At 39.8% G+C, this 142,660-nt stretch overlaps 1 protein-coding gene and 1 pseudogene across 6 annotated transcripts; one reads left to right on the top strand and one right to left on the bottom strand.

The window, feature by feature from the left end:
- Nucleotides 1-33,844: 33,844 nt before the first annotated feature.
- On the bottom strand, nt 33,845-34,361 carry LOC118729567 (annotated as a pseudogene).
- Nucleotides 34,362-56,757: 22,396 nt separating this feature from the next.
- USP12 (ubiquitin specific peptidase 12) lies at nt 56,758-120,926 on the top strand. Of its 6 annotated transcripts, XM_036455719.1 has the most exons (9): nt 56,860-57,156; nt 71,558-71,638; nt 84,748-84,961; nt 91,554-91,783; nt 97,721-97,797; nt 97,908-97,991; nt 111,651-111,848; nt 116,842-116,920; nt 117,771-120,926. In XM_036455719.1, the coding sequence occupies exons 1-9, from the start codon at nt 57,109-57,111 to the stop codon at nt 117,870-117,872; spliced, it is 1,113 nt and encodes a 370-aa protein (XP_036311612.1). In that variant the 5' UTR covers nt 56,860-57,108; the 3' UTR covers nt 117,873-120,926. The 6 variants fall into 6 exon arrangements, with proteins under 6 accessions (XP_036311614.1, XP_036311615.1, XP_036311612.1 ...); XM_036455721.2 differs by lacking the exon at nt 97,908-97,991 and having other exon boundaries at nt 56,758-57,156; XM_036455722.2 differs by lacking the exon at nt 111,651-111,848 and having other exon boundaries at nt 56,758-57,156.
- Nucleotides 120,927-142,660: the final 21,734 nt, after the last annotated feature.

The raw sequence follows: 142,660 nt of genomic DNA, 5'->3' as shown, positions 1-142,660 counted from the left end.
CTCATCGATGTTTCTAACTCTCTACCCCTCTCTCTTTCTCTCTGTAAAAAAATCAATACGATATCTTAAAAAAGCACCAGAGCAAGGAAGAGGAGCCCACATAACAGTGAAAATCAGCAGAGATTTTGTACACCTGGGGGAGATAGGGGTCTGCTGGAAACTCAGGTACCCTCTTAAAGTTTCCAGTGCACAAAACTTTGCAGACACTCATGGGCTCTGGCAGAGGGAGGGTGGCTTGGAGCTAACTAAAATCATGCAAGGAGATACTGAGTTATATGGCTTTGGGGAGATTGCTGAAGGGACAGCTGTCAGGGTCCCTGTGCTGAGTTCACCTTCCACACTGGCCATAAGATGCCATCTCTTTTGGGTCAAGAAGTCCCTTCCATATGGTATTAATATGGAAGGCAATAGCCTCAACATCTGACTCCCTTTCGCTTTGCCCTGAGGAGCTAACACTCTGCAGAGTAGTCAAGTATCTGGGTCCGTGGTGCAGATGTCCAGGCAGACTCAGTGGGTGTCAGAAACTGAGTTGTGTGGCTCTGGGCAGAGGCCATTTTGTCCCCTTCCTGTGAGCCTGACTAGTGATCCCTTGATCACCCTCAGGAAATCCCCTAATCCCACCCTCCCCAGAGGGTGCCAAGCTTGGGCTCTTGAGGAGATCCATGCAAGGCTCAAGGGCAAGAATCATTATTCTCTCACATGTCTGAATAATGCAGAGCTTTACCTTCACACAGCCAAATCTTGGTCTATTTGGGCCTGATAAACATTGCTGGCCTGCCCTGATGATTCCCTGAGACCCTGCCCCCACCACAAAGGTCTGTGGGCTTATGGGCAGTGGCAACTGGCCTTGGTATAGCCTGGGACTTTTCCCGAGTTGTCTCAGATTCAGCACTGGCACAAAGTTTGAGACTGCAGCAATCTGGTGAACACTGCTTGCTCCTACCTGGTGACTCATTGAAGTCCTACCTTATGCAACTTGAGTATCACCAGAGAGTCTTTCTTTCTTTTCTTTTCTTTTTAAAAAAATACATTTTTATTGATTTCAGAGCAAAAGGGAGAGGGAGAGAGAGAGAAAAATATCAATGATGAGAGACAATCATTGATCATCTGCCTCCTGTACACCTCCTTCTAGGGATTGAGCTGGCAACCCAGGCATGTACCCTTGACAGAATAGAACCCAAAACTCACCCAACAGTCTGTCCTCTGAGCACATTCACATGCGCGCCTCCAGAGCTCTGCCTTTCGCAACTCCCGAGTTTCTACTTTACAGTCTATATTCCCCCAGTATGAGCCTGGGTCTCCAGGGTCTCGCCCTGGACTGGGGTTCAGAGCAGTTGGAACTGGGGTTCAGCACAGTTCGGAGCTTTTCTCCTTCCTGCTAGGGAACACCAGCCAGGCACTCAGCCACCCCATCCTCTCCAGCTCTGTCCTCTCCGTATGCGCACGCCCATGTCTCTGTATCTAAGGCTTTTACAGCTCCTCTGATTTTCCTTGTGGTTTTCTCTTTCCTTCTAGTTGTAGAATTTCCAGTCAGCCAGCTTTCCTGTGGTTCTGGATGATGTCCATTATGTCTTTTAGGTGTATTTTTGAAATTGTTGTGCAATGCAGCAGTTTAGGTGTTTAGCTATGTCGCCATCTTGGTTTCTCCCAAAAATATATTTTAAAAAATAATCAACCAATGAATGCAATAAGTGGAACAATAAACTGATGTTTCTCTCTCTCTTCCTCTCTCTGTGTTGTATGAATCTATTTAAATGAATTATCCAGAACAAGCAAACCTATAGAGAGGTAGAAAGTAGATCTGTGTTTGCCTAAAGCCGAGGGGAAAGAATTGAGCACAAAGTTTATGTTGAGGATGATGGAAAGGGTAAAGAATTAGATTGTGACTTCCTGGAAGATGGTGGCAAGGTAAACACTTGTACGTGCTGCCTCTCAGAACCACATCTGTGCTGCAACTGGGGATCTTATCTGAGACCTGAAAAAACCACAACTGTGGGGGCCCCGACCGGTGCGGACACGCGGATTCCACAGAAAGGTTGGATTTTGCTGGGGACAACGTGGAGTGTCTATGTCCCAACAGCGAAATGCAGCTGCAGAAGCTGCGCGGCCGCTGTGGCAGCAGAGGCAAAAGCGCATGCTGGGACCACAGAAATCTGTGTCCACAAAAGCCCCCCGCTGTTGGGTCTGGCATGATTCGAGAGAGTGGACGGGGGTCCCCAAGATTGCTAATAGTGGGGTTCTCTAGGCAGCAACCCATTCTGATCTGACACGAAGGGAGAACACAGGAGTTGGAAAGCAGTCTGTTTATAAGTGCGCGCAGACTCGCCCATCGCGCATCTGGGCTGGTTCCCCTGCAACACTTTGCTTCTGATTACAAAGGAGAGACCACCCAGATTGACTGGCCCTAAGAGACAGCAGGGGTAAACTGCTTTTCTGGAAGCTGAGAAGCAGAGTGGGGAGAAATCATGCGGGATTCAGCTCAGAGGCAAAACAAAAAAACAAACAAAAGGGTATTGAGGGCCATAGAAAAAGAAGGCTAGAGCAACCAAAAAGACAGGGACATCAATCCAGAAACACTGCCACCTAGAAGTTGGAGTACAAACTGACTGTGTTTATTACTAGTTTTATTTTATCAAAAACCAAGAAACTAAGGAATCGCCATCTTAAAATCAAGGACTAGTTTTCAACACTGAGGTGCAGCAGAACCCAGGGAACTACAGTACTGTCTGAACTGAGAAACAGGCGTGCCAAACAGAATAACAGAAGAAGTGAATGGCCTTCACAACAGCACACTTTTTTTGCTAATTTTTTAATTTTTAATTTTATTTTCATTTTTTGCATCTTTTCCTTAAGAAACGAATTTTTTCCTTTTTTCCACAATTGATTTTAACTTTTTAATTATTACATTTTTAAGTTCAATCAGCATTATTACTGCTGCTATTTTAATTTTTTAAGTGCCATTTTATTTTCTCTTTATTTTACATTGGAATGAGTGTTCTTCATTTTAATTTCATTTCTCCTTTGACATGGTTTAACCCTATCTCAACAAGACCTTTACACCATCACTCTCTTCCTAACCTTCCCCCTTTTGCTATCCTGTTTATCTTAACCCTTCACTGCTTTACATTTCCTTACTCTTTCTGTATCCCCCCTGCTAAAATTTCTACCCTACTTATATATCTAATTTCCAATCCCCTGTGCCAAGTGCATACACACCCCTCTCTGAGCTGTATTAACTAGCAAAAAAAAAAAAAAAAATTGTTTTCCTTTCTGACCTTTTGATGCTGTTTGTGGGAATGTTGATTATATTGTATTTTTATGCTTTTTAGTGAGAGTATTTTGCTTATTCTTTTGTTGTTGCTGCTGCTTGGTATTTTCTTATTTGACTTGTTTTTGTTTGCTTGTTGTTGTTTTTTTACTTCTGTTTTCCCTTCTTTTGCTGAATATTAGTGGGTGTTGTAGACTGTATTATTCTCCAGGTACTGCTGCCAGCATTTGCTGGGGTTAGTGGTTGTTCTATTGAGATTCTCTCCTCATATATATAGTTGATTCCCCTTTTATTTCTTAGTCTCTTTCCTTTCTCTCTCTCTCTCTCTCTCTCTCTCTCTCTCTCTCTCTCTCTCTCTCTCTCTCCTTCTCCCTGTTTCCCAATTTAATTTTGACACTCCTTTTGTGCAATATATATATATATATATATATATATATATATATATATATATATATATTATTTCCCCCTCCCCTATCTTTTTCTTTTGCTCCCTCCTCTTCTCTTTTTACTCTTCTTCTTTCTCTCCTATCCCCTAATTTGCCTTTCCGTAGTGGTCACCTTTATTGGAGGTTATTAATATCGCAAATACATTTCTGTTCAGTGCCTTGTGTGTTGTACCTGGTTGTGTTGTATTTTGTGCCTTAAAATCAGTGCAGGAGAGAGAGATCTACAATACATAACCAGACATCCTGAAAAGAGAGACCATGGGGAGACAAAGAAACAGCCCACAAATGAAAGAAAAGCAGGCATCACCAGAAAAGGAAGTAAATGAGTTAGAGGCAAGCAACCTACCAGAGCAAGAATTCAGAGTAATGATCATAAGATGGCTAAAAAGAATGGAAGACAAATTTGACAATATGAGTAAGACCCAAGAGGAAATGAAAAAGAACCAAGAGGAAATGAAGATGAATCAAGAAGAAATGAAAAATGACACCGCTACTAGGAAGAACTCAATAGAAAGCATCAAGAGTAGACTAGAAGAAGCAGAGGACTGCATCAGTGAGCTAGAAGACTACATGGAAAAAATACCCAATTAGTGCAGCTTCTAGATAAAAATTAAAAAGCAGGAGGAGAGCCTACAAGAACTTTGGGACAATACAAAACAAAACAATATTAGAATAACAGGGCTTCCAGAAGGAAAGGAAACTGAGGAAGACATGGAAAAGGTATTTCAAGAAATAATGACAGAAAACTTTCCTGAGATAGAGAAGAAAAAACCCACACAAATCCAAGATGCTCACAGAGTCCCAAGCAAAATGAATCCCAAAAGACCGACACCAAGGCACATTATAATTAAACTGGCAAACACCAACGAAAAAGTAAGAATCTTAAAAGCAGCTAGAGAGACAGAAAGTTAAATATAAAGGAACCCCCATTAGACTAGCAACTGACTTCTACACAGAAACTCATCAGGCCAGAAGGGAATGGGATGAAATATTCAAAGTCATGCAAAGGAAGGGTCTGAATCCAAGAATACTGTACTCAGCGAGGCTATCAATCAAAATTGAAGGGGAAATCAGGAGCTTCACAGACAAAAAAAAGACTAAAGGATTTTATCTCCACTAAACCAGCAATGCAAGAAATGCTAAAGGGTCTGCTGTAAAAATAAAGAAATAGGAAGCAAAGAAGGAATACAGGGGTATAGAATAAAAATGGCACCAAATAAGTATCTATCAATAATAAATGTAAGTGTAAATGGATTAAGTGCTCCAATCAAAAGACATAGGGTAACGGATTGGATAAGAAAACAAGACACATATATCTGTTGTCTACAAGAAAACCACTTCAGAAAAAAAGACGCATACAGACTGAGGGTGAAGGGATGGAAAATGGTTTTCCAGGCGAATGAAAATGAAAAAAAAAAAAAAAAGCTGGAGTAGCAATACTTATATCTGACAAATTAGACCTCAAAGTGAAGGACATACAAGAGATAATGAAGGCCACTTCATAATACTAAAGGGAGCAATCCAACAACAACAAAAAATAACCCTGGTAAACATATGCACCAATACAGGAGCACCCAAATACATAATAAAAAAAAAAAAAAAACTGCTGGAGGACATTAAGGGAGAGATTAATAGCAATACAATCATAGTGGGAGATTTCAATATCCCACTGTCACCTTTGGACAAATCATCTAAACCAGGGGTCCTCAAACTTTTTAAAGTGGGGGCCAGATCACGGTCCCTCAGAGAGCTGGAGGGCCGGACTATATGAACTACTAATTCCTACTGTAACACCTCGGCTGCGCTCACTGCCCAAAAAACCTGGCGGGCCGGATCAGACTCCTCTGCGGGCCGCATGTGGCCCGCGGGCCGTAGTTTGAAGACCCCTGATCTAAACAAAAAATCAGCAAAGAAATATCAATCCTAAATGATGCATTAGACCAGATGGAATTAATCAACATCTTCAGAACATTCCACCCCAAAGCCACAGAATATACATTCTTCTCAAGTGCACCTGGGACATTCTCAAAGAGAGACCACATGTTAGGACATAGGCAAAGTCTCTTCAAATTCAAGAAGATAGAAATCATATCAAGCATCTTCTCAGATCATAAAACTGGAAATTAACTACAATAAAAATAATCTAAAGAAATCAAACACATGGAGATTAAACAGCATGCTATCAAACAGAGAAATCAAGGAAGAAATTAAAAACATCCTGGCAACAAATGACAATGAAAACACAACAATCCAAAATCTATGGGACACAGCAAAAGCAGTTTTGAGAGGGAAGTTCATATCTCTACAAGCCTATTGCAAAAAACAAGAAAAAAATGGTAACAAATTATCTAACTCTACAATTCAAAGAGTTAGAAAAAGAGCAACAAGAAAAACCCAGTGTAAGCAGAAGGAAGAAAATAATAAAAACCAGAGTGGAGATAAATGACATATAGACCAAAGAAACAATACATAAGATCAACAAAATCAAGAACTGGTTCTTTGAAAGGATAAACAAGATTGATGAACCTCTAGCCAGGCTAACCAAGAAACAAAGAGAGAGGACCCAAATAAACAAAATCAGAAATGAAAGAGGTAAAATAACAATAGACCCCGCCAAAATACAAAGGATTGTAACAAAATACTACGAACAACTCTATTCCAACAAACTGGACAACCTGGAGGAAATGGACATATTCCTAGAAAAATACAAACTTCCAAAACTCAATCAGGAAGAATCTAAAAACCTCAATAAACCGAGCAGTGACTTGGGAAGAAATTGAAACAGTCATCAAAAAGCTTCCAGCAAGCAAAAGCCCAGGGCCAGATGGCTTCACAGGAGAGTTTTACCAAACATTCCAGAAAGAACTAAAACCTATCCTCCTCAGACTACCGTATTTTCCGGCATATAAGATGACACTGTGTTCTAGTAAAAAACCTGCTCAGATTGGCCAGAGTCAGAGAGGCGGTTTATTAAAAAAAGAACTGGTGTTGTCTTGGAAGTGGGGGGTTGTCTTATACTTCGGAAAATATGGTATTCCAAAAAATTCAAAAGGAAGGAACACTTCCAAACTCCTTCTATGAAGCCAGCATCACCCTAATACCAAAACCAGATAAAGACAACTCAATGAAAGAGAATTACAGGCCAATATCCCTCATGAACACAGATGCCAAAATCCTCAAAAAAATTCTAGCAAATCGGCTCCAGGAGAACATCAGAAAGATCATATACCACGGCTAAGTAGGATTTATTCCAGGAATGTGAGGATGGTACAATATCTGCAAATCAATAAACGTGATACATCACATAAACAAATTGAAAGATAAAAATCATATAGTCATATCAATTGATGCAGAAAAAGCATTTGATAAAATCCAACACCCTTTCCTGATAAAAACTCTCAACAAGGTGGGAGTACAAGGATCATACCTCAACATAATAAAAGCTATATATGATAAACCCACAGCCAATATCATACTCAATGGGCAAAAACTAAAACCATTCCCTCTAAGAACAGGAACAAGACAGGGATGCCCACTCTCACCACTCCTGTTTGACAGTGGACTGGAAGTACTAGCCATTGCAATTTAACAAGAAGAGGAAACAAAAGGTATCCAAATTGGAAAAGAAGAAGTAACGTTATCCTTATTTGCAGATGACATGATATTGTACATAAAAAAAACAAAAGACTCCATAAAAAACTAATTGACTTAATAAATGAATTTGGCAATGTAGCAGGACACAAAATTAACGCCAAGAAATCTATGGCATTTCTATACACCAATAGTGAACTTGCAGAAACAGAGACTAAAAAGGCAATTACATTTACCATCCCACCAGAAAAATTAAGATACCTAGGAAGAAACTTAACTAAGGAGGTAAAAGACCTATATGCATAAAACTACATGACACTGAAAAAAGAGATAGAGGAAGATGTAAACAGATGGAAGAACATACCATGTTCAGGGATTGTTAGAATCAACATCATTAAAATGTCCATACTTCCCAAAGCAATTTATAGGTTCAATGCACTCCCCATTAAAATACCAACAGCATATTTCACTGACCTAGAAAGAACTCTCCAAAAGTTCATTTGGAACAATAAAAGATCCTGAATAGCCACAGCAATCCTGAGAAAGAAGAGTAAAGTAGGAGGGATTTTAATACCAGATTTCAAGCTGTATTACAAAGCCACTGTTCTCAAAGCAGCCTGGTACTGGCACAAGAACAAACATATAGATCAATGGAATAGAATCGAGAACCCAGATATCAATCCAAATCACTATGCTCAATTAATATTTGACAAAGGAGGCACGAATATACAATGGAGCCAAGACAGTCTCTTCAATAAATGGTGTGGGGAAAATTGGACAGATACATGCAAAAGAATGAAACTAGATCACCAACTTACACCATACCCAAAAATAAACTCAAAATGGATACAGGACTTAAACATAAGATGGGAAACTATAAAAATAGTAGAGGCATCCACAGACAGCAAAATTTCAGACATATGCCAAAAGAACTTCTTCACTGATACTGCCCCTAGGGCAGAGGTCTGCAACCTTTAAGACATAAAGAGCCACTTGGACCAGTTTCCAAAGGAAAAAAAAAAAACCTGGGAGCCGCAAAACCATTGCTACATTTAAAACAAATATAACACTGCATATATTGTTTCTTACGTTAATGCTATATACCGGATCATGCAGTTAGCTGTCAATCTGAAGAAAAAAAGGACTTTTTCACTTAACAATGTAAAATATATTTTTGCAAATTAATAGCTAATTAAAATATTTAATTTACCTGGGTAATGGGATTTTTGCTCCCGAACCTCAGTGCACAGTGTCAGCACATCAGGGCTGTAAGACGTTACCTTCATTTTCACACAGGCTTGCACGTTGTTGGAGCCGAGGTAAAGCTTCAAAAGAGCCACATGCGGCTCTGGAGCAGCAGGTTGCCGACAACTGCCCTAGGGCAATAGAAGCTAAAGAGAAAATAAATAAATGGGATTACATAAAAATAAAAAGCTTTTTTTTTACAGCAAAAGAAACCATCAACAAAACAGCAAGAAAGCCCACTGTGTGGGAGAACATATTTGCAAATGTTATCACTGATAAAGGTTTAATCTCCAACATCTACACACAGCTTATACAACTTAGTAAAAGGAAGATAAATGACCCAATTAAAAAATGGGCAATGGATCTAAATAGAATCTTCTCAAAAGAAGACAGAAGGAAGGCCAAGAGTCCCATGAAAACATGCTCAAAGTCACTAATTATCCGACAAATGCAAATCAAAACAACAATGCGGTACCATCTCACTCCTGTCAGAATGGCCAACATCAACAAATCAACAAACAACAAGTGCTGGCGAGGTTGCGGAGAAAAAGGAACCCTTGTGCACTGCTGGTGGGAATGCAGACTGGTGCAACCACTGTGGAGAACAGTATGGAGCTTCCTCAAAAAACTGAAAATGGAACTCCCATTTTACCCAGTAATCCCACTCTTAGGAATATATCCCAAGAAACCAGAAACACCAATTAGAAAGGATATATGCACCCCTATGTTCATAGTATCACAATTTACAATAGGATTTGGAAACAGCCTAGGTGCCCATCAGCAGATGATTGTATTGAAAAACTGTGGTACATATACACAATGGAATATTATGCTGCCATAAAAAAGAAGAAATTCTCATCATTTGCAGCAACCTGGATGGAATTGGAGAACATCATGCTGAGTGAAATAAGCCAGTCAATGAAAGAGAAACACCACATGACCTCACTCATTTATGGATAATAAAGAACATTATAAACTGATGAACCAAAAGATAGATATAGAGACAGTAAAGCCAGAAGCCGACTGTCAAATTACACTGGGGAGGGTAGGGAGATCTGGGGGAGATAAGAGATCAACTGAAGGACTTGTATACATTCATATAAGTACAACCAATGGACACAAAACTCCAGGGAGGGAGGGCATTTATGGGAGGGGGGGGCAATGATATATGTACACAGATAATAATTTAATTAAAAAAATTAAGTTGTACTTATGGCTGCACAACTCTGTGAATTTAGTAAAAAACCACTAATATGGGTTAATTTTGTAGAATGTAAATCATACCTTAAAAAAGCTATTTATAACTTTTTGTTAAGTACTGGCTCTTGCCCAGGAAAGTCTTTGCCCTGAGTGACGGTGAGATAATACTGAGTTAGAATAGGCTCACTGAGACCATGGAGACTGACCGAATGTTATGATAGTAGGATAAGGGATATCAGCATTGCCTTCCCCCCTTAAATAATTTAATTAATTCTTGTTTAAATATTAGAAAAGGGATTGTAGAATTTTTAGCAGTACCTATCTTATCCACATTCATTTTTTTTCTTTTTTGTTTGTTTTCTTTTTTTATTTTCTTCTTATTCACATTTCAAAGGGGAAAAAAATCCTGTTAGAATTTTAAGTGGATGGCATTTTATTTTAGTGATCAAAGAATTGTGTCTTTAGCCTATTTCAAAAAATTAAGGAATTTCACTTACCATCGTGTTTTCAAGGTCTATCTATGTTGTAATAGCAGTAAGAATTTAAATTCTTTTTATGCCTAAAATTCCATTCCATTTTGTTTGTCCATTCATCAGTTGATGGACATTTGGGTTATTTCCATATTTTGGCTAATGTGAATAATGCTGCAGTGAACACTGTCATACAAATATCTGTTAAAGTTCCTGCTTTCAGTTCTTTTGGGAATTCCATGTAGGAGGGGAATTGTTGGGATATTTGTTAAATCTTTGTTTAAATTTTTTGAGGAACCACCAAATTGTTTTCCACAAGAGTTGCATCATTTTACATTCTCACCAGCCATCTACAAGTGTCCCGATTTTCTATATCTTTGCCAACAACTTTTTTTCCTTTTTGTTTTACATTTTCCCCAAAGATAATTATGTTGAAGATCTTTTCATGTGTTTACTGGCCATTGGTATATCTTATTTGGAGAAATACATAATCAAGTCCTTTGCTTATTTTAAATTTGGTTTATCTTTTGTTACATAGTAAAGATTTTTATATACTCTGGATACCAGATCCTCATTACATAAATGATTTAAAAGTATTTTCTAACATTCTATTGGATCATCTCTTCACTTTCTTACTAGTGCCTCAGATGTACAAAAAAGTCCAATTTAGCTGTTTTTTTCTTTTGTTGCTTATGTCTTTTGTTTTATATGTAAGAACCCATTGCCAAATCCAAGGTCTTGAGGTTTTATCTCTATGTTTTCCAACAGTTTTATAGTTTAAGCTACATTTAGAACATTTAGGACTTTGATGTATTTAGGGATAATTTTATATATAGTATGAGATAAGGATCCAAATTCATTCCTTTGCATATGAATATCCAGTTTTCCCAGCACCATTTATTGAAAAGATGATTCTCTTCTTATTAAATGATCTTAGCATTTCTTTAAGCATTCAGTTGACTATAGATATATGGGTTTATTTTTGTACCATCAGTTTTTTTCCATTGATCTATATGTTTATCCTTACAGCAGTATCACACTGTTTTTGATCAGTGTTTTTGTAGTAAGTAGAAATAGGAAGCAGAAACCTGTTTGGCTCAGTGGATAGAGCGTCAGTCTGCCAACTGGAAAGTCCTAGGTTGATTCCGGTCAAGGGCATGTACATTGGTTGCGGGCACATCCCCAGTGGGGGGTGTGCAGGAGGCAGCTGGTGGATGTTTTTCTCTCATAGATGTTTCTAGCTCTCTATCACTCTCCCTTCCTCTCTGTAAAACATCAATAAAATATATTAAAAAGAAAGAAAGGAAGGAAGGAAGGAAGGAAGGAAGGAAGGAAGGAAGGAAGGAAGGAAGGAAGGAAGGAAGGAAGAAAGAGGAAGATGGGAGTTCTCCTACTTTGGCCTTGTTTTTTCAAGATTTCTTTCGTTAGAGTCCCTTGGAATTATATATAAATTATAGGATTGGGGGAAAGGAAGTTGGAATTTGATACTGACTTTGTTTATCACTTGGGAGATTATTGCTATTAGCAGTATTAAGTCTTCCAATCTATGAACGTAAGACATCTTTCCATTTATTTAAGTCTTCTTTTACTTCTTTCACCAATGTTTTGTAATTTTGTAGTGTACAAATATTGAACTTCCTTGGTTAAATTTAATCCTAAGTATCTTACTCTTTTTGATGGTTTTATAAATGGAATTATTTCCTTACTTTTCTGATTATTCATTATTAATGTATAGAAATACATCTAATTTTTTGTATCTTGTAACTTTTCTAAGTAATTTATTAGCTCTAAACTTTTCATGTGGATTCTTTAGTAGATACAATATAAACGATTATCTTGTCTACGCGCAGTTCTACTTTCTCTTTTCCTAGTTGGATGCCTTTTTTTTCCTTCTTTCTTTCCTTATTGCTCTGGCTAGGACCTCCAGAACAATGTTGAGAAGAAAGTAGTGAAAGTGGGCATTTCTGTCTTGCTTCTGATCATATGGAAAAAGCCATCAGACTCACCATTAGGTATGTTAGCTATAGATTTCAAACATGCCATTTTACACAATGGAAAGTTGTCTTCAAGTCTTAGTTTTAAGTACTTTTATCATGAAAGAGTATTGAATTGTGTTAAATGATTTTTCTTTGTCAACCAAAATAATCATGTGGGTTTTTTTCTCTTTTCATTATATTAATGTGCTGTATTTTATTGATTGATCTTTGAATGATGAGCTACTTTTGCAATCCTGGGGAAAATCCAAGGTTCCATTTGGATTCTGTTTGCTAGTATTTTATGGAGGATTTTTGTGTCTATGGAGGATTTTTGTGTCTACTACTATCAATAAAATACGGAGGATTTTAGGTATATTCATAAAAGGTATTGGGGTGTAGTTTCATTTCCTTGCGATGTCTTTGTCTGACTTTGGTATTTGGGTAATTCTGGCCACATAAAAGGTTTTAGAAAGTGTTTCTTTAAACACTATTTTTTTTGTGTGTGTGTGGGGGGAGACTTTTAGAAAGAATGGCATCAAGGGTTTTTTTGTTTGTTTGTTTGTTTTTTTAGTATTTCATACAATTCACCAGTGAAATCTTCTGTTCCTGGCCTTTTCTTGGCAATTTTGGAACACTGTTTGAATCTCTTCACTTGTTTCAGATTTATTAAAATTTTCTATTTATCTTTGAATCAGTTTTGGTACTTTGGATATTTCAAAGAATTTGTGCACTTCATGTAGGTTCTCTACTTGGTTGGATTTTAATTGTTCATAGTATTGTTTTAGAAACTGCTTTTTATTTCTGTAATGTCAGTAGTAATGCCCCCACTTTTATTTCTGGATGATGTCCATTCTATTAGTTGTTGTTTTGAAATTGTTGTGTGAGGTTGCAGCTTAGGTGTTTACCTAGGCCATCATCTTGTTTCTCTCCTCTCCTATCCCCACTTTTATTTCTGAGTTTAGTAATTTGAACCTACTTTCTTTCTTTCAGTCTTCTAGCTAAAGGTTTATCAATTTTGTTGATTTTTTAAAAGAACCAATGTTTGGTTTCCTTGATTTTTTAAAAATTGTTTTTCTGTTCTCAATTTTGTTTATCTCCACTGTAGTCATTATTTCCTTCCTTCTTTTAGCTTTGGATTTAATTTGCGCTCATTTCTCTAGTTTATTAAGGTGTATGGTTATTGATTTGAGATTTTTTTTTTTTCTTAATGTAGTCATTTACATCTATAAGTTTTCCTCTGTGCACTGGTCAGCTGCATCCATAAATTTTGGCATGTTATATTTTCATTTTCACTCAACTCAAAGTGTTTTCTAATTTATCTTGTGATTTCTTCATTGACCCAACTATTGTTTAAGAATGTTTTTTAGCCCTGGCCCATAGGCTCAGTTGGAGCGTAGTCTTGTGCATAAAGGTTTGCAGGTTCAATTCTCCCTCAGGGTGCATGGTTCAGTTTCAGGATTGATCCCCAGTCAGGGCACATGGGAGAGTCAACTGATCAGTGTTTCTCTCTCACATAGATATTTCTCTCTCTCTCTCCCTCCCTTCCTCTCTTCTTTTCTCCCTCCCTCTCTCCCTCCCTCCCCTCCTCCCTTCCTTCTCTAAAATCAATAAACATATTCTTTGGTAAAGATTTTTTTTAAAAAAATGTGTTGTTTAGTTTTTATATATTTTTAATTCTCCAGATTTTCTTCTGTTAATTTATTTTTAGTTTCATTCAATTATGACCAGATAAGAAGATACTTTGTTTGATTTCAGTCTTTTTTCAATTGATTAAGATTTGTTTTGTGGGTTAATATATAGTTTATTCTGAAGAATATCCATGTGCATTTAAGAAGAATGTGAATTCTTCTTTTATTTTTTTATTTTTATTTTTTTAATTTTTTTTATTTATTAAATTATTATCTGTGTACATATTTTAACATTGCCCCCCACTGCATACCCTCCCTCCCCAGAGTTTTGTGTCCATTAGTTGTACTTATATGCATGTATACAAGTCCTTCGGTTGATCTCTTATCTCCCCCATATCTCCCTACTTTCCCCGGTGTAATTTTACAGTCTGCTTGTTGCTTTACTGTCTTTATATCTATCTTTTGGTTTGTCAGTTTATAATGTTTTTTAATGTCCATAAATGAGTGAGGCCATGTGGTATTTCTCTTTTATTGACTGGCTTATTTCACTCAGCATAATGTTCTCTAGTTCTATCCAGGTTGCTGCAAATGATGAGAATTTCTTCTTTTTTATGGCAGCATAGTATTCCATTGTGTAGATGTACCATAGTTTTTTGGATCCAATCATCTGCTGACGGGCACCTAGGCTGTTTCCAGATTCTAGCTATTATAGATTGTGCTGCTATGAACATAGGGGTGCATATATCCTTTCTGATTGGTGTTTTTAGTTTCTTGGGATATATTCCTAGGAGTGGGATTACTGGGTCAAATGGGAGTTCCATTTTCAGTTTTTTGAGGAAACTCCACACTGTTCTCCACAGTGGTTGCACCAGTCTGCATTCCCACCAGCAGTGCACGAGGGTTCCTTTTTCTCCACAACCTTGCCAACACCTGTCGTTTGTTGATTTGTTGATGTTGGCTATTCTGACAGGTGTAAGATGGTACCACATTGTTGTTTTGATTTGCATCTCTCAGATAATTAGTGACCTTGAGCATGTTTTCATGTGCCTTTTGGTTTTTCCTTCTGTCTTCTTTTGAGAAGATTCTATTTAGATCCATTGCCCATTTTTTAATTGGATCATTCATCTTCCTTTTATTTAGTTGTATAAGCTGTTTGTAGATGTTGGAGATTAAACCTTTATCAGTGGTAACATTTGCAAATATGTTCTCCCACACAGTGGGCTTTCTTGTTATTTTGTTGATGGTTTCTTTTGCTGTAAAAAAGCTTTTTATTTTGATGTAGTCCCATTTCTTTATTTTCTCTTTATCTTCCATTGCCCTAGGGGCAGTATCAGTGAAGAAGTTCTTTTGGCATACGTCTGAGATTTTGTTGCCTGTGGATGCTTCTAGTATTTTTATGGTTTCCCGTCTGATGTTTAAGTCCTGTATTCATTTTGAGTTTATTTTTGTGCATGGTGTAAGTTGGTGATCTAGTTTCATTCTTTTGCATGTATCTGACCAATTTTCCCAACACCATTTATTGAAGAGACTATCTTGATTCCATTGTATATTCGTGCCTCCTTTGTCAAATATTAATTGAGCATAGTGATTTGGATTGATATCTGGGTTCTCGATTCAATTCCATTGATCTATATGTTTGTTCTTGTGCCAGTACCAGGCTGTTTTGAGAACAGTGGCTTTGTAATACAGTTTGAAGTCTGGTATTGAGATCCCTCCTACTTTACCCTTCTTTCTCAGGATTGCTGTGGCTATTCGGGGTCTTTTATTGTTCCAAATGAACTTTTGGAGAGTTCTTTCTAGGTCAGTGAAATATGCCGTTGGTATTTTAATAGGGAGTGCATTAAACCTATAGATTGCTTTAGGAAGTATGGACATTCTGATGATGTTGATTCTACCAATCCATGAACATGGTATGTTCTTCTATCTGTTTACATCTTCCTCTATCTCTTTTTTTAGTGTCGTGTAGTTTTCCGCGTGTAGGTCCTTTACTTCCTTAGTTAAGTTTATTCCTAGGTATCTTAATTTTTTTGGTGCGATGGTAAATGGAATTGCTTTTTTAGTCTCTGTTTCTATAAATTCGCTGTTGGTGTATAGAAATGCCATAGAATTCTTGGCGTTAATTTTGTATCCTGCTACATTGCCAAATTCATTTATTAAGTCAATTAGTTTTTTAATGGAGTCTTTTGGGTTTTTTATATACAATATCATGTCGTCTGCAAATAAGGCTAACTTTACTTCTTTTTTTCCAATTTGGATGTCTTTTATTTCCTCCTCTTGTCTGATTGCAATGGCTAGTACTTCCAGTACTATGTCAAAGAGGTGTGGCAATAGTGGGCATCTCTGTCTTGTTCCTGTTCTTAGAGGGAATGGTTTTAGTTTTTGCCCATTGAGTATGATATTGGCTGTGGGTTTATCATATATAGCTTTTATTATGTTGAGGTATGATCCTTGTACTCCCACCTTGTTGAGAGTTTTTATCAGGAAAGGGTGTTGGATTTTATCAAATGCTTTTTCTGCATCAATTGATATGACTATATGATTTTTATGTTTCAGTTTGTTTATGTGATGTATCACGTTTATTGATTTGCGGATATTGTACCAACCTTACATTCCTGGAATAAATCCTACTTGGTCATGGTGTATGATCTTTGTGATGCTCTGCTGGAGCCGATTTGCTAGAATTTTGTTGAGGATTTTGGCATCTGTGTTCATGAGGGATATTGGCCTGTAATTCTCTTTCATTGACTTGTCTTTATCAGGTTTTGGTATTAGAGTGATGCTGGCTTCATAGAAAGAGTTTGGAAGTGTTCCTTCATCTTGAATTTTTTGGAATAGTCTGAGGAGGATAGGTTTTAGTTCTTCCTTGAATGTTTGGTAAAACTCTCCTGTGAAGCCATCTGGCCCTGGGCTTTTGTTTGCTGGAAGCTTTTTGATGACTGTTTCAATTTCTTCCCAAGTCACTGCTCTATTGAGATTTTTAGATTCTTCCTGATTGAGTTTTGGAAGTTTGTATTTTTCTAGGAATATGTCCATTTCCTCCAGGTTGTTCTGTTTGTTGGAATAGAGTTGTTCGTAGTATTTTGTAACAATCCTTTGTATTTCAGCAGGATCTGTTGTTATTTCACCTCTTTCATTTCTGATTTTGTTTCTTTGGGTCCTCTCTCTTTGTTTCTTGGTTAGCCTGGCTAGAGGTCCATCTATCTTGTTTATCCTTTCAAAGAACCAGCTCTTGGTTTTGTTGATCTTATGTATTGTTTCTTTGGTCTCTATGTCGTTTATCTGTGCTCTGATTTTTGTTATTTCCTTACTTCTGCTTACACTGGGCTTTTCTTGTTGCTCTTTTTCTAGCTCTTTGAGTTGTAGAGTTAGATCATTCATTACCATTTTTTCTAGTTTTTTGCAATAGGCTTGTAGGGATATGAACTTCCCTCTCAAAACTGCTTTTGCTGTGTCCCGTAGATTTAGGATAGTTGTGTTTTCATTGTCATTTGTTTCCAGGATGTTTTTAATTTCTTCCTTGATTTCTTTGGTAACCCAGTCCTTGTTTAATAGCATGCTGTTTAGTCTCCATGTGTTTGATTTCTTTGGATTTTTTTCATTGTAGTTAATTTCCAGTTTTATGCCACTATGATCTGAGAAGATGCTTGATGTGATTTCTATCTTCTTGAATTTGAAGAGATTTTGCCTATGTCCCAAAATGTGGTCTATCTTTGAGAATGTCCCATGTGCGCTTGAGAAGAATATATATTCTTTGGCTTTGGGGTGGAATGTTCTGAAGATGTCGATTAATTCCATCTGGTCTAGTGAGTCATTTAGGATTGATATTTCTTTGCTGATTTTTTTTTTAGATGATTTGTCAAAGGGTGATAGTGGGGTATTAAAATCTCCTACTATAATTGTATTGGTATTAATCTCTCCCTTAATGTCCTCCAGCAGTTTTTTTATATATTAGGGTGCTCCCATGTTGGGTGCATATATATTTACCAGGGTTATTTCTTCTTGTTGGATTGCTCCCTTTAGTATTATGAAGTGGCCTTCATTATCTCTTGTTATGTCCTTCACTCTGAGATCTAATTTGTCAGATATAAGTATTGCTACCCCAGCTTTTTTTTTATTCCCATTCGCCTGGAAAACCTTTTTCCATCCCTTCACCCTCAGTCTGTGTGCATCTTTTTTTTCTGAGGTGGGTTTCTTGTAGACAACAGATATATGGGTCTTGTTTTCTTATCCAATAGGACACCCTATGTCTTTTGATTGGAGCATTTACTCCATTTATATTTAAAGTTATTATTGATGGATACTTATTTGATGCCATTTTTATTCTATACCCCTGTGTTCCTTCTTTGCTTTCTATTTTTTTAATTTTACAGTAGACCCTTTAGCATTTCTTGCATTGCTGGTTTGGTGGAGATAAATTCCCTTAGTCTGTTTTTGTCTGTGAAGTTCCTGATTTCACCTTCACTTTTGATTGATAGCTTTGCTGGGTATAGTATTCTTGGATTCAGACCCTTCCTTTGCATGACTTTGTATATTTCATCCCATTCCCTTCTGGCCTGATGAGTTTCTGTGGAGAAATCAGTTGCTAGTCTGATGGGGGTTCCTTTATATGTAACTTTCTGTCTCTCTCTGGCTGCTTTTAAAATTCTTTTTTTGTCGTTGGTGTTTACCAGCTTAATTATAATGTGCCTAGGGGTTGGTTTTCTGGGGTTCATTTTGCTTGGGACTCTGCGAGCATCTTGGATTTGTGTGGGTTTTTTCTTCTCTACCTCCGGAAAGTTTTCTGTCATTATTTCTTGAAATACGTTTTCCATGTCTTCCTCAATTCCCTTTCCTTCTGGAACCCCTATTATTCTAATATTGTTTTGTTTTGTATTGTCCCAAAGTTCCCTTAGACTTTCCTCCTGTTTTTTAATTTTTTTTTTCCAGAAGTTGTTCTAATTGGGTATTTTTTTCCATCTTGTCTTCTAGCTCACTGATGCGGTCCTCTGCTTCTTCTAATCTACTCTTGATGCTTTCTATTGAGTTCTTTACAGTAGCAATGTCATTTTTCATTTCTTCTTGGTTTTTCTTCATTTCCTCTTGGTTGTTACTCATATTGTCAAATTTGTCTTCCATTCTTTTTAGCCATCTTATGATCATTACTCTGAATTCTTGCTCAGGTAGGTTGCTTGCCTCTATCTCATTTACTTCCTTTTCTGGGGAAGCCTGCTTTTCTTTCATATGCGGGGTGTTTTTTGGTCTCCCCATGATCTAGGATGTCTGGTTGTGTAGTTCTCTCTCTCCTGCTTTGATTTAAAGGCACAAAATACAACGCAACCAGGTACAACACACAAGGTACTGAATAGAAATGTGTTTGCGACATTAATAACCACCAATAAGGGTGGTTGTGTTGACTAGAACCCAGAATAACAAAGACATACAATCAAACAAAAAGCATAGGCAAATCAATCTTATAACAAAAAGCATACAACTTCAGTATAGTTAACATTCAACATACAACTTCAAAGAGTTAGAGAGAAAGACTGTTTTTTGTTTTGTTTTGTTTTTAGGACAACTGCGAGGGAGGTGTGAATGGGTTTGGAGCAGGTAGTTGGAAATTAGATATATACAAGTAGGGTGAAATTTTAGGAGGGGGTAGACAGAAGGAATGGGGAAAATCTAGAGCAGGAAAGGGTTAAGATAAACGGGGTACCAAAGGAAAAGATCGGAAAGAGGGTAAAGGCATAAAGGTAGGGTTGAGATAGAATAAAGCGTTGGAGAAGGAAAGATAGATAAAGACTGTAGAACAGTAATCCTGAAATTAAAAAAAAAAAAAATATATATATATATATAATCAAATGAAATAAAAATAATAAAAATAAACAAAAGAAAATAAGATGAAAAAGGTAAATTAGTAGTAGTAATAATGTTGATTACATATACAATGTGATAATTATAAAGATAAAATCAAGTGAGGAAAAAGAAAAAAAATAGTTTCTTAGTAAACGTTGCAAATAACTAAAACAAAAATAAAAAACAAAAATTTAAAAATTAAAAAAAAAATTTCAAAAATTTAAATAAAATTTGCAGTAATGAAGGTCATTCACTTCCTCTATTGTTATGATCCAGTCCTGATTTTTAGGCAGGTTTTGCTTTGTTTTTATTACACTAGAGTCAATTTGTGGATTAGCCTCTGGGGGCAGTGTTTCTAGGTTGACTTCCCAGACTCTAGAGCACACATGTCAAACACAAGGCCCGCGGGCCAAATCCGGCCCGCCAGGCCTTGCAATGTGGCCCACACTGCGCTGTCATCACTGCACTCCGCTGCGTTCCATCACAATGACGCACGGTGACTTAGGAGACTTGTGATGTCGCCGGCGCCTCGCCGGCTGCAGTACTTGCTATCTATTACGCATGCGCATAGATAACAAGTCACGCGAGATTCAGGAGGCGTGACCTATAGTCCGGCATCCGATGTGGTTGTGCGGGTGGCAGAGCAGAGGAGAGAGTGAGTGTGCGGGCATAAAAAATACACAGCAGAAGCTGCCAGTTCCTGGCATAAAGTGCAGGCATGAAAATCGCAACAGAATCTGCTATCTGTACCCAGCCAGGCATTTATTGACTGACTTTTTTTTTCTCCACTCCATCTGCCAAATCAAGCTATCCCTGTGCAGTTTTCAACTTTTTCCTTCTATTGCAGATTTCCAATAAACTACATCTTTTACTGCCAATATTGATCCCAAAATGTCCAGGAAAAGAAAAGTTGACGGTGAAGGCAGACAATTTAATGACAAATGGGAAAATGAATACATGTTTGTGCTTAGAGAGGGCAAACCAGTGTGTATATTGTGTTATGAGACAGTGTCGGTGATGAAAGAGTACAATATACGTCGTCATTTTGACACCAAACATAATGTTAAGTATGGCAAATATACTTTGGAAGAAAAGCATAAAATTGTTAAAGAACTAAAAGGTAAACTACAATCACAGCAGCAAATGTTTACAAAGGCTACAGTGAAAAATGATGCTGCAGTGAAAGCAAGCTTTATAGTGGCTGAAGAAATTGCCCGTACTTCAAGGTGTTTTTCAGAGGGTGCCTTTTTGAAGCAATGCATGCTAAGTGTGTGAGCAAGTATGCCCAGACCAGATACAGAGTTTTCAAAATGTCAGTTTGTCAAGAAACACCATTGCAGATAGAGTTCAAGAACTCTCAGGAAATCTATCATCACAGCTGGCCGAGTAGGCATGCAGTTATCTCGCTTTTTCACTTGCTATCGATGAAAGCACAGACAACACTGATACAGCACAGCTGTCCATCTTTATACGTGCTAAGAAGACTGACCTCTCTGTCACTGAGGAACTTTTGGATGTAGCTGCCATGCATGGGACGACGACTGGTAGAGATATATTTGAGGCTGTGGAGAAATCTATAAATAATTTTAAATTACCCTGGGAAAAGTTGGTGGGGCTAACTACCGATGGCGCACCTTCAATGTGCGGAGAAAAGAAAGGCTTGGTTGGACTAATGAAGGAAAGAATGCAAAAAAGTCACTGCCACACACCCTTGATTACTTATCATTGCATTATCCACCAAGAGGCTATGTGTGGAAAAGTTCTGACATGAATGACATAATGACCACAGTCATTAAAACTATTAACTTTATACGGGCACGTGGCCTGAATCATCGCCAGTTCCAGCAGTTTTTACAGGAGGTGGGTGCAGAGCATGGAGACGTGCCATACCACACAGAAGTAAGATGGCTGAGCAAGAGTGCAGTCCTCAAAAGATTTTTTGAGCTCAGAGAACAAATTGCTCTTTTCATGGAAAGTAAAGGAAAGCCCTTGCCTGAACTGTCGGATCCCGCCTGGCTATGTGATTTTGCTATGATGTGTGACATATGTGAGCATCTCGCCCAACTGAATCTGAAGCTGCAGAGACGCAAACAAGTCATCACGAAGATGTCTGACATGATCACAGCATTCCAGCGTAAACTTCAACTATGGAAGTCCCAACTGGAACAGGACAATCTTGCCCACTTTCCCATTTGTTTGAGTATTTCAACCACTATTTCTGGTACTTTTCCTTGCAGTCGGCTGGCTACCAAAGTTAGCCGTTTACTAAGTGAATTTGAGCGGCGCTTCTCTGACTTCAGAACACAGCACTCAGGCTTTGACATCTTTGCCAATCCTTTTACAGTTGATGTCAACAATGTGCCCCATCACCTTCAGATGGAGATAATCGAGCTTCAGTCTGACAGTGGCCTGAAATCAAGGTTTCAGGATGTTGAAATTGAGGACTTCTACCCTCTACTGCCCCCTGACTCAATGCCAGAGCTCCGACTTCATGCTGCCCGTATTCTACCCATGTTCGGGAGCACCTATCTTTGTGAACAGATGTTTTCAATAATGAATCTGAACAAAAACAAGCACAGATCACACATTACCGATGACAACCTCCATGCTGTTTTGCGGGTTGCTACAGCCCAAGAAATAAAACCGAACATTGACTCATTGATCCAGGGAAAACGGTGTCAGACATCTAGCCAGAAAAAAAAACAATGAGCATTTTAGGTACATTCCAATATTACTGTTTTGCTTGATACCAATATTATTGTTTTGCTATAGCATGTGAGTTGGTTAACAGCACTGTTATGGAAAAGATTGTTCCACTCATTTTAAATTCACATTTCTGGTTAACATTGTCAGTTTATGACTGTTCAGTAAACCATTCGGCCCGCGATTTAGGCTGGATTTTAGATTTTGGCCCCTTCTCTGATTGAGTTCGACACCCCTGCTCTAGAGCCTCTCCAGGTTTTTTTTTTTTTTTTTTTTTTTTTTTTTTTTTCCGTCCTCTCTGAAGCAGGAACTACGGAGGGGGGGAGGGGGCAGGTCCAAGCAACTGCAATCTCCCGCAACTCTCTGATATTTCTCTGAGGCAGATCCAAATGTGTTGCTCTTTAGATATCTCCCCTGTTAGGAGCCCCGTCCACTTTCACTGGTGTCAACCGCCCAACAGCTGGGGCTTCTACTTGTAATCACTGCCCTTGACCTCCAGCTTCCGAGCGCTCTGTGCACGCAGGCTTTTGTCTTCGCCGCAAGCACTCTCCACCCTCTCCCCACGAAATCTGACCTTTTCGCCGAGCAGTGGGGCACTCCAGTGCAGCCAGGTGTTCGCCGCCTGGGATCCGCGTTCTGGGGGTCACAGATGCTTGGTGGTAGCTGCTGCTGTGGATATTCAGGTCTCTGACACGATCCTATCTTCCTCTCAAGATGGCGAGGTTTCCCGTCCAACTTAAAGACACTATAATGTCGTTTGCATTTAGTGAGGTTTTTCATAAGAAAGGCAGATATTGCTGGTCAGGTTCCCAGTGAAACAGACTCTGCGTGAGAGGAGTATGCAGGACTAAGTAGCTCTGGGTGGGTCAGTGAAAGGTGAGTAAATATTGAAGGCCTAGGACATAGTGTCGTCAGGCGAACCGTTGGCAAACTGGCAGACATATCCTCCGAGGAAAACTGAAAATACTCTCCCCTCTTTTTTTATTTTTTTAATAAATCTTTATTGTTCATATTATTACAATGTTCCTCATTTTATCCCCTTCATTGCTCCCCTCTACCAGGTTCCCACTGCACCCTCTGCCCTTTCCCCACCCCCATTGTCCTTATCCATAGGTGCACAGTTTATGTTCAGTCTCTTCCCACAACCCCACTCCCCTTTTCCTCGAAAATTGTCAGTTCACCCCCTTCCATACCTCTGATTCTATTATATTCAACAGTTAATATTGTTCATCGGATTTTTTAATTCCCTTGGTTTTTAGATTCACTTGTTGATAGTTACGTATTTGTTGTTCATAATTTTTATCTTTATATTCTTCCTCTTCCTAAAGAACCCCCTTCAGCAATTCATATAATTCTGTTTTGGTGGTGATGAACTCCTTTAGCTTTTTTTTTATTAGTGAAGCTCTTTATCTGGCCTTTGATTCTGAGTTATAACTTTGCTGGGTAGAGTATTTTTGGCTATAGGTTCTTGCTATTCATCATTTTAAATATTTCTTGGCATTCCCATCTGGCCTGCATAGTTTCTGTTAAGAAATCAGCTGACAATCTTATGGGTGCTCCTTTATAGGTAACTACCTGCTTTGCTCTTGCTGCTTTTAATATTCTCTCTTTGTCTTTTGCTCTTGGAATTTTAATTATAATGTGTCTTGGTGTGGTCCTCTTTGGATTCCTTTTGTTTGGGGTTCTGTGTGCTTCCTGGACTTGTAAGTCTAATTCTTTCACCAGGTGGGGGAAGTTTTCTATCACTATTTCTTTCAGTATGTTTTCAGTATCTTGCTCTCTCTATTTTTCTGGGACCCCCATAATTCTGATGTTGGTTCGCTTGAAGTTGTCCCAGAGGTTTCTTACATTATCTTCAACTTTCTGGATTCTCTTGTCTTCTTGTTTCTGCGGAGGAGTGTCTTCTGGCTCTTTACGTTCCAAATCTTTGACTTGATTCTTGTGATCTTCCATTCTGTTTTTAGGACTCTGTATAATATTTTTTTATTTCAGATAATGTATTCTTCATTTCTAGTTGATTTCTTATTATTTCTAGTTGATCCCTTTTCATATCCTCATAGATCTTGTGTATTTTATCGGCCTTTTCTAGGAAATTCTTGAAAAACCTTATAAGCGTGGTTTTGATCTCTATATCCAGTCGCTTTTTGTCCTCCATTTCTTTCATTTGTGATCTGTTTCCTTGTTTCGGCATTTTTGCAGCTTCCCTAAGTTGGTAGCCTTAAAAGTCTCTGTGTTCAGCCGGGACTGGTTTGGCTCAGTGGATAGAGCGTCAGCCTGCAGACTGAAAGGTCCCGGGTTCAATTCTGGTCAAGGGCATGTACCTTGGTTGCGGGCACATCCCCAGTAGGGGGTGTGCAAGAGGCAGCTGATCGATGATTCTCTCTCATCGATGTTTCTAACTCTCTGTCCCTCTCAATTCCTCTCTGTGTAAAATCAATAAAAAATATTTTAAAAAAAGTCTCTGTGTTCAGCTTGGATGGGATGGAGTTTCAGGGTGGAGCCTACAGCCTTGGCTTCCATTAGCCCCGCCCTATGAGGTTCCTGAGTCTAAGTGTTCCTCAGTATCCTTTGGTACTCACTGCAAGCACCTTTGGGAGAAAGGTGCCCTTGAGTTTCGCCCGCTACCAAACAGTCTAGGCTCTCCCCCAATGGGCCCGAAACTGGGGTTCAGTTCAGTTGGAAGTGGGGTTGGAAGTGGAGTTCAGAGTAGTCTGGAGCTTTTGTCTCCTTCCCGCTAGGGCAATCCAGTAGTTCAGTCAATAGTCAGTTCTCTGCACGCAACTTGCGTGCCTCCGGGACTGCCTTTCGCTGCTCCCCTGAGTTTCTGCCTCACAGCCCAGACTCCCTCCTTATGTGTCTGGGTCCCCAGGGTCTCTCCCAGAACTGGGGTTCAGTGCTGTCAGCTTTGGGGTTCAGCACAGTCCGGAGTTTTCATCTCCTTCCCGCTAGGAAACTCAGCCTCCCCCTCCTCTCCAGCTCCATCCTCTCCACGCATGCAACGTGTCTCCGTACTTTAGGCTTTTACAGTTCCTCTGATTTTCCTTCTGGTTTTCTCATTCCTTCTCGTTGTAGAATTTCCAGTCAGTCAACTTTCCTGTAGTTCTGGGTAATGTCCATTCTGTATTTTAGTTGTATTTTATTGAAATTGTTGTGTGAGGCTGCAGTTAGATGTTTACCTATGCCGCCATCTTGGTTCTTCTCTCAAGAATGTGAATTCTATAGTTGTAATCCCTAGGATAATCACTATGTAAATGTCAGTTAGTTCTAGTGATTAATAATGTTGTTCAAGTCCTCTATATCTTTGGTGATCTTTTTTTCTAGTTCGTCTATTCATCATTGAAAATGGTGGGTTGAAATCTCCAACTACTGTTTAATTGCAGCATCGTCTATTTTTCTACTTACTTTTGTCTATTTTGGGGTTATATATCTTGGAGTTCTTTTATTTGATTTTTAAAATTAGGTACTTCATATATTTTGTAATTATTTTATTAGGTTTTATATTTAGAGCTCCTTATATATTTTGAAGTTTTTTATTTGTTGCTCCTTTATTAGATATAATTATTATAGCTTTCTGATGGTTTTATCCTTTTATCAATAATGTGTATACTAGTAGTGTCTTTGTCTCTTGTAACAATATTTTTCTTAAAGTGTATTTTATCTAATATTAGTATAGCTACCCAGATTTCTTTTGTTTAATAATTACAATAAAATCATTTTCCATCTTTTCACTTTCAACCAATTTGTGTATTTGGCTCTAAAATGAATCTTTTATAGATAGTATATAGTTGGATCATGCTTTTAAATCTATTATGTAATCTCTATCTCCTCTTTGGAGAGTTTAATGCATTTTCATTTAATGTAATTATTGTTTTGTGTGTTTTTTTTTAAAATATATTTTATTGATTTTGTACAGAGAGGGAGAGAGATAGAGAGCTAGAAACATCAATGAGAGAGAGTCATCGATCAGCTGCCTCTTGCACACCCCCTACTGGGGATGTGCCTGCAACCAAGGTACATGCCCTTGTCCAGAATCGAACCCAGGTCCCTTCAGTCCCCAAGCTGACGCTCTATCCATTGAGCCAAACCGGTTTCACCTAATGTAATTATTGTTAAGGAAGTATATACTCTGGCCATTTTTCGATTTCCTTTTTACATGTCTTATAGCCCTTTTGTTCCTCAGTGCCTCATTCATGGCTTTTTTTGTGTTTAACTTTTTCCCGTTGTACTGTTTTCTCTTCTTATCTCTTTTTACCTTATATGTTTTAGTTATATTCTTAGTGATTATTCTGGGGATTATAATTAATATTGTTAACAGTCTAGTTTGAATTTATTCCAAGTTAGTCTAAATAGTATACAAAGCTTTCCTTCTATATAACTCAATATATGTTATTATGTCCTTCCTTTTATGTTGTTGTCACAAATTGACATATTTCTACATTGTGTGCTGATTAACGTATATACATAGTATTTTTAGGTATTTATCTTTTTAAAAATTTTTATTGTTGAGAGTATTATACATGTCTCCCATTTTCCCCCATTGCCCCTCCTCCCACTTCCTGCTCCACCTCAGGCCTTCATCTTATTATTGTCTATTTCCATGGATTATGCATATCCTACATAATAATTCTACATAATAAAAAGGTAAAATGCAAATTGACCCTCACACCATCATACAAGATGGCTGCCCCCATGTGTTCAAAGATGGATGTCACAAGATGGCCAGCAGGGGAGGGTAGTTGTGGGCAACCAGGCCAACAGGGGAGGGCAGTTGGGGGCAATCGGGCTGGCAGAGGAGTAGTTAAGAATCGATCAGGCTGACAGAGGAGTGGTTAGGGGGTGATCAGGCTGGCAGGCAGGCAAACAGTAGGGAACCAGCAGTCCCAGATTGGGAGAGGGATGTCCAACTACCCTGTGGGATTGGGCCTAAACTGGCAGGCATCCCCCAAGGGGGTCCCAGATTGGAGAGGATGCAGGCTGGGTTTAGGGGACCCCCATTCCCCAGTGCACACATTTCATGCACTGGGCCTCTAGTATGGACATATTCTTTGGTTAAACTCTGCCTACCACTTTGCCCCTTTCCTCTGGTTTCCATAAGTCTGTGCCATGCTTCCATACCTCTGAACCTATTTTGATGGTTAGTTTATTTTATTTGTTAGATTATGCATTTGTCTTTTAAATCATATAGGGGGAAAAACAAGGAGTTACTAACCAAAACTGCTACAACACTGGCTTTTGTGTTTATCTATGTAGTTACCTTTCCTGATGTTCTTTACTTATTTGGGCAAAGGAGAACTTAGAGACAGAAGATTTTATTTTACTTTCATATATTTTTATTGATTTCAGAGAGGAAGGGAGAGGGAGAGAGAGATAGGGACATTAATGATGATAGCAAATCATCGGTTGGCTGCCTCCTGCATCTCCCACATTGGGGATCGAGCCTGCAACCTAGGCATGTGCCCTGACCAGGAATCGAACTCATAATTCATAGGTCAACACTCAACCACCAAGCCACACTGTAGGGCAAGGCAGAAGATTGTAAAACAGAAAGTAGTTAAAAAGAGAACAAGAAAGTAAGACTTCCGGAAGATTCACTCCCCAAAAAGAGAACCTACCTAGTATTAAATCACATAGACCAAAAAGTTAACTAGATTCCAAAGCTTATATTAGTGTGTGATGGTGGCAGTAGACAACTTCCTCACATGATTATGATCATAAAGATCAAGATATATTCTCAGAAATCAACATACCAAAATCAGGAATAAAACTGTTTTTGTTCAGAAATCCAAGTATATAGAATATTCAATATTTTAACACCTTGGAGACCCAAACAAGTTAGAGTGACCCTGTTATTTTTGTTTTATCTCAGGGGGAAAATTGCTTTGTTTTTCCCCTGGTTGTTTCCACGAAGTGCTCAGTAATTTTGGAAATAGAGCAGGGTGTCAGCATAGCCTCCTTTGGTCAAGTTCCTGCCATTAAGATGTAGATCTGACTGCAGAGTTGGCTTGTAGTTGTTTTAAAAGTCAGTAGACAGTATTTTGTGTTATTTGACTAATAGGAATAGGTAAGGTTGTTTTCCTAGAAAGCCTTTTCATGATTATCAAAAATATAGTCCTATAATATGGAGGCTTAAAAATACACTTTTTTGGGGGAGTGGGGGGTATTTTATCCAGGGTTATAAGTTATAGGGTTATAACTTCCTTTTATGTTCATAAGTATTTTACTGCCATTATAAGATCTGTTAGAATTAGAAACCAGGAGACTATTTTATTCTACAAGTTTGGGCTGAAGTAACTATGACTGTAAGGGTCCTCATGTTTGTACTGTCCCTGGCCAAAATGACAAACTCAAAATATGGGTAATAGGAAGGTTTCATAAGCCACAGAGCATGCACAGGCAAGTTTTGCTGGAAGGAATTTGTAGGTATTATTTCCACATGTAAATTGGACCTTAAAGATTTGAGCAGAAATAAGATAGAGGAAAAAAAAATACAGTACAAAAAAGTCAATGAAACCAATAGCTGGTTCTTTGAGAGGATAAACAAAATTTATGAACTGTTTGCCAGACTCATCAAGAAACAAAGAAAAAGGATCCAAATAAATAAAATCAGAAACAAAAGTGGAGAAGTAACTACTGACACCACAGAAATACAAAGGATTGTAAACAAAACAAAAAAATACTATGAACAACTATATGCCAATCAGTTGGACAATGTGGATGAAGTGGAAAAATTCATAGAAAAATACAATCACCCAAAACTGAATCAGGAAGAATCAGAAAACCTGAATAGGCCAATAACAACTGATGAAATAGAAGCAGTAATAAAAAAAAACTCCCAGCAAACAAAAGCCCAGGTCCAGAAGGCTTCACAGGGGAGTTTTACCAGACATTCAAACAAGAACTAACACCTAGATTTCTCAAACTATTTTTTAAAAATCTAAAAGGAAGGAACACTTCCAAACTCTTTTTATGAGGCCAGCATTATCCTAATTCCAAAACCAGATAAAGACACTACAAAGAAAGAGAATTATAGGCCAATATCCCTGATGAGCATAGAGGTTAAAATCTTCAAAAAAATCCTATCAAACCGTATCCAGCAATATATTAAATAGATCTTACACAATGACCAAGTGGGATTTATTTCAGGAATGCAAGGCTGGTACAATATTCGCAAATCAATCAACGTGATATGCCACATAAACAAATTGGAAGACAAAAATCACAGGTTCATATAAATAGATGCAGAAAAAGCATCTGACAAAATCCAACACCCATTTTGATAAAAAGTTCTCAGCAAAGTGGTAATAGAGGGAGCATATCTTGACATGATAAAAGCCATATATGGCAAACCTACAGCCAACATCATACTAAATGGGCAAAAACTAAAACTATTTCCTCTAAGAACAGGAACAAGACAGGAATGTCCACTTTTACCACTTTTATTCATCATAGTACTGGAAATCCTAGCCATAGCCGTCAGACAAGAAGAAATAAAAGGCATCCAAATTGGAAAGGAGGAAGTAAAACTCTCATTATTCACAGAGGACATGATCTTGTACATAGAAACCCCTAAAAACACCACCAAAAAACTACTAGATTTAATAAATGAATTTGGCAGTGTAGCAGGATACAAAATCAACACCCAAAAATCAATGGCTCTTTTTTTATACTCCAATAATAAATTCTCAGGAAGAGAAACTAAACAAATAATCCCATTTACCATTACACTGAAAAAATTGAGATACTTAGAAGTAAACTTAACCAAGGAGTCAAAAGACCTGTACTCAGAAAACTACAGAGCATTGAAAAAAGAGATAGATGATATAAACAAATGGAATAATATACCATGTTTATGGATTGGTAGAATCAACATAATTAAAATGTCATACTACCCATATCTATAGATTCAATTCAATCCCCATTAAAATACCAATGAAATATTTCACAAAGCTAGAACAAATACTCCAAAAATTTATATGGAACAAAACAAACAAACAAACAAATAGCTGCAGCAATCTTGAGAAAGAAAAACAAAGTTGGAGGAATCATAATTCGAGATTTCAAGTTATACTACAAAGCCACCTTAATCAAAACAGCCTGGTATTGGCACAAACACAGGCATGTAGATTAATGGAACAGAATAGAGACCCCAGAAATCGACTCAAATCATTATGCTCAATTAATATTTGATAAAAGAGGCAAGAACATAAAATGGAGTCAAGGCAGTCTCTTCAATAAACGGTGTTGGAAAAATTGGAAAGCTACATGCAAAACAATGAAAGTAGACCACCAACTTATACCATACACAAGAATAAACTCAAAATGGATAAGAGACTTAAATGTAAATCATGAAACCATATAATTCCTAGAAGACACCATAGGCAAACATCTCTCATAGCAATATGTTTACTGATACATCTATTAAGGCAAAGGAAACTAAGGAGAAAATAAACAGATGGGACTACATCAAAATAAAAAGCTTCTGCACAGCAGAAGCCATCAACAGAATGAAAAAGTGCTCAAAGTCACTGATCATCAGAGATGAAAATTAAAATGACTATGAGGTATCACCTCACACCTGTCAGAATGGCTACCATGAACAAATCAATAAATGACAAGTGCTGGCAAGGATGTGGAGAAAAGGAACCCTAATACACTACTGGTAGGAATAAAGACTGGTGCAGCCATTGGTTTCCTCAAAAAATTAAATATGGAACTGCCATTTGACCCAGTGATCCAACTTCTAAGCATATATCCTAAGAATCCCAAAATACCAACCGGAAAGAATGTATGCACCCCTATGTTCATAGCAGCACAATTTACAATAGCTAAAATCGGGAAACAGCATGAGTGCCCATCAGAAGATGAGAGGAGAAGAAAGCTGTGGTACATTTATACCATGTAATACTATACAGTAGTAAAAAAGAAGAATCTCTTACCCTTTGAGATAGTATGGAGGGACCTGGAGAGTATAGTAAGTGAAGTAAGACAGTCAGAGAAAGACAAGTATCATATGATCTCATTCATATGTGGAATCTAATTAACAAAATAAATTGATAAAGGTAGTGGATCCAGAGATACAGAAGGATGGAACAGAGTGTGGAATCTTAGGGGGAAGATGGAGGAGGGTGGGTGGGTGGGAGATAAGCAACCAAAGACCTTTTATGCATAGACACTTCTCCAAAGTGGACATTCGAAGGCCTGGGGTGGGGGGCAAAAGTGGGCTATAAGGAGTTGAGGGGAGGAAAAGGAGGACATATGTAATACTTTCAACAATAAAGTTATTAAAAAAAAAGAAAAAAGAAAAAAAAGAATAAATAAATGAATAAATCAGAATTTAAGAATGGGTTTATGAGTTTATGAGCGAAACCTGTTTGGCTCAGTGGATAGAGCGTCGGTCTGCAGACTGAAAGGTCCCAGGTTCGATTCCGGTCAAGGGCATGTTGTGGGCACATTCTCAGTAGGGAGTATGTGATGATTCTCTCTCATCTATGTTTCTAACTCTCTACCCCTCTCTCTTTCTCTCTGTAAAAAAAAAAAAAAAAAAAAAAAAAAATCAATAAAATATATTTTTTTAAAAAGAATGGATTTATGATGCTTAATTCCAGAAGGATTAAATATTTAAATGTATAAAGATAAGACCTTTAAGCATTTAGAAATGAGACTCTTTTTAAAATATTTGCATAAGAAGGACTTAAATAAGACACAAAAAGCTCTAATTGGAAAGATTGATACATTTGATTAGGTTAAAATTAAGAACTTCTGATTATCAAAAGACACCAATAAAAGCAATCTACAAACAGAAGATATTTGCAATACATATTGCTGACAAAGAAAGTAATGTTCAGATTATGCCTATTTAAAAAGCTGAAAAAGACAAACAGCCAATGGAAAAACTGCCCAACACATGAAAACAGATATTTCTTTCTTCCTTTTTTTTTTTTTTTTTTGCAGGGCAGACATTTCACATTTCACATTGCGTTTTTTCTATGACCACTGAATCCTGCTGGGCTGTAACCAGGGATCTGAATGGCGGGACCTGGAAGGTGATGCTATGCAGCAAGCCGTTCCTGTGGAGGGGGTACCCCAGGGAACACCCCCGCCCCCACGATGACCTGGTGGCCATGGTGGGGAGAACCCATGAAGACCAAACTGGCCCTCGGTGACCTCAGGTCTTACAGCCCAGTCTACGCACCGCCTCTCCGGTGCTTCCCACAAAAAGGGGGAAACAGATATTTCATAGGGGAAAAAATATAGATGGTGAATAAATATGAAAAATTGCTCAACTTCATTAGTAATTAAGGAAATGCAAGTTAAGACAATAATGAAATATCACATAAAATCCACTAAATTGGCTAAAATTGAGTTTCAAAGATCAATAGAAACTCTTACTGCTGGTGGGACTATATATATATATAACCACTTTGTGCTCAATTTGTAATATCTTAGTAGTTCAACATTCACATACTTTGTAACCCAGCAGTTCCACTGGAATGTACCCTACAACAACTTCTGCACATGTACATAAGGAGACAAGCAAGAACATTCATAGCAAGATTGAAACGTCATATTTCTACCTTCTTTTCTGAAAGCATTGAATAATCATGTCAACTGATGGTTGTTGGTGCCAATTCAACCCCAACAGGAATTTCCAAATTGAAGTGCAGTGCAGAAAGAAAATTTATTCAGTGCAGACAGCTTGATTGTGATGCAGCACAATTGTGAAATAGCATGGCTATGGAACAGCTCAATAGTGTTATAGCTCAATTATGAAGCAGCAGGTGGTGGAACAGCATGAGGTGGAACAGGCTGTGAGGTAGCCCTGGGGGCAAGGCGGCCCTAAGGCGAGGCCCCTCTCTGTTAAACAGCTCTGCTCTGCTTTACTCTGCTCTGCTATGGTCCAATGAGACATCTTTGGTGTTTCATATCCCGCTGGGTAAATGCAGACTTCACTGTTTAGTAGAAAGGGAAACAGCACTCTCAAAGCTGGAAGAAAGTTGACATGCAGAGAGAAGTTCCATCCCTGGTCCCTGGTTGGCGTTTCCTTATTGCAAATGAGGACTCCAAATCCCCACAGTTTGATTGGTCCAAAAGCATTGGACAGAATGGAGCCTTTCTGCTTGGTTAGTGAAGATGCTAATGAGGATAGATGCACAGTTATGATTGGATGGGAGAAGTCTCAGGCCTATTGGTTGAATAGGATTCCAGGAACTCCTTCATAAGGGCTGGCTCAGATGGCAGGAATATGGTGCAGGCAGGCAGTTCAGTGCAGGCTTCTCCCTGAAATGTGGCTTGCATGAGAGGCCCCTGTTTATAAATGGTTGCTAGGCTGTTTTTATTTATTTGTTTAAATTGTATATATGTAAAATTTTAAAATCTTTGAAGTAAATATGTATTTGGACATTGTAATTCAACTGGCTTATTTTAATATTCTTCCAAAAGTACATTTATAATTGATACTCTAATTTGGGTTAAATGGATCACTCAGTTATCTTTTGAAGATATAACTTTGCTCAAGGATGTCAGCTTTAGTTATTATTATTCTGTAGAATAAAAATGAAGCTACTCTCTATGTATAGTTTGGAGGTGCTCTTAGCTATAATGCACATACGATTAATAGCTTTACTATTGGAAGTTTTGGTAACCATACAACCAGGAAGTATCTGTAAGATGCTACCCAGGAATCTCTGCTGAATCCCGGACATCAGTTTCCATTCCTCAGGCCCATGAAAGACAACAGACAGACCAAAAAAAAAACTATTTTGGTGAATGTTAATAAACTTCTCACCTTTAGATAGGAATATTTCTTTGACTGACATAAAGCATTCTTAAGCCTTTATTAATAAAAATACAACTCAAGGAAGAAAAAATATAATTGATCCATTTTCCACTGAATCTGAATATCGAACCTGAGGCTCCAATTTTTAGGGCAACTTCACAACTCTTAAAAGATGAGCTAAGAATGGTGTTCCATTTTATTTTATTTTTCCAGCATTTTCAGCCATTTGTCTGTCTTGTGATCAACTCCGCTTATAAAGGTGCCGCAGTTTGACCAGCAGGTCCTTGGTGCCAGCTCAGTAGCTCCCAAGAACCCGGTTAGCCACCAAGGGACCTTCTTGGTGATTATCTTCTTTCTCAGAGATCTCTATTTCTGGCTCAGGGCTGAAGTCATCTAGAATTTTAGTTTTGTGCTTAATTAATCAGGAAAGTGCTTAAATAAGGAATATTTTCATAAAATTACTCATTCTTCTTTTTATCCTGGATAATTTTAACATATAATCTGACCAGCAAGTCACCTCTAATAAAATATAAGCTGAAAATATATGTTTTTCTTCCTGGTCTAGACTATTTCATTTTGTTCTCCTATGCTATTGTCTAGTTCCAAAAGAAGCAGTCTGGTGTGAAATTTTTAGGGAGAATGCTACTCAGAGTTTAATTTCATTATGTAGAAGCCCAGTGAAAATCCAGCAGGAAGAATGTATATGTTTCTAGAAGATTCTAAAACCTCTATGAAAAATGAAGAATTCATAAACATAATTTTTCTAAAATAGAACATTCAATCATCAGAGTTGGAAATGGAATGAATGAATGATTGAATGAAGTCAATTAAAAGTCTATCATTAATGAATTAGAAATAATTGAGTATGTCATTTTGTCCTAAAATATTCACCTAAGGAATCATTAATATACGGAAAACTTTTAAAAAATGACACCCAATCCTTAGCTCAGTAAAACCTTCAGATGACTGCAGCCCCGGTCTGCACCTTGACTACTGTATCATAAGAGACTCTGAACCAGAATTATCCAGTTAAGCCAACAGTGTATCTCACATGTTTCCTATAAGACACATCAGTCCCTCAAGGTTGAGAACTATGTGTTCTTTATTTTTGTAACTCCAGTGCTGTGCACAGGGCCTGGTTGTATCAGTCAAGTTCCTGGCAGGAAACAGGGCACCCTCAAACTAGGTACTGAAGGACAGTTTAACAAAGAGACTATTACAAAGGCGTAGGCAGGGTTTAGTGAAAGAAACATAGAATGTTGCATTATTCTAGAGTTAATAACAACAGGGCTTGGTGAATGGGCAAAGGGAAGGAATGGTTACCAAAACTCAGACAGAGGGCTGTATGGAGCTCATAGTGGAGGGACACAATCCATAGGGATTCAGCAAGAAGAGAATCAGGGGAATAATGACCTCAACTTCACTTTTCTCCCACTCTTTGATCTTCTACTGATGTCTCCCATTGGCCGAATAGAACAAGAACCTTGAGGTCAGGAGAGCCTACTGCTGCAGGCCATACAGGTCAGCACCTTCCCCCCTCTTCCTCCTCTCCTCCCCCCTTCCCTCCCTCCTGGCCTCCCTCAGATCTGCAGAGTGCTGGCTGGGGCAAATGGAAGAGATCTGGTACAGGTGCTCTCTGCATCCACTCTTATCTTTTCCCAGAACAGGGTATCTCATAAGTTCTACTAACTGTTGTATCATTGCACAGTGATTTGAATTCAGTCATAGTCCAACCTCAAGTCTAAATGTTAGCCATGGGTAGTGGCCTTCATATAAAGTATGGGGAGGAGGTTAGGAGTAAGTGGGAGAGAGGAAAACAATTAAACGAATCAACATAAAACATAACTGCATAACTGCTACCAAACCTGTTTCTGTAGTAAGCCACAAGCCCAAACGGATAAACACAGCTTTCTTCTTCCACCACCCATCCCACATTTGTCTTACCTTTTGCCGGGCTGAGTGGGGCTTTGCTATTTGGTAGGGCAGACCAAGTCTTCATTCATATAGGCTCTGAGACCTTGATAAACCTATCTTCTTGGGTTGCCATCATTTTGCATTGAATACTAGCACAAGAGATACATCAGTGAGATGCAAATGGCTGTTTGTAACTTTCACTTGCATGGAACTGTGTGTTTCTGACAGAAACATTCCTCCTAGGTCTCTAAGCCCAAGCTCAAATAGGAAGCAAGATTTCTTTCAATGGTATTTGGTGTCATAGTGAGAGGGGCCACTGCTGCCTCTACCCCTTGGTTCCCAGACAGATGTAATCTGATTATGGGGAGATGCTGGCTGCTGGTTTGAGCCGTTTACCTTGCTGGGTATTATGCCTCCCAGCTATAACGACATCTGTATCTTCCACATGCCATGCCACAATTCTGTTCAGTCATCTCTTTCTAGGGAATGAAGTGTGTGATAAAACCAGTGAATTCTGTGGTCAAGAACCCACTGTTACAATACCATCTCTGAGAAGTGTAGCTTCTTTTGGGGAAGATGTTGAGTTGTAACAACATAGTATCAGGTACAAAATTCTCTAAGTCTGTTTATGTTGGTGCTGGCAGAAGTTCTGGGGACAGGGAACACAAAATACACACCAATCTGAGGCTCATTCTGGCCCCTCCCTGATGCAAAGGACTCACTGTCATCTATCTGCATCCATGTCTCTGGTTGGTCCCCTGGGGGAATGGTGCCATTTCAGGTCCTCAATGTTGATCAACTGCCAGCAGATTGGACATTCAGCTCTGGAAGGAGCCAGATCAACCTTGGTGAAAGAAAAATATGTTACTGAGCCTGTGCATAGTTTCCACCCCTACCTCATGCATACCGTGTACATAGGCCTTTGGAGGAGAGGGAAAGAGACAGACAGACTTGCACAGGATGGATTATCTTGGCCAGGAGGTTATTGTTATGAGCTGAATTGTGTTCCCCAAAATTCATATGTTGAAATCATCTACCCCAATGTTTCTGTATTTGGAGATAGAATGTAGTAGGGGCCCTAATTCTATAGGTTGTCCTTATTAGAAAAGGAAGATTATGTGGCACTAATATCTTTATAAAGCTGGGGAAATTTTTAAAATAAATAAATAAAAATGAGAAATTATGGGAAAATGCAAAAGAGGAAGAGACATCAGAGAGCTCTCCATATGCATGCACATAGAAAGGGCCATGTGAGGACAGAGAGAGAAGGTGGCCTTCTACAGGTCAGGAAGAGAGGTCTCACCAGAAACCAACCCTGATCTTGAACTTTCAGTCTTCACAATGGTGAGAAAATAAATGTCTATTGTTTAAGCCTCCCAGTCTGTGGAATTTTATTATGGCAGCCTGAGCTAATATGATTATTGAGATCCTCCTTCACAGTGGATGCTTTGGTAGACATTTACATGAGATATCAATATCTTCTTCACATTCTAAAAGTCTATCCTCATACCTCTCTCCCAGCCCTTCTTGTCACCAAACAACCACTTAATTTTTTCCAAGTCTCTGAACAACCTGGTGAACCTGTTAACCACTGCCCATGAATTAGGTGGTCATGCCTTAGATCATCTTCTTTTGGTACAAAGTAAACCAGCTGTCACACCTAAAGCTCTAAACACTAAGAGGCTTGTCTTTTACTCCTTTCCTACAAGCCATCTCTAAGTGCATCTCTAGTTGTGCAGTTTATCACTTCCATCTGGTTCCATCATATCATGTAAATCTATTAATAAATCTAGCCCCCACTATTTCCTCCATAAGTGGCTTTAGGGAATTCCCTCTTAGGTCATTGGTGTGTGTTGAGAAAAGGTTATGAAGCAGTAGGAAGAGGTACCATGGGAACCTATATCATTTGACCCTAAAGTTTATTTGTAGTTTCCAGGTCTGCAGAGCTTGGTCTCAGACATATAGTTTACACTTTCCAATGAGTGCTGCTGAGCGTGCCCACATCATGATGGGTAATTTAACTCACATAGTTATTTGAAATTCAAGGTCAGATGTTCAGTCTCTCAAGTAGTCCATGAGCTGTTTTTCAACTAAAAAAGTTATCAAGAGTTAACTTTACTTGGGCCTCACTGGGTCTTGCCAGGGCATTCTATGGCATCTGTTTGCTACAGATTCTTCCACTCTATTAGGTCTGCTGGTTAGACTGCCTGTAATGCAGCCTAGATTTGTTTCTGACCTTCTTCATAGCCTGTGCCCATTCACAACTGGTAGTCTTGTAAGTCACCCAGCAATTAGATCTGAACAAGTATATCCAAATATGGTTCAAGTTACTTCTAAAAATCCAAAGAAACTCGTGTAATGTTGCCTTTCCTATCTGGTATGTGGGGCAAGGTCTAACAACTGTGTCTCACTTGTGCAAAGAGAAAGTCCAACATGCCCATGACTACTGCACCCCAGAACCCTCACTGACATAGCAGCCCCTTAACATCCAAGGGGCTTTAGAGAGTGCCTGCGAAGGCACATGGGCATTTCTTTAATTATTGTCAGCTAAATCCAGTGGCTGGCATTGGCAGAGCCACATCATGGAAACATGCCTTGCCACAGGCAGGAGTTTTGTCAGCTTGACCTTCAGCCCAGAAGCCAGGGGGTGGGTTTCGTTATCTAAATCCAGCCAAGCACCAGGAATGATTCTGACTCAGGCCGATCCAAGAATGCACATAATCTCCTTTGTCTTGACCTTTAGTAAAACTTCCTGGTTTTTGCTGTATAAAATATACTGAGTGGCCAGATTATTATGATCTCTGAACACATAATAATCTGGCCACTCAGTGTACTTCTCTTGAGTAACTCATTTATTTGATATCAAAGAGACTATAAATTGTACACCTGATCAGTTTTCCCCTTTGCACTGGCTGATAAAAAGCTCAGGGCAAATAGGTGGTTGATCTCCAGCAAAAATCTAGAATACTTTTGGTACCCATTTGAGATACAAATACACTGAGTGGCCAGATTGTTATGCAATCAGAGATCATAATAATCTAGTCACTCAGTGTAAACATGCTGTATTAGCTCTGGTTTCCTGCCTCTCCATCAGAGGACAATGGTCTCAGTTTTTTCCTTCCATCTCTGTGTCTGTCTCTTTCATTTTCTCAATCCCAGCAGCCCCTACTCAGGAACCGGACCACTCTTCTAGCCGCACTGGATGTGGAAAAGAGAGAAATATTTACACGGGCTTATCTCCCAAGTCCTTGGCATGCATATGTGTGACCAATGTGCTTAAGGTGCCTGCCGCCTGTGTTCCCTGGATCCACTTAGCATAATGTCATCAATGTAATGGCCCAGAGTAATATTCTGTGGACTATCAGACAAACAAGTTTCCTCCAGATAGTATGATAGTGGGATTTGATTTAGCCCTAAGGGAGGACAGTGAAAATATAATACTGACCTTCACACATGAAGGCAAACTACTTTTAGTTCTTTTTGCTGATGCAGGAGAGGGCAGTGAAAGCATTTTCTAGGTCATTAGCTGCATTCTAGGTGGCAGAAAGTGTTGCCTTTGGAGCAGCCAACTCACAGTAATACTGCTGAGAGAAAGCCAGGGTAATAAATATGCCAACCACACTCCCACACTCCAGTCTCCTCCAATTAGCCAAACCCAGCTGAAAGCCACCCCTAGGTTCAGCCTTTGGGACACAGAGTGAAGAACATGAAAACTGGGTCTGAAGATGCAAATGGAAACTATCCACCATACATGACATAGTGCTTGTCTGACAAACAAATGAATAAATGACTCTTGCCCCCATGTTAAGGGAAACTTCCTTTCTTAGGCAAAAAAATTTACTTAGGAGCCATGTCACTGGGCAGGAAACTCTGAGCCAAATTAATTCAAGCTTTTCTGCCACTACATGATGCACTTTCTGACTATTTAATGTAAAATGGAGACAGTGATTATGTTTGCTAGTGATACCAATAACAGTAGTGAGTGCAGGATTTGAGATTTTGAAAATTCTAGTGTCCTCTGCTGATTCATCATGGTTCAAGAGTCTCATTAATGTGGAGTTTTATCGCAACCTAATTCTTCTTCTTTTCAGCTCAGGCTGGGGCACATTCTTTCATTTGGAAACTATCAGGAGGTACAGGGTGTTAGAAAGATATTGGCACCAATGGACAAAGCTTGAGGACATGCTAAGCAAAATAAACTGGTCATGATAAGACATACTGCATGATTCTAATGATTTGATATCCCTAGAGTAGTCAATCTCATAGAGACAGAAAGTATCATAGAATGGTGGCTGTCGTTTGTTGGGGGTGAGGAAAGGGAAAATTGCTGATTAATAGGTATAAAAATTTGTTTTACAAAATGAAAAGAATTCTGTAGATGGATGGCAGTTACAGTTGCACAAGAATATGCATGTACTAAATACCACTGTAACGCTTAAAAATGGTTAAGATGATACATTTTATTATGTGTATTTTACCACACATACTAAAAATAGATATTGGCGCCTAATGTAGAAGAGCATGTGGCCTTTAGAGATGCCTCAACTTATTAAAATCCCAGCGTTAGCACCTACTGGCTGTGCAGCCTTGAGCAAGCTACTTAACCACTTGGAGCCTCGATTTCCTTCTAAAATGGCAATGGCTATCTCACTGGATTACTGAGAGAATTAGGGAGAAAATATATATAAACACTTCCAGCAGAATTATAGATGTTGATTCTCTTCCTCCTTTGAAATAAAAACACAGGACAGCAGAAATTGGTTTGGCTCAATGGATAGAGCGTCCGTCTGCGGGCTCAAGGGTCCCAGGTTCAATTCTGGTCAAGGGCATGTACGTTGGTTGCGGGCACGTCCCCAGTAGGGGGTGTGCAAGAGGCAGCTGGTCAATGTTTCTCTCTCATCGATGTTTCTGGCTCTCTATCCCTCTCCTTTCCTCTCTGTAAAAAATCAATAAAATATATATTTTTAAAAAACAAAACAAAACAAAAAACACAGAACAGAGAATGTCTTAAGTGAGCAGGGCGGGCAGCTTCCAGAGGCAGCTTGTTGGGGCCCTTCCTGTCCTGTGAGGCATAAACATAAAGATGTTTTCAATCCTTTATGCCGCCAGCCACTGTTACCTGCATGGATTACACATTTCACATGCCCTCCCTTCAGGGTAGAAGGCTTTTTCCTCCTTTCTTTCTATTGTGGTCACACACTTTCTCTTGCCCTGACATAATCTCTGTTCACTCTTCAGATTTCAGTTTAGACACCTCCTTCCTTTTGCAGCCTTTTCTTACCTATAAATCATTAGAGAGTCGCTCCTGAACACTCATTGTGCTAATGGCAGAATTGTCTGTTAAACTTCAAATGCTTGTTTACTGTTTTGTTTTTGTTGTTGTTGTTGCTTGTTTACTATTTGTCTCAATTATAAAAAGAACTTCCTAAATGGGGATTAAAAACTGCTCCAGAAAAAGTACAGAAAGAAATGCCTTTTAAATATCTAGGTACCATAATTGAAAATCAATATGTTAGGCCTCAAAAAGTAGAAATACGAAAAGATTGCCTTAAAACCTTAAATGACTTTCAAAAATTATTAGGGGACATTAATTGATTAAGACCTTATCTAAAAATCTCTACAGGAGAAATGACAAATTTATTTAATATACTTAGAGGTGACTCTAATCTTTCATCATCCCAAGTATTGACAGATGAAGCTAGAGAGGAGTTACAAAGAATTAATGGCAATCTCTTTAGTCCAAGTGGCATGAGTACTGCCTGAATTGCCTTTATTGGGACAGATAATCCCACTGCAAATAGTCCCACTGGAATCATCTTCCAAAATAAAACTCTCTTGCGATTATTGAATGGGTCTGCCTAAGACATCAATCCTCTAAAACTGCAGTTACATGTATAGAACTTATGCCTCAGTTGATATTTCAACTTAGAAAGCACTGCAGGCAGCTTAGAGGAGAAGAACCCCAATGTATTTACCTTCCCCTCACTGGGAAGCAATTAGAAATGTTATTTCAGACTGATTTAAATTGGCAAATTGGACTGAGTGGATATTCAGGGGAACTTAGTTGTCACCTACTAAATGACAAATTATTACAGTTTCTATATCATACTCCTATGATTATACCAAAAATATTAGGCAGGAACCTATTCCTAGAGCATTAACTGTTTTTACTGATGGATCATCAAATGGCAAAGCTGCTTATCATACAATGAATTTAGACCAAGTCATCTAAACTAGTCACACTTTTGTACAAAGGATTGAATTGGAAGCTATTAAGGCTTCATTATAGAATTTTTAAGAGCCTCTTACTATTATCTCTGACTCTTCTTATGCTGCAGGTTTATTAAATAAAATTGAAACTGCTCATTTGAAATGGCTCAGTGACTAAAGTTTATTTTTACTATTTAAACAAGTTCAGCAGATTTACAACAAAGACAATATCCTTTTTTATATCTCTAACATCAGGGCCCACAGTTTATTACTGGCCCATTGGCAAAAGGCAATGCACATGCTGATCAATTGGTTGCTTTATTATAACAGGCCTCAGAATCTCATCAGCTTTTACATCAGCCTGCAAACGTATTATCTAGAAAATTCTCAACTTCTTGACAGCAGGCAAAACTGATTATCAGAGAATGTTCCACTTGCATGTTACATCTACCTCAAGGGCCTAACACAGGAGTCAACCCTAGAGGTTTACTAAGGGAATATATCTGGCAAATGGATGTGACACACTATACTTCCTTTGGGGCATTGCATGTCTCTGTAGACACCTTTTCAAAAGTCCTATGGGCTACTGCATCTACAGGGGAAATTGCAAAACAGGTTGTTAATCATTGCCTAGCTGCTTTTGTTGTCATGGGAATTCCAAAAATTATTAAAACTGATGATGGGCCTGCTTACACAAGCTGTCATTTCCAGCAATTTTGTAAAAAGTGAAAAATTCAGCACATTATAGGAATACCATATAATTCCCAAGGACAGGACATTATGTAGTGCCAACATCAATGGCTAAAATCCCAACTTGAAAAACTAAAAGGGGGGATTATGATGGAGAAATCATCTGTGGGTAGGCTGCACTAAGTCTTAATTATTTTAAAATTTTTCACTTGTGATGCTGATGGCAAGACACCCATGGAGTTATACTGGTGTCAGAATAAAACAAAGGAAAATGGTCTAGTTAAGTGGAAAGATCTTAGATCTGGTTTATGGAAGGGACCCGATCCATTGCTAACATTTGGTTGAAGGTATGCTTGTGTATTTCAAGAAAATTTCTCCAAACCTGTATGGATTCCTGCAAGAAATATTAAACTGCAACATGGATCCAAGAGAGGAACTAACCAGATTAATGAGGACCTTGTGTGTGGAGCCATACCTTGCAGCTGTAGACAATCAGCTACCCCAGTTACAAACAGTAGCAGCCTCAGGAAACACACTGAAGATAAGGAGTGAAAGAAGAACACAGCAGACAATGAACAGCCCAGAGATGACTTAGGGAGGGATAAAAAAGACAGTCCAGAAAACTGAGCGAATTTGTGAAGAAACCAAAACCCCAAGAACGCCTGAAAAATGTCTTTCTTGCCATGCTTGCAGTAACCAGCTGTGTGGTAATTTCACCAAGGGCTAATGGGAAGGTCTTCCCTGGGTAAAATCCCTTACGTGGACTGATCCCCCACCTAGTATAGTAATATATGGGCAAAGTATAATTACACAGGTGTCCCCACCCGGCTTTCCTTTTTTATATGTCTCAAGAATCAAACTAGTGTTCCTTTGTGTGTAGAATTAAAGCTGGCTAGCATCACACCAAAGGAGGGGGAAGCAAAGACCTAAATACAATTACTATCACCTCTTGCTTCTGGGAGAGGCAAAGAGAATTTAACATTACTAAGACCTCCCCCCACTAAGTCATTACGTAAAAAGTCTTATGAATGGCACCCACCAGCAGCAAACTTAAGAATAGTTTTTTCTTTTGTGGATTGAAACCCCTGCCGGTCTGTGCATAGTAATAATCAATGGAAATCAGCTGCTGCACTTGCATCAGTAAAATGATATAGTTTAAAATGATAACTTCAATGAAAAATCACCTTCTTTGAGCTTAAACACCACCCTTGATATTTTGAAATTACCGCAGCATATTGTATAATTATCCCAGTCAAATTTACAAACTAATTCCTTAAATGCCTGGCAGCAATTTAAAGAAAGAATTTACTCCTTTTCCCTGGATCTCGTTACTTTTGCCTTTTAGCATAACCACTATTGCCTGCCTCATTCTTGTTCTTATTTGTTTAATTTTAATCTGCAGATGCGGAATAAAAATCTTAAAAGAATCAGAGCTCTGCAAGAGGCATATCAACCTCTATTAAGAAATTAAAGAGGGGAAAATGCTGAGAAACAAGATCAACAGTAATTAATATAAATTGGAGAAGTCCAATCAGAAGGCTGAATTGGGCTCTTTGATATTCACAGGGAGAATATTTGCATTTTATTACCTACTGCTGACTCAATGGCTTAAAGCAAAATCCCCTAACCTGACCATCTTACTGTTCTAAACATTACCATTGATATGTCTGTTTGCATTCCTAAAAAGCAATTGTGTATTCTAGTAAATAAAAGCAAATGGGAACAGCTACCACAGCTAAGCTTTCCCTGGCTTCCCCCATAATCTCCAAATTTATAATTCTTGTCTTGTGTATTAATTTGCGCATCAGTCCTTTCTCCAAGCCTTTGAACTTGAGGCAATGCTGGCCGTGGGCTTCAAAATGGCATTCTGTTTTGTCTATGATTCCTTGGTAAGTTTTTTTTTTTTTTTTTTAATATATTTTATTGATTTTTCACAGAGAGGAAGGGAGATAGAGAGTTAGAAACATCGATGAGAGAGTATCATCGATCAGCTGCCTCTTGCACACCTCCTACAGGGGATGTGCCCGCAACCAAGGTACATGCCCTTGATCGGAATCGAACCTGGGACCTTTCAGTCCACAGGCTGATGCTCTATCCACTGAGCCAAACCGGTTTTGGCGGTAAGTTTTTTCTTTTTTTATTGTGGTAAATATACATAACAATATTTGCCATTTTAACCATTATTAAGTATACAGTTTAATGGCATTAAATACATTCACATTATTTACTACCATTATCAACATTTATACCCAAAACTTGATCACTATCCTCAACAGAAACTCTGTCTCCATTAAACATTAACTCTCCCTTTCCCTTCTCCCAGCCCTAACAACCACTCTCCCATTTTGTATCTGTGAATTTCACTGTTCTAAGAACCTCATATAAGTGAAAACATACAATATTTGTCCCTTTGTCACTGATTGACTTCAGTTAGCATAATGTTTTCAAGTTCAACCATGCTGTGGTATGTATCAGAATTTCCTTCCTTTTTTCAGGCTGAATAATATTCTTATTTGTATTTACCATAGTAAACATGTTTTTATTTATTTCAGAGAGAGAAAGAGAGAGGTAGAGAGAGATAAAAATATCAATTATAAGAGAGAATCATGGATTGGTTGCCTCTTACACACCCCCTCTGGGGATTGAACCCATAACCGGGGTTGTTTACACATTGCTATTGTGCATTTATTACTTTTTGAATCATGAGAACACACACTATTCTGACTGAATTATCTTGTGGAGGAGGGGAGAGAAAAGATTTTAAATGATCAACCACACTTTCCTCTTATATTATTCATCTTGGGATCCCCTGAGGTTCTGTGTATCGATACTTATGTACAGTATCTCATTTAATCCTTCCAACAGCAGTAGGGGTGTTTCTCTTTGTATAATGAGGAAACTGAAACTTAGAGGGTTAAGAGCTGTTCAGGATCACCAACTGGACATCCTGGGAAGAAAAGAGGGGAGACTCAACCAAGTCTTTTGACACCCTAATCCTTGAGAACCTATAGTATTTCACAGGCCAACCACTACGCTAGAGTTTTATGAAACTTTTCTTTTCCTTATTCATCATTTTGTTGTCTATTTCCTAATTCCCATGCAATCATTAACAACAGAATCTTTAAACTAGACAAATTCCTTGCTGCTTACAGCAGAAGGAGCGGAAGCGGCAGCTCTGAGAACATTGTGTGCCAGGTTGTCAGGAGAAGCAGCCCTGGGCTTAAGCTGCGGAAAGATGGGTGTGCGTTTCCCTGTTACCTGGAAGCTCTTTTAAAGGAAATTCTGGTATAACCTCTCATTCGTATATCCTCAAGGTTTGTGCCAGGAAACAGAGATACAGTAACTGCTCCTGCATGTAGTTTGCTGTTTTGTTTCGTTTTTAAAGTAAATTTCAGTTTATACCATTTCTGGTAGAATTGACCAGAAGAAATTGGGAAAGGCTAAACAAAAAAACAAACAAACAAAAACTCCCCCAAACAAAAACACAAACTCTACCCAAAATCCCAGAAAAAAAAGACGTAAAAGTGCCCACGAAGATGAGGGTGCTTCCTATGAGGGGGAAGAGCCAGCTACAGGACTGCTCTGTGAACAGGCATTGGCATCTGATCATGTGATCATATGATCAAGTGATGGGCTGTGAACATTGCTTGTTTTTCCATTTGGGCCTTGAAGATGGAATGCTAAGGAATATGAGAATATAGAGGAATTTCTTGGTTCACTTCCCTTCCCATCTCTCACCTCACAACTTCTGCCTTTTGACAGAGCAAGAAAACAACCCATAGACAGCTCTCTTGAAGCAGGCAAATAAAAGATTGCCCTTTGCCGAAACCGGTTTGGCTCAGTGGATAGAGCATCGGTCTTGCGGATTGAAAGGTCCCGGGTTCGATTCCAGTCAAGGGCATGTACCTTGGTTGTGGGCACATCCCAGGTAGGGGGTGTGCAAGAGGCAGCTGGTCGATGTTTCTCTCTCATCGATGTTTCTAGCTCTCTATCTCTCTCCCTTCTTCTCTGTAAAAAATCAATAAAATATATTAAAAAAAAAAAAAGATTGCCCTTAATTCATGAGTAAAGAGAGTGTGGCTTTCTTTACTAGGAGAATCTGAGCCAATGAAAGCAGAAGATAAGAGCTGTAAGAGAGTCTTAATACTACGGAAAGGGGGACCTGGCCTGTGGTGGGTCTGTCTAGGGCCAGTCTGTAGTGTGTAGGTTCTTGACTTGGTGTAGGAAAAATTTCACAGCATGAGTCCAGGGGACTATGAGGGAACATTTATTAAAAGTGGGGACATAAAACAAGAAAGGGCTTAGCATAGAAGGAGCAATAGGAGAGCCCAGGTTGGGCTGCCCTACCTCTCAGTGAAGTCAGAATAAAGGGGGTTTTGGGATCAGGTTCAGGGTTTACACTAGGATGAGCTGCTGCTGCCCATTGCCCCCTTGGTTGCAAGCCTGCTGGGGTCCTTTAGGGTTTGGGAGAGTCATGCCTGGGGGAAGATGTAGGAGAAGAAGAGGGGAAAGGGAATTTGGGGGCTGCTCCCAGAGTGAGAGCATGCGCTGGGTACTTTGTCTTGAGACTTTATCTCTTCCTCGAAGGGGAATCTTAGGGGAGGTTTCAGGGGGGACGGTTTTAGTAGAATATTTATCCGTTTTCTAGGTGTGCTCCTCCAAGGCCTTGGTATCCACTGATTGGTCAGCGTCATTGCAGCTGGTCCTGGTGAAGCCAACCTGGTTTTGCTGCTTTTCTGGGTCTGGAGCTAGAATACAACTGAGGCCCAGTGTCTAGGGGGTAACCTTCTGCATCTGCTGTAAATTGCTCTGCAGTTCGTTTAGCTATTTGTCTCAGTTTCCCTAGTCCACTTGTCTTGGCTCACTAGGGAAGGAAGTGTCAGAGTTTAAATTCATATTCTAGTCAGATTTAAACTGGGCTCACACTGAGAAGTCACTTTTAAAAAGAAAAAACTTAAGAATGTACCTTGTAGTTAAAAACTATTGTCACGTAAATGTCTTTTATTCAAGCTTTAAAATGTTCAATTTGCTTTTTGAAATAGTTAAACATTTAATTAAATTACATTTTTAAAATAGTCAACTATTTGCATGGTGCAAAACTCAAAAAGCATTAAAAAGTATACAGTAAAAATTCTTCCCTCTTGTCTCCAACTTCCTCATTCCTACATCCTCAATCATGGGAAATTACCATTAACAGTTTCTTGTACTAGTATATCTGACAGGAATTTATGTGAAACATATTTTGGAATTTTTGCTTTTGTTTAAGACTGCTATGCTTAACTATTTTAATAGAGTATTTTTTAAAAAGAAGAAGTGGAAGCCATGCCTATTTCCCTTAACTGATGTTTGAATGTTTCAGGAAAGCCCCAGGTGGTGCACTGCCTCTCACTGGGTGCCCCAGGTCAAGTGGCAAGAAGGCCTGCTGGGTCTTTGCTAATAAGCACACACGACGACAGTAAAATCACAAGTTAGAGCCAGATGTTACAATACAAATTCTGAACCTATGCTTAAACTCTTGAAAGCATATAGAAAAACCACCCTGAAACATTTGAGAAGTAGGTAATAGGTAGAGGGCAGGGTGAAGAAAGGAGCTGTCTCTACAGAAAACAAACAACAAAAACAAAACAGAAATTCTAAAAACGTAATAAAGAAAATCAGAGTTATGATTAGGGAAGTTAGACCCAGTATTGGAGACCCTTTGGAGTCCAGATGAATTTTCCTGAGAGCTGAGCAAATGCTGAGGTGAAAATGGGGAACTCCAACCTGAAGAGGGTCCGAGAAGCAACAGAGTATGTGTCACTATTTTAGGAATCTTCAAATTTATTGTGTTGAATAGTCAAGATGAAACACCTCTATGTATCAGAATTCTTTTTTTAATTTTTATTGCCTAAAGTTTTACATAGGTTTCTTTTTTTCTCAATTGACCTCTCCCTCCCCGCCCTCCTTGGCCCCTGCCCCAGCCATTCCCACCTAGGCAAGCCCCCACTGCCCCAGTGTCTGTGTCCATTGGTTATGCTAGTATGCATGCGTACAAGTCTTTTGGTTGCTCTCTCCCCCACCTCCCCTACCATTTGTCTCTGGATCTATTATGTTGATCATTATATCCCACATATGAGTGAGATCATGTGATATTTATTTTTTTCTGACTGGCTTATTTTGCTTAGTATAATGCTCTCCAGTTCCATCCATGCTGTTGCAAATGGTAAAAGTTCCTTCTTTTTTATAGCATAGTAATATTCCATTGTGTAGATGTACCACAGTTTTTTAATCCACTCATCTGCTGATGGGCACTTAGGCTGTTTCAGAATCTTAGCTTGTGTAAATTGTGGTGCTATGAACATAGGCATGCATATATCCTTTCTGATTGGTGTTTTCTGGTCTCTTGGGATATATTCCTAGAAGTGGGATGACTGGGTCAAATAGGAGTTCCATTTTTAACTTTTTGAGGAAACTCCATACTGTTCTCCACAGTGGCTGCACCAGTCTGCATTCCCACCAACAGTGTATAGGGTTCCTTTTTCTCCACATCCTCACCAGCACTCGTCATTTGTTGATTTGTTGATGATAGTGTATCAAAATTCTTTTAGTTTTTTATTTGCTCTAGAGTTGGACATACTTACAGTGTAAATGTTTATTGGTTGAGTTCATTCAGTAACAAGCATTTACTGAGCACTAACGATTCTCTCCCATTCATTGGGGATAGAGCTATACAAATGCACAAGGTTCTATTCTCATAGAGCTTCTGCTGAAAGGAGTGGATCCGGAGTCAGGACAGGCCTCCTTGTGAAGCGGTAACAGTGTTCCAGAAAGAAGGGGTGGCCAGTGCAAATAAATGTTCAAAGGAGGCATGGAACTTGTTGGAAGCAAGTGTAATAAGAACATGGTGACTGAAGCAGGGAGAGTAGGAGATGAAGCTAGAAATACAGGAAAGAGGAGGAGGAGGAGGAGACAACAACAATAGATATATCTGTTCTTAAAGATATAATTATGTTACTCTTTCAGATTTTCCCAATTTTCCCCGTGTATCAGGGTTTACTATGTGCTATCATTTTGATGCCTAAAGAAGAAACAATTCCTGGTTGGGTAGCTCAGTTGGTTACAACATTGTCCCAACACCCCAAGGCTGTGGGCTCTATCCCTGGTCAGAGCATGTACAAGAACCAACCAATGGATGCATAAATAAGTGCAAAAACAAATCAGTGTTTCTCTCTCTCTCTCTCCCTTCCTCCTTCATTAAAATATTTTTTTTTTAAAGAAACAATTTCTCTCTTAGCCCTTTTAAAAGCATAAATCACACAACTGGCACCTATCTAATTTAAAATTGTTCGAATATACACTTCTCTCTTAATCAGATGGCAGACTTTTTTTTTTTTTAAGCACAAGAGCCCTTTTTATTTTATTTATTTATTTATTTATTAAATATATTTTATTGATTTTATACAGAGAGGAAGGGAGAGAGATAGAGAGTTAGAAACATCGATGAGAGAGAGTCATCGATCAGCTGCCTCTTGCACACCCCCCACCGGGGATATGCCAGCAACCAAGGTACATGCTCTTGACCGGAATCGAACCCGGGACCCTTCAGTCCTCAAGCCGACGCTCTATCCATTGAGCCAAACCGGTCCCGGCCAGATGGCAGACTTTTTGAAGGCAGGACTCTTGTTCCTCAAGTGTCTACCCATAACCTTCATAAGCAGGAGGTACTCAACAGACAGGTTGACTAAAAAAATGCGTTTCAGATATACATGGCTGAATGCTTGTGTGACCAGAATGGATCATGTGTGTACCTGAGGTTGTCAGTGCGGCTACACTATTCCTCTATCTCTGCCTTCCTCTTTTCACAGAAGAAAGAGGTAGCTAATAAAAGCACTGGAGGAGGTGTTCCCTTCTCAAGTGAAATTCAGCAAACTTATGATTGGAATGATTATGTCATCTTCCCCTGCATCTGAGTCGTCTCCCCTGAAAAGGCCCTGTTTAAAGAGAAGCGAAGGACACAAAGAAAATATTCTGGTTTACTTCACAGCTCACCACAAGTCAGGTTTATCTCTCCAGTTATAGACCTGTTAGTTTTATGTCTCCTTGAAATTCTCTGCCATGTTTAGTCGCAACAAATTTCAGGATTAGGAAGATACTATGAAGAACCAAGAAGAAGGTTTAAGGCAGGCTGATTCTACCACTTACTGATGGATATGACAACAGAGATCCCAAAACCATAACCTTTGCTGGCGTCACTATGGGTTGGATTGTCCACTTACCATCCTTCTCATCTCTACAAACTCCCCGCAAAACTCTTCATGAGGTAACCTTTACACATCTCATACTCTTTCAGGGTCCCTGTAGGCAACTTTCCCTCTACCTAGGAGACCACTGCCTTCCACTCCCCGCTCACTGTTCATCCTCTCCTGGATTTGAAGCTGTCCTCAGCTTATCCCTCCTCAGGCAGAGCTAGTCCCTCTCCGCCATCCCCAGCTGACAGCAGTTGGTTCGTATTCTTAGCTCATTTTCCATACAAATCATCTGTTTACCCCAATAGACTGTGTGTTTCCTGAGGGGAAAGATTTCTCCTAGTCATCTGTAGATGATCAATAATGGTTTTAATGAATGAACTCACATTTCAGTTTTAAATAGAGTATACTGGGGCTGTGCCTTTGGCTCTCTTCTTTTAAACCTAGATTTCAATAAAGACAAGTTTTAGGTATATTAATTATATGCCATTCTGCCCAACAAAGCAGTCATGTGTCCACTGTGCAGATGACTGGACTTTGCTTATTTGCATTAGGAATAAGCCTTGAAAAATGAGTGGCTGGCTTGTGATTTGAACAAACAAAAGAACATCACTGTTTTGAGTAACATCTACCTTTGAGCAGCTGGATGATGTTAATTCATGCCACTAGGAAGGTTGATTCATTAAACTGTCAATGGGCAGGGTAGAGCAGGAGCGAGATCATGGGTTTCCAGTCAGTGTGTTGGTGTGGACCTGGCTCTGCCTTGTCTGGACAACGCCATGCTGACTGTGATAAAATGAGCAGCAAGTGACTGAGCGCCAAGGGCATTGGAAGGGTTCCATTAGAAAATGCATCTGAGAACTAGCTGGCACATAGCAGAGGTTCATTAAATCTGAGGAAGTAAACTGGCATCCTGAGGGCTGTATTTGCCCACCCTGACTTTTTAAAATGTTGACTTTGAATAGCCATTGTGAGCTCTCCAGCTTGTATTGAGGGCCAGGCTATTCTTAAATATTCTCCATGTTTTGTCCTCAGAAGTAGACATAACCATTACCCTTATTTTCCAGAGGAAGAGAGTAAGATAAAGAAATACATCTTTGGTTATATTTTGTAGCTAAAACCTTCATGTGAATCCCAAAGGAGTTAATGCCTCTCAGTTCATCCTACTACCGTTTCCCTGAAAATAAGACAGTATCTTATATTAATTTTTGCTCCCAAAGATGCGCTAGATCTTATTTTCAGGGGATGTCTTATTTTTCTATAAAGAAGAATACGGTACACATTTATTGTTAAATGAAAATAAAGGAAATTTATTACCTCTATATGGTACTGTAGTATGGTAGTTGTCAACACAAACCAGACAAACTGTGAACCCTACAGTATCAAGAATTCACCCATTTATTCAATGACAATCATGTCATCATCTTCTGGAACATCATCATAACAATCCAATTCCTGAATTTCCTGGGGAATTTCCTGTGACTCCATTTCTTTCAGAATCAGTGGACCAAATCTCTCATGTTTAGCAATAGCACTATCTTTAAATGAGTACTTCCTGTCAAGGTAGCCTGCTCGCAGTGCATTTGCAATGCAACTGTCAGTGATTTTCTCCCATGAATTCTTCACCCAAGTCACAACTTCTTGCAGTTTAGGTTTCACAAAGTTTCCAGGCTGATTTCTCTCCATTCTATTTTCAATGTAGTCATTAATTTCCATGCGCAAATTGTCTTTGAATGGCTTGTTTATTGCAATATCAAGAGTCTGGAGATAGGCTTTATTTTCAGGGGATGCCTTATATTTCACTCAGAAGGAAACCTGTAAGTAGGTATTATTTTTGAAGGATGTCTTAATTTCAGGGAAACACGGCAGAATCCGAATGAGGCACTTTCACATGAGCTGGCGAAGCAGCAGAGTGGATACAATCGTGGCTTCTGGAGCCAGGCTCAGCTCCTAGCTCCACTGATTACTAGTTGTGCAACCTTGTGCAGAGGAAGACAACTTTTCCCTTCTAGATTTTTTGGCTGGTTTAATAATTGTCATGACAGATAAACAGGAGAAAAACAAATTTAATTTATTACATACATAGAAATATGAGATTCAAAGAATTGACCATAGCAGGCAGCTTTATACATTTTAGACAAAGAAACAACACATTTGTAAAGAACTGACAAAAGCATTTAGGCTTGGGATAGCTAATGAGTGGAGAAGTATCAGTTGTTTTTTGTTTGTTTGTTTGTTTGTTTTTTATCCAGCTTTCTCAGCCCTGAATTCCCTGTCTCTAATGATAAGGATGTTACTCTACCTTCCTGGTACAGGGAGGGTACCTTTCACATGGATGATTTATTTCCTGTTTTCAGGGGGGATGAAGGAAGCTCAGAGTGTCCTTACACTGGCTTTTTCTCAAGTAACTTTAATTCAGAATAATCAATATGCCAAAATAGTATGTTTGGGGATAGCATATTCTGCACCCTCTCACTTGGGATAGTTACCTGTGTGTCTCAGTTTTCTAGAAAATGGGGATAATAATAGCACCACTTTCATGGCTTTGTGAGGATTTGATAAAATGCTTGGTATAGCTCTAGACCACATGTGTCAAACACAAGGCCCGCGGGCCAAATCCGTCCCGCCAGGCCTTGCAATGTGGCCCGCACCGCGCTGTCATCACTGCACTCCACTGCGTTTCCTTCACAATGACAGTTTATGACTATTCAGTAAACCATTCGGCCCACAATTTAGGCTGGATTTTAGATTTTGGCCCCTTCTCTGATTGAGTTCGACACCCCTACTCTAGACAGTTTGGTTCAGTGGATAGAGAGTTGGCCTGAAGACTGAAGGGTCCCGGGTTTGATTCAGGTCAAGGACACACATCCAGTTGAAGGGTATGCAGGAGGCAGCTAATCAATGGTTCTTTCTAATCATTGATGTTTCTATCTCTCTCTCCCTCTCCTTTCCTCTCTGAAATCAATAAAGATATATTTAAAAAATGAAAAAAAAATGTTTGGTGTACAGATAAGTCCGTCATAAGTACCTGTCATTATGGATGTCTTATATCCCCTGTATTTTCCCCACTATTCCCACCCTGTCACTCATTTATGTTAGCTGGTGCAAACTTGAATGCCTTTAAGGAGAAGAGAAGTGGCAGAAATATGCTGAGTGGCCAGATTATTATGACCCCTGAACGAATAATCTGGCCATTCAGTGTATATCCTATATAATAAAAGGCTAATATGCAAATGTCCCCCCAAGCAGGAGTTCGACCAGCAGGCAGGCTGGCCAACTGCCCATGTCCCCTCCCCCTGGCCAGACTGGCTGGACCTCACTCATGCACGAATTCATACACTGGGCCTCTAAAATATATATAATATATACTGAGTGGCCAGATTATTATGCATTCAGAGATCATAATAATCTGGCCACTCAGTGAATATGAGTGACATCTGGTTTGAGGGAGACAAGCTAAGTAACAGAAACCAGACAGTATATTAATATGATGTGTAAAAATATTCAAATGGGACAAATTTAAAAAATGTGCCAACCAACGGATTAAGGATGGCTCTAGTTCATTTATTGTACTTGCTTGGTTTTTGAGGTTATCTGGGTCTATTTTGTAGCTTATACTCTCATGAAGGCCCCAAAGAAGTCAGAGGTACTCAAACTCATTTTTCTCTAGGCATAATCAAGCACTTTGTAAAACTGATACAGATAAAAACTGTTCTAAGCTCAGATGCTTCCCCACACCTTCCACATGAGCTTTAGGTGCAAAAGTGTGGCATTTTAGCAAAATATTATGTTCAACGACATTATATATAAAACACTGAAGGGCAGCGCATAGCACAAAGAAGAATCTCTCTTTTTGTTGTGCCTCTCTGATTAACCTTAAGCTGGGGAGACAAGGCATGACGAGATTGTGCAATTAGGTTCTATGGTATCACCTGCAAATTTAGATGGCTATAACATCAAATACAACTCCAGATAATTCTATCAGAAATTCATTTTTAAAAGGCCTTGTTCTTCCATAAACTTATGTAGAGAGCTGGTGGCCTCTGTTCCTGTGACTTTTAGGATTCACGGACAAGGCAACATGGTGGTGAGCACTGTAGATGGAGGTGGGCTTAAATTCTGGGACATCAGACCTGTGTGCTGGAAGAGAATAGCAAGTGGGGAGGACATGATGACAACAGACATTTATCCAAATGGGCCAGATAGGATCCAGGAGCATTGTGACAGTGGTAGGAGGCCCAGGCAGGCCCTGGAGGTTTAAGTAGAATGGAACACGGTAAATAGAATTCAGGTGGGTGACACTAGGCAGGAAAAAGGAGGCAAACACCCACATTCCTGAATCTGAATGGGTGGTGACAAACAGGATCCTAACGAAGCCAGCTACAGTGGAACTTGGCTATGTCCTATTTGCATTTTTCTCTCCTAACAAGCTTATACTGAAAATCATTACAGAAACAGAAGTCATGTACCAGAAATCTTTATTTTTCACCTATTTTTTTCTTTGCATGCTTTGTTTTGTGTTTTGAATACTTTGAACCTACGATGTGAAGCATATTTGATTTTAGAAGTTTGTCTGAATTCAGATCCTCAGCCCCACTGAAATGGGGGAACCCAGAAAAGCACCCCCCATTGGTACGTTTCACCAATCAAAAAACATTACAAGCTTACTAATATAAGAATTTATAGTTATGTTACACACTTGAACTATTTTCTCAAATAGAAAGAAATAAAGCTGACTTGCTTGACATGAATAGAATAAACTTTATAAACGTAGAAAAGAGGAATTATACCGCTAGCTAATAATGCTTAAATGTTTCTCACGGGACACTTCTCATTTGAGAGACGTCTGGTTTTGGTAACATCATCATCATTATTGGGTTAAGATCTTCTCCATTTTGCAATTCAACTTTCAGGATTTTATGGCCAAGAGGCAGACATAAGGCAGCTTCGCCCCCCTTTCCCGACCTCTTACCATTATTTACCTTTCTTCTTAATTCAAAGAGAAATACATAGTTTCTTTTTTTGCCTCATTCATTTTTATGCATCTGGCCTTTTGCTAAGTTAGGGAGCTTTGACTCAGGCGATTCCAAAGAAACAAACCACCTTACATTTTGTTTAGTGCTTGGAACGTTGGACTGCCTGGGTTATTTTAAATGTACAGAGCAGGTTTACTGCCACTCCACTCAGAATTATCCAGATCACTGCCCCATTTTCTGTTTCAGCAGTGAGAAATAACTGTCCTTTCGCTTTCGATGGAGGCTGCGGGTCAGTCCCTCCAGGGATTTGAACATCCCTTTTCCCCTTTCATTCCTAACCACCCACCCTAACCCGCCTCCAGAGACCCGCACCTCCCCAGCACCCCCCATCACCTAGCGCTCACGCTGACTGCAGCGGGCTCTAGGACCGCGAGGGACGCCGGCAGGAAGCGGCGCCGGGCAAGGCCGGCTCGGGAGCTCCCCGCAGGCGCGCTCCGGGGGGGAGGTGCGTGAGCGGGGGAGCGGGCGGGGCTGTGCGCGGGGCGGTCCGGGCGCGCGGCGGGTGGGCGGGGCGGGGCGGGCGGGGCGCGCCGCCGGGCCGCGCAGCCGCGGAGCAGGCGGGGCTGTAGGGCCTCGGCGGCGCCCGCTCCCCAGCGCGCTGGGCGGGGTGTGTGCCGGGCGGCTTCGCGGGCAGGCGCGGGCCCCGAGGCGGCGGCTGCGCGCCCTGCGCCGGGGAGGAGCCGGGGGCGGGCGGCCGGCGGGAGGGGACTGGGGCCCGCGGTGGGAAGTGCCGGAGCGCCGGCGGCGACGACGGCAGCGTTGGCAGAGCCGGCTCGGTGCGTGGGTCCGCGGCGGCTCGGGGTTCCCCCGCGGGCTGCGGTGCGAGAGGGCGGCCCGGCTCCCCTTCTCTCCCGCCCGCCGCCACCGCTGTGATTGGGTGGAAGATGGCGCTGGGCGGATGGAAATCCTAATGACAGTCTCCAAATTCGCCTCCATCTGTACCATGGTAGGTGCGGCGGGGGGCGGCCCGGGACCTCCGGGGCGGGCTGGCGGCGGGCCCGTCCCCGCCCTCCGGCGTCCGCGGGCCCGGAGGGGGTGTGGGCAGCGGGGCAGTTGGACGGCGGCGGCGGGCGGCGAGCGCGGGGATTAGCGGCCCCGTGGACGGGGCGGCGCGAGGGTGACGGGGTGGGGGTGCCTGCAGGTCGTCGCGGGGGGCGGGCCCCGCTGAAGTCTCCCGGGCGCGGGGCCGAGCGGCGGGCGCACCGGGCTGGAGGCGGCCCGGCGGGCCGGAGGGAGGAGGGCTCCGGCGCGCTCCGCCGCGGTCCGGCCGCCTGCGGAGCCGGGAGGTGGCCCGGGCGCGGCGGGGGTCCGCGGCGGGCGGGCGGGGGCTCACTCCGGCCCCGGGAGGACGGAAGTCCAGGGCAGACTCCCTCCCGGCGCCCCGGCCCCGCCGAGTCCCCCGAGCCGGTGCTTAGGGAGAGGGGTGTCCGTGAAGATGGAAACTTTAAATAAGTGCTGTGGAAATTTTCTCCATTACCACTCTTTCCCTTACCCAACCTTGTGTCCAGGTGGCAGTCTTGTCTTTGGGAATCCACGTTCGTGCCGCACGCAGCTTAAGCTTTCCTGTCATTTGTTTACTCGAATCTACCAGGCGCATCTGTGTGTGGCTTGAAGTATTCCTATGCAGGGACTGGCTGCAAAATTATGGTCTGTGATCTCTTATTGGGGTTTCTAAATAGACTTTAAGGGCAAAGTGCTAATGCCTGTTGAAAAGTCCCAAGTGAAGCAAAACGTTGGGTGCATGTAAATCTTGGTGATTTTGTGCTTAGCCAAGAGGACCACAATTTCCCACCGATAGGGCACATTCGTTTCAAGCTCTTTACAAGCTTACATCTGAGAATTATAATTATGGGCCATCACAGAGAAAAAGTTATTCTTTTCAGCGTGAGCCTGGTAATTATGTTTTAAAAGAATTTTGAAATCTTAGGTTTTGTCTTACTAGCCTTTTTATTTTTATGCACCCGACTTCATATAGGAGATCCCCAAGCAATCTTCCATTTAAGGGTGGTATATTTTATATTCCTTTTTAAAAAGAAGTGGTGAATCAGATCCGCAAGATGCTTTAGAAGCAGATTCTATACTGCATGCTGATGACAGTATTAAAAAATGGCTGAAATCAGATGGGATTAAAACCTACAGCAGTGATTTTCAACCTTTTCATCTCATTGCACACATAAACTAATTACTAGAATTCTGTGGCACATAAAAATTATTTTTTGTGCTCTGACAAAAAAATAGATATACTTTTGATTCATTTACACTGATGGCTATTGTTGTAGTGGCTGTTATCATTTTTTTTTATTTTACAGTCTAGGAAAAGAGGTCAATGCCCTGACTAAATAATTAGATATTGTATGTTTTTAAAATTCTCGTGGCACACCGGTTTAAAGTCACTGATCTACAGGATATCAGGAATCATATTGAAGAATGAGTCATTGGTGAATTCATTTCCTCAAATAGATATTTGTTTTTCTCACAATTTGTATTTTAGGAGGTATTGATATTAAAGCAACTATAGTAACATGATTTTTGAGAGTCACTTAGATTAGTTTTAGATATTCCAGTTATTCTATTTCAGAAGGAATATGATAATTAAGTCTTTGAGAGTGATAATCTTGCCAGATTGCTGAGCTACACAGATTGTTGGGTCATAAGTTCATTGTCAAAGTCTCCTTCTTCGGGAGTGATGTGTTACTCTTTACCAACCTTTCATTGACTTGGGAATATCAGGTATACGTTTGGCACCCACGAAGTCCCTTGTTGGCAAACTTCGGCTCACGAGCCACCTGCAGCTCTTTGGCCCCTTAAGTGTGGCTCTTCCACAAAATACCATGGCCTGGGAGAATCTATTTTGAAGAAGAGGCATTAGGAGAGGTTTAAGTTTAAAAATTTGGCTCTCAAAAGAAATTCAATTGTTGTACTGTTGATATTTGGATCTGTTGACTAATGAGTTTGCCTACGACTGCTCTAAGGGCTAAATACTGCTGAATGTTAGGTAAAGAGCAGTGATCAAGACAGCCTCTGCTTTCATGGTGATTATAATGTAGTTGAGGGAGACACACAATATTCAAATGAAAATATTAGTGAATGCAAAATATATTATAATCAGATTAGGAAAATGAGGCACAGAGAGATTTGCCAAGTCAAACATGAGTAAGTGGGATTCTGATCTCAAGAACATAGACTCCACAGCTCTTCCTAGGGCTTCTACTCTGGGGCATTAATTACATATGATGTCTGCGCATTATTGGCAAATACAAAAACACCATTGCCGGGCCAAATGAGATTGTTTCAAAACTAATGTTAAAATTGTGTCTATATATATATATATATGTATATATATTTATATATATATTTATATATAATTGTGTTTATATATATATGTATATATATTTATATATATATTTTAAATAAAAGTATATTTTATTGATTTTGTACAGAGAGGAAGGGAGAGAGATAGTTAGAAACATCAATGAGAGAGAGTCATCTATCAGCTGCCTCTTGCACACCCCCTACTGGGGATATGCCCGCAACCAAGGTACATGCCCTTGACCGGAATCCCTTCAGTCCACAAGCTGACGCTCTATCCATTGAGCCAAACCTTTTTCGGCTATATTTATATTTTGTTGTGCTTCCAAAGTAATGCTAAATATCTACAAGTAATTTGCAATTTTATCCTTTAAAGAAAACTGTAACTTACCTTCTGAGAATTACAAAATTAACAATCAAGGAAAATGAAGATATTTACTTCTGTGCTTTTATAAATGCTATTTTTCTAGGTTTTGAACACTCCGTCTCCCCCTTTGTCTAGTAAATTCATACCTGTCTGTCAAGCAGATAGCCTTACCTGAAAAATCGTACCCCTGTCCATCCCCATCCTGCATTCCCCCTTCATATAACTTAACTGCATTTTTGTTATCTCAGTAGCACTTATCATATGTAATGTGTTGTACATTTCCCTCTTATCTGCTTTTTAGATTGTGAAGGCTTAAGGGGAGGGACTGTCATTTATTTCTGCCTTTTGATGGAGCACTAACTTCTGCATATAATAAAACAGTTTCCAGAGTCCTTGATACCTGAGCGAAGTGAGTTTGGTTAAACATGGATGAGGTTGGAGGTGTGTGTGGAGTGATGGAGAGAAGAGGGGCTGGACGGAAAGAGAATGATGGTTCTCAGAGAATCAGCAGCTGTGGAAACACTTATGATGAATTAAAACTTTATTCTGTAAATAATAAAGTTCACATAATTTTTTCATTTGTCAACATAAGGTTGCAAATTGGCAGTATCTTAATTTGGTTAAATAGCTGTGTTAAAAGCACATCTTTCAGATGTGTCTCTTTTTGATCACTGTTCTGCTTACCTGTGAAAATTAGTTTGCTTTACTTAAGTTAGCCTGAGTCAAATGAGTGGTTATGTTTAGATTGCCCTGAATAAATTTGCAAAGATATCTCTAGAAATGCCTTTTGTTATTCGTTCATGAAAAATACATTTTCACTATCACATGGTGTTTATTTGGCTACTGAAGTAATTTGAAACTTTCAGGGCCTGGCACAGAGTTGCTACCCAATTTTTAATATTGTACTTAATAATGATGAAATAATGGGAAAAGTGGCCAAAACCAATGAGAGGCCTATGCTTTGAAATTGAGATGGAAGTTCTAGAGCGGTATTTGGTGGCCTAGGATTAGAGAGTATAGTATGGATCCTGGCCACTAATGGAGACAGGGCTCCGTAAATGTTCACTCGCTCCCACTGTGATAATTATTATCCCTTCCTATGCGGTGGTTATAGGAGTCATAGTTGGGAAGGGATTGTTGGGGAGGGACTGGATAAAAGAGAAGTTGCTGCAGGGGAAGGTAGGTAGATCATGAGGTGGCATTGGCCTGGCTGCTTGCCCACCTGCATCCACGGGGTGAGATAGGTCTGTTAGAATGTGGTGTCAGTGAGGCCAAGGCCACAAGTTAGCTGATTAGTGGATCTAACAGGTTTACCTTGAGCAAGCCTGTATATACCGTGTTTCCCCGAAAATAAAACATCCTCCGAAAATAAGACCTATTTAAAGGTTTCCTTCTGAGTGAAATATAAGGCATCCCCCCGAAAATAAGGGCCCCCCAGGCTCTGTCTCAGAATGAAAATTAATTTACGGTAAACTGGTCACTAGGGCTGCCCCGACTGGCGTTTAGTAACCAGTGACGTTACTCGGAGTCCTGACGTCACTGCTGTGTGGAGGCAGAGCGGAGGTCGGAGCGCGGGGCGGGAGAGGGGAGAAGATTTTCGCAGGTGCCTGTAGAAGAACAGGAGGATAGAGCAGACAGGACACGGCGAAGGTGGTGAGTGCTGGTCTGTCTCTGGTGACACTACCTGATGCTCGTGGCCGCCCTCCTGATGACTGAAGGTTCTCAGTCAGTGGCAGACCCTGCTCCATCCCAGATCCAGGCCCCAGCAAGCCCCGTGACAGTCCCCAGGCAGGCCCCAGGGGGTAAATGTATGATAAACGGGTAAGGGGGGATGTCTGGTGAAGGTGTTCAGTGGCACAGGGTGGCAGGAGGGGGATCACCTAAAATGACACAGAAGGATCAGAGGGGGCAATCAAAATGACACAGGAGGATCAAAAAGGGTTACTAAAATGGTAATCCCCCCTCTGACTCTCCTGTGCCATTTTGATTCCCCCCTCTGATCCACCCTGTGTCATTTTAAGTGATCCCCCTCCCCCCACCTTGATACCCCAATTCTTTTTTTTTACCCCTAGAAATGAGCGTAAAAAGAAAAAGCTACTCGTTGGAGTACAAGAAAGGAATTGTGGAAGACTCTTGGGGCTAAAATCTTACTGCTTTCTGCAAAGAAAAGATGTTGAGTATCCGATTGGTCTGAAAATGGCAAGCAGAGTATGGTAACCTCATTGAACAAGTGGACAAGGGAAATACTAAAAAGCACAAGTGTGGATCAGGTCGGCAACCATTATTTTCCCGAGCTGGAAGACCTGATCTGTGAATGGGTTGTTGACAGGAGAGCAGAGGCTTTGGTTGTGAATAGGGTTCAGATTCAAGAATTTGCCCTTGCAATGGCACCACAGTTTGACATAGCGCCCTGAAGACTTCAAAGCATCACAACACTGGCTGGATAATTTCCTTCAGCGAAGTGAACTGTCTTTAAGAAGATCTACAACATTGTTTAGGTTGGAAGGTACTCAAGTTATTAAGTGAGCACTTGCATTCAAGTCCTTTATTGATGATGCTGACTTCTCTAAATACAATCTTTGCAACATGATTGCTATGGATGAAACTGCAGTGTTTATGGGCCAATCATCTCAAACAACAATTGAACAGCGGGGTGCCTCCTTAGTGTACATTCCCTCCACTGCTTATGAAAGTGCATATGTTTACTGTATTTTGGCAATTCGTCTGGATGGCACTAAAATCCCACCTTTAATCATTTCTAAGGGCAAGAAGGAAAAGATTGAATGTGTTTTGGGTGTTTTTATTTTTGAAACTGAAAAAGCCTGGGCCACACAAGCAGTTAAGTGGGTCGATTTAATGCTGCCGCTTGTTATGCGAGGGAGCCAAAGAGGTATGCTAGTTTGGGATGCAGCAGCACTTACCACGCTAAAGACATGAAGACATTTCTTCAAGAAAGAAAAATAGATCAGATAATGATTCCCACAGGAATGACGGCCTTAGCTCCAGACTCTTGATATTGCAATAAACAAGCCATTCAAAGACAATTTGCGCATGGAAATTAATGACTACATTGAAAATAGAATGGAGAGAAATCAGCCTGGAAACTTTGTGAAACCTAAACTGCAAGAAGTTGTGACTTGGGTGAAGAATTCATGGGAGAAAATCACTGACAGTTGCATTGCAAATGCACTGCGAGCAGGCTACCTTGACAAGAAGTACTCATTTAAAGACAGTGCTATTGCTAAACATGAGAGATTTAGTCCACTGATTCTGAAAGAAATGGAGTCACAGGAAATTCCCCAGGAAATTCAGGAATTGGATTGTTATGATGATGTTCCAGAAGATGATGACATGATTGTCCTTGAATAAATGAGTAAATTCTTGATACTGTGGGATTCAGTTTGTCTGGTTTGTGTTGACAACTACCATACTACTGTACCATATATAGGTAATAAATTTCCTTTATTTTCATTTAACAATAAATGTGTACCGTATTCTTCATGGAAAAATAAGACATCCCCTCAAAATAAGACCTAGAGCATCTTTGGGAGCAAAAATTAATATAAGACACTGTCTTATTTTTGGGGAAACAGGGTATTACTCAGTTCCTCTGCAGCTTTTCACCTAATGATTTTTAGCAACTGTTGATATCCATTGCCTAGATCCAGCATTTCATTAGCGGTTCAGAATAGAGTTTTAATTGCTATTGTGTTTCTTAAAGAAATGCTCTAAAACAGTGGTCGTCAACCTTTCGGACCTCATGGACCACCATTGGTTCGCAGACAACTGGTTGGCGACGGCTGCTCTAGAAAACATTTAGAAAGAATGTAGATATATTTATATCATATTTAAAGCTATATAAATGGAAAATACAGAATATTTTCATCATTGTACTCCCAAATAATAATTTTTGTCAGGCTAAGTTTTACATAAAGTTTAACTTTTTCCTACCTAAACATAATTTTGTGATATTTGGGGTTCTTTTAATTGGAAGTATTGTTTTTGTTTTGACATTTGAGTTATAATATATCAACTTTATAAGTTAGAATGATTACATTAATTTAGATTTGTTATGTCTTAACTGAGAATATATCACCATAGTTAAATATTACATTCTCATAGAAGACATTCATAAGAAAATTGGAAGCAAAATAAAATGAAATTAACAGTACAAGTCCTTTTATGAATTGCATATTGTGCCTATAGATTAGTAGTTGTGCTGTACAGTTCACCTTTGAACAACACTGGTTTGAACTGTGCAGCTTCACTCATATGCACATTTTTTTCAATAACTACCTAGGCAGCCTCCCTCTCTATTTCTCTTTTTCACATATGATTCTACCAATTGTGGATTAAAACCAGTATTTTAAGTCCATGGTTGGGAATTGAGGATGTGGAGGCTGACTGTATGTATTGCACTGTGCATATACGTATATACGTATATAGAAGCCTAAGTGACCAGCCTACCGATCAACCGACGGACCGACTGGTATCTATGGTGCGCACCGATGCAGGAGCTTCTCCCTGGCGGTCAGTGCGTTCCCAGAGGGAAGCTGGTACCAGCAGGCAGGGGAAGGAAGGCCTACTCTTGCACGAATAAGGTCACATTCTGAGCTATGAGAGTTAAGACTTCAGTATATCCTTTTTTTAGAAATACTGCTTTACGGTTCGTCAGGAGTAAATAAGATAGTGCATATCAGATATCCAGCTCAGTAAATGTTAGTTCCCTTCTTCAATTCTTTAGGTGTCTGCTGGGAACCCTGTATTTATTTTAATGGATGATTGAACTCATAATCACAATGTATGAATTCCCTATATCAGCAGAATGAATTTTAGTAACATAGTACATCTCTTGATTTGCCTGCACATTCTCTTCTTACTATAGGTGAAAATCCCCAGTTAATTTTTTAAAAATTACTTTATTGATTAAGGTATCATATATTTGTTCTCCCCCCACCCCCATTCCCATCATAAACCCCTCCCCACGCATACCTTCACCCCCCCTATTGTCCATGATCACTGGTTAGGCTCATATACATGTACTTAAGTCCTTTGGTCCCAGTCAAAATTTAGGTCATTTTCAGGGTGAGTGGAAAGGGGAGGAGGAAAAGGCTGGGGTAGGTCTGGCCAGCATAGTGGTAGTGTCACTTGAAGACAAGGATAGTCAGGGACTGGAAACCTCTGACAAATGCACTTCTCCTCTCTAGGGACTAAGAGCCTTAGTAGTCTTGAAATATACTTATCTCTTCCTTGATTTAGCCTCCTGCACACCCCCTATTGGGTATTGAGCCTGCAACCTACCCCGGGCATGTGCCCTTGATCAGAATTGAACCTGGGATCCTTCAATCCATAGGCTGATGCTATACTCACTGAGCCAAACCGGCTAGGGCTCAAATTAAAGTCTTTTTTATTTTTTTATTTTTAAATATATTTTATTCATTTTTTTAGAGGAGATGGATAGTTGAAAAACATCGATGAGAGAATCATCAATCAGCTGCCTCCTGCACACCTCCCACCGGGGATGTGCCCCCAACCAAGGCACATGCCCTTGACCGGAATAGAACCCGGGACCCTTCAGTCTGCAGGCTGACGCTCCATCCACTGAGCCAAACCAGCTTCGGCTAGAAAACATTTTAATGGTTGCTAGATGGGATCCCCATGGGGTTGGGTGAAAAAAGGGTGAAGAAATTAAGTGTAAATTGGTAGTTACAAAATAGTCATTGTGTGTGTGTGGGGTGGGGTGGGGGGCGATGAGGGCAGAACCTAACCAGTTTGGCTCAGTGGATAGAGCACCGGCCTTCAGACTAAAGGGTCTTGGGTTGATTCTGGTCAAGGGCATGAACCTTGGTTGTGGGATTGACCCCCCAGTAGGGGGTGTACGGAGTCAGCTGATCGATTCTCACTCATGTTTCTAACTCTATCCCTCTCCCTTCCTCTCTGTGAAATTAATGGTAAAACATGCCCTAACCAATTTGGTTCACGGGATAGTGTTGACCTGTGGTCTCAAGGGTCCCAGGTTCAATTCCAATAAAGGGCATGTACCTTGGTTGTGGGCACGTACCCAGGAGGGAGCTGATAGATGTTTCTCTCTCATTGATGTTTCTAACTCTCTATCCCTCTCTTCCTCTCTGTCAAAAATCAACAATATATGTCCCAATACACTAAGGTTGTGGGTTTGTTCGCTAGCCAGGGCACATACAAAAATCAACCAATGAATGCATAAATAAATGAAGTGGAACAAATCTGTTTTCCTAATAAAATAAACCTTTTACTATAGTATTGTATGTAAACTGTAACTGAAAAATAAAAAATTCAACTCTTTAATAGGATAATTTTGAGTAAAGAATTGCTTCAAAATTATGTCCTTCAAAAAATCACATTAGACAACTAAGTTCTCTTAATCTTGCAGTGCGATGTCATGTAGCCTTAAAACTGCTGATACAGCCAAAACCGGTTTGGCTCAGTGGATAGAGCGTCAGCCTGCGGACTGAAGGGTCCCAGGTTCAATTCTGGTCAAGGGCATGTACCTTGGTTGCGGGCACATCCCCAGTGGGGGTTGTGCAAGAGGCAGCTGATCGATGATTCTCTCTCATCGATGTTTCTAACTCTCCGTCCCTCTCCAAAAAAATCAAGAAAATATATAAAAAAAAACAAACACAACACTAAGGTATGATGGGATAGTATCTGTTGAAATTACCGGACCTGAGGGAATTGTGAATGAGTCCTTACAGCTGAGACTGACCCAAAGAAACCCTCCCCATCCCTCACTGGTTATGAGGACACTTGTTACTTCCCACCTTTTCCAGACATTTGACATGGCTTGCATAATGGCCTATTATTACCCATTTGCATATTAGACAAATCCAACTAATTAATCCCAAGTGCTTAGAATAGTGCCCAGCACATAAATATCCAGTAAATTTTAATTTCTCTAGCGTCAACGTATTTTTTAACCATTTAAATTGCAGAAATCTAGTTCATAGACCTTACAAAATCAGACAGTAGACCAGTTTGTCTATCTCTGGTTCAGATGATGCCTACTTGTATTGAGGAAGAGCATATAAAGATGCTATTCATTTTAAAAAGAATGTGCTACACTCAGGCATGAGGATATAAAAAATATGAGGGCAGAACTGGGGGAATGAGGGGACAATGGGGGGATAAGGACACATTTGTAATACCTTAATTTAAAAAATGCTCTCATAACAAAGTATAAAAGCAACTAGCCACGTGGAGCTACTTAATTACAATTAAATAAAAATTTAGCTGTGTACAGGCTCTTGGTTGGAGTGTAGTCCCATGCACCAAAAGGTTGTGGGTTCAATTCTCTTTCAGGGAGTGTACAGGAAGCAACTGATTGATATTTCTTCCTAAAATCAATAAAAAATATTCCTGGGTGAGGAATAAAAATAGTAAGATAAAACCAAAATTAATTTCTTACTCACATTAGCCACACTGAAGTACTTGGTAGCCAAGAACACTTGTATCATTCAATACAAACCAGAATACAACAGCAGTTTAAAAGATCTCATACATTTATTACTGAACCATCCTACTATTGCAGAAGGGGGAAAAAATCAATAGAGCAAAATCACAAGTCCATTAATTCTCCAATTAAAATGCTCCATCTGTCCAGATGGTAGCATCTTTTCAATCATTTAAAGGTGTAGGCAACCTGGATACAGCATAAATATGTGAGTCATCTGTCATGAGTGAGTTCTCATAGGCCCAGTTTGGTTCTTCTTCAATGTCTCCTCTTCGAGTTGTACCTACACAGAAGGAAATTCCAAGTTACAAAAGTAAGTCTGACCTCAATCGAGCTGCTCATTCACCACAGACTGCCACTGTGTACCACAATATCCTTGGAAGGCAAAGGGTCCAGGCTTTTCTTTCCGTTCACAAGTTTGGAGCTCTTTTCAAATTAAAATCTTTTAAAATGACTTTATTATATTTAGATACTACTTTACACATGAGGAAAGAATACATTAATCAACTTTTTAATCTTTTAAGGATTCAAATAGCTAATTTTGTTATCTATCAAATTAGGGTAATATCTAAAAGGGTTGTTTTGAAATTAAAATAGATCATGTATGTAAAGTATCTGGTGTAGTATTTGGCCCAAGATAGATACTTAATAAATGGTACCTATTATTGTTATTGTGTCTATTTGGCCTATAAAATATATTTAAAAAATAATAATATAATTCTCTTTTAGTCACTGTTGATATTTACTTGATTTTTTTGTAATGTACCATTTTGATTCCCTTCCTTCCTTTTCCATATATATATATGTTTTTTTAAACATATTTTATTGATTTTTTACAGAGAGGAAGAGAAAGGGATAGAGAGTCAGAAACATCGATGAGAGAGAAACATCGATCAGCTGCCTCCTGCACACCCCCTACTGGGGATGTGCCCGCAACCAAGGTGCATGCCCTTGACCAGAATCGAACCTGGGACCTTTCAGTCTACAGACTGATGCTCCAGCCACTTAGCCAAACAGGTTTCGGCCTTTTCCGTATATTTTTTAGTTTTCTTGGGGATTACAATTATCTTAAATTGATGACAACCTATTTTTAATAATACCAATAGTACACTAACACTCTGGTTCTATACACATCTGTCTCTACATATATTAATGATGCACCCATTAACACAGTTTTCTAATTGTTGTTTAATGTGTTTTCCTTTTATGTTATACTAGAAGCTCGGTGCATGAAATTCGTGCATGGGGATGCGAGGTGTCCCTAAGCCCAGCCTGCACCCTCTCCAATCTGGGACCTCTCGAGGGCAATCTGACATCCCTCTCACAATCCAGGACTGCTGACTCCCAATTGCTCGCCTGCCTGCCTTCTTGATTGCCCCTAACCACTTCTGCCTGCCAGCCTGATCACTCCTTAACCACTCCCATGCCAGCCTGATTGATGTCTAACTGCTCCCCTGCCAGTCTGTTTGCTCCCAACTTCCCTTCTCTGCTGGTCTGGTCACCTTTAACTGCCCTCCACTGCAGGGTTGATTGCCTCCAACTGACCTTTCTTGCAGGCCTGGTCCCTCTGAACTGCCCTCCCTTGAAGGCTTGGTGCCTCCCAATTGCCCTCACCTGCTGGCCATCTTGTGGTGGCCATCGTGTGTGTGTGTGTGTGTGTGTGTGTGTGTGTGTGTGTGTGTATTGATCTTTGACCACATGGGGGGAGCCATCTTGTGTGTTGGAGTGATGGTCAATCTCCATATTACTCTTTTATTAGATAGGATAGAGGCCTGGTGTATGGGTGGGGGCCAGCTGGTTTGCCCTGAAGGGTGTCCTGGATCAGGGTGGAGGTTCCATTGGGGTGAGGGGCCTGTGGTGGTTTGCAGGCCAGCCACGCCCCCTGGTGACCTAAGCAGAGGCCCTGGTATCTGGGATTTATTTACCTTCTACAATTGAAACTTTGTAGCCTGGAGCAGAGCCAGGCCTCCTGCTCTCTCTGCCGGCAGCCATTTCTGTTGGGGTTTGTGTATCTTCTATAATTGAAACTTTGTAGCCTTAAGTGGAGGCCTGGGCTGGTCAGGGTGTGCATAAAGCTTTGCTTCTTCCATTGCTGGGGCAACCCTAGCCTCCTGCTCTTTCCAGCTCTGTGGCTGCCGCCATTTCTGTTTGGATTTGTTTACCTTCTGTAATTGAAACTTTGTAGCCTTGAGTGGAGGCCTAGGTCGGCCAGGGTGTGCTCTATGTGGCTGTAGCCATCTTGGTTGGGTTTATTTGCATACTCGCTCCTGATTGGCTTATGAGCGTGGCTTGTGGGCATGGCTTGTGGGTGTGGTAGAGTGCTGGCTAATTTGTATATTACTCTTTTATTAGGTAGGATATGAAAAAGGGGGAGGGTTAAAATAAAAAGTACAGGTATGTATGGGAGGGCAGGCAATGGTAAAATATGTACACAGATATAATTTAATAAAAAAAATAAAATAAAAAGTACAGTTATAAGATAAATGAGTACTGGAGATGTGATGTACAACATGATGACGATAGCTAACACTGCTATATGATATGTAAGAAAGTTGTTAGAGTAAATCCTAGGAGTTCTCATCACAAGGAAATATTTTTTCTTTTTATTGTATCTGTATGAGAAGATGGATGGATGTTAATGAAGCTACTGTGGTAATCCATTTATAATATATGTAAGTCAAACCATCATGCTGTGTATTTTAAAATTATACAGTGATGTATGTCAATTATTTCTCAATAAAACTAATATAACTCCCAAAAGTGCAATAATACTTTTACATTTATCTGCGTTTTTTTATTTTTCTACATGACTTTGAGTTATTGCCTAGTGTCTTTTCATTTTAACTGGAAGGGCTCCCTTTAGTATTGTAGGATAGGTCTACTGGTAATGAATACCCTTAGATTTATTTTGGAATATCTTAATTTTTCTTTTACTCCTGAAGAATAGTTTTGACATTTTTAGAAATTCGTTGACAGTTTTTCTCTCCTAGCACTTACAATGTTATCCTCTGCTTTCTGGCATCTGGTTTCTGATGAAAACTCTGCTCTTCATCTTGCTGCAGATCCTTTGTGATGAGTTTCTTCTTTCAAGATTTCGATTCTCTCTTTATCTTTTACAATTTTTCTGTAATGTGTAGATCTTGTTGAAGTTTTTCTGTACCATATTTGTTGAACTTCTTGGATGTGTAAATTCAGGTCTTTCATAAAATTTGGGAAGTTTTGGGCCATTATTTCTTCAGGTTTTTTATTTTTTATTGTTGCTTTCTTCTTTCCTTCTGCCTGGGATTCTCATGCATATGTTGGTATGTTTGATGGTATGCCATAGGTCCCTCAGTATCCGTTCATTTTTCTGAATTATTTTTTCATTTTGCTCTTTAGACAATAATTCCAACTGCCTTATTTTCGAGTTCATTGATTTTTTTTCCTCCTGCCTATTTAAATCTGCCATTGAACTCCTTTATTGAATTTCTTATTTCAGTTATTATACTTTAAAAAGAAAGCAAATAAAAAATCTGGAATTATTATAATTATAATCTCTTTATTGACGTTCCCTATTTATTCATGCAGCAGTCTCCTGATTGTCTTTAGTTCTTTTGTTTCCTTTTGTTTTTGAGTATATATAAGACAATTGATTTAAAACCTTTGACTAGTACCGTATTTTTTGGACCATAAGACGCACCGGACCATAAGACGCACCGGACCATAAGACGCACCAGTTTTTAGAGAAGGGAAATGAAGAAAAAAAGACTCTGAAACAAATAGTGTCCTAAAATATTTTATGTGCATTAAAACCTAACATCACAGACATAAACACATGTAATCAACCCTGTAAAGTAAACAGCTGCATTTAGAACCATTTTAGAGCCGGGCAAGCACACAGAGACCACACAGAGCCGGGCAAGTAAAAAAACTTTTTTTTTAAAGTAAATATATGTGTAGGCTATATTTGGACCATAAGATGCAGGGACTTTTTCCCCCCACTTCTGGGGGGAAAAAAGTGCATCTTATGGTCCGAAAAATACGGTAATTTCAGTGACTGAAATTCCAGAGGAAGGGAGTGGAGGCAGTGTTGCACACTCCTCTCTATTTTTTCTCAGTAATGTTAGGTAGTTATAAAGAGCATAGTTATTTAAAGGATGTTTTTATAATGCCTACATTCATTGTGATTTTATTTTTGTTTTGTAGGGCGCCAATGCCTCGGCATTAGAGAAAGAGATTGGTCCAGAACAATTTCCAGTCAATGAGCACTATTTTGGATTAGTCAATGTAAGTATTCATTGATGTTCAGCCTTCAGAATTATGTTTGGAAGTAGGTTTTAAAAATGATGAATGCATTTCATAATTCATTAAAGAAAACATGTTCATTTATATCAGTAGACTTAATGCCAAGAAACTTGATTTGGAATTTTTAATTTATCTTTAATGTCAGGGAACAAAGTTATCTGGTGACTTAAGTGTCTTGGAGATATAATAGTTTCTACTTATAAGCCTGATGTTTCCTATTTTGTGTCAAAATTTTCTCATAACCAAAATTTCATATGGTTTAGACCAAATGATCTCTTGATTCTTTCAGATCTAATTAAATGTCTACATATAAGTGGTCCAAATAGTTTAGTCAGTTCCTCCATGTGTTGAGATAGGGTCTTTGTCATTTTACCTCTGACATTGTTCTAATATAAATATAAAAGTATGGGGAAAAAATACATCCTCAATCCTTGTGGAGATAATTCTAGTAATTATACATTTTTGAAATTTTGGAAGAACCTGCTTTAGAATTTTTAACACTTCTGCAACATCAGAAAACACCACAAATCTGTATTATATAATTATTGTGGTAATTAATATACTATTGTGCTATACTGTTAGGTGCATCCATGGTGAGTATTTAAAAATATGCTACATATGGTGTTACAGGTAATTAAGTTAAATTGAACAAAATTGGTGTGTCGCTAAATACTAGTATGTTATTATGATGTGTGAGATAGATTTCTTGTGTGATTGGGGAAAAGCAGTTGGAGTGACATGTATACCCTCACCTGCTCTGGGACTCACATCTGCAAGTGTAAAGCTTATCACAAAGAATAGGCAGTCTCCACCCTCTAGCCCCTCTGCATTGAAGACTACTTATTACTCCTCAGACTATTTTTTTCTGGGATTTATCCTTAGATTATTAAAGTGCTTATACTTCTTTTAAAATTCTGCTATTTAAAAAAACAACAATAATCTATTGACTTCCTGTTAGGACAGATAAGAAAGTTAGTTCTTTTTCCACCATCCCCTGTTATTTTCCCAACATGGAATTGCTTTATTTTTCTATTAATTTCCATTTACTCTTCCAGTTAATCTTCATCAGAACTAAAAAAACAAAAAACAAAAATATTTTCTCAATATCAATTTTCACTGAACATGTCCGTTAGGCAGATACTCCCTTCCTTGGAGCCTTCTGTCCTTCTGTGCAGCCATTACCTGCCCTTCCTTTTCCACTACTTGGACATTCCCTTCACGTTTCGTCTTTTCTAGATCCTGTTTTCTTTTTCAGTTTTCTCCCTGGCTTTGATGAATACATTATACAGTAGCTTCTTTAGGAAGTGTACATGGGAGATAAACTTTGAGATAAATTATGTAAATTTTTTAAAAAATATATTTTTATTGATTTCAGAGAGGAAAGGAAAGGGAAAGAGAGAAAATTCAATGATGAGAAAGAATCATTGACTGCCTCCTGCATGCTCTACACTGGGATCGAACCTGCAACCCGGGCATGTACCCTGATAGGGAATCGAACCTTGACCTCCTGTTTCATAGTTCAACATTCCACCACTGAGCCATGCCAGCTGGGCTAAAAATATTTTTGTTATTGTAACAGCTACATATAGGTTTTAGGTTATAACCTTCCTGAGGAATTTTTAAAGGCCTTATTGTATTATTTTCTGACTTCTGTTGAGAGGGCTGATACCATTGTGGTTCTTGATCTCTTCTGTATGTGGCTATCTCTCCATTGGGTCTGTGGCATTTAGGATGCCCTGTATCTACCATTCACAATGTTCTGAGTTTTCATGTGACTTGATCTCCTCCCTCCCATTATTTCATTGGGCATTTATGTACCTGTTCAGACTGATGATTTCTTTTCCTTAGTTTTAGAACATTTCTGATCCTATTATTTGAATAATTTCTTTTCAATTAACATAATTTCTCTGTTCTTTTTTTATAATACTGTTAGATGCATATTGAAACACTTAGACTGATTCTCTATATTTCCCCTCCCCCCATTTTTGATCATCTGCCTTTTTAATTCTGCATTTTAGATGATTTCTTTGACTTTTTCTCAACTCATTACACTTTTTATTTCTTAGACTGTTACTTTTGCTTTTTTAAAATTTTTTATCTTGTTTCACAAAGGCAGTATTTTCTGTTATTTTTCTCAGGTTAGTATTTATAGTTTTTGTTGTTGCTGAAGTTTTCTTATACTTACTGGATTGTTTCTGAGTTGTCTAGTGATCAAAAGCCTCATTTCAATTCTGGGTATGGCAGAACCCCAATTTCTTTGGTGACTCACCTTTATTTGGTTCAGACTCCAATGCTAATATGTATGTTGAATTGTAGTAAAGTTGTGCCCATTGACAGTCTCCCAAAAGACCCATTTTTTAAAGAACAATCATCTCTATAATAAAGAGCCAGGGTGTAATGACCAATCATGATCAAAGGCTGACCATCCTGAAGTCAGCACTGGGTTGCCATGGCAACCTAGCACTAACTCTTGTGGTTGCAGGCCTGATGACCCAGCAGTGATTGCTGAGTTGGCTTTGAATCAGGCCCGGAAAGAGACCTGAAGAGAGAAGCTGGGGCTGATCTGTAGCATCTGTGGCAGCTTTTGACCAGCACTTGCCTCTCTCCCCTTGCCTGGCAAGCAGCCCTGCCTCCATTTCTCTACAAGCCTCCACCGGGACTGCTGATCAGCCCTGCCTTTCTGATCAGGCCCTGTTGTTAGGCCCAGAGACACTGACTAGTATAGAAACTGGCCAGGCAGAACCAAATCTGGGTCAATTGTGAGGAGGCAGTGACTGCCTACCAGACAGCTTTTAACACTGACTTGCATAGAAACTGACCAATCAGAACTAAATCTGGGTCAACTGTAAGGAGCCAATGGCTGCCTAGGAGGCGGAACTTTTGACGCTGACTGGCATAGAAACTGACCAGTTAGAACCAAACCTGGGTCAACTGTGAGGAGCCAATGGCTGCCCAGGAGGCGGAGCTTTTGATGCTGACTGGCATAGAAACTGACCAGTTAGAACCAAATCTGGGTCAACTGTGAGGAACCAATGGCTGCCTAAGGGGTGGAGCTTTTGACGCTGACTGGCATAGAAATTGACTAGAACCAAATTGGCCAGCAGAGGAGGACAGTTGACAAGATCAGGCTGGCAGGGGAGGACAGTTGGGGACAACCAGGCTGGCAGGGGACGGCAGTTATTGGTGAGATCAGGCCAGCAGGAGAAGGCAGTTGGGGGCAACCAGGCCAGCAAGGGAAGGCAGTTAGGGGCAGCAACCAGGCAGGCGGGCAGGTGAGTGGTTAGGAGCCAGCGGTCCCAGATTGTGAGAGGGATGTCCGACTGCTGGTTTAGGCTGATCCTGATCGGGCCTAAACTGGCAATCGGACATCCCTCAAGGGGTCCCTGATTGAAGAGGGTGCAGGCTGGGCTGAGGGAACCGCCCCTTCCGTGCACAAATTTTGTGCACCAGGCCACTAGTCATAATAATAAAAGGCCAAGAGGTGTCACGACCAAATGACTGGTTGCCATTGACTACTTCTGGGTCCCTCCGTTTCTCCCTCCCAGTGCACAAGCAGGGGTGGGACGGGACTAGGGACTGGCGAGCAGGCTGAACTCCTGACCTCTTTGTTCCTCCCCTAGTCCACAGGTTCTGATGGATCAGCGATGGCAAATGGGGGAATCGGAGTCGGTGGTGGGAGGACTGGGTGGCTGTCAGGCTGTTGGGATCATCAGCTAATCCCTGGCTGCTTGGGGGATCAGGCCTTTGGGAAAGCGGGCATTACTAACTTCACCTCCATGTGCGTGCACCAGGCTAGCCACTGATGGAACGTGCTGCCCGCTAGGGCTGCTCATGCCAGGTTGGAGTAGGTCATGGGCACGCCCCACAGCCTCTCAGCACCACAAGCCCCAGCAGCAGTGGCGGCGGCACCTGTGTGAGCGGTTCCAAGCAGGCAGCGTGTTCCATCAGTAGCCGGCCCAGCACCTGCTTTCTCACCTGAAACCCTGAGCAGCCGGGGATGAACTGGTGATCCCAGTGGCCTGACAGCCAGGCAGTGGAGGCGGTGTTTGGCCTGGCGAGTGGTGAGCAGCAGCAGATGGCCCTAATCACAGAAGGCTAGGCCTAGGGACTCTACCTTCAGGATTTAATCGTGCGCTGAGCCTCTAGTAGGATTACATATTAAAAGTCGTTTTGCCTTTAACCTTTGCCAGTATAAATACAGGCTGGGCCGAGCCAGTGTGGCTCTGTGGTTAAGCGTTTTTGTTTGGATTCCTGGTTAGGGGGCAGCCAATTGATGTTGACATTTCTCTCTCCCTTTCTTTCTAAAATCAATTTTAAAAAACCAATTAAATATAGACGGGCAAAAGTAAGTTTACAGTTGTTTGTATGGAAAAAAATACAATAAATAATAATATAGAATACACTCTGTGTTTTGTATACTGATATCCTGTTTCCCCGAAAATAAGACAGTGTCTTATATTAATTTTTTCTCCCAAAGTTGTGCTAGGTCTTATTTTCAGGGGAGATCTTATTTTCGGGGAAACACGGTAACTGTAAACCTACTTTTACCCCATCATGTATTTCAACTTTGTGTCTAACTATTTTTTAAAAATTATTTTAAGTGGATTTCAGAGTGGGAGAGAAAGAAACATCAATGACAAGAGAGAATCATTGATCAGTTGCCTTTGCCTCTTTTATACCTCCTACTGAAGATTGAGCCCACAACCTGGGCATGTACCCTCACCAGGAATTGAACTGTGATCTCCTGGTTCGTAGGTCGATGCTCAACCACTGAGCCATACTGGCCAGGCAACTTTTTATCTACTATTACCACCAACTTTGTGTCTAACTTTTTTTTTTACAGATAGCCTCAAAACAAGTAACACAACATCCTAGATAAAATGAGTATTAAAATTCTATAATGTTTTTTTCTGTTTTTTCAAAATTGTTTGTTTTGTGTGTGGTGTTTTTTTTTTATTGTTGTTAATACTCAACCTGAGGATATTTTTTCCATTGCTTTTAAAAGAGAGTGAAAGAGAGAGCAAGAGAACGAGAGAGAGAGAAAGAGAGAGAGAGAGAGAGAGAGAGAGAGAGAGAGAGAGAGAGAGAGAGAAACATTGATATGAGAGAGAGACATCAACTGCTTGCCTCCAGCACAAGCCCTGTTGGGGATTATGAACAAACCGCCACCCAGGTACAGGCCCTGATCAGGAATCGAGTCATGACCCTTCAGTGCGTGGGCCCACCTCGGCCACGACTCTGCTGCTGTTTTTAATTTAATATAATAACAGTATCAAAATCTCATTGTTGATCGTCTACAAAATGGGTTTCTATGAAGGTACCATTTTTTTTTAACATACCACTTTTTAATTTTTAAAAAAAATGGTACAGCCACTTTATTTTTATTTATTTATTTTAAATCCTCACCTGAAGATATTTTCCCATTGAATTTTAGAAAGAATGAGAGAGACAGGGAAAGTCAGAGAGAAATATCGATGTGAGAGAAACTTGGTTGCCTCCTACATGCATCCCGACCAGGGCCCAGACTGGGGAGGAGCCTGCAACCGAGGTATGTACTCTTGACTGGAATCGAACCTGGGATCCTTCAGTCTGCAGGCCAATGCTCTATCCACTGAGCCAAACCGGCTAGGGCAGAAGATTCCATTTTTATTACTTCTCGTGGATTAATCTGAATGCAAAAGATAATCTTTGTGTTTTTCCCTAAGCTGAGTAACTGAGATTCAATGAAATCAAGAGAAGTAGAATGGCCTGGCTGGTGTTGCTCAGTGGTTGAGCATCAACCTATGCACTAGGAGGTCAGGGCACATGCCTAGGTTGCAGGCTCGATCCCCAGTAGTGGGCGTTCAGGGAGGAGTCAATTGATGATTCTCATCATTGATGTTTCTCTCTCTCTCTCTGCCCCTCTTCCTTTCTCTCTGAAATCAATAAAAATATATTTTAAAAATGAGAGAGAAGCAGAAGGGAATGAAGTTATTAGTAAGAGACCGTCAGAGGAAGCTTTGTCTTTATCCCCTCTACAGATTCATTAGATGAGTAGAAGTATAGTTTCTGATCTCTATTCCTAGTTATGATAAAGAGTTGAGGTACCACAGGTAGCCAGTGCTCTGGCTATGAAAGATTGATGAACACCTTGAATTATGCTCAGAAATAAATTAGTGGTAAGAGTAGATTTAGCAGAACCAGTATAAATATTAACTTTCCTGTGATTTGTACTTCAGGCTACTTGGCAATTGTGTTTTCTACTTTTAACCTTTTTCTGTAAGCCCTTAAATTACTACTTCTGTTTCTTTCTTGCTCCCCTCTCGGTTTTTTATTTGTAGTTTATACTATAGGAGTTTCTTAAAAATTAAGGTTAGAATTTTGGGTCAGGGGAGGGTTGCTTAGTTAATTGAGAGATTGACATTTCAACTTTTTTTATTTCCTGTCCCTGGAAGCTTTCTTTTGCTGAAAAATATCTTACTTGCATGCCAGCTATTTATACAGTAAGCTAATTATTTGAAAATAAGTTGTTTTATTCTGATAAACCAGATTGCCTTCTTCCCTGTTTCTTGTAGCTAATGAGTACTTAGAGTTGATAGTAGATTGCATTTGCTACTTTTTGTGCAGTTGATACATTATTAACAGCATATTTGCATTATTTTATTGTATAGTTCTACATTAATTTTCTAATACAATAATCCCTAAACTTAAGAGGTTGAGTTCATTAAATCTATTTGTGAGGCTACCATGGGATATGTTTCCCTCTCAAATCTTTGTTATAAAATTACTAGAGGCCTGGTGCACAGCATTCATGCACTGGGGGTGGATGAATGCTGTGCACCAGCCCTGCCTTGCCCTCTCGTAGTCCAGGACTCCTTGGGAGTCCTTAGTGCTACCACAGAGGTGGGAGACGCTCCTGTCACTGCCACTGTGCTCGCCAGCCATGAGTCTGCCTTCTGGCTGAGTGGCGCTCTCCCTGTGGGAGCTCACCGACCACCAGGGGGCAGCTCCTGCATTGAGCATCTGCCCCCTGGTGGTCAGTGCATGTCATAGCAACTGGTGGTTCCACCATTTGGTAGATTTGCATATTAGCCTTTTATTATATAGGATAATTGTGTTCCTAGACCATTTTATAAAAGATGAGTTGCTAGTAGTCATTAGTTGGAATTCCAGATCTAGGGAACAAGGGTCATTATGGATGAGAGAGAAATAAAAGTGAAACGTTCTCTTTGTGGGTTATGAAATTGATTAGGTAAATGTCTCTTAGTTCTGTTTTCTTTTGCAACAATTTGATGGCCATTGGCTAATTGAATTTTACATTATCCGAAATCTTAGAGAATATCCACATCAGACCTGACAATTCTGGTCCAGATTCTCTGGCTAAATTGGATCAAGTGCCCCACACTGCCAAGTGCCCAACCTATAAAAGGATTTGTGATTAATAGACAGCCCTACAGAATTTGCTTAGAGAAACCAGTTTGTAAAAGGAAGCAGGGGGTAGTAGAGAAGTGTGTGGTGTAGGTGACAGATGTCCGCTAGCATGTGGAAGGACACTTTTGGATTAGGTCCACTTGGCTGCAGTGAGGGTTTGGATAGGGCAATATGAAGTACAGCGTTACAGACAGGGCCACCTAAACAGAAACAGTGGTCCCAGGGAAGAGGGCCTTTCCTAGAGGGGGATGTTCACAGGACAGACACCAACACCAACCTCCACCATGGGGCACAGTGGAGCATTTAAACGTTTGTAAATGGTTGATATAATGTTAAAACCAGTAGTCTCTAAAAGTAATGTAAAATGATCTTAGGGAAATGGGAAGAAAATATTAGAATTTCTAAGCTTTATTTTTATTTTAAAATGAAACTTAGATTAAGCTTTACTAATTCTTAATAAATGGATGATACTGGCATCCATGCCATATCCTCATCCTCATGTGAAATGGTGCGCTGTTACCTCAAGTCCAATAGTGCCAAAGAGATAATAGTATAACACTCTCTTATTCGTGTACTAGAGGCTTGGTACATGAAACTCGTGCACGGCATAGGGGTATCCTTCAGCCCAGCCTGCACCCTCTCCAATCTGGGACCCTCAAGGGATGTCTGACTGCCGTCTCACAATCCAGGACTGCTGGCTCCCAACTACTCCCCTGCATGCCTGATTGCCCTTAGCTGCTTCTGCCTGCTAGCCTGATTATCCCCTAACCACTCCCCTGCCAGCTGGATTGCCCCTAACTGCCCTCCCCTGCAGGCCTGGTACCCCCCCCCCCCCCCCCAACTACCCTCTCCTGCAGGCCTTGTCTCTCCCAACAGCCCTCCGCTGCAGGCCTGGTCACCCTAACTGCCCTCCCTTGCTGGCCTGGTCACCCCTAATGGTCTTCCCCTGCCAGCCTGATCACCCCTAACTGTCTTCCCCTGCTGGCCTGATCGCCCACAACTGCCCTCTCCTGCAAGCCATCTTGTGGTGGTCATCTTGTGTCCACATGGGGGTGGCAATCTTGTGTGTTGGAGTAATGGTCAATTTGCATGTTCCCTCTTTATTAGATAGGATGCTGTTGCAATGTATTATAATTTAAATATAGACTTAGAGATTATATGATTTAATTTCAGTTATGCTAATTCTTCAAAATGGCCAAATGGCTTTAAAAGGTTATTTCAAAAGTAACTGAATGATAAGGTGCTAGGAACTATCCTAAGTGCTTTGTGTAGATTATTTAATTCTTTACAAGATTCTAAGAAGTAGGTGCTGTCATAAACCCCATTGTTCAGTTGGGAAGCTGAGGAACAGAGCAGCTTAATAATTTTCCAAGGTCAAGTAGCAGAACCAGACTCAAACTTAGTTTGGCTTCATGTTCAGGTACGCTTAGTTGCTTTGCTGTGTTTCTCATAAGACAGGTAGTTATTTAAAGAATTCAAACAAATTTGGCAGATAAGAGTTTAAAATTTAACACTATAATTTAGAGAGCAAATGCTATAAAGGAAACTCTTTTCCATTTTTAGATCTACATATGTATCTTTGTGAAGATATCTTTTTCAACTTTGATAGCCATTCAAACTACATATCCAAATAACTCACACTATTAAATCACTGTATTAAAATCTGTAACTCAATTTATAAAACAACCCCAAACAAATTCCAGTTTTATTGCTCTCACTTAAATATCAATAATTTTTAGTGGAAATAAAAAAATTAGTATAAGTTATACAAAAATTTCAAGTGTTAACTTCATTTAAATCACAGTTATATTTTTAGTGTACGCAATGTGTTACATATAGAATTTATAAACTATGTATATATTAGGGATATATGCTTAACTAATCTATATTGATGTGCATATAATAAATATTTACTGGAGGGGGCATTTTTTAAGCTTTAGGGGAAAAGTCATTAGAGAAAGCAAAAATAGGTCATTGTGTTCAACATGTAGTTGAAAAAAAATTTATGATCTGGTCCTGAGGAGAGTGGCAACTTTTAAAATTTGTTTCCTCTGATTTTAATTCTAGTCATATCTTTGATCATCAGACTCAGCAGGAAAAACCACAGGTTAGATTTCAACCCTAAAGAATGTCTTTTTTTCAGAAATTGAGCATTCAGAAAAAAGGAGAATAGAGGAAGTCATCCCAGACACTTTTTTGTATCAGTATTTACTTTAAGGATATAACTTTAGTTCTTAGGAACTTGAATGAAAGTTACTATTAAAAATCAAACAATTGAAGTTTCAAAGTTGTGAATAAGATGAAAAGTTAGCATATTCTGAAGAAATACTTCAGCCTTTAATATTTCTTCGGTGGGATGGATGAAGGTAAGTAAATGAAGGCCATACTAGAAACCTCAAATAAATGATTATAATGTTACCATTTGATTTATATTCAGAAGATGAGCAAGGGGCTGACTTTCAACCCTCTGTACAAAATATAGATTTCCTCTAGTTCTTCAGCTTATCCCATTTACTTATTATGATTTTTTATAGGTAGATCAAGCTTCATTATAAAATTTTCTAATATACTGTGAGATGCTATCTTTTGTTTTTATCTATTTCCTCTGTGGAAGTTGTCAGAGACCTTATTGCTTATTCTTTAATAAAAATATCCAAATTATGGAGATTATATCTTCAATTGACAGAGCCATAGTTTGCTGGTCATTGTATTTTTCATATTAGTACTAATTGGTAAATTAATCTTTATAATTATAGGTTCAACTGCGGGTATCCTTAGCCCCTTGAATAAGTTTTATTGAAGTATATCCCTAGTTATATTTATAAACAATATTAATGCAGCATCATCACACACTTCTTTTAGCATTTCTCTAGAAAGCCTTTAAATCATCTGCCCAGTAAATAAAAAGTTGTGGTACATTTATACCATGGAATACTATGCAGCAATGAAAAAGAAGGATCTCTTACCCTTTGAGACAGCATGGAGGGACCTGGAGAGTATTATGCTAAGCAAAATAAGCCAGTCAGAGAAAGACAAGTATCCACATGATGTCACTCATATGTAGAACCTAATGAACAAAATAAACTACTGGTAATGAACAAAATAGATCCAGAGACATAGAAGCATAGAATAGACTGACAAATCTCAGAAGGGAGGGGAGGAGAGGGGTGCGTGGGTGATAACCCAAGAACTTATGAGTATATGCATAACCTATGGACACAGACAATAGTGTGGTGAAGACCTGGGGAGGAGGAAAGGGTGAGGAAGAAGGGGGTCAATGGAGTTGGAGGAAGAAAGGGGACATCTGTAATACTTTAAACAATAAAGATAAATTTTTAAGAAAAGCATCTGCCTTTATCAGCTCTTGGCTCTGATTAACATTATGAATGGAGAAGTCATATATCCTCTAGGAATCTCATGTCCCTATTCCTGCTTTTGTGGTATTGTTTAATTTGTTCTTTTGTTCCTGAATGTCTTATAAATTGGTAATTCCATCTAGACACTTGACAAAAGTTTAGTGGTTGTGTTTTGTAAGACAAGAATGCTTTATAGGAAATGTTTTATATTACTTCACAAGAATAAAAATTTATTGTTCATTTTTAATGATGCTGGAATGCATTGGGGGTTCAGGTCTTCATTTTAAAGTTTCATATCAATCTTTAATGTTTTTAGTATCGATAGTTTTTGCCTAATTCATTATTTACAACCATTTCTTCTGAATTTATTAGTTGAAATTATCTATGAACAAGAATTCACTTTTTCAACTATTTAGTGCCCCCTGAAATAAGGCTCTTATATAAAGGCAAGATAAAACTTGCTTTCTTACTATATGCTAGTTTACAACCTCCATTGAAGACTAATGACAGAGTTTTTAAAATGTTATTATTAATTTATAGATTTTTATGTAGTTGATGTGCTCTTTATTCGTTGTGGTAATTCTTGATGCAAGTTGGCTTTTATATCCACACTGAAATATTCTCTAGGCTAATCTTATAGATTGTTTATTTCCTGTCTCAGACCTTGCATAACCCTATCTGCAAGATGTTTTAGTTCCTTCCTGTCCTGTGGGAAAAGGCTTTTTAGAGGCCACAGTGTGGGTACAGGGAAAGCTTATTGCTGCTAGGCCTTTTCGGTGGACAGACCTTGAACAAACACACATTCTCTCTCTCAGATTTACAAAAAGGCACTATTTTATACTGATATTTCTATTGAATAGTAATTCCAATGTAAGTTTATAGGGCTTTTACTCTGTGATTTGTATTACCTTTTTTCTCTTTACATTAAAAATTTTGGTTCCTAAGGATATTAAAATAATCCCTTGTTTGCTTTATCCTACAGTATATCTGTACTAGGTTTAAAAAATATCAGTGGATTAGTTCTAACAGTATGTCTAAATGATGTTTTATATTTGTTCTTTATTCTAGATTGTATTTCCATGGTATGTATAGTAAAAATTCTGTTTTAAAGTTGTTTGAAGTTATTTATTTATTTTTAATCTTCACTGGAGGATATATTTTTATTATTTATTTATTTATTTATTTATTTATTATTTTTAAAGAGGAAGTGGAAGGGAAGGGGAGAGACAGAGAGAGAAACATTGATGTGAGAGAGACACATCGATTGATTGCCCTCCTTATGTGCCCCAACCAGGGATTGAGCCTACAATGGAGTTACATGCCCTTAACTAAAATAGAACCCAGTATGCAAGCTGACCCTCTCTTCCCTGAACTAAATTGGCTAGGGCCTTACCTAGCCTTTTAAATTAATATATATATGATCTCACCCCATGGTAGTACTGTAAGAATTGTCATCATTCCCTTTCTACAGTATTAAAGTACTCCCCAAACCCTCATTCATAGATTTTTCGGTGTATTTTAATCAGCTTACTTTAGGAGCCAATGTCTATTAGTGGGAAGGGAAAAAGAAGGCAATAGATGCTTATTAAGCTTTGTGTCATTTTCTCTGTAGTTAGTATAGTTTTTCCTAAAGAGGAGGAAATTGAAATTCAGTAAGGTGTTGTGACATACTCCAGATTACATGGCCAATAAGAGACAGAGCCATACATAGTTTAGAATATAACTCGGGTTAAACTTCATTTCTTTCTAACAGAGCAAGAATAAGTCATCTAGCATTTCAGTGGTTGTAAGACTCACATTGAAGATTTTTAATGTAATATTTCAAAGGGTCTTGTTTTTTCTAGCTTTTTTGTTTATTTGTTTGTTTATGGGTTGCCCTTAAGAATCTGATTAAAAAATACACACCTCACTTTTGTGTTTTTAAAATAATTTTTGAAAGTTATACTTTTAAATGTATAATATATAAAATGCTTAATATACAACAATACTATCAATAAAAAGGGAATTTTAAAATTATCCAGAATCTGAAACCCTTACTAACGTTGCTACTTAAACTATATAGTTCTTTAAACGAGTTTTCAGAAAGGCCAGATTTATTGCATATATTTTCTTTCAATTTTAATCTGAGACGATGCCTAGATGATCTGTTTATTGTTAATATGGCTGGTTTGCAGTAAGAATAACTTTCTATTTTTTAGATACCTTTTAATATGTAAGGATCAAAAATATCTATCTCTTTCTCTTCTCTCAACTATACACATGGAAATTCTTTCTCTTAAAAATGTGTTGTCTTAAATTTAACCAAAAATTTTTTTTCTATTCTAGTTTGGGAATACCTGCTACTGCAATTCAGTTCTTCAAGCACTTTATTTTTGTCGTCCATTTCGGGAAAAAGTTCTTGCATACAAGAGTCAGCCTAGGAAGAAGGAGAACCTTCTTACGTGCTTAGCGGATCTGTTCCATAGCATAGCCACCCAGAAGAAAAAGGTTGGAGTAATACCTCCCAAGAAGTTCATAACAAGATTACGGAAAGAAAATGGTAATCCTTTTACTTGAGAAGCTCTCATGTTTCTCCTGATTAGGGCACTAATCTCAGCTATCAAGACCTAACTGGCATCCCAAAAGCCCTATTTCCAATATCATATTGGGGTTTAGGGTTTCAACATAAGTATTTAACGGGGACACAATGTATGAAGTCCATAACATGATCTGTTAGTGTACAATGATTTTTAAAATTTTAGATTGACTCTAAATTCAAATTACTGTGTTGTGAAAGTTCTCTGTGGTTAAATACCATAGCTTTATATGTTTGCTTCTCAAAGCTGGTATAAAAATGTGTTTATTATGTTTTAATTGTTGACTATTTTCTGAATTTTTAGGCAGAGTGAATTGATGCACAATATACTTCTTAAATACCTTGTTGAATGAGACTAATTCTAGATTAAATATTCCAGACCCATGTTTTTGTACTTTAGAAACAATATTTAATAGAAAAGCATTTTTATTATTTTGATGCTGGTGGTATTTTTAAATATGTTTTGAAATGGCTGAAGCTGGTTTGGCTCAGTGGTAGAGCGTCGGTCTGCGGACTGAAGGGTCCCGGGTTCGATTCCGGTCAAGGGCATGTACATTGGTTGCGGGCACATCCCCGGTGGGGGGTGTGCAGGAGGCAGCTGGTCGATGCTTCTCTCTCATCGACGTTTCTGGCTCTCTATCTCTCTTCCTTCCTCCTCTCTGTGAAATATCAATAAAATATATTTTTAAAAAAATGTTTTGAAATGTATTTTTAGCTTTTGAATTTTTCCTGGATAATTATCTAGAGAACAGCATACAAATCAAAGAAGATTTCATAGGTTATCCATTGCATAACTTCCTTCTGAGATTTTACTTGCTGGTTTATTTTAAATCTCTGTAAAAATATGTTGCCCATTTCAGTATTTCCACTAACTTTCACTGTTTCTCTGTTCTTAAGCTTCCTTCCATGTATGTAATAAACCCGTCTTATATTCTCAGTAGATACTAGCTTCATATTTTTAAACTACTGTTGCTTTATATAACCATTTTTATATCCTTTGGAAAGATTCTATTTTAATTTTAGTAATGAATTTTTTTTTTTTTTTTAAGTTTTGTGTCATCCAGTCAAAACATAAGAGAACTGTGACACAGGGCTCCTAAGTGTAGTATGATCAGACTTGCTCCATATCTCTTATCTTTGATGATGTGAAACTGGCTGAATATTTGAATTATTATATATTTAGTTTCTACTGTGTACCAGGCACTATGCAGAACTAGGGACACAGAAATAAGACAAAGCCTCTTGCTTTGAGGGAGCTGACATTCTAGTGGGAAAGTCAAACAATAAACAGTTATGTAGTATAATGTACCATAGCTGTGCTGAAAAATAAATCAGGGAAAGGGGTTGGAGAATGAGAGAGTTGATAAGTGGCATTAGATTAGAGCTTTGAAATGAGAAACAAGCCATTAGAAGGTCTGAGGCCAATTGTCTTAAAGAGATAGAACAGAAACTGCAATTGCCTTAAGTGCTGAAAGGACATCAAGAGAATTAGTGTACCTAGAGTGGGGTAAGATGAAGATAAAGTTAGAGAACGGCAAGCCCTAGACCTTGGGTTTTATTTTGGAAGCTATGGGAAGCCATTGAGGGTTGTGGGCAGATGGACAGGTGATATGTTCTAATCTGTGTTAGGGAAAGAGCCCCCTGGCTGCTAGGTGGCCACCCTGTGGGAATCGGTAGGCTGGGCAACATGAGAAAAGGTAGGGAGACCAGCCAGGGGACTGTTTCAGTGATCTAGGTAAGAAATGAAACCATCTGTTTAAAATTAGTAACTTGCTCCAGGCTTTCTATTATTTTGGAAGAATTAAAACACAGGTTGGTGATCTAATTATGTAACCTAGAGTTGATTCAACAGGAGAGTGTGGAATCATTTACGGTGGCCTTGAGCATCAGATCAGATGGCATCTGCAGCTGTGCTCTGACACTGAATCTTGACATTGTACATAGTTCATATTGTTGTTTTGGGTCATATTTAGTCTTTTCAGGTAGTTTTTAGCTGCTTTAATTCCTTGTCCTTGTTAGTTTGTTCATTCATTCAAAAACTGTCGAGTCTATCTGCTACGTGGCAGGCACTGTTCTAAGTGCTGGGGATACAGCTGTAAATGAGATAGAAAGAGTCCTGGTCTAAAGGATCCTGTATATATATAATAAAGTCAGGTGCTATGGAGAGGTACAATATAAGTGAATGTATATTTATTTATTTTTAGGTGTTGTTCTTCCTCAAATGAGGAAATACTAATTTTTTTTAAATAATATATTTTATTGATTTTTTTACAGAGAGGAAGAGAGAGGGACAGAGAGTCAGAAACATCGATGAGAGAGAATCATCCATCAGCTGCCTCTTGCACACTCCCTACTGGGGATGTGCCCGCAACCAAGGTACATGCCCTTGACTGGAATTGAACCTGGGACCTTCCAGTCCGCAGGCTGAGGCTCTACCACTGAGCCAAACCGGTTTCGGTGGAAATACTAATTTTTTATAAATAACACTTATTAAACATATTTGAGTAAATAATTTCCCACATTCTTTCAGACTTTTTTCTTCAAAAGAGCATGAAAGACATTTTGTGTCATGAAAGCTATTGCTATTTCTCAATTATAAAGAAAAGTTACTTATAAACAGTGACTCTGTTTTCTTTTTTTTTTGGCATTAATGTTGCAGCTATATCAGGACTATAAATGCTTATACTTTTTAAATACATTTATTTAATAATGAAATTGTCTGTCTCTCCCACTAGACTGTCAGTTCCATGATGGAGAGAACCCATTTGTTTTTGCTCACCATTGTATTCCCAGCACATAATCCAGTTCGTGGCACATAGTAGGTGCTTACTAAATATTTGTTGAATGAGTGGATGAATGAATGAATGAATGAATGTGTTTCATTTTCCAAAGCAAGTTTGAAATTCACCTTTCCCATTATGCTAGTTAGCACAGAAGAAAGAAAACCATGATTTAAAAAATGAAATCTAATGTAGTTTACAGGGATTGTCCTGAGGCCATTTATTTGATGTTTGGTGTTAATGAAGTGCTGGTTGAGGCTTTTAAAATTGTAGTGGCTGTTCTCAAATAGTGCAAGATTCAGTATACTACATTTATAGAAAATACACTATATAGTATTTATTTCAACAAAACACTTAAAGAGTATTTTCTGGTTTACTTTGCATCTCATTCCTGGCTCATTAAGACAGTCAGGGTATTTGTGTGAATATGAAATCATTGTTCTCTGTTAAAAGAACATTCAATAAAAGATGATTCAATTTTTTTAAAAAGGAAAAACATTTGCACAGTTTTCCTTTAAAAAGAACTAATTATTTTGAAAAACGTGTGTATATGTTAAAATGTATTTTTTATCGACTGCAGTGAATTATTCGGCCCTCACCTTAAGTAGGCAATGTTTATAAATCTTCTCACTGGTCCTCTCCTATAACCCTCCTCTTTTAGATCTCTCTGTGGCTTTTCCAATCTGTTTCCACTCTTCTCAATTCCCCTAGCCAACTCTAGCATACTTTCCTTTCAGACCTTATATATTTTGTAATCCTGAGGGTATGTTTTTATTGGTTTTTGTTCTTTTAGAAGGAGGGAGGGAGGAGGGGGGGAGATATATATTGTATATATATCTATATATATAGATATATCTATCTATCTATCTATCTATATATATATATGAGAGAGAGAGAGAGAGAGAGAGACAGAGACAGATGAGAGAGAGAGAGAGAGAGAGAGAGAGAGAGAGAGAGAGAGAGATTGGAAACATTGATGGTTACCTCCACTGCAACCTTTTGGTGTAAGGGACAACTGTTCTAACCAACTGAACTACCAGGCCAGGGCCTTTCAGTCCTCATTTTTTTCATTTGTTTTGTTTTGTTAATCCTCACCTGAGGATTTTTCTATTGAGTTTTAGAGAGTAGAAGGAAGGGAAGAGGAGAGAGGGAGGAAAAGAGAGAGAAAGGAACACAGAGAGAAAAAAAAAACATCAACGTGAGAGAGACACATCAATTGGTTGCCTCCTGAATACGTCTTGACCTGGGCCAGGGATCAAACCTATAACTCAGGTATGTGGTTTTGACCCGGAATCCTTCGGTGTGCAGCCCACTGCTCTAACCACTGAGCACACCAACCAGGGCTCAGTACTTTTCCTAATGGGCCTTCTGAGGTGGATTTTTATGTATCTGTGAGCTAGGGAGGTGAGTGAGAGAAAGGAAAGCTTTTGATTTTTAAGGGATTCACGTGCAAGTAAGGAAGCTGCGTAAACACTGAAAGCAGCATGGTTGGTGCAGGAGTCAGGCTGGACAGAGAAATCATGAGTCGGGCCATCCGTGAGTGAGTAAGGGGAGGTTTGGCAGATGACTGCAGAGATAAGAGGGAGAAGGTAGTATGACCAGATCTTTAGAATTTTTTTTGATTGAGAATGCGTTTTTACATGCAAATGAGAGTATAGTTGTTTAAAAGTGGCAGCAGGAAGCTAGAAAATGCAAAAGCTTGTAGAGATAGGGAGTTTTGAACAAAATGTGGTCTTTAGAAGGAACAACATAAAGGGCTAGGAAAGAAGAAAGTCCCTAGGCTGAGGAAGGAAATAAGGACAGAGGGAATGAGAAGAGTAGGGAACAGGTGACGGGTTGGGGGTGAAGTTGTATTTCAGGGATGGAAAATTATTCTAGTAAGAGGCAAGGTTAAAGGCAATTCACTTCTGTTGTTTTAACTTTGGCTTAGACTGATCCAATGGCAGAACCACCTGAGGGTTGCAAGCAGGGCTTGGCTTGGTCTCAGAGTTGGGGTGGCCGGGAGGTTTTGCAGAGGTGCAGGCTGTCTTGGTGTCAGGGGTAGTGCAGTGACTTCTATGAGCAGGGGTGGGGAATAGTGTCATAGTGCTTTGGATTTACTGTCTTTTGTGAGCAAAAACCAGTGGACACATGTCATTCCAAATTAAAGAGCCTTTAGTTGTTTAGTCCGTGTAAAACTGTTAAAAATAACTTAGGGAGTTTAAGGCTGATCAAACCCCTCAGGACAAATTTATAGCAGAGAAATGAAGTGTGGCTTCAATTTTGTTCTTAATATTACTGTATTTGATTTGCAATCCAACAGAAAGGTAAGGTTAAGTAAATTGCCTATGACATGTGATGATTAGAGGTGGACCCATAATATGAATCCAGTCTTGCATATGAAACATGATATTTGGTCTTTTTGACACCAAAATTAAATTTTTGCTTTATTTCCTTTTCATATAACTCCCCGAGAAATACTTTAACTTTTGCCTTTCAAAGGAAGATGATATTCTATTTTACAGATAGGAAAATCATGTTTCTTAACCTTTTGAATTTTGTTTCTATAAGTTGTTGATTTGAAGTCCTTTGCCCATTTTGCATTTTCTTTTGTATAGCTCTTTATATGTAGAGAATATTAATAATTTTCAGGTTTTACTGTTTATTTTTAACTTTTAAATGATTCCTAATGCATAGAACCTAATTTTATGCAGTCATATCTGTAGCTCTTCTAAAATGTGATTTTTGGTATTTGTTTCATCTTAGACTTTCCCTGAATTTTCTTCTACATTGTATTCTTTCATTTAAAAACTGTAGTCTTTCTGGAATTTATTAAATGTGCATTGAAGATCTGATGGCGACATTTCCTAACTAGGAAATGGCTCATACTGTAAGCTTTGTGTGCAGTTTGGTGGAGTTCAACTGCCTGGTCTGAATATTGCCTCTGCCGTTTCCTGGCAGTGTTGAGTTTATCCTCTCTGATCCCATTTCCCTATTTGTAAAATAATGTCAGTAACAATAGCATAGGATTCTTAAGATCAAATGAGATTCCACCTGTAAAGTTCTTATTCTTCAATTTTAGGATTGTATAATGTCAAGGACGGGGTAGAACACTTACTGTTAGCAACTATCGGTATTTCCATTATAATTATTCATTTGTATAACTGCAGGGAATATTTCCTGGAGTTAATAACATCTCATATTTGGAAGAGTCTTTGGAGATTATCTAGATTAAATAGATAATTCTTGATATCATTATTTCTTAAACCTCAGTAAACATCAGAGTCACTTAGAAGAGCTTTGGGAAGTCAAAGTTGCAGACCTCAACTCTGACTGACTTACTAAATCAAAATCTCTGGGATTAATGGCCCAGTCATTTATAATTTTGACATACTTTCCATGTGATTTTTATGCATTTGGCTTGACAGTGGCAAGAGGTTGTCCACCTTAAAAATGTGCCATGTTGTAATATTTGTGGACTAATAAATTTGATGAGCTAATAAAAAGCAGTTATTTTTTGTCTTCCCATTATGTTAAATGTATGAGGATAGGTTTTGCCCTTTCCTCATGGATCAGTCAGTATTTTTTTTTTTTTTTTAAGATTCTCATTCATCTTAACTTTATTTCTCCAAATTTAGTCATAATTTTTAGATGTGAAAGATACTTATTTCTTGTAAATTACTAATACTACCAAACATTTTTACTTAGTTCTGATGGAATGCTATTCTTTTTTAAAGTGAGCTTTTTAATGAAGTTATTAATTCTGAAATAATTCTCTAATATATTTCTATTTTTAGAGCTTTTTGACAACTACATGCAGCAAGATGCCCATGAGTTTTTAAATTACCTACTAAATACAATTGCTGATATATTACAAGAAGAAAGAAAGCAGGAAAAACAAAATGGCCGTCTCCCGAATGGTAACATTGACAGTGAGAACAACAACAGCACACCAGACCCAACATGGGTTCATGAGATTTTTCAGGGAACATTAACTAATGAAACCAGATGTCTTACTTGTGAAACTGTAAGTATATTGTAACAGTTTGTATAGAACAACATTTAATTCATTATTGTAAAAGTTCTTTGAGGATAAGTATGAGAGATAAACTTGGAAGCTGTAATTCTTAAGTGTAGGATAAATGTTAAAGATGGACTTGTTAGGTGAAAAGAATTCCTCGACATGAAAACATGGAACAAAGTGGACACAGCAATGGGGTGATGAAGGCCTGGGGTGGTGGGGCGGGGTGGGGGTGGTGGTGGTGGTGGGGGAAGGCTGGAGGGAGTCTAGTGGGGGAAAGAGTGACATATGTAATACTTTCAACGATAAAGAATTATTTTTAAAAAGGAAAAAAAAATAATCTCTATAGATTTTCATAATACTGCTTTTGTGAACACCTTTGGTGACAGAAAAAGACTGCAGTGAGCTGTTTGATTTTGTTTCATTTCAGAAGGCCATAGACCCTTGTCTGGAAATCATGTATTAGTTCAGCTCATAAGAAACTTTGAGGTCAGGGAGGTATATTATTTTTTTCCTCTTTTACAGTTATATTTATTATTTAAGGTTGGAATAAAGACTAAAGCATACTGTTTTGAAGAGGGAAAAATATTCATTTGCCAAGGCCCCAGTGGCTGATGTGGAGCATCTTTTCATGTGCTTATGTGCCATCTGTATATCTTCTGTGGTTAGGTGTCTGCACACCTATTTTTCCTATTTTTAAAATAGGGTTGTTTTCATGTTGTTGAGTTTTAAGAGTTTTTTGTATATTTTGGATACCACTTCTTTATTAGATATGCCTTTTGCAAATATTTTCTCCTAGTCTGCAGTCTGTCTTCTCATTCTTTTAACAATGTCTTTGGCAGATCAGAAGTTTTTAATATTTGAGCTTTAAGATTTTTATATTAGTAAAGTCCAGTTTTTTCCCTTCATGGTAATATTGTTGGCGTTCTTGAAATGCTTTTGGTGTTGTATCAAGTTTTTACCAAACTCAAGGTCATCTAGATTTTCTCCTATGTTAATCTTTTAGGAATTTCATAGTTTACATTTTATAATTTGTGAAAGGTGTAAGATCAATGTCTAGATATTTTTCCTTTGAATGTAGATGTCAAATTGTTCTAACACTGTTTGGGGGAAAAAATCATAACACATACCAGTGAGTGATCTATTGAGTGTTGATTAACTTTTTTTTTTAAATCAATCTTTATTGTTCATATTATTACAAAGGTTCCTCATTTCTTCCCCCCTCCACCAGGTCCCCCACCCCACCCTCTGCCCTTTCCCCATTGTCCTCATCCATAGGTGCACAGTTTAATTTGTCTCTTTCCTCATCCACCACTCCCTCCTTCCCTGAGAATTGTCAGTCCACTCCCCTCCCGTATCTCTGATTCTATTATAATCAATAGCTAATATTGTTCATCAGGTTTTTTAATTTCCCTTTTTTTTCATTAATAAACTTTTATATTTTTAAGAATAAATTTTAAAATCTAATAATTTTAAACCTTGTTTTTTCTGCCCTGGGAACTGAGAAGCAAACTTGTTTACATGTAAACTTGCCCTTAGGCTATCAAAAGGCGTAGCCATTCAAATGTAAATGAACACTTTGTTTAAAGTTAGCTGCTGGCTGGAATTGGATTACCTGTTCTGGGTGGGAAGGGCTTGTCCTCCCCTTTCTCCATTAAAATTAAGGTGTTATCTTAAAACCTTTTTGGAAAGAGACCTTAAACTTTCAGAACTTTAAATTTTTCAGATAGTAAATCAATTACTTAGCATTTTCTCAAATCAATAATACCTCCACATGCCCAAGGATATACTTCACACAAAAGACACTTCCAAATAGATCAACCAACCTCATCCAGACCCCACACAAGGCACTCACAGATCAATACCCCAGCACTACAACAACTCAACACATCCAGATCTAAGCCTTCATCACTTGATTCAGCAGACCCTCAAGTTCCCCCAAAAGTTTCCAGCCATGTCTGAGAAGCAGCCCTGGGGCATGGGCAGGCGAGGAGCAAGCTGCTCCTGGCCTGGCTGCTCCCGACCTGGCTGCTCTGGGCCCAGCTGCTCTGGGCCTGGCCACTTCAGGCCTGGCCGCTCCCAGCCTGACTGCTCCGGGCCTGTCTGCTGCTGCTCCGGGTCCGGCTGCTGCTGCTCCGGGGCCTGATGCTTCCGGGCCTGGCTGCTCCCGGTCTGGCAGCTCCGGGCCTGGCTGCTGCTGCTCTGGGCCTGGCTGCTCCGGGCCTGGCTGTTCCGAGCCTGGCTGCTGCTGCTCCAGGCTTGGCTGCTCCGGGCCTGGCTGTTCCGAGCCTGGATGCTGCTGCTCCAGGCCTGGCTGCTTCGGGCCCGGCTGCGCTGCTCTAGGCCTGGCCACTCTGGGCCTGGCTGCCGCCGCTCCAACATTCTTTTTTTTTTTTTTTTAACGCATTTATGTTGCAATGTTGGCTGCTGAGTTGAGTTCTGTCTTAATCTTCGATTTTTCAAGATCTTCTTTGTATTATTTCTTAAGTAATTTTACTATCTTTTTGCTATAACTTGATTTCTTCACATTGAAAACTTCTTCGGTTTCTTCCTCCTCCTCCTGGAAGCTCAGCAAGCTGGCCCGCGGCGCCCCCTTGTTCTCCTGGGCCTCCTATGAGGCTTCAGGCTGTTGCTGGGGTCGGCGCCACCCAGGAAGCAGCCCCCGGTCTCGGCTCCATGGCCGGCGATCAGCGGTCAAGGGCACAGCGGCACAAGGGGGCCCTGTCGCCCGGCTCCTTGCCGACGCCCTGCTTGCCAGCGCCTGGGGGCGACTCCCGCTCCTCATCATGCTCCTCCCAGCCTGGAGCCTTTGTCTCCTTCCCGCCAGGGCAGTCTAGCATCAGAGTCAACAGTCCGTCCTATGCGCGCAATGTGTGCGACTCCGGGGGCTCTGCCCTTCGCCGCTCCCCTGGGATTTTGCCTTACAGCCCAGGCTCCCTCTGTTTAAGCCTGGGTCCCCAGGTTCTGGCCTAGAACTAGGATTCAGAGCAGTCGGAACTGGGGCTCAGCACAGCCGGAGTTTTTGTCTCCTTCCCGCTAAATAAATTTGTATAGGTGAGCGGCTTTCACGTTAAAGAGGTATGACTGAATGCTTAAAAACTGGTACATTAATAGCCTGTGAAGATGTTTTTGAGTTAGAGTAAGGAGAATAAGGGTATCTTTGGTGCTGTGCTCTGTTCTTTGCTGCAACCATCAGTTAAATCCATCAATGGCTTTGAGTGGTCAATGCTTGATGTTGGGGATTCAATTCAATACTCATTTTTATTCAATCTAATCAAATTCAGTTTTTTACTGAATTAATTGGGGTGGCATTGGTTAATAAAATTATATAGGTTCAGGTGTACGATTCTATAATACATCATCTGTATGTTGTATTGTGTATTTACCACCCTAATTCAAGTCTCTTTCCGTAATCATTTATACCCTCTTTATCCTCTTCTGCCTGCTCCCTCCCCATTTCCTTCTCAACTTTAATTATTTTAACATAAGTTTTTTGATATATCTTATAAAGAAATTTATTTTTATTGTAACTGAATTCTAAGCTTCAGGAAACATTGACAGATTATTTGAGCAGTATTTCATTTGGAATAATAGTTGTAAATTAGAGAATTTGGCAGTTGCTTGATGTTTAGTATAATAGAATTTGGTCTGTGTTAGAAAATATATATATAACTCAACCTTCTTCATTGAAATAGAAAAGAATTGAATTTGTTTAGTATGTTGAACAATGAAGTAATAGGTGAGACTGCCAAGGTAGGTTTGAGAATCTTTGTGGAGGTCTTTGGGATGCTGCTAAGGACTTTGAAGTTTATTTTGTAGACTGGGGATATTGGGAGATGGGGAAAAAGTTATATCAGCCATCCTTATTAGTGGTCAAATATTTATTAATTTGATTTGTAATGTGTAGATAGTGATCTGTCTACCTATACTTAATTGGACCTCCTGTGGTCTATAATATATATTTGTAGGTAGTCTTCCATGAATGAGGGAATTAAACATATTTGCTCATAATCTAAGATGTAATTTTGCAGATTCAGGAGATGTTCATTAATATCAAACTTCATTAGTTTTGCACAAATATTTAAATAACCAACTATGCCAGGTAAAAGATGGGTGAGGTTGGGGGAAGATGAATAAGACATGATTTCTGGTCTCGGGATGCTCATAGGGTATTGATGTCCACTCAACAACTAGTCAGGCAGTTCCAGTACAATGTGCATGGTTTAGGGAACTAGACACAGGAGGCCATGGAGCCAGAGAACAGTAGACCTAATCCAGGTAGGAGTGGGAAGCATTTGGGAAGGTTTGGATGGGCTTCCTGGAGAAGGTAGTGCTTGTATGGCAGATTTTAGTGATGCAGTTGTTACTCTTCTAGTTGGTAGGAGGCTGGTTTCTTTCTGTAGCAACACTCTCTTCTGTTCTTTGTTTTGTGATGCTTCTTTCTTGCTCTCATTACTTGGCTTTTCTTCTTTCATTTATCCTTTTCAGGTAAGTATCCTCCAGAGTTTCATTTTGGACTGCCTCTCACTCTTATTGGGAAGGTTATGTTCCATTAACCACCTGTGCTAACGACTTCCCAGTTAGACTTGTTCACTTAGTTTTAGACCTGTATCTCCCACATACTGGGTCTGACCTCACATTGAGACATAGTAGCACAACAATAACCAGAAATGTTTACAAACACTTAAAAGTTAAGTACTGCCCCACTTAGCAATCACTTGGCACCAACACAATTAATTGTGAACACAAACATAGGTAAGTAACTAAGATATATCCAGATGATCCAGAGCATCCTTATGTCAAATTTTTTATGTTACCATAAAAATGAAAATTTAAGATGAAGACTCCTGAGACAGTGTCTGAGAACCACAAACCTCATTTTGAGAAACACCATACTCCTTCATCTTTATTTCTCTTTGGGCCTGTCTGATCTGATACAAAGCTGATCTGTTATACATCCCTGCCTGATCTGGCTTTAGCCTGCCTCTCCCATACTCTCTCTTATCACCCTACCCACTTTCCTACAACACCAGGCTAGTTATTTAAAATACATCATATTATCTTTCCTCTGTTACTTGTCTTTCTCCCCCTTGTTTCTCCACTTCTTTTTCACTGAATCTTTCAAGACCCAGATGAGTTAGCTTGCACTGCATACACATACTCCTGTTTACTCCTATTTGCACAAGTATCTAATATATGTAGTTATATAATGTTACAAGCTAATGACTCTGAGCTTATAACAATGCATTTGAAACAGAAAAGCATTTATTGGATTGGGTGTATAGTCATTGTGGGTGAGAGACACAGGGGAACTGAGTCAGGCTTTTCTCCTATTTTATGGTCACCTTGGACATGAAGTCACTGAAGGAGGAAGTAACAAGGAAAATTGATGTCTAAAATTTTGGTCTAATCCAATTCAAATGAATAAGTAATCATTTTTATAAGGTGATTTGCCCATAAGTCAAATAGAATTTTATATTAGTTTGTTTTGTTGTTGTTGTTTTTTTTTTTTAGAAATAAAAGGTCATAGATGAAGCCTGGGATTTGTCATTTTGGGCTAAATTATTTTCTTAAATGATAAAACAATACAGGTCCTTTGCCATGTCCTTTGCCAAGCATTCTCATTCATTCTTGGCCTGCCTATGTTTTTTAAGAATTGGTGCATATGGTACAGTTTGTTTCATGCTTTACAAAGACTTTGGAAAATAATGGCATTTCATACATAACTAGCCTTTGCCAATAAGAGGATTAGTCACACGTAATGAGAGTTATTTATACGGTGTTCTTTTGAATAATCCAAATCAAGTCCTTTTCTTTTGAACTTGGGGAAAAAGGATCTTCATATATATACTACTAATATTAGAATGCACTTAATTATATCATTTTGGAACAGTGGTTTACTGATATTTGAAAAAAATCAAAGATAATTTTCTATTTTTATAGATAAGCAGCAAAGATGAAGATTTTTTAGATCTTTCTGTTGATGTGGAACAAAATACATCAATTACTCACTGTTTAAGGTAAGAGTAGTCATTCATCATGAATTCTAATGAATATCTTTAGAGTATTTCAAAATGAATACATGATTTTCTTGTATAGACAAAATAAATTTATTTTGAATTTTACACAGGGGTTTTAGCAACACAGAAACTCTATGCAGTGAATATAAATACTACTGTGAAGAATGTCGCAGCAAACAGGAAGCACACAAACGGTAATTTCATGTTTTTGGAATTTTTCAGTGATTCTTTGGCAGTGGATGTTGTAGATGGGCTTTTCTAACTGAAAATGATCTATGAAAATTTACACCGAATAAAAATTCTTAATTTTATCACCAACAGTGAAGACTTATTAAGTAATTTACTAGATAAATATTAATCAACTCTAACCTCAGTGATTTTTCTGCAATTAATGATCTATACTAGGGGTGTCGAACTCAATCAGAGAAGGGGCCAAAATCTAAAATCCAGCCTAAATCACGGGTCGAATGGTTTACTGAACAGTCATAAACTGTCATTGTGATGGAAACGCAGCGGAGTGCAGTGATGACAGCGCAGTGCAGGCCACATTGCAAGGCCTGGCGGGACGGATTTGGCCCGCGGGCCTTGTGTTTGACACATGTGATCTATACTAATAAAAGAGAAAAGTGCAAATTAACTACACCCACAAGTCATGCCCACTAGCCAATCAGGATTGAGTATGCAATAATGCCAACCAAGATGGTGGCCAGCCACGGAGCAAGCAGGATGTTTGGGTTTCTCTGGCAATGGAGGAAGCAAAGATTTCTGCCCACTCTGGTTGGCCCTGGCCTCTGCTCAAGGTTACAAAGTTTCAATTATAGAAGATAAATAAATGCCAGATCCCAGGGCCTCTGTTTGGATTGCCAGGGAGCATGGCTGGCCCGCAAACCATCACAGGCTCCTCGCCCACACCCCAAGGGAACCCCCACCCTGATCCGGGACATCCTTCAGAGTGAACCAGCCAGCCCCCACCCATGTACCAGATCTCTATCCTATCTAATAAGAGTAATATGCAAATTACCATCACTCCAACACATAAAATGGCTGCCCTCATGTGGTCAAAGATGGCTGCTCCCATGTGGACACAAGATGGCTGACACAAGATGACCAGCAGGGGAGGGACCAGGCCTGTAAGGGAGGCAGTTGTGGGCAATCAGGCCAGCAGGGGAAGGCTGTTGGGAGGGGCCAGGCCTTCAAGGGAAAGCAGTTGTGGGCAATCAGGCCAGCAGAGGAGGGCAGTAGGAGAAACCAGGACTGCAAAGGAGGGCAGTTGGGGGGCAATCAAGCCTGCGGGGGAGGACATTAGTGGTGACCAGGCCGGCAGAGGAGGGAAGTTGGGAGCAACCGGACAAGATGGCCAACAGGGTAGAGACAAGGCCTGTAAGGGAGGGCAGTTGTGGGTGATCAGGCCATCAGGGAAGGGCAGTTGGGAAGGACCCAGGCTTGCACGGGAGGGCAGTTCGGGGGGAACTAGGCCTGCAGGGGTGGGCAGTTGGGGGCAACCCGCCCAGCAGGGGAGGGCAGTTAGGGGTGTTCAGGCCTGCAGGGGAGGGCAGTTAGGGGCAATCAGGCTGTCAGGAGAGTGGTTAGGGATGATCAGGCTGGCAGGCAGAAGCGGTTAGGGGCAATCATCAAGGCAGGCAGACGAGAGGTTGGGAGCCAGCAGTCCTGGATTGTGAAAGGGTGAGAGGGATCCCAGATTGGAGAGGGTGCAGGCTGGGCTGAGGGTTTCCCCCCCCCCCCCCCCCCCCGCCCCTGTGCACAAATTTTATGCACTGGGCCTCTAGTTGTTTAATAACCATGAACCAGTACACTTAACCTTTAAAAGACAGCATTTAAATTTCTGTAGTGGGTCTCCCGGCCGGAGCTTTCTTGGGCATTTAAATTCAGCTCTGCAGGCATTTACTTTTTTGCCTCTATCTTAAATATTTTTTGAGTTATTTATGAAAAGTAAAAACATTTATAAAGAAAATGTATTAAAGTTATCTTTTAACCACTCCTTGCCGGGAACTAAAGTTCCCTTTCGTCTGATAAAGGTTAAAGTATTTGGCTTGGAAGCTTTCTTGATTATGTAAACTTTTTTCTTGGTGTGGTCTAGTTTCTGCAATCCCTACATAGGATTTTGTACCTTCTCATAGTACATCATTCTAAAGATGGGAGTGGGTACCATTCCTTGGTACCCACATCATCATCCTTGTTATTTTTAGACAATCTCAAACTCAGAGAAAAGTTCCAAGAATGTAGCAAGAATGCTTTTATACCCTAAACCATTTGAAACTAAGGTCCTGGTGTGATGTCATGATCCTGGACATTTAAGTAGCTGCTTCCTACCAATAAGGAAATTTTCCAATGTACCTTATCCATTCAAGTCAGAAAAAGTAATGCTGACATGTAACTGTTATTGTAGATCTGATTTTAGTATCACCAGATGTCCCAATAATGCCCTTTTGAGAAATGCGGATCCAGTCTAGAATCACACATTGCATTTAGTATTCACGTCCCTTTAGTCTTTCAAATTTGGAACCGTTTTTTAGTCTTCTCTTGACTTCAATAATCTTGCCACTTTTCAAAATTTCAGATTAGTAATTTCATAGAAAGTCCCTCTTTGGGTTCCTCTCACGTTTTCTAAAATTTGGTTTAGGTTATGTATTTGGGGTGGGGAATCTTACAGAAGTGATGCTATGTTCTTATTGTATCCTGTTGAGTAGCACATGGTTTTGATTTGTCTTCTATTGGGTTTCCCCAAGACCATTCCTGGATTTGGTAGTTGCTAGAAAGACTCAGCATAACAATCATGTTCACAGCTAAGATTTATTACAGGGGAAGGTGACAAAGCACATTCAGCAAGGAAAGCTAGGCAAGCTCCCAAGAGTTTTGTTCTAGAGGAGTCAAACTGAAGACACACTTAACCCCTCCAGTGTTCTGCATAAACCATTTTGTTTGTCTGAACAATTTCACATTGAGACACCCTTCTCATTTAGGGAATGGTGGGACTCTCTAAATCTAGCATGTCAAACCCACAGCCTATAGGCTGCATGTGGCTCACGATGAATATTTTTGCCAGAATATTCTTACAGCCAGTACAATGGCATGTTAGAAACATTTTAATAAAAATGTCATCACTTAATTGTTATAATATCCTGTTATACATAATTATCAATAACGAACTACAACGTTCACTAATGACTGATTACTATAATCATGTTGCATTCAATTCTCTTATGTGCCTTACGGGCTCAGGAGCACCATTTCTCTCCACTAATGCTAGCAGCGAATATTTCAGCAGCGGATTGCCATGCCATTAGTCTTGCATCCATGTATGTGCACAGGAAGTAGCTAAGCAAGCAAGGTGGGAAAGGAAATTTCTAGGAAGGCAGACCCGTGAACACAGAGGTAGCATATTTGAGCTATGCATCTGAATAGTGATTTGTAGTTTTACAAAGAATTTTCACACCATTATTTTTGGTGTACACAACAGGAAATATTCGCTTTCGGAGAACAAGAAAAATAGGTTTATTTGCATTATGTTTATTAATTTGTGCATTTATTCAGTATCTGTTAAGTTAATGTTTAAGAAAAAGTATTCATTTTTATTAAAATGTTCTATTATGTTAATGATTACTCATTTATTTCAGCCCTTTGCATTCAGCATGTTTATATCAAAATAAACCTTTATTTCTATGAAAATTGAAGCTTTTGTTTTTTTGCAGCCCACATAAACTTAAACCTTGTTTATTTGGCCTGTGTTAGCCTTTGAGTTTGACATGCTTGCTCTAAATCCAAGTTCCCAGTAGTTAATAGTGGACCATTTTTCATGCAGATCTTTCTTCTGAGGATTGTGTGAGGGCTGATGTATTAACTATTTTCTTTACTGATGCTGTTGTCTTTGAACACTTGATTATGGTGATGTCTCCTGGAATTCTCCATTCTTAAGCTATGCTTTTTCTCATTTGTAATTCATATTTTGTATGAAGGTATTTTGAAATTCTAAATATCCCCATTTCTCATTAAACTTAATTTTTTTTGTTTGTTTTTTGAAATCTCAGCATGAATTCAAAGGATTTCTATTTTTTTTTCAGTGGGTTATGGTCCATTACCATTTTTATTTCTTTTCATGTTCAGATTATCCCTGATTTGGCTAGTAAGAGCTCCTACAAGCTGACTCCTGTCTTTTTTGTTGTTGTTATAATTTTGTCCCCCTCAGGTATATGTATACATGCACAATTCTCTCTCTCATAGATGTGTTGCTTACTCTGTGGGGACTTCTCTACACCCCCACCTGCACAGATGTCTTTTATGGGCTTACTAATGATTTAACTGAAATGTTCATTAAGGGAAGGGGAAGAACCTAGATTTTTAAATGATTATATTTTTGGACACAGTTTTTTGGACACAAGATTTAATTTATTGGTAAGTGAAGTGCTTTGGTAATGGACACAGGTAATCAAAACAGACTACTCAGTATTCCCTTCAGATGTTTGGAGTACCTCAAATAAATTTGACTAGAGACATGGGTGCTGATGTATTAGATTAATCTTGAAAATGTTGTAGAAAGTGCCTAAGACTTTTGGTTAAGGAAAATAGAGTCAGCTAAAAGGAATGTAACTCAAATTTTATTGATTAAATGGAGAAAAGCCCATCTGTGAGCATAAGCTGGTCTTCATATAGCATGATAAGTAACCAGACATGGATTTGTAATTAGGAATTATCTACAGGGTCAAGCTGTTTGTTTTGAAGATGTGTACGTGAGATTTTTACATTATTTAATATTAATCTTTTATTAAATTACCTGGGGAATATATTGTCTTTGTATAGAAATTAGAAATGTAGCTAAGTATAAAGCACACAAGAATTAAGTATAAATCACACAAGAGTTATAATTCATGAAAAATACTTTGCATTTTTGTATAAATTAAGTGCATATGCATGTATGTATACACATAATTTTTGAAATGGAATCAAACTTTATATACAGTTTTGATACTTTTTTCACTTACTGAATTACAACCATGTCAATGAAAACATCAGTCTTCAGAGGTGCTGTATAGTATTTTTTGTATGGTCATACCTGTCTACCAGTTGGCTAAATCTAACAATTTAGATTGTTTCCATTTTTCTTCACTGCTTTGATGCACATATTTTGTATGTATACTCACCTCCTCACTCATATATTTTCAGACAGATTTTAAAGTATTTCTTGTATTGTAGGATAAATTATGTGTAATTACGTGGAAATTCACCAAAACAGAAATTATGTATTTTTCACTAGGATGCAATATCAACTCTTCCTTGCCTTGTGATATTGGAGAAGTCTTTTTGGGTCTGAGTTTGATTAGTTGATTTCCAAGATCCCTATCATCTCTAAAACTCTGTAGATCCCTATCATCTCTAAAACTCTATAGTTTCTGGTTTCAGGATAAGATTGTATTGAATATACAGATCATAGATAGCTCTTATTAAAGAAACAAAAATCAATTTGACTTAAAAAATGTTTCCATTTGGATGAAGGACAAAAACCACATCATTAGTGGAGCCAGAAAAAGCATTTGACAAAATTCAACACCATTTCATGAGAAAAACACTTACTAAGAAACTAGAATAGAAGGATCATGCCTCAACATAACGAAAGCCATATATGAAAAGCCTACAACCAACATCATACTCAACAATTAAAAACTAAATATTTTTCCTCCAAGATCAGAAAGAAGGCAAAGATGCCTGCTCTCGTCACTTTTATACAGCACAGTATTGGAAGTCCTAGCCAGAGCAGTTAGGCAAGAAAAAAAGAAAGGAAAAAAAAGGCTTTCAAGTCTGAAAAGTAAAAATAAGATTTTCTCTTCACAGATGGCATGAGCTTACATATAAATAAATCACTAAATATTTTTATGTGTTTTTAAAAAAATTGATTTTAGAGAGAGAAATGATAGGGAGAGATAGAAACATCAATGATGAGAAGGAATAATCAATCGACTGCCTCCTGCATGCCCTCTACTGGGGGTAGAGCCTGCAACCCCTGGCTTGTGCCCTGACTGGGAATTGAACTGTGATAGCCTGGTTCATGGGTCCCACTGAGCACACCAGCCAGGCTGGGATTATTTTCTTTTCCTTTTTCTTTTCTTTTTTCTTTTCTTTTTTCTTTTCTTTCCTTTTCTTTCCTTTTCTTTCCTTTCCCTTTCCTTTTCCTTTTCCTTTTCCTTTCCTTTCCTTTCCTTTCCTTTCCTTTCCTTTCCTTTCCTTTCCTTTTCCTCTTCCTCTTCCTCTTCCTCTTCCCTCTTCCCTCTTCCCTCTTCCCTCTTCCCTCTTCCCTCTTCCCTCTTCCCTCTTCCCTCTTCCCTCTTCCCTCTTCCCTCTTCCCTCTTCCCTCTTCCCTCTTCCCTCTTCCCTCTTCCCTCTTCCCTCTTCCCTCTTCCCTCTTCCCTCTTCCCTCTTCCCTCTTCCCTCTTCCCTCTTCCCTCTTCTCCTCCTCCACCACCACCACCACCACCACCACCACCACCAATTTTATTGATTTTTTACAGAGAGGAAAGGAGAGAGATAGAGGGTCAGAAACATCAATGAGAGAGAATCACCGATCAGTGCCTCCTGCACACCTCCTATTGGGGATGTGCCCCCCAACCCAGGTACATGCCCTTGATGGGAATTGAGAGAAAGGTGCCCTCGATTTTCGCCTGCTGCCAAACTGTCTATGCTCTCCCCCAACGAGTCCGGTATTGGGGTTCAGTTCAGTTGGTAGTGGGATTGGAGGTGGCATTCAGAGCAGTCTGGAGCCCCTGTCTCCTTCCCATCAGGGCAATCCCGAGGCACAGCCGGCTGGCCCTTCTCTGCGCGCAGTGTGCGCGCCTCCGGGACCTCCTTTCGCTGCTTCCCTGGAGTCCCGCCTTACAGCCCGGCTCCCTATGGATGAGCCTGGGTCCCCGGGGTCTGGCCTAGAATTGGGGTTCAAAGCAGTTGGAGCTGGGCCCAGCACAGTCAGAGCTTTTCTCTCCTTCCCGATTGGGACCGCAAGCCAGGCACTCGGCCTCGCTCCTCTCCGGCTCTGTCCTCTCCGCGCGCGCCGCGTGTCTCCGTACCTTGGGCTTTTACAGCTCCTCCGCGCTTCCTTCTGGTTTTCTCCTTGCTTCTTGTTGTAGAATATCCAGTCAGTTGACTTTCCTATAGTTCTGGGTAATGTCCATTTTATATTTTAGTTGTATTTTGTTGAAATTGTTGTGTGCGGCTGTGGCTAGTTGCCTACCCGAGCAGCCATCTTGGATTCTTCTAAAAAAAAAAATTTTTTTTTTCTTAATTGATTTTTAAAGAAAGAGAGAGAGGAAGGGAGAGAGAGAGAGAAACATCAACAATGAGAAAGAATATCAATTGGGGATCAAGCCCTACTGGGGATCAAGCCTGCAACCCAGGCATGTGCCCTGACCAGGAATCAACTGTTACCTTTTGGTGCATGGGTCAACACTCAACCACTGAGCCACACCAGCCAGGTCTCAGTTTTTTGTTGTTAATATATAAAAACTAATTTTTGTGCATTGATTTTGTATCCTGTATCTTTGCTGAATTTGTTTTACTAGTTCTAACAAGGTTTTGTTAGATGTTTGATGTTTCTGTATAATAAAATTTCCTGATAGTTATTTATGATTCCTATTGTAGACTCTGAGAAGACCCACATAACGGAAAAGATATTTCTTTTATCTAGTTTTTTCCGGAATTTATTTGCACATAGACTACTTTTATACAGCACACCTACTGAACTGTGTATAGCCCAGTCCAGGAAAAATACCAGTTTGGTAAATGGGATGTAGTAGTTATAGACCTTTGTCTGGCGGGAGGACAGCACTGGGAGAAAGTGGAGGGCTGTTCCTGGGAACTGGAATGAGAAAAGATTTGATGTCTTTGTTTCAGTTAGTGCTGAATGTCCTCTGGGCCTTGTGGTGGGAATGGTGCCGAGATTTTAAAGAGCAATATTTCTATTGCTCCTCTCTCACTCTGATGAGGAACAACCATGGACTGGGAGCTAAGCCAGCCTGACTCACTCCTTGCCTACACATGCTTCCTTTCTCTTATTTGTGCTCTCCCTTGATTCCATATTTAGCTTAGTCCACTTCTAGGACCAAACCTGTCCTTATGAGGCATCGAAGAAGGCTCTTGCACTGCCCAGGTGACTCAGCATCCCATCAGAATTCTCCTGAGTCTGACCTGTGTTTGTGGTTTTCTGGGTCTTTCTGTTTTGACAGGTTGATGTTGCATACCTGGTAGGTAGCAACTTTAGATAGTGCACAGTATTCTGTTCCACCTGTGGTTGGGGCACTCCATGGTCCTCATCCATCCACTGACCTGTCCTTCACTTATAACACAGGCTAGAGGTCAGGTTCTGTCTTGTCTGACTCCTCTCAGTGTCCTCACATCAGGTCATGGCATCTTATTCCTTTCTCATTCCTCAGCCCCATTTGCCCCATTTATTGTTTAAAAGTGGAATTTTATGTCTGTACAATTTTAAGCTTTTCTGCATGGTTAAGCCTTCTACTAACAGTATTTAGTCAAGTTTTATGTGCCTGTTCTGTGATATTAAATATCTCTGTGTCAGAGTTTGCAAACTGTGCCCGAGTTTGCAAACTGTGCCCCTGGGCCAAATTCAGTCTATAGACCTCTTTGCTTGGCTCACACAGTTTGTACAAATGGTTTCTCACTATTCTTGAAAAAAAAAAAAAAAAAAATCAAAACAGCAGACAGCACTCGGCCTGCATTCCACCATGCGATGCCCTCAACTGCCTGCAGCTGAGTCCTTGGTGTTCCAGTTAGGACTGGTGCAGACACTCAGTTCTCCTGCCCTCCTGCTCTGTTGGCTTGCTTTCACTTCTGGCTCTTCTTTGGAGGACTCCCCTTGGGCTACTGCAGAAGGGCCTTTCTGTGAATTTCTTTCATCTCTGACTGACAGGTGGAGAATAGAATATGAAAGCCCAGCTATCATTGCTGTGGTTGAGAGAAATTCACAGTCCAGGGTTCCCCTGTGGGACTTGGGGGAGGGGAGGACAGCCCTGTGTGGTATTCTGGGTGAGACCCACCCTTCCTTGGCTTCCTCACTTTCCCTGCTTCCCTCAATCTGCCCTGGAACACTGCCTGGATAAATCTCCCAGTGGGACCCAAATGGGGAGGTTGTACTCACTCCTCACCGTAGTCTCACCACCTTTTATTATAGGGGCTGCAGTCATTTGAATTTGTAACCTGGTATATAATGTGGACAGTAAATTCTTACTAAGAAAATAATACCTGTTGTCTACTCATTTCTGTCTCATGGAAAATACTTGATTAGATTGGAAGAGGACATGCTTGTTTTGAAAATCACACTATTGATTCAACGTAAGTTTTTGGAGACTTTACTTTGTGGTGAGGATGCTTCTCTTTAGAAGGATGAATTTGCAGTAGTAATTTTAAATGCCTCTTCCATATTTATCACTTTAGGAATATAAAGGAAGCTGTCCATCTTATATTTACAGTTACTGATTTTTAGAAAGAACCTGAGGGAGAAATCATCCATTCATTTAGTATAACATCACCACCAAGTGGATTTATATGTTGCTGGATAAAATTTGCTCATGTTTTGTTAATGATTTTCACATATATGATATCTAATAAGGGATACTGGTCTGTGATTTTATTTTCCTGTAATACCTTTGTCAATTTTGAAATTGGGTTTATGCTGACTGCAAATATGAGTTGGGGATCATTCCCTTCTCCTTTTATTAAGCAGTTTATATAAGTTAGGTTTTATTTCTTTCTTAAATGTTTGATAGAATTCCCCATGATGCTATTTGGTCTTGTTTTTTTTTTTTGAAGGGGAGAAGGGTTGGTTATAAATAGATGCTGTAGTATTTAGATTTTTTGTTCTTGCTGGGACCGGTTTGGCTCAGTGGATAGAGCATCGGCCTGCGGACTGAAAGGTTCTGGGTTCGAATCCAGGCAAGGGCATGTACCTTGGTTGTGGGCACATCCCTGGTGGAGGGTGTGCAAGAGGCAGCTGATCGATGATTCTCTCTCATCGATGTTTCTAACTATCCCTCTCTCTTCCTCTCTGAAAAATCAATAAAATGTATTTAAAAAAAATAGATTTTTCATTCTTTTTTATTTTCAGTTTTGCTAAATTGTGTTTTTAAACAGTTTGTCCAACAACTAAGTTATTTGTTTAATACTGAGAAAATACTTCTGGATCTATATTCTACTGGAAATTTTTAAAGAATAACTTGTTTTAGCAACTATACATGGGTCTGATGTATATAAAGTTTGATTAATACTGGATATAAAATTACATATATTGTCTTTTTTTTTACATTCAATAAGTATTTTCCAACACCATTTAGAAATTTTCACCATTATTGTTTCAAGTTGTATAATATTCTATTTTGTTTATAATGTAATATATTTCAACATTTCCTATTGTGAATAGTGAGGCTTTCCTTAATTTTTTAAATTAAATCTTTATTGGAGAACCAAGATGGCGACATAGGTAAACACCTGTACTTTCTGCCTCCTACAACCACATCAGAATTACAACTAAAATGCAGAACAGCTATCATCCAGAACCGTGGGAAAGCTGGCTGAGTCGAAGTACTACAACTAGAGAGGTAAAGAAGAAAGTGCATTGAGACTGATAGGAGATGCAGAGGCACGAAACAGGCTGGCACCTGGTGCGCTGCTTTTTTAATCGGGATATATAAGCTCCAGCTTGCTCTGAGCTCCAATGTCAGGCGAGACTCAGAGGGGACCCAGACATATACGGGGAGAAACTGGACTGTCTGGTATCAGGGCCGGAACTCAGGGGTGGCTTTCTTCCAGATGGAGGTGCTCACAACAGTCATTGTTCCCCTGCTGGGACTTCCCCAGTGCAGGGCTGATTGGAAGCCATTGCTGTTTGCTTCATCCTGGAGATTCCTTGAGACCCTGCCCTGCCCAATTTACAACCCCACCCAAGCTGTGTGCAGTGGTTTTGGCGTATGAATGGCCTGTTCTTTTTCAGCCTAAAACCTGTCAAACAAGCTGCAGCTGGATCAAGGAGCCCCAAAGCTATCAAAAGAAGGCCCAAGGCCTCACTAGCACCATCCTGACTTGCTTCACAGCTGAGCCTCAACTGAGCACTTCCAAACCCGATACAAAGAGGAGAAGTCTGCAGATCTCTCTCTAGCTCCTGCTGGGTGGCCCTAGGCAGTGGCTGCCTTTGCACCTCCTTGGAAACCCAAGAGCCAGTGTACCCAGTGGTCAGTGTGAGACCATACCAGATTACAACTCTTCAAATCCATAAGTGACACACTCAAGGGGCATTCTCAGTGAGCACCAAAACCCCACTGAAGCAAGTCCTGTCCCATAAGGGTATCTCCTGCACAGCAGCTCTTTCATTATAGACACAGTAGTTCCTCACAGCCAATTGGCCTGGAGGTCAGTTTCCCCCAGTGACACAAACAACAATGAAGGCTCAGCTACAGTAAGACTATGCACACAGTCCACAAAGGGGTGCACTAAGAGTGTCCACCTCATGTGACTGGGGAGGCTGAGCCTCTGGGCCCTATGGGACATCTACCACACAAGTCCACTATATCAACCCAAGGAGACTTAGCAGCTACCCAATACATAGAATCAGGGAAGCAGCCAATAATGCGGAGACAAATGTCACAAATGAAAGAAATGGATGAAAGCAAACTACTGGATATAGAGTTCAAAACTACAGTTATAAGGTTATTCAAGAATCTTCTAGAAACCTCCGAGGAACTTAGTGAGGTCTTCGAGAATCTTAGTGAGAATGCCAAAAAAATATGGAAAAGAACCAGTCAGAAATTAAGCATACATTTACTGAAATAAAGAATAATATATAGGGGTTTAATAGACTAGAGGACCCCAAAGACCAAGTCAAAGATTTAAAATATAAGGAAGCAAAAATCACCCAACTGGAAAAGCAAAAAGAAAAAAAGAATTCAAAAGTATGAAGATAGTGTAAGGAGCCTCTGGGACAACTTGAAACGTATCAATATCTGAATTATGGGGATGCCAGAAGAAGAGAGAGAGGAAGATGCTGAAAACCTATTTGAAGAAATAATGACTGAAAACTTCCCCTACCTGGTGAAAGAAATGGACTTGTAAGTCCAGGGAGCACAGAGAATCCCAAACAAGAGGAACCCAAAGAGGACCACACATCATAATTAAAATGCCAAGGGCAAAAGACAAGAGAATCTTAAAAGCAGCAAGAGCCAGGACCAGTTTGGCTCAGTGGATAGAGCATCGGCCTGCGGACTGAAAGGTCCCGGGTTCGATTCCGGTTGAGGGCATGTACCTTGTTTGCGGGCACATCCCCAGTAGGGGGTGTGCAAGAGGCAGCTGATAGATGACACTCTCTCATCGGTGTTTCTGACTCTCTGTCCCTCTCTCTTCCTCTCTGTAAAAAATCAATAAAATATATTATTAAAAAAAAAGCAGCAAGAGAAAAACAGTTACCTCCAAGGAAGTACCCATTCTCTGTCAACAGAAACTATGCAGGCCAGAAGGGAGTGGCAAGAAATACTCGAAGTGATGAATAGCAAGAACCTGCAACCAAGACTACACAGCAAAGTTATTTAGAATTGAAGGTCAGATAAAGAGCTTCACAGACAAGAAAAAGCTAAAGGAATTCATCACCACCAAACCAGTGTTATATGAAATACTGAAGGGTATTCTCTAAAAGTAGAAGAAGAAAAAGGTAAAGATAAAAATTATGAACAACAAAGTGACAACAAATACATATCTATCAAGTGAATCTACAAATCAAATGAATAAAAAATCTAACGAACAGAATAAACGCAAATGTGATCAAATCAGGGGCATAGAAATGGAGTGGACTGACGTTTCTTGGGAGAAAAAGTGTGTGGGGGGGAGGGTTGCGGGAAGAGATTGGACAAACGTATGTATGCAGTACCTATGGAAGTGGACAGTTCCTCCCTGGCCCGGGCCCTGGTTGGGGCTCCTGCAGGAGACAAAATAACTGATGTGGTTCTCTTACATTGATATTTCTCTCTGTCTTTCCCTCTCTCTTCCAGTCTCTTTAAAAAGCAATGGAAAAATATGAGTGAAAGCAGACATCTCTGTCATATTCCTGTTCTTTCAGTATGGTTTTAGTTTTTTTTTCCATTAAGTATGATGTTCGCTGTAGGTTTGTCACATATGATCTTAATCATGTTGAGATATGATCCTACTGTTGCCACTTTGTGTAGGACCAGCCCGTTTTGTGTCTCCACCCCTTTTACCAGTCTTGATGTGACTTCTTTATATCCTTAGTTGTAGGACTTCTGTTCAACAATTATTCAGGTGGTTCTGAATAATTGTTCTATAGTATAGTTGTAATTTTGACATGGTTGTGGGATGATGTGATTACCGCAATACCCTCTCCCGCATCTTGACCGGGAACTCTCAACCTGTTATTAATTATATAAATTTGATTAAACCAATGATTTCAATCTCAACTCACATCCAGAAGAGTTGATGGTTTTAGAAAATTGGTTTTCCCTCCACTAGTAGAACCATGTGCATTTAACCTTACCATATTTGAGAAATAGATTTCTTAACAAAGTCCATAGTCTTCCATGTGCTTTGAAGCCATGTTGGGTGCTCAGTCAACTTATGTGGTTTGGTGATAATGGGTAGGGTGGGATGGAGTTGTTTTAAGATGTTCAAAACATTGCTTTCTCAATATAAAAATAACTGCTAGAAATATTCAAAAAAGGGCAGTGTTGGCTATTAAAACTGACAGTTAACCATTTGTTAATGGAATAATAAAATTTGCTCATTCTTTTAAGGAGATAGTGTACATCTTTTATGAAATTTTATTTTCATGTTTATTTTAATAGGATGAAAGTTAAAAAGCTGCCCATGATTCTAGCTCTACACCTGAAGAGATTTAAATACATGGATCAACTTCATCGATACACCAAACTTTCTTACCGGGTAGTTTTTCCTTTAGAACTTCGTCTCTTTAACACTTCAGGTGATGCAACCAATCCTGACAGAATGTATGACCTTGTTGCTGTTGTGGTTCACTGTGGAAGGTAATTGCAGTTGTGGGGCCTGGCAATGGGAGGATGGGTTGGTGAACAGTGAGCATTCAGGGTATTCTTGAGGGATTCCAGGGTAGACCTTTCAGAGATTCTCATACAGATAGATTTTATCATTTCCTCCTTAAAACTTTTATAAATGAAAATACTTATAAATATTCTACAGTATATTATCTGTATGCTTTGTTGTGTGCTCATCACCCAAAGTCGTGTCTCCATAAATTTGATTCCCTTTATAATATCATGTACAATATGTACCATATCTTCATTCCCCCCACCCTTTCCCCTCTCTGGATTTGAATTTTTTCTTATTGTTTAAATATTACTCTAAGAACATTAAGGCCTATTTTTCCCCATTTATTTATTTTTAAATGATGGTGCCTAAATAGATTTGCAAAATAAATTATTTCTTAGATTCATTGGATTTGTTCATTGCGTTAATGGTCATGAAAACCATTTAAAATGGCTTTGGAAATAATCTGCAAAGATAAGTTTTCTGCTTTTTTGCCTCAGTCTGTTTACTTCCCATTAGCCAATTTAGTGTGATTTCTCACTTTGTATCTTAACTTGTAAAGTAGATTAAAAAGAATTCTTAAACTATAAGAGCATCATGTAATTAGAATTTATACTTGAAACATACAGTCTTCATTGACTGTTGAGAATTTCCTGTAATAATTATAAAATAAGACACTTATCTTTTTGGGGAAAGTTATACTAATAGTATGTTTTATCCAAATAAGGAAGTCCCTGCCTCCCCAGGTTTAGCTGTCCCCTCCCCTCTCTCTGCTCAGAATATGTAATGACAACTGGAAGTCAACTGCCCTAACAGTCTTGAACTTCCATTGCCTTCATTAGCCTGTCTCTCTGTACTTTGCTATTATCTTTCCATTTTTGGAGCATTCCATTTCTTAACTAAGAGTGATGACATCTGAAAGCAATAAGATATAAAGAATCTGTAGTTATTTAGTCCAGAGGCTTTAGAGGCAAAGAAACCTTGGTTTCAGTTCTCCTTTTGCCATTTTTGGTCATTATGACTATAAAGAACTAACTGGATGTCCTTTTTCTCTTCTATAAAAGGTAAGTAATATCGACTGTCTTATTATATAATCAGGATCAAAAGGGAAATGTAAATCACTTAGCTGCTGCTACTGTTTTAACAACAACAATAATAACATTAGCTTTTCACACCATAACTGTACTATTTGATAGTGTTTTTATATTCAGTGACAGTTTTACCCCATTTAAATTCTGCTCCATCTTTTGGAATTGATCTTGAACTCTGAGCTTCCTTATCACAGCCCTGAGCTCCCTCCCCTCACTGTCATCTTTTAAAATTTAATCCACCCTTATTCCCTTACAGCTTCTTGTCTCTTGATCTTTCTTTTTAACCGTTTCCTTGGCCACCTCTGCTTCTCCTCCCAGCCTTACCACCAGTCAGTTATCCTATAATAAAAGTGTAATATGCCAGTTGTCCCCTCAACTGGGAATTCGTCTGGGAGTTCAACCAGGGGGCAGGGCCGGCCAGAGAAAGAGAGGAAGCACCCAGCCAGCAGCTGCTAGGGACCCTGCCAGTGCACAAATTTCATGCATTGGGCCTCTAGGAAAAACATTGTTGCAAACACTGTGACATTCTCCTTCTGCCTGTTCATGTCTCCAGCCCTAGCTGTCAGAATGCTGCAGAAAGTTGAGGGATGCTCATTGACTCCTCACAGCTGACTGTGGTGGTGTTCATTCCTGCTTAAGTTCTTCACAGAAGCTATTTCACATCCCAACCCACACTAGTCTCTTATTCTTCCTTTTCTTTCACTGTGGTCCCCTCCCTTAAACATCTGTTTTTCCTTAAGAGAATGGGCTCTATCTGTCTATGTAATCCTCACTAGAGGATATTTTTTTAAATTGATTTTAAAAATATATATATATATTATTGTTCTTTTACAGAGAGGAAAGGAGAGGGACAGAGAGTTAGAAACATCGATGAGAGAGAAACATTGATCAGCTACCTCTTGCACACCCCCAACTGGGGATGTGCCCGCAATCAAGGTACATGCCCTTGACTGGAATCGAACCTAGGACCCTTCAGTTCGCAGGCCGACGCTCTATCCACTGAGCAAATAGGTCAGGGCTGATTATTTTTTTTTTTTAAGAGTGAGTTGGTGGGGGCGGGGGGAGAGAAACATCGATATGAGAGATACACATCGATTGGTTGCCTCCCACACATGCCCCAGCCCAGCCCGGGATGGAGCTTGCATCTGAGAGGCACATGCCCTTGACCAGGAATTGAATGCACGACCCTACAGTCTGCGGGCCAACACTCTAACCACTGAGCAACTGGCTAAGGCAAGAATACACTTTTAAAAACGGGAAATAATTCATTCATTAAACAAAACACTAAACATATTTTAAGTTTTTTATTTTTATTTATGATACTTATCTGTAGATACATTTCATATCATTATAAAGGGTTTGCCTTTGCCCAAAGCCTTTGACTATTGGGGGATCTAATTTTCAGCATGTCCGTGCCAATCTAGTTTGCTCGCTCTCTATCCCCAATGCCTGGGTTTACAACAAATATTTGCTGATACTTAAAGCCCATTTCAAACCCAACTTCTCTGTGTAACTAACCTTTCTTGATTCCTCAGCTCTTTCCCTTTCTCTCTCACTGGATGAGGTCTTATTTCATTGTCCCATGGCTCTGCTTTTATATTCTGTTCTGTATACGCCTCTGGAGTAGTTTCCTAGTGAACTGGCAGTGTCTTTAGGGCAGGATGTTGTTGCTATCTCTAATCCCCACAGAAATAGCAGTCATTTGTACATACCAGGCATCTGTGCATATTGAACTGAACATGTTTCATGTTCTGAATGTAAATCACTGATTAACCACTTCCTTAGGTATCAATTTCTTACCCTCAGTCTTCATCTTATTAGTTTCTGTAATTAACTTTTGCCTAGCTAAAGAATAAAGGTGGCTAACCATTTCAGTCTGATACTTACCTGTGTTTAGCCCACCTACTCTTTCCCTCTCAGGTTCTGTTGCTCAACCTTTCTGTGATTTTTTTTTTTTTAATTTCACACCCTTGAAATGTTTTTACCCTCCATTTCTTACTTCTCACTCTAAAATGACTGCTTAGATGAATCCTATAGAAATGAAGAAATTAGACTTATTTCAGCATTAAAAGCATTTTTTAAAAACACCCTTTTTGAGGTATTTTTGCAGTAAAAAAGTCCTCTGGTTTGTGCCATTTTTTCACCTAAGATAATCATTTCATCTATAGGACTAAGAATCTAACAAGTGGGAAATGAAGTAGGTCACTTATTCTAATGTCTGAGCTTGCTACTTTTAAAAAACAGTATTCATCATAAAGAAAAATTTGCGTTGAAAATCATTTCAAACTCTATAATATCAATTATGGATTTATAATTTAATAAAAATTATACATTTTATAATGAGTTTTATTTCAACTGAGAGATTGAAATCTTCAGCATATCTTTTTTAAAGCGAATTTCTTTCAAAAAAAATAATCGCCTTTATTTTTACATATATCTAGACTTCTGTACTCTAGGTTTGTTTAAATTGAGACACAAAGGTAATTATCCTAATATACAGTATAAAAGCCAAAGGCCTTCATGACTGTAACAACCAGATGAATGACCAAACAGCATGCAGCATGAGGCAACAAGGCTGGCAGAGGGGTTAGTGAGGGACATCCAAATGACTGAACAGCAGGCTGTGTGGGGCTACCAGGCTGGCGGGGGCGGACGACGACGGGACGGGGGGGGGGGGGGACGGACGGACGGGACGGGGACGGGTGTAGTTGAGGGTGACCAGGCTGGTGGGGGGGAATAGTTATGGGTGACAAGGCAGACATAGGGAGAGTTGGGGGGGCAGCAGAAAGGGGCTACCAGGCCGGCAGCGGTGGGTGGGAGGGGTAGTTGGGGTGACCAGGTTAGCAGAGGAGGGCGGGGGAGGGGGTAGAGGAGGAGGCAGTAAGGGATGACCGGGGGGGGGGGGGGGGGGGGCAGTTAGGAGAAACCAGGCTGGTGGGGGGCTCGTTGGGGACAACCAGACCAGGAGGGGAAGCAGTTCGGGGAGATCAGGTTGGCAGGCAGAGGCGGTTAGGGGCGATCAGGCAGGCAGGCAGGTGAGTAGTTAGGAGCCAGCAGTCCCGGATTGTGAGAGGGATGCCTGACTCCTGGTTTAGGCCCATTCTCTGGGATTGGGCCTAAACCGGCAGTCAGACATCCCCTGAGGGGTCCCCGATTGGAGAGGGTGCAGGCTTGGCTGAGGCGGACCACCCCCCGCCCCATGCATGAATTTTGTGCTCTGGGCCTTTAGTAATAATTATAACTTAAAGATGCACTAATGATACTGATGATTGGGCAAATGTCATTTGTTTTTAAAGAAGTTTATGAAGTTTAAGCTTGATTTCAGAACCATGAATTATTTATATATATATATATATATATATATATATATATAATTATTATTATTATTATTATTTTGCCTTTTCAAGCATCATGAATAGGATCTTTTCTTTAGAGAAAAACTGTTGCCATGGGAGTAAGACTTAGAAATAATTCTACATGCATTGTTTTGTAGTTTAACTCAGCATGTATTGGATGTTACCCTCCCATATCCCCCCTACTAAAAATTTTTATTTAAATCTTTCATAGAAGCAAATTTGTAAAGTACTTTTAGAAATATTTACAACTCTTACAAAGACAATAAAGAATTTTAATAACATAGTTTTATATAAATAGAATATTAGTTGTACCTCTCAAAGTAGAGTACTAATAATTTTATTTTAAAATTGAATGCCAATTCAAATCAATATAGCTTGATTTGGTGGAGGGATAGATAGGTAAGGAGTATTTTTTTCTTCTTCCTATTTTAGGTTTTTTACTCTATAGCACATGTAATTCAAGGATAAAAGAGTAATAATAATAATAAACATTTTGTAAAGTTAATTTTTCTTTCTCTTTATTTCAGTGGTCCTAATAGAGGCCATTACATCGCAATAGTTAAGAGTCATGACTTTTGGTTGTTGTTTGATGACGATATTGTAGAAGTAAGTAATTTCTTAATTTTTTATTTTTCTTTAAGGTATATATGTTTTATTCTTTACTTTTTTCTCCCAGCTTCTCATTCATATATAGCAGACTGAGTATTAGACAAATATCTAGATCTTCAGATTGTAATCTAATTTCTACTTTGTACTCCCTAACATCCAGTCCCAATGCTTGAATTGTCAGCTAACCTTTATGGTGTTTAGAATATGAGAAGGGATATCTTTCAATGACAGAACTAGTTTTAAAAAGACTTTTATTTAAAGAAGAAATGTATCTTGCTGGCTGGTGTTGATCAGTGATTGAGCATCGGCCCATGAACAAGGAGGTCATGGTTTGATTCCTGGTTTGGGTATACGCCTAGGTTTCAGGGAGCAAGCTGTCAGTTGCTCATTGTCACCATTGATGTTTCTCTCTCCCTCTCTCTCTAAAATCAATAAAACCAGATTTTTTTTTTTTAAAAGAACTAAAGCTATAATATACCTATAGCAAAGTGCACAAATCTTAAGCAACAACTATTAGTGGTTTCATATAGTTTATGCCCATATCCACAAATAGAATTGATGGATTAAAGGGTAATTGAATGTTCAGCTTTAGATGATGCTAAACATTTTAACAGTGTATCTATAAATTTATATTCCCCCCAGCTGTGTATGAGAGTTGTAGTTGCTCCATATTTTCACCAACACTTGTTATTATGAGTCTTTTAAATTTAAGCTATTCTGGTTGTGCAGAGCTATTTTACAAATGAGAAAATGAAAGGTATGTTTCAAAGAAATGTTGAAGGTTTTGCTGGATTAAAGCAGTCCAAGGAGCTTGTTTAAGTATTAATGTTTACATTTTGCCTCCCAGAAAATAGATGCACAAGCTATTGAAGAATTCTACGGGTTGACATCAGATATCTCAAAGAACTCTGAGTCTGGTTACATCCTTTTCTATCAGTCTCGAGACTAAGGGGAACCATGATGAAGAGACTTCTGCCTCATTTCTTCTCTGGCTATTATGGAAAGGATCAAGCACTAATTTTTCAAGAAAAGAGAAATGCAGGAAGCTCAGGGGGCAGTGGCACACTTTGCACACAATAAAGCAAAGACTATGGATTAACAAGCTCTTCCTATTATGGTAGTTGATTTATTTGCTCAGGTATCATGCTGTCTGTGCAGTTCCATTCAACAAGGAAGTGACATCAGAGATAGCAGCTCCTCCTGTAAAGCAGCCTTCCGGTAACTGATACACACACGTTCTCTTTATCAATTGCTTCAGTAATGATTTTAACTCCTTCGAGGTGCAGTAGAAAGAATAGGAGTCTGTGCCAGGTTATATTGATAATTTAAGGAGATGATAGAGAACACAGTATATAAGTTTGCCTGTGTTGAATGAGTACAGAAAGGCTATTTGATGGTCTTTTCAATCATAAACCAGAAATACTTTTGGGCCCAACACTTGCAGTTGCCTTCCTGATATAAAAACTAACAGGTTTTAGAATCCAGTGTCAGGAAGACAAATATGTTTTGCTTCTCTAAAGAAGCTTTTAATAATATACAGTATATGTATATGTAGGGAACAATTGGTCAAAAGTGGCTTTTTGTTTCCCCAAGGGGAAAGACTGGCTTTGTAATTATAATGTTTTCCTTATTTATTTTACTTAAAACTGCTATAGTCTAAGTATTGTATAAAGTGCCCATGATTCTGTCAGTAAATTTGAGCATATTTTTAAGTTTTATTAGCTTTTGTCAGTTAACTAGTCATTTTGCTTGTTTCTATTTTTAAGGTGAATTTTAAACTATTTAAATCAGTAAGATACCATAAGAAAAATTGCAATGGGATGAGGTAAATATTTTTTTTCAGGAGGAACTGATATCTCTGGCTAAATATTTGTCTTTTGTTTTAGCTTATGTCAGTTATTTTATTCAGCTTTAATTTCATCAAAATAAGAAACTATAAAAAAAATTCCCTATAGTTGTTGGGATGATAAAAGACATTCTGGTGCAGTGGTGGTATACTAGTCTCTAGAATTCTTAAATACTCTAATGTTTCCAATGGAGGTCATGTCTGGAAGATTCATGTAATAGCAGTTATATTATTTTCCAGAGTCATTCTTTACCTTGGAAAGAAGGAATCATTCATCATAACCCCAGTAGCTAGTGGAAAAAACCTTTGAAAATTAACTTTTAATGAAGTAGACCAGGAATACACAAATATGTCCTTTTCTCCATCCGCCTTTACAAATCTTACTGGGAGAATGTTTGGAAATTAACTTGGTTAAGACTCCCTTCTGTTAGGAGTTTTAAGAAGTAATGTATGTAATTAAAATGTGTAATTTTTGCAACTGACACTTTTTCATGCATCAGTAAGTTCTCTGACAGTGACCAAATGTCACTTGTGGAAAGTATTTGAATACGTATATATTCAAAATAATAGCAATCAAGCCTTGGATATTATTTATCAGTCTTTTCAGGCAGTAATTTTTTTAATTGCTGTAATTTTCTAAACTTATTTTATTAATACTGTTGAATACGAAAAACAAAAAAGAATCCTTTTATCTGCTGCTATAATTAACACTTACTATCTGTATCTTTTAGCTCAGGAAATGACTTCACCTATTCATTCCATGAACATATCTTTAACAGGGTCACTTAGTTAATTGGGTTGTCTGACAGATGTGCTGATAGAAAATTATGAGGTATTTTGATAAATTACTTATTATAGTATAGGTTCTGAAGCCTTATCTTGGCTGGAATTGTTCTGTACAAATAACATAGCCTGGCTGGTTTACCAGCATTGCACAGAGAATTACAACCGAAAATGTGGGGCAGGCCATAGCAGTGGAACTGGATACATTTTTTATTTTGAGGCTTAAACCAAATTGTCTTGGATTTTAAAGTAGTGTTTCTGTGGTTTTCTGCACAGAGAAGGTGAGTAAGGAGAAGCTGAGTCAGTTTTATGTGAGTCAGGCCATGGCATGTGTAAGAAAGATAGATGAAGTCATTTGCATAAAGGTACAGAGTTGAAATATTTTGTTTGTTTTCACATTGTGCATTTTAAAAAACAGTATAGGCTAAAGTTCAATTTTATATTAAAGCAAATGATAGCTTTCTTGTTGAGTTCCATGGTAGTCATACACTGTTCACATCTATACTACATTTAATAGTACTGGTATGATTCGTCAGGGGAGGGACTGTGGGGTGATGGTTCTCAATTTACTTTTTACTCTTAGTGCAGCTGCATCTAAGTAGAATGTTTGCAAGCTTATCAGAAACTCAACATACTTTAAAAACATATAGGGTTAGGGTTGTGGGGGAAATGCAGACATAGTAAGAAAAGTGACCTATATAGACAGCATTGTGAGGTTGTCTATGGGTTGACTGTGGTTGAAATGAAGGGCAGGCTTCAGATGTAAATGGTGGCTGATTGCTGTCGATGTACATGATTGATGGGAATGGCTGTTCCATATTTTGTATATTGGAATAAAATTTATATAAATTATCATAACTAAAAGTAAATATTCTAAATTAAGTCTCGCTTCGAAGTCATATGGCTTCTGTCTTGGCAACTTTACCTTTAGAAGATTATTTAAGACAGGAGCCATGCGACTTCCAGAAGGAAAAGGAAATGTGTAATATATGGATCTTGTTGTCTCTAACCATCATATAGGTTTTTTCTTTCCTTGATGGCAGTAGAAAAATCTCATTTTCATAACATACTACTCCTGATTCTTTCTTTAAAGATACTTTTCATTAAAGATTCTCTCATGAGGTATTTAACTGGGAGCTAGGAGGCTAAGGTGCTCAGGTCCTGGCTCTTCAGTGAATTTAACTGTGTGACCTTGGGCAAGTCACTTAACCTCTCTGTGCTTCAGTCTCCCTCTCTTGTAAAATGGGAGTAATACCTACCTCACAGGGTTGTTGTGGGGACTAATTAGATAAAATGTCTGTTAAGCATCTAAGGTTCTTGAAGAAGGCACTATATAAATACAAAATAATATCTATTAAAGTTGTTTTATTTGTGCTTGTGGGTTTTAAGTGTGTTTTCCCCCCCCTTTTTTGCCTAAAGTGTATGTGCAAATTAGAAATACACACTTTGGAAATTGTCTTATTGCTTTTGCTCAAAAGAGAATTTCATTCCATATTGCATTTTTATTTATGGAGTAGCATTGTCTTTCCAAAAAGCCCAAGTTTAAAAATTTAAATTTAGAATCATAGAATCTTAGAGCAAAGTACCTTCAAAGTCACTGTTCCTAGCATTCCGCTTCCCATCCAGTGTAGTAATTCCTCCTGTAAAATCAGTGCTTTAGTACTTGAAGCCTGTCCCATTGTTGAGTAACTTGAATAGTTGTTAATGTCTCCATTATATGTAATCCATCCTTCATTATTCTTGGAAACCCTCCTCCAGAAGCACTTTTATTTATCCATGTCTGAAAAAGTGTTCTTAGAATAAGCACAATAATAGGTGTACTAGACTGACACTGGGGACCTAAGATTGCATTTTCTTTTCTCAGCATTTATATCACACCCTTCAACTGTGAGTAAATGTAGTTCTCTATATTCAAGTTTTCATGAACTATTGAAAAGCCAAGGCTGCCCCTCCCTTTTTTAAAGTTCTCTTGTTACCTGGTACCTGTGCATGTATTTTAAAGCTTTTCCACTTCTTTTCACTTTTTTTTTTTTTTGGTGATAATCTACTACCTTTTAAAAAAATCTCCAGAGCTGTTAAAGTAACAAACCATCCATCATTGTTAAGATGATAGGGTGATAGGCCCTGTGCTCGACATTTTACTTGTTTTAATGTTAATCTTGACATCAACCTCTATGAGGTAGTGATATCCTCATTTTACAAAAGGATAAAGTTCTTCAGAGGTTAAGTATTTTTCTTAAAGTCACTCAGCTGGAAAGTAGCAGATCTAGGTTTCAGATAAGTACCGTATGACCTCACTGCCAAGTTCTTAACCATGGCTGGCATTATTTATTGTGGGAAATACACATAACATGAAATTTACCATTCTAACGATTTTAAATGTATCACTAAGTGACACTAAGCACATTCACAATATACAACCATCACCACTATTTCCAGAATTTTTCATCTTTCTAAACATAAACTGTACCCATTAAACATTAATGCCCCCCTCTCCCCATCTTCTAGTTAAACCCTTTTCTACTTTCTATCTTTATGAATTTAACTGCTCTAGGTGCCTCATCTAAATAGAATCATACAATATTTGTTCTTTTGTGTTCCACTTATTTCACTTATCATATTTTCAATGCATATTCATGTCAGAAATTTCTTTTTAAGACAATAATATCCCATTGTACGTACACTTGTTTATCTATTCATCTCTTCATGGTCATTTGGGTTACGAACATTGTTGTACAAGTATCTGAGTCCCCAATTTCAGTTCTTTTGGGTATATTCTAGAATTGCTGGATGATATGTAAACCTCTTTAATTTTTTTCAGTAACTGCCATACTGTTTTTTACAAAAGCTGCACCATTTTACATTCCCATCAATAATGCAGCAGGGTTCCAGTTCCTGCATACCCCTGCCAACATTCCAACTTTTATTGTTTTCTGCTTTTGCTGTTTTTTTGTTTTGTTTTGTTTTGATGATGGGAGGTGGGGGTTGGTTTGGTAGTGACCATCCCAAATGGTGTGAGGCCATGTCTCATGATTTTAATATGCATTTCCTTGATTAATGATGTCAAGCTTATTGGCCATTTGTATGTCTTCTTTGGAAAAATGTCTTAATTTTTTTGTCCATTTTGTCCATTTCTTTAAATTGAGCTGTTTATTTGCTGTTGAGAGGTAGGTGTTTTTTGTATCCTTAATATTAATCCCGTTTCACCCCTAGCTGGTTTGGCTTGGTGGATAGAGCATTGACCTGTGGACTAAAGGGTCCTTGGTTCAATTCCAGTCAAGTGCAAGCTCGATCCCCAATAGGGAGCATGCAGGAGGCAGCTGATTAATGATTCTCTCTCATCATTTATCTCTCTCCCTCTTTCTTTATATTTATAGAATAAAATAAAAATTTAAAAATATTAATCCTGTTTCAGATACATCACCACTTGTAAACCTGTTCTTACCACGTTGAGTATTCTTGGCATTGTAAAAAATCAGTGGGCCATATATATGAGGGTTTATTTTTGGGCTCTATTGTAATCCACTGGTCAAGATGTCTATCCTTATGCCAACATCACACTGTGGTTTTGTGTTTGTGTGTGTGTGTGTGTGTGTGTGTGTGTGTGTTTTAATCCTCACCTGAGGATCTGCTTAGAGCAAGGGGAGTGTGTGTGTCGGGGGGCGAGGGGGCAGGACATCAATATGAGAGAGAAACTTTGAATAGTTGCCTTCTGCAGGGCATTGAACCTGCAACCTTTCAATGCAGAGGATTATACTAAACCAACTGAGCCACTACTCTGGCGGGCCCACACTATTTTTATTACTGTGCCTTTGTAGTAAGTTTTGAAATCAGGAAGTGTGAGGTCTCTAGCTTTGCTGTTCTATTTCAAGATTATTTTGGCTATTCCCAGTCCTTTGAGATTTTATATAAATTTTAGGATAGGTTTTTTAGTTTATGCAAAAATTGCTATTGGAATTTTGATAGGGATTGTGTAGAATCTGTAGGTCACTTTGGGTAGTATTGTTATTTTAACAATATTAATTCTTCTAATCCATAAACACGGGATATCTTCATTTATTTCTGTCATGTTTAAATTTTTTCAGCAGCATTAGTTTTTTGTATATAAGTGTTTCACCATCTTGGTTGAGTTTATTTCAAAGTTTTTATTCTTTGTGATGTAGTAGGATTGTTTTTCAATTTTCTTTTGGATAATTTGTTGTTAGTGTATAGAGATGTAACTGATTTTTGTGCATTTTATATTCTACAACTTCGGTGAATTTTTTTTTTTTTTATTCTAACAGTTTTTGGTGGACTCTAGGGTTTTCTACATACAAAGTCATGCCATTTGCAAATAGATAATTTTACTTTATCTTTTCCAAATTTGGATGACTTTTTATTATTTTTTTTGCCGTGGCTAGAACTTTTTTTATTTATTTAATAAATCTTTATTGTTCAGATAATTACAATTTTCCCCCTTCCCCCCCATAGCTTCTCTCCACCCAGTTCCCAACCCACCCTCTGTCCTTACCTCACCCCCCACTCTCCTCATCCATAAGTGTACAATTTTTGTCCAATCTCTTCCCGCACCTCCCACATCCTTTCCCCCATGAGAATTATCAGTCCACTCCTTTTTTATGCCCCTGATTCTATTATATTTACCAGTTTATTCCGTTCTTCAGATTTTAAATTCACTTGATTTTTAGATTCACTTATTGATAGATATGTATTTGTTGTTCATAATTTCTATCTTTATTTTTTTCTTCTTTCTCTTCTTAAAAAATACCTTTCAGCATTTTATATAATACTGGTTTGGTGGCTTTTTCTGATCTGTGAAGGTCTTTATCTGCCCTTCAGTTCTAGTTATCTAGAATGATAACTTTGCTGGGTAGAGTAATCTTGGTTGTAGGTTCTTGCTATTCATCACTTTGAATATTTTTGCCACTCCCTTCTGGCCTGCAGAGTTTCTGTTGAGAAATCAGCTGGAAATTGTATAGGTGCTCCCTTGTAGGTAACTGTTTTTCTCTTATTGCTTTTAATAATCTCTCTTTGTTTTTTGCTCTTGGCATTTTAATTATGATATGTCTTGGTGTGGTCCTCTTTGGATTCCTTTTTGTTTGGGGTTCTGTGTGCTTCCTGGACTTGTAAGTCTATTTCTTTCACCAGGTGGGGGAAGTTTTCAGTCATTATTTCTTCAAATAGGTTTTCACTACCTTGCTCTCTCTCTTCTTCTGGTACCCCCATAATTCTGATGTTGGTACCCTTGAAGTTGTCCCGAGGCTTTTTACACTATCTTCAACTTTTTGGGTTATTTTTTTCTTTTTGCTTTTCTGGTTGAGTGTTTTTTGCCTCTTTGTATTCCAAATCTTTGACTTGATTCTTTCATTCCTCTAGTCTGCTGTTGGGTCTCTGTATAATATTTTTTATTTCAGTCAGTGTATGTTTAATTTCTAGTTGGTCAATTTTCATATTCTCAGGGGTCTTGATAAATTTATCAGCCTTTTTAGGAAATTCTTGAAAAACCTTATAACTGTGGTTTTGAACTCTATATACAGTCGTTTAATTTCCTTCATTTCTTGAGTTTGTGATCTGTTTCTTTGTCTCCGCATTTTTGCTGCTTCCCTGAGTTGATAGAGTGGCTTTGTGTGCTAGGTTTCCTCTATGGCCCAGTAGGTCGGCCTCCCCACTTACCTGAGGTAGATTCTCTTGGTGCACCCCTTTGTGGACTGTGTGTACAGCTTCATTGTAGTTAAGCCTTGATTGTTGTTAGTATCACTGGGAGGAATTGACCACCAGGCTAATTAGTTGTGAGGATCAGCTGTGTCTATGCCAGGAGAACTTATGGGCTAGAAACAGCCTTATGGGACAAGACTTGCAAAACTGCAAAAGCTTCTGTGCTCAGCTTGGATGGGGTGGAGTCTCAGGGCTGAGCAGACAGTCTTGACTTCCTGTCAGCTCTGCCTTATGAGGCCTCTGGGTCTCAGTGTCCCTCAGTAATTGCTGCAAGCACCTCTGAGAGAAAGCCACCCTTGAGTTTTGCCCGCTGCCAGACAGTCTAGTTTCTCCCTCAGTGAATCTGGATTTCCAGATTCTTGCCTGGCAATGGAGTTCAGCGCAGTCAGGAGCTTCCAGTTCTCTCCAGCTCAGCCTTTTGTAGCTCCTCTGATTCTTCGTGAGCTTTTCTCTTTTCTTCTATTTGTAGAATTTCTACTCAGACAGCCTTCCTGTGGTTCTGGATGATGTCCGTTCTGTCTTTTAGTTGTAGTTTTGAAATTGTTGTGTGAGGCAGCAGCTTAGGAGCTTACCTATGCCGCCATCTTGGTTTCTTCAACTCTCATACACGTTTTTAATTATTTCTAAAGTCTCTTTTAAGATCCAGTAAGCCTATACCTCACTAGTGCATTTAACACACTTGTAAAGATTATTAACAATTCATCAATTGTGAATTGCTGTAAATTTATTTTATCTTGAAAACATAGCAAGGCCTCATGAACAAGGAGTCTTATTAAGCTCTTTAAAGTGAGAATATTATCAAATACAAACATTTTGGCAATCCTTTCTCCATGACTTAGAAAAATTACGGGATTTTGTAGAACAGTAAGAATATCAGTAACTTGAACTCTGCTTTGACTTTATATTCAATAAATGTTTAAAAATACTGATACTAATACATTATCCTATAATTTAAAAGAAACAGAATCATATAGTCATAAAACAAAAACTCAAAACAAAATCTGGTGTTCTCTTTAAATATAAAGAAACTAATGGCAAAAGGCTAGACAACTATGAGACCAACTTATTCCTTTTAAAATCTCTTATCTTTTATTTATTTATTTATTTTAAAATATATTTTATTGATTTTTTTTAGAGAGAGAGAGAGGGATAGTTAGAAACATTAATGAGAGAGAATCATCGATCATCTGCCTCTTGCACACCCCCTACTGGGGATGTGCCCGCAACCAAGGTACATGCCCTTGACCAGAATGGAACCCAGGACCTTTCAGTCCGCAGACTGACGCTCTATCCACTGAGCCAAACAGGTTTCGGCTATCTAAATGATCCACAGAATAGCTTACCCATTCGAACCACAAGGCAACTCTTTTTGCACTTTTGCCAACATTTCTTAGTTTTACATTTGTCATGGTTGACAATAGCAATTCTTGTTAATTTATCTGCCATAATTCTAGGTAGGAATATTCAGCTCTTCTGGAGATAATGACCCCCTTGCAGAGGGGAGTGCAGAGGCCAAATCAGTGTTTGCTGTCACTTCTCAGGTGCACAACATGTTCCTACAGCCTCTGGCCAAAATGGCGGTCTAGAACTTCTAATCTATAATAATAAAAGCGTAATATGCAAATTAACCAAACAGGCAAACAGCCAAACAGTGGAATGACTGCCTAGATGACCACGCTATGACACTCACTTGTGCCAGGCCAGCAGAGGCAGGTGTAATGTGATTGATCAGGGGCCGTTCTTTGCTCCATGATGACCCTGCAGAGAGAAGCCTAGGCTACCCAGTGGGGGCGCTGCAGCAGGTGGGTGAGACCTCCCTCTACAGGGGCAGTCTATCACAGAGCCCTGGCCAGGTGGGCAGGGTCTACCTTTTTGGGGGGATTGATTGGGGGACTCCCAGACTGAGAAGGCACAGGCTGAGCTGAGGGCCCCATCCTCCAAGTGCACAAATTTCATTCACTGGGCCTCTAGTATTAATAATAAAAGTGGTGAAATCAGGTATCCATGCCTGGTTTCTGATCTGAGAGGAAAGCTTTTAATTTTCCACCATTAAGTTATGAGTTTTTTATGTTGGAGTTTTTCTCTATTTTAATATGAGTGTTTTTAACAAGAAAGGGTGATGAATTTTTGTCAGGTGCTTTCTCTTATTGATTGTGTGTGGGTTTTTGCTTCATTTTATTAGTATGGTATATTACAGTTACTGCTTTTCATATGTTAAACCATCCTTGCATTCTGGGAATAAATCCTGTTTGGTATAATCCTTTTACTATGCTGCTAAGTTTGACTTGTTGGTAATTTGTTGATTTTTCCATGAATATAAGGGATCCTGGTTTGTAGTTTTCTTGTATTGTCTTTGATATCAGGGCTATGTTGGCCTCAGAGAATGAGATAGGAAGTGTTCCTTCTTTTTCAACATTTTGGAAGAGTTTGAAAATAAAAAAGATTTTTACAAAGAACCAAAATGTACATGCTCCCTGTAAGTCATTATTAAGGAAATTGAAAGCATGATTTTTGCCCAGGAGGGATTTGTTACCTAAGAGGAGTTATAGGCGACAGCTGTACACTTAAACAGAATACTGAATAGGTGGAGAAATGTGGGGTAGAAAGGTGTCATTGACAATCCACATAGAAACAGACAAGATTGCTAGACCCAAACAGAGAAGCTGGTAATCAAAAAACAGTCAAAGGGACTAGAAACACTAAGTATAATAGAATATTAACTCATGATATTATTTGGTAATACAATTTCTAACCTTGCTTGAAAATGCTTGTCCCACGCTCTTGACCCTTGTTTCCCTAAGGAAAGACTCTATATTACTCTCAGGAATTCTCACCAAGCAGTTATTATGAACTCCTGATTCCTGAGGAAATGAGTTCTCTTCTGCATCAGATGGCAATTACCATAATTCACCTTAATAATTGGTTCCTTTTCCTCACTGTTGTCAATGATTTGCCCTATAATTAAACTGAGTAACAAAATTTTATACTGCCTGATTATTTACAAAGAAGCAAAACTTTTTAAAGATTAAGACAAATAGTCCCATTATACTAATTTGCTGAATCATTCCCAAATCTGAATGATTGGTAGAATCATGGGGGGATTTTACAAATGTTCAGATTCCCGAGATCCATCCCCTAAGATTTTGATCAACAGAGATAAGAAATCTGCCTTCAGAAGCTCCCAGGGAACTCTAATCATCCAGTTGGGGACTCCCTGGATTAGAACTTAATCTGAAGTTCTATAGTGTCATTTTTTTGTAAGGTCACTGCTAATCTGGAGTTGACCTGATGGAAGCATTGTCCCCAAACCAAGTTATTTAAGAAATGGTCAGGAGAAACTTAAGGGGTGGGGGTTGGAAACTTGTCTTTACATGTGGCATTGGAAGAGTTGCCCTCCAGAGGACATTTTGTTTCTAGGATTGAATTGGGATGGAGATGAGGAAAAGGCAGAGAGGGTAAGGAAAAGCTCTGGGTGGTTCAGCAGTGAGAGATGCTGACATGCTGATGTGACATACTGATGACATTTGACCATTGGTAGGTGGGTTCTTAGACTGGGTAGGAGGTGTGCTAGATAACCTTTAGCTTCTTCCCAGGTTTGGCAGCTAAGATAGGGTAAATGGCAGAGCTGGTATCTATCTGGCCATATTTTCTATTCCAGTCCATAGTTCTACATCACAATACTTAATCATCTAAAACAGTGGGACATAGAGAACTATATTTACTGTGGGAAGAATCTAAATTGTCATTAGATCATCACCAGCCCCTGAGTAGGAAGCTGGGTTGAACAAAATACCAGGCTTAAGATGGTATAAAAAAAAGAAAAAGAAATGAGGAGGGAAAAAAAGCTGCTATAAATGGCAGAAGTTGAGGTTATATTGCTTTCAGTTTGCCTAGACACGATGGCCTTGGATGAATCTGTACGTAAGTGAAGCACTTTGCACCATTGCTAAGAAACACTTTCCTTTGAAGAAAATCAGGTTCCTTACATTTAGGAACCTCTGAATTGTGGCAGACTTAATAGAAAATATATTAAAAAGTTACTGAATGGCCGAAACTGGTTTGGCTCAGTGGTAGAGCATCGGTCTGCGGACTGAAAAGTCCCAGGTTCAATTCCGGTCCAGGGCATGTACATTGGTTGCATGCACATCCCAGGTAGGGGGTGGGCAAGAGGCAGCTGGTCGATGTTTCTCTCTCATCGACGTTTCTAGCTCTTTATCTCTCTCCCTTCCTCCTCTCTGTAAAATATCAATAAAATATATTAAAATAAAAGTCAGTAGATAATTAAAAAAAAAAAAAGTAACTGAATGGTGACCTGTTCACCTCGCATGTTTGTGCTATTTATAATACTGTGAAGAATAAAATGGAATTTTGATTTTACTGTGTGATTGCAAAGTCTGTCCACTCACTGCAGAGCCCAGAGCAGGACAGTGGAATGCGGTTTGTGCACACTTTGGGATAATAAATGCAATGATTGGTTTTGTTGTTTTCAACCTACTTGCTAAAACTTGTTGCCAGTAGCTTTTCCCTTTAGGTGGAAACCATTTATTTTAGGCTGCAAAAATGAGTGTTTTCTTGGCTGGACTTTTATTGACTAGTTTTTTAACCTGCCAGAGTATTTACTTATTTTAAGGAAGAAAGGTTATAGAATGATTAGGAAGGTAGACTCACAAAATTGTGTATCAATGGATTATATTATGAAATTTAATAATGGAAACTTCAGAAAACATGACTACTGGTAAGCATCTAACCTGTTTTTCTAGTGTTACACATATTTATCATTGCAGAAGTCAGTGGCCAATGTAGTCAAGGCGCCTGTACATTATATGGACTCTACTTTTTGCTGTATATTAAACTGTTGATTAAAACTGGTTTGAAATTAAATTGATTTAACTGAATGCAAAGTTTACAAACTGAGATGGGTTTGGGTTCTGTGCCAAAGTAGGTAGGGTAGGAAGTTTATACTTTGAGAAGATAGTCCTGGGCTGTGGTTTGGAGGGGGCCAGAGTGGGTGTGATAAGACCTCAGAATGATGGGACTTGGCAATGGGCTGGGAGGGGGTAACAGAGTGGGGGTGTTAAGGAGGATTCTTAGGTTTCACTGGCTTACACAGGGAGAGAGAAAAAAGCATTTTGCTGAGAACCAGAAAATAATCTAGGCTTGGGGCTAGATCATAGTGTTCTAATCAAAGTATGAATATACCAAAGGTGGTTTGCAAGCATTTGCTTTTCTTAAAAATACATTTTTATTGATTTTAGAGAAAGAGAAAGGGAGTAGAATAGAGAGAAACATCGATGAGAGGGAGACATCTGTTGGCTGCCTCCTGCACACCTATGGGGATCCAGCCTCAACTCTAGGCATGTGCTCTTTCCGAGAACAGAACCAGGGACCTCTTGGTTCATGAGTAAATGCTAAATCACTGAGCCACACTGGCCTGGCACAATCCTTTGTTTTTCATAAACTGACAGTGCCTGGCAATTTTGGAGGTGGAGCCATGATGGCTGTGAATAATCAGAATTCATGTGCTCAGAATATACTCCCTTACATGCCACAGTACAAAGCTTTGACACTACAATTTACGACTGGACAGAAGTTGCAATAGCAGTTGTGCTTCTAAGATAATTACTCTGATGAACTCAATGCCTGCAATAACTGAGGCATTTAATAACTAAGGCCAGATCAATAAAATTAGTAGCCTCATGTTGAAGAATGTTGAGTGCCTTTTGAAAGTTTTACTGGAAACTAGTTGTATTTATATCATTTGCTCTGACATACAATTTTTTTCATCTATGGAAAGGTGATGAATTTTAAGGACCCTGGAGAGACTTTAGGATTTAAAAAAATTGCAGTTGATGGGCAACTTGAACATTTTTGGAGAGAAATTTTGTGGAGTTACTGTTATAAATAGGTAGATTAAGGCCCAGGCTAATGAAATCGGATGAAACTGTCCCAGAATCTGGATGTGGGGTGCAGCAGTTGCAGTCACATAAGATGGAGGATGACTTCAGTGCAGCCTTTCAGTCCCACTTGGTGGGTGATGACTTGTTGATCTCGTTTGCCAGCAGCCTCCCCAAGGCTTTTCTTGTCAGAAATGACTTTGGCAGTATGTCACGATCCTCTGACGCAGGCCTCTTGGCATGTTTCCGATGCCAATCCAGATCTGAACTGGATCACTTGGTGATCATAGTGTTTATTGTCTCTCCTTCGTATGTCGAGGTAATCATTCACTTTAAGTAGACAGCAAGCCTACACTTCTCCTTGGGGCCTGGAGCAAGTTGCATGGCCCACCTGAGCCCACATTCCTCTTTTATAAAATGGCAGAGCACTGCTCTCTTGTAGGAATGTTTTGAAGCTAAATGGAGGTACATGTAAGATGTGCCTAGTACAGTTCATGGCAACAGTTCCTAAAATAGTGTCTAGAAACCAGCTGAAACCCAACACTAATTTCTTAGATATTTATTGAGTAGTTATTATTTGATACCTATTGAATATCGTCTTTGCATAATGAAAAGCTTAACAGTTGTTGCAAGAGTATAAATATGGCTAAGATGACTGTTTTGATGAAGCTCATAATGTAGAAAGGTTAATTTTTAAAGAACAAGACAAATATATGTCAAATGTTGAGTTCAGAAGGAGTTATTAGAGGCAGCTCACTGTGGTTAAAAGCACAGATTGTACAGGCAGGCCACCTTCACATCCCAGTCCCAATAAATGTTAGCTGTTAGGTATCGATTCTGTTCATATTGATTGAGTGCCTGCTGTGTACCAATTACCAAGAACACAAAGTTGAATAAGACTTTATATGTATGCAGAGTGTAGAAAGCCATAATGGGAACATAAGATAATATGGGAACACAGAGGAAGAGCATCTAAATCTTTGCCGGGCAGGGAAGGCCTCCCAGGGGGAATACTACTTGAGCAGAGCTTTCAAGGAAAATAAAATTTAAATACATTTTTACTGATTACAGAGGGGGAGAGAGAGGGGGCAAGAGATAGGATGAGAGAGAATCGGTTGCCTCCTGCACGCCTCCTACTGAGGATGAGCCTGCAACTTGGGCATGTGCCCTTGCCCAGAATCAAACCTGGGACCCTTCAATCCTTAGACTGATGCTCCATCCACTGAGCAAAACCAGCTAGGGCAAGTAAGAGTTATTTAGGTCCAGGAAAGAGGTGGGGGATTCATGGAAAAGCAGTGTGTGAGAAGGCGTGGTGACATCTGGGAAGTACATGGGTTTATGGCTAGAGCTAAGTATGGATAGCAACCTGAGGCAAGAAAGGTAGGTAGGGTTCTAATTACAAGAGGCCTAATTGCTCAAGCTAAGCAATTTCGATTTTCCCAAGATGGGCATAGGGAATTTTTAAAGGGTTTTAAGTAGATGACTGGTTTCTCAGAATGAAATTTGAGAAGATCATAGTAGCGGCGTGGAAGTAGATTCCCCCTGCCTATAAGAGAGGACCAATGAGAAGACTGTAGTGATTCATATGAGAAGCATGAGAGCCAGGAGAAGGTGATGACACTGGGAATGCAGGTCGGGGGTTGGGACACAAGACACTGAGGTTCCATCTACAGGCTTTAAGTATATTTTAATATATTTAAATAACCCTTGATTGAAAACTTTGCCAAGGAAGTCAGCGGAGGAAGGATTTCTTGTTGGCGTTCTTTAGGATGCTCTAGGCATCTCCATTCTGGGACAGCCTTCACTCCATGGCTTCTGTTACCCTCTGATGCCAGTGGCTACCAAATCTTTGCTCTTGCATTGAGTTCCAGTCCCATATGTTTGGTTGTGTCTCCTGGGCAGCACCATCCAGATGTCATCAACACCTCAAACCCAATTGCTCCAATACCTACCCATCTTTCCCACAGTGTTCCTTGTCTCCATCATGGCACCATCATTAACCAATGTGCACAAGTCAGAAACTGGAAATAGTGTCCCATTCCTTTATCTTCGTCCTGCATATACATTTAGACAAGTTCTGTTAGGACTACCTTCTAAAATTCCTGGTCCATGTTCCTGTGCCTCCTACCAGCATTTCTACCTCCAGCCTTAGCCTATGTAAGTTCACTGTCCACCATGAAATTTGAGGGCATGTGTTTATTGAATAAATGCTGAAAGAACTCACCTGCTTAAAACATTTTAATAAGTTCATGTTCCTTGGGATAAAATCCAACTTCTTAACAAAATCCCTGATAATTTGGCTCCTGATCACCCCTTTTACTTATTCTTACCATCCCCCAACACCCCCCCATCCCCATGACCAGGAATCAAACCCAAGACTTTTCAGTGCACAGGCTGACACACAACCACAGAGCAGCACTGGCCAGGGCTCTGTTTTTAATCCTCACCGGGGGATATGTTTCTATTGATTTTTAGGGAAAGAGAAACATCTATATGAGAGAAAGACACCTATTGGTTGCCTCCCATACACTCCCTGCCAGGGGCTCAAACCAACAACCTAGGTATGTGTCCGGACTGGGAATCGAACCTCCAACCTTTTGGTGCACGGGATGACACTCCAATTCAGCCACCCTGTCAGGGTGGAAAATTTCTTTAACTCAAGATACACAAGAAAGCAAACAAGCACGGGTGGGTTGACATTTAAAAATGAAACAGAAGATTAGAAACAGGTTTGTTAGTGATGGTTCTACTATGATTAAAAGAAGAAAAAAACGGTAACCTTGAAAAAGAGGGTCATTCAGGTCAGATATTTAAACTGAAGAATCATTTATTCATCAACTCATTCAAGAACTTTATTAGGCAGCTAATTTGTGCTTAGCACTGAAGAGTGAGTGAGAGTGCCTGCCTTCATGGAACTTAGGTTTGAAAAATGGTGCAAGCACAACAAAATTGTTAGACACTGTGATGTGCATGAAGAGAAGGAACAGGGCTCTGTGCTGAGAACCAAAATGGGGAAGGCCCGCTAGAGACAGGATGGATGGGGAAGTCCTCTCTGAGGAGGTGACATCTGAGGTAGACTTGGAAGTTGCGAAAGGGCCAGCCATGCAGAGAGTTAGGTGGAGAGCATCCAGATGCTGGATGGATGGCGAGTGCATGATCCCTGACATTGGGATGAGGCAGGGGTGCAGAGCAAGGTGGTGTGGCTGGTTCATTGGGATTCCTAAACAGGAGTTGCTTTACTGCTGTGTCTGAAACATTGCGAGTTTTTTTGCTGAGTGCAAAATTTTGAATATTCATTAGGTAGGGAATTTTAAATGACTGAAAAATTAGTACATTAATTTTCTGTGCCCATCATAGAATATTCGATGTAAGGAATGAAGGAGGAAATCAAACAGCTAGCTAGTTTTTCCAATGTCATTCATTGAATACATTTTCTTCCCCATTGATCTGATGAAATGCCATCTCTACCATTTGCTGGAACCACACACAAACTAGTAGTTCTTTGGGGCCCTCTCCAGTTTCACTGATCTGCCTGTCTAGTCCTGTGCCCAGGCCCATACTGTTTTAATCACCGTCATCCTCGGTGCACACCTAATTGAAAAGTAATACAGATAACTAAATAGGGGTGTTCAGAGTTTTCTTGTGAGATTGTTGTAATTACATGTCAGAAAGGAATATATACAAACATATATATATATATATATATGTATATATATATATATATATATATATATTTATATATATTTATTTTTTTTAACAGAACACTATTTGCATCCTATGGGACATGTGTGGGCCCCTGATTTCAGTTTGAGAAATTGTAAACTCAGACCAAGCTGCTCCAAGAGCTCTGGCAGGCCTGACGTAGACCCTGGAGGAACTCGGATTCACCTCACATCCACTGAGCACCTGCCATGTGCCAGGCATTGTGCCCAATGCTTTTAGGGATATCATCTCATTTAATTCTTTTTACCTACCCTTGGAGTATGTGTTTTAACTTCTGTTTTCTTGGGGCAGAGAGGTTCAGGGACTACTAGTATATTATAAAGAGGGTTTAATATGTTCCAAGCAATGTGATAAGAGCTGGGGATGGAAAGATACTTCTACCCACATCCTCTGCTCTAGTCAAATTGGGCTGCTTGCTGGACCCCAAGTAATAAAAACAGCAGCTAATGTTTGTGGAGCACTTCTGCATGCAGGAGTCAGGCTTAGCCCTGAGCATGCGCGGTCCCGTTCTGCCCTCACACCGCTGGGTGGTTCTGCTGCAGGAGCTCCAGCTTGTTCATAAGTGGCGTGGAAGAAAGTGTAGGAACCTTGAAGTTTGATTGCATCTCACTTCACAGGTGAGCAAATGGAGGTGTGAGGGGTCAGCTAACTCACTGCTGGCAAAGTGGCGATGCTAGGATTTGGATCCAGGGGAACCAGGCTCGGAGTTCTTAGCGGCACAGCAGACCGCACCCTGGGTCCCGAGACTTTCTGCCTTGCCTTTGCCCTCATTTCTCATGCCTCCTTCGAGGCCTTTCTGAGACACCAGCGATGGCAGGAAGCCTTACCCGTTCCTCAGCTGGAGTAACTGTTGCTTCCATGTCCTCTGACCTGCTGTGCGTGGCAGTGGTGCCCGAGCTAGCCTGGCTACCACCCTCTACCTCCCGCAGGGCGGGGGCTGTCGCGGCGCATCCCCGGCAGCACGTGGCCTGTACCCTGCACACAGAAGGGATGTTTATTGCTGTGTTGAGCTGACTGTCTATCACATGTGTCAAACACAAGTCCCGCGGGCCAAATCCGTCCCGCCAGGCCTTGCAATGTGGCCCGCACCGCGCTGTCATCACTGCACTCCGCTGCGTTTCCATCACAGTGACAGTTTATGACTGTTCAGTAAACCATTCGGCCCGCGATTTAGGCTGGATTTTAGATTTTGGCCCCTTCTCTGATTGAGTTCGATGGGGAGATCAGTTGGGCAAAGGTTGGAGCCCCTGTTTAGAACAGATAAGAGGTCCTCTCTTGGACTATTCTTAGTAAGTGGTACAAAGAACAGAGTATGAGGCTCAAAGGAGACAATTGGTTTGAAAATTGGTTCCACCACTGATTAGCTACGGCTCTCTGAGCTCAGTGTTCTCCCTTGGGAGCTGCTGTGAGATTGACATAACGCAATAATGCAGTATGTGTATAAAAAGTCCTGACCAAAGTTCCTGGGAGCACACCATGCAGGTCCTCACCTTCCTCATTTACTCAGCAAATAGGTAGGAACCACCCATGAAACGTGAGGCACAGTGCTGAGTACTGAATCTATCAGTTATTTCTATGGAACAGTATTTCAGGGTTCAGGCTAGAAGTACCCCAAAAGCACCAAAATGGAGAGGTCATCACAAACTTGTAGAGCTGAGTGAGACATCTGTGCACCTGCTCTGTGGATGGCATCCCCGACTCTGGGTCCAGCACTGACCGTCATTCTCTAGTTTGTACAAGGACGCCATCACTCACAAGCAGCAGGTGCCCTCATCAGTGCCATGTGAGGCGGTGTCTAGATAACTCAGTCCAGCTCTTCAGCTGCCCAGCAAGTATGGAACCAAGAGCTGGTGTGGCTGATCCTCTGATGACTCAGTCAGAGGGCCATTGGTCTGGGGTGTGGAGGGAGGGCAGGCCTCTCCCCACACACATTTAGGGTAATGCCAGGGAGTCTTTGTATCTCAGGATTTCTGCAATTGGAAGAACTGTCCATTTTGATACTTTATGCACCTAATTGCAGCACACCACGGGTGAGTCTTGTTAGAGTAGGCACTGCAGTAAATCTCCAAATCGGGTGGAGTGAGTGTAGTGGGGAAGTGATTGTTTTCTCAAGGGTTAAAATAAACAGAGAGGACAGATATTACATAATCAATAATGTTGGCTTCTTGATTAAAAGCACAGATGTAATTTAGCTCAAAATTATCCTCTGGCTTGCTGTTCTCCACAATTAGATGACAATAACAATGAGTTGGGCCTGCTGAACACAGCCAGCTACCTTCACATCAACAGTCCTCCCAGCCCCATTCCTAGGGATGGCATTTTGGAAAAAAGCATTACTAATGCGAGCATTCACATTGTCATTCCTATAACCATTCAAGGCTAAGAGACAACATGGCATCAGGGGAAAGCTGGATTTTGGAATCAGATAGATCTGGAGAGGAATGGCTTCTTTGCTAACCAGCTGTGTGAGTTCTGGTCAAGTTACTGAACCTTTCTGAGTCTGTTTTCTTAGCTATAAAAGAAAATGAAACATTAAAAATGGGGATAATGACATCAATCTTACAGGGTTGTTTTAAGTTTTCAGATACTCTATATAAAGGTACATAACATGGTGCTTGTATTATTAGGCCCTCAGTACTAATACTATTACAAGTATGAGTAGAACAGAGATCAGAAGACTATTCAGATTGGTTCCAGAATCCAGGGCTCTGCCTTCATCTTAGAAAGACACACACACAAAGCCAGTGATTCTCAACTCCACCGGCTCGTTAGAGTCTCTTGGAGAACTTTGAGAATAGCCACTGTCCTAGCCTCACTTCCAAAGATTCTGCTTTCCACTGACCTGCCTGAAGCTGGTGTCCATGCTGTTTTAGACATGGATGTGACTAGGGCTGGGAAAGGCTTCTATGCGTCCTTGCTGGGCTGGCTGACAGACATCAGGAAGCCCGTGGAGTATATGCTCTGGAAATTGGTTTTAGCTTCAAAGTTCAGAAACTATCTTGTCAAAATCCTCCTTGCCGAAACCGGTTTGGCTCAGTGGTAGAGTGTCGGTCTGCGGACTGAAGGGTCCCGGGTTCGATTCCGGCAAGGGCATGTACCTTGGTTGTGGGCACATCCCCGGTAAGGGGTGTGCAAGAGGCAACTGGTCGATGTTTCCCTCTCATCGACGTTTCTGGCTCTCTCCTTTCCTCTCTGTAAAAAAATCAATAAAATATATATATAAAAAAATCCTCAAAGTGATTGGTCTCAGAGAGACAGACACGGAGAGTGGAATGAAAAGATCTGAGTGTCATCTCATTAATCCTACCTAATAAAAGAGTAATATGCAAATTAACCATCACTCCACTACACCCACCAGCCAATCAGAATGAGTATGCAAATAAACTCAACCAAGATGGCTATGGCCACAGAGAGCAGGAGGGAGCCTTGGGTTTCCCAGGCAACAGAAGAAGCCAATCTTTCCACCTGTCCTTGCTGGCCTAGGCCTCTACTGAAGGCTACAGATTTCAATTATAGAAGATACATAAACCCAAACAGAAATGGTGGCAACCTCAGAGGAAGCAGGAGGCTTGGCTCTGCTCCAGGCTACAAAGTTTCAATTGTAGAAGGTAAATAAATCCCAGATATCAGGGCCTCCACTTGGGTTGCCAGGGGGTGTGGCCGACCTTCGTACTACCACAGGCCCCTTGCCCAGGCTGCCTCACACCCCAAGGGAACCCCCACCCTGATCTGGGACACCCTTCAGGGCAAACCAGCTGGCCCCCACCCGTGTACCAGGCCTCTATCCTATCTAATAAAAGAGTAATATGCAGATTGACCATCACTCCAACACACAAGATGTCTGCCCCCATGTGGTCAAAGATCCTGCCCCCATGTGGACACAAGATGGTCACCACAAGATGGCCAGCAGGGGAGGGCAGTTGGGAGAGACCAGGCCTGCAAGGGAGGGCAATTAGAGGCAATCAACCCTGCAGGGGAGGGCAGTTAGGGGTGACCAGGTCTGCAGGGGAGGGAAGTTGGGTGCAAACAGGCTGGCAGGGAAGCAGACATCAATCAGGCTGGCATGGGAGAGGTTAGGGGGTTATCAGGCTGGCAGGCAGAAGCGGTTAGGGGCAATCAGAAAGGCAGGCAGGAGAGCAGTTGGGAGGCAGCAGTCCTGGATTGTAAGAGGGGTCTGATTAGTCTCTAAACTGGCAGTTGGACATCCCTCGAGGGGTCTCAGATTGAAGAGGGTGCAGGCTGGGCTGAGGGACACACACACCCCCGTGCATGAATTTCATACACTGGGCCTCTAGTGGTTTATAATAGGATTCAGGAATATTTGCAGTTTTGGGCATCCATGGGGGGGGGGGGGTGTTAAGATAAGGAGGTTACTGGACAGAAGAATTTCTATTTTCTCACCTCTTCTAAGCCAATTCACCATAACAAACCCACTGGCAGGTGGTAGTGAACATGGGTGCTCTCTAGTTCACCTGCACACCTTTGAGTTGAGTGGTATTTGTTCTTAAACCAGCTTATGCCCATAGTACATGCTATTAAATGAGTAATTTAATTACATATATATTAACTGATTAAATCTTATGTAAACTATAATGAATGTAAAAATGAAGATCTACTTTTTAAAAAACTGAGTTGAATGATTTGGAAAGACTCGATAAGGCAGGTTGACTTAAATATTTGCTTTAAATTAAGTGTAGTGGAGATTGGAAGAAATAATAGAAATATGCAAAGAGTCTATACTAAAATTGCTTTCCAAGAGTTTTTAGATCGCATATTGCTTTAAAGAAATTGAAATATGAAATTATGGACACTTTGAAGGTGTGACATATGCAGAAAAGGAGACAGCAAGGATCCCCAATGAGGACACCATATTAATAAAGAAAAGGCTTTGACCCTTTTTAAAATATTAGCAAATAAATGACAATATATTTGTTTTAATTTAAGAGAGAATATTTAAAGAATTTATATAAATTTTTTTTACCATTGGTTCATCCATTGACACATATTTATCAGGTGCCTATTATGTCAGCATGCTAGGTTCTGGGAATGCAGAAATAGTAAGACCAACAGAGTTTCTGTCATCAGAATGTCCATTCTGCCAAAGGAGACTGCAGTAAGCAAGCATGTAACATATGTCATGCTCATATGTGAATTATACGTGGGAACAGATGCAGCAGCAGAGGTAGAACAGGCCTCTCTAATGAGGAGACATTAAAGCAGAGCTGGAAATCACAGGGGGAGTGGGGAGCCACACGAAGGCCTAAGGGAGGAGGGCCCGGGGCACAGGGATCACAAGGCAAAGAGCCCAGGCCGGCCTGAGCTGTACGTACTTAAGGACAGCACGGAGGCTGGTCTGCCTGGAGGAGCAGGTTGAAAGGCAAGAGGTAAGGGGGTAGGGGAGACAGGCAGAACTGGACATTAAGGGCATGGGAAGTCTTGGAAGGATTTGGATCTTGTTCTCTAAATGAGGGGAGGCCCCTGGGGGGAGGGTGGGAAGGAGACTGGCCAGGCCTGGTTTCTGTTTCTATGAGGTCACCCTGCCTGCTGCATGGAGAACCATCTATAAATGGGGTGGGGGAGAAGAGTAGGAGCAAAAAGTCACAATTGGCCAGAAAAGGAACAGGCAGAGAGGTCCACATAGGACCAGAGGGAGGGGCTGCTAGAAAGCAAGCAGGAGGATATCCAGGGCCTCGGAGGCCTGGCCAGGCCGTGGGGAGGCCTCAGAGGCCCAGAGTGGGAGAGGCAGGAGCAGGGGACAGAGACAGGGTCCGGCCCCCTTCGAGTCGCTGAAATGGCAGGAACAGGAGGGACAGGCGGGCCCCTCAGAGCCCCATGGCCTGCTGTGTCTTCCTTAGGACCATGGAGGAGCCTGCGGGTTAGAGCGGGATGGCTTCATTTATGAGGGAATAAGGTAGAGCTTGAGTTCCTACGTTAGGAGTGGTTTTCCCAACTTGGAGCTATTTCCGCATTGTCTTTACAGTTCCGCTTTTCCCTCTTCCCAGTGAGGAGGGCAGAGCTGGGAGATGAAAAGGCCTGCTTTTTGTTTGTCTTGGCAGTGGGCCTGTCTGGGGCCGCAGGGCCCACGGTGGGACCAGCAGTGTGTTGGGGAGGATGGACCAGCAGAGGGTTGGGGAGGTGCCCGCGGGGCAGTTCCTGCCTGTTGGCGGGGCAGTCGCTGTTGAGGAATGTTATTGGCAAAGTTCCCACGTTGGGGAAAACTGAGCTCCAGGCTTCAGGTCAACTCTTGGTGTTTTAAAAGCTTTTGAAAAATATCTGTTTAGGGGAATCTATTTTATATACAGGTGTCAGCAGTCTAACAGAGAAAAAGTGGTTCCTGGAAGTCTAGAGACCTGGCTGGGACTCCAGCACGGACTGGGAATGGGGACCAGGTGTTTCTGATCTTACCTTAGAGGCCTGCCTTTAACTTCCCACCATTTCTGCCTCCACCCCTTGGGACTGAGTTTTGGAAACAGACAATGCTAAATGGTTGAATACCCTAAATCTTTGAATTCTGTCCGAACACAGTGCTCTGTCCCTTTGACATGCCTGAGACAGGGAGGTGAAGGCAAATGCATGCTTTTTACAACAACGAAGCCCCACGTGGATGCTACAAACTAGTACGGGCCCTGTGGCCAGTGCGTCCTTACCGCAGTGGTGGCAGGTCGGGCCCAGGGCCAGAGCAGGCTGAGTGGCCGTTTCCTCCGGGACCACACCTGGCTCTTCCTGGGGGAGGAAATAGGATTTCTGTCCAGAGAGGGCCTCCATGGCGGGGGTGGAGGAGGCCGGCACCAGGAGCCTTCCCTTCAGCAGTAGCACAGGCCACCCTGGCAGCGAGGGGTGAGGGGGCACTGCAGTGTGGGGCGGAGGCAGGGGATGGGGCGGAGGGGTGAGAGGAGGCAGGTAAGGACAGGAAGAGTTTCTCTGGGCAGGACAGCCTCCAAGACCCAGCCTTTATTAAGTTTTTGCAAATATTGTTTTTATTGGTAAGTCTGAGCAGCATGCATGAACTTGCACAACAGCATCAGCACAGTTTTCAGTACAGCATTATGCAGGGAAAGCTGGGTCATCGCTGCTTAGTCAGGAAGTAGATCAGATCCTTCCCCAGGGACCACCAGCCTCACTCTCATGAGAGCCATCTCCTTCCTTTCCTTTGTAGTATGGTCACTTACGTCTGTATCTTAAACAGCAAACTTTGGCTTTGATTGTTTTAAACTTTATAGGAATGGAATCATTCCGTATTTTTAAAACCTTGTGTTTTCCCTTTGAGAGTCATCATGCTGTTATGTTCACCGTTAGGCTCCGATTTCCATTGGGGTGGATATGTCACAGTTGCTGTCATTGGCTGTAGATGGGAAATTGGCCGCTGCCGGCTCTCGTTGGCAGTGGACAGCGCTGTCACACACATTTTTGCATCTGAGTCACGGTGCCCAGCATGCACGTGTCTCTGCTGCCTGTACCTGGAATGGGAAGTGCTGGGCTTGCATAGCCATGACTTTAAAGACAGCGCCACGCTGTTTCCAAAGAGATGAACTGGGTTGTCCAAATCTATGTCCTTGCTGATTTTTATCTGTTTTTCATTTATACAGAGAAGTATGACAAAATCTCCTATGTGTGTGGATTTGTCTATTATCATTTTAGTTCTCTCTTTTGTTTGCTTTATATCTTTGAAGCTATGTTATTAAATACATGAAATTGTTACATATTCTTGGTGAATTGGTTATATTCAAAACAATTTTGAACTGCATTCAGAAACGTTTGTAATAGTAATATGGATGGCCA

Source organism: Pipistrellus kuhlii, unplaced genomic scaffold (assembly GCF_014108245.1).
Source record: "Pipistrellus kuhlii isolate mPipKuh1 unplaced genomic scaffold, mPipKuh1.p scaffold_m20_p_3, whole genome shotgun sequence".
NCBI lineage: Eukaryota > Metazoa > Chordata > Mammalia > Chiroptera > Vespertilionidae > Pipistrellus > Pipistrellus kuhlii.
Note: the sequence above shows the minus strand (reverse complement) of the source record. Positions and strands in the feature narration are given on the sequence as shown.

Excerpts from the sequence above, each read along its gene's own strand:
- USP12 (XM_036455719.1), top strand. The coding sequence starts at position 57,109 with ATGGAAATCCTAATGACAGTCTCCAAATTCGCCTCCATCTGTACCATG. Across the intron at positions 57,157-71,557 it reads TCGCCTCCATCTGTACCATG|GGCGCCAATGCCTCGGCATT; the intron begins GTAGGTGCGGCG and ends TTTGTTTTGTAG. Across the intron at positions 91,784-97,720 it reads GATGTCTTACTTGTGAAACT|ATAAGCAGCAAAGATGAAGA; the intron begins GTAAGTATATTG and ends CTATTTTTATAG.